Here is a 121,896-nt window from a genome sequence, read left to right as displayed (position 1 = left end):
TAGTAAAGTGGCATTGCAGTAATAGGAGCATGGTATTTTAGAATTCAAATCCTTCATGTGCTCTTTTTATTTTTCGATCATGTTTTATTTTTTTTGCATCAAGATCTCAAACCACTTGACACTTTTCATCTGATCTGCAGTAATACAATAGGCGAATGGTAAAAACTTTACACAGTGTGCAATGGTAACCTAACACTGCTTTTATGAGAGTCTGTAATCAACAGTACAACACCTGTTGACAAGTGCGTGAATGGGATGAAATACTGGAGGTCGTATGTCAGGTGACATGATCGTGGATCCAGGATGTGAACTTGCTGACCTTGGTGTAGACCCCCGGCAGGTTAGGTCTGCCACAGCCCGCCCCCCAACTAACGATGCCAATCAGGAACCAGCGTCCCTCGCCTGGCGCCCGGCATGACAATGGACCCCCCGAGTCTCCCTGGGAAGGGACACACACATACAGACATTCAGCTTTTGTGCAGGTCAGCGTAAACTGTTGAATTAATGGTACGTTTTATTATCTCTTTACTCAAACAATTTTGTCGTCATGACATCAGAAAACAAATCAGTCAGCTCCATAAAAGGGACTCTCCATAAACGGGCATAAAAGGGACATGGGCTGACAGATACAGAGATCTCCATATATGGACATATCACCATATATGGGCATATACTGATGACAACAGGGATCTCCATATATGGGGATGAAAGGGACAAGGACGGACAGATACAGAGATATCCATATATGGGCATGTATCAGTCAGATCGGCTGTGACTGTGAGACATAGGTGTGAGGGCTGCATAGTGGCCCGAGCTCAAGAGACTCTAGTAGTTGCAAAATAGCCATTAGTTACGGTGTTTCACTATATTAAAACAGATGATTACTGTGATGTAGTTGAACTCCTACCCTACAGGCGTCCTGCTCTCCTGTGGGGACCCCGGCACACAACATACGTGGTGAGATGGGGCCGTACCTCTTCTTACATTCACTCTGGCTCAGTATGGACACCTCTGCTTTCTGGAGCATTGTAGGCAGGACTTTGTCTGTGGGAGTGGAGGAGAGGGTTTCGTAGGATTACCCTGGAAAAAGAACGACTGCCCCAGTAGATTTACTGTATGTTACTGAATATGACTGCCTGATTGTTTTCGCTATTATTTGCCTTCCTCTGGGATGGAAAAAGGATTACTGTTCAGGCCCCAAGTGAAGCATATATGCACCAGGAACCCATCACGCTCATGTTTTGTGGTTATTTCATATCGTTGCAGTCTGGTCACGGGTGGAAACCTTTACTTTTCAGGAAATTGAAAAAATAACCTGTGTTCCAATGTGGTTACACATAATGCAGTCACAAGATTGTGTTAATACTTGTCATTGGATAGATATTTAGAAAACCAACATACTGACTTTCAGTTTCACTTTGAAACATCAGAAATCGCAAAAAATAGCAACAATTAATTTTACACACTATTGTGTGTACGAACGTGGCCCAAGGAAGATATTAAAGCATCTCCAATTCTACAATCCATTAAACGCTATGGCCTTACCCTCCTCAGAGCGATAGCCCCAGCCAGTGACCCAGCAGTGGTGTTTCTGGGTGAGGATCTGGGAACGGGCAGGAAGGCACACAGGTTGCACCAGGGGTCTAAGGGAAGCAGGCCAGGGCTTCTTCAGCTGCAGCAGGGCCACATCGTAGTCGAACGTGCGCGCGTTGTAATATTCGTGCACCACAATGCGACGGATTTCTGCCACAAACTTGGCGCTGCCCTGCGTCACCATTCCAAGGTGGGCGGTCCATGGGCGTGGGTCTGCCAGCCTGGCAGAGTGAAGGGTCAAGGGTCACAGAAACAATTTACATTTTAGGCATTTAGCAGACGTTCTTAATCCAGAGCGATTTACATCAAATGCATAGAATTAGTCATCTAGAATCACAAGTAAACCAAGAACCTATCATCAGTCTAACAGTAGAATATCCCCAAAAATCTATAATCTGTACATTGAAACCATACACAATATAGGATGCCAGTTAAAAAGATGACCTGGCATCAGTCTACATAACATGCCATCTAATTTACATTTAGCTAGGAAGTGCTACAGGCTAAGGTTGGAGTCTGAAGAGCTGAGTCTTCAGATTATGTCAGAAGATTGTGAGTCCAAACAACTGTAATAAAGGACAGAACTGCAAAACTGTCTTGTTGTGGCTTGACAATATTAACCACTTACTGTTATTCTGCATTTAAGCATATTGGTTTTCACATAAGTTCTCTAAGTGAGATAAATGTAAACGATTTCAAGGTCAAAGTTGATGACACAGTAATCTCTAGCAAGGAAGAGATTACTTATTTGGGCTGTATTCTTGACAAAAATACCTTTCTGGGGATAGCATGGCAACTATGGTGGTCAAAAAGAACAACATTCCTGGGCAGAATTTCCTCTTGCTGGGGCCCTCATTCAGTCCAACTTTGACTATGCTTGCACCTCATGGTATTCAAACGTCAAAAAGCCACAAGAGACTAAGCTCCAAACCTCCCAAAACAAACTGATTGGGCTACTTCTCGACCTGGGGCCAAACATCTCCAAAAAGTTAGCGACACCCACAGCCACAACACCAGAGGGAGCGCACACAACTATCTGATAACACAAACCCATAAGACAAACATGGGTAAATTTTCCTTCTACAACACTGCCACCCAGGTGTGGAATTCCTTGACTACCTCCCTTAAAACATGTAGCTCTCTGGCATCCTTGAAAACTGCCCTGAAAACTCACCTTTCAGGAGGCCAGATACGTAGGTAGTTATTACTTCTCCCATAGACAGGCGAGGAGTGAGCTTACCTTAGGCCACCCCCTTGTTTCCCCTATCCTGTACATATAGTGTTTTTTTATAACTGTGATGTTATTGAATGTTTTCTATGCTTGCTGTTTGTTCTGTCCATGAATTGAATACCTAGAACTCCCAATGTAAAAAAGACCGTAAAAGTTCTTATTTGGGATGTTCCTTTTAGGCAGGGTGTCTAACTGTACTTGTACTGTACTACATTTCTATTGTATTGACTTGACTTGTACTGTTCTCCATTTTTGTCTCATACAATTTTCAATCAATCAATCAATCAATCAATAGCCATTACCCTTTCTTGACAGTCAATATGAAATGCTTTATAGTGTGCTATGATTATTGTTATAAATCATTCAGAAGATTATAATGCATTCATAGGCTACTGTAGATAGATTACGTGGGCTTCATGAGAAAACCTTCAGATCATCAGTCGTGAAGAATAACCCACCTTTCCTTGCTGAAGCAGTGGGCAGCAGAGATCAGCCAATCAGAGGAGAGGATAGAGGCCCCGCAGTACATGCTACCAGAGAAGTGGAGGCTGACCTGCCATGGCCACTCCCCCTCTACAGCGCTGACCCCGCCCACAATCCTCTCAAGCTCCGTTGATGATGAGCTCACCTTCTTCACAGGAGATGGATGGCCACAGGCTGTAGGACACGCAGTAATGAATGGGGCGGTATGTGTGTGTGTGCGTGTGTGTGTGTGTGTGTGTGTGGTGTGTGTGGTGTGTGTGTGTGTGTGTGTGTGTGTGTGTGTGTGTGTGTGTGTGTGTGTGTGTGTGTGTGTGTGTGTGTGTGTGCGCGCGCGCGTGTGTGAGAGCATATTACATAAAAGTTTATGTTCAAGACTTTATTGTGCTTAACCCTGGCGTTCCTATTTTTGGGCATGTCATTATAAGAGGAAAATGTTCCAAAACGTCAATAATAGCAAACATAGCAGTGTGTGTGTGTGTGTGTGTGTGTGTGTGTGTGTGTGTGTGTGTGTGTGTGTGTGTGTGATAGCTGAGTCACCACTCTGACAGACAGATCTGCTGAAACCTCATTAAAAATAAAAGCTCCAAGATATGTGTGTGTGTACACTGTATATACACACACAACGCAACACATCACACACACTTGTGTAAATGCACAGTAACAGTCACACACGTCAATGGTCAAAGACTGTTCCCACCACCTGAGACCACATGATGGTCAAATAATAAATGGAGAGAGAGCATTTGCAGAACATAGAACTCACAGCCTACTAAATAGTTCACCCCCAAAATGACTCTTACTCACCCAATGGAGACTTGAGTCCAATAATATTTTTTTGTTTTGTCGCCTTCCTAAGACAATAATTTCATTATAATAAATGTACCCTCATTGATTCCGGATGGAGACACAAATGCATTTGAGTAATCAAATGCAAATGAGTAATCAATAGAAAAAAATCATTTTGGGGGTGAACCATTCCTTTAATAAAGAGTGGTGAGAGAGAGGGAGTGCGCATGTACTCACCACAGTCCTCCTCGTCGCTGTTGTCCAGACAGTCGGGTACTCCGTCACACTTTGCATTTTTCTTCAGGATGCAGGCCCCACTGTTGCACTGGTATTTGATTGCAGAGCACGTGGTCTCTGGCAAATAAATGTAGGACACATTACCGTGATTAGTATTTGGTCAGCACAAGGGCACGCACGCACGCACGCGCACACGCACACACACACACACACACACACACACACACACACACACACACACACACACACACACACACACACACACACACACAGATTCAGCAGTGACCTGAGAAAATATCTCCATACCCTGACTGCAGTTGACTTCATCTCTCCCGTCATTGCAGTCTCTCTCTCCGTTGCAGACATAAAAGGGGTGCAGGGGCATATTTCCACCGCAGTTCTTTGAAGGCTTTGCTGGAAAAGTACACAGTAAAATTCAGAGTGTTTTGTTATATGGGTCCCTTTTTACACTCTAAATTCACTGGATTTGACTTTGTATCCAACAAACAAACTGTACATACAACAGTATATGGCAAAATGGTAAAAATATCATTATCAACACAGTAAACTTTTTAACTGCTTTTGTAAGATTTAATAGTCAAGTGGTTCTCAAACATTTTCATGTCTAGGACCCCCAAATATTAGATCACAGACTAGAATATGAAAAGATTTTGTGCCAGGGACCCCCATGAGAGAAGAGATTTGTCAAGAGAATTATTTTGAAATTCCCCAAAATATTTTGGAGTATTTGAAATATAAAATAAACTGTTCCTTGCTAGGGACTCACTGGAATCCCCTCATGGACCCCTGGGGGTCCCCGGACCCCACTATGAGAACCGCTTTTCCATTATATTGGTGTTTTGGCATATTGACCATTAAATAGTCAATATTCCAAAACACCAATATAAAGAAAATGAAACAGCTGCTCAGATATAAACCACAACAGACAACGACCAGCCATTTGTATTATGCTCTATGTAAGTATTTACATACAGCAGAAGACTTCATCACTCTCATCCAGACAGTCGTCCAGGCCGTCACATCGACGGCTCTTCTCCACACACATCCCAGAGGAGCACAGGAAGTAGCCTTCCGGACAGGCTGTAGAACAGAAGGCAGGGACAGGAAGGGAGGTTAGTGTGATAGGGAACAGAGGCAGCACAGATATAGATTAGAGGCTACCATATTCAATGGGGTCAACGTGTAAAGACAGAAGTGTGGACACCGGGGACCACATGGGAAATAAATGGGTTATAGAAAGGGGTGGTAAAATTGTCTTTCGTTGTTTTATTCTTAATTTGTGAAAAACTAGAATATTTTTGTAAATTTGTGTATTTGCCGGGTACCCCCAAAATAGAGGATCTACAATCTCACAATGCGTCGCATCGTTCCGCATTGTGAGCTTGTATATAATTAGCCTATTAGCCAGGGTTAAAGTGGTTAAACTGATTTCAATGTTATATTAACTAATTGAGCTGGGAATCCCCTGGAACCCCCTCAAGTACCCCACTTTTGAGAACCACTGACTTACAGTAGATGCTTTCTGTGTGACTTTCACTGAAATACATCAATTCACCCCATTACTTTCCCCACTGTTGTGATTACAAGTCCTGCTCTAGTTGTTGCAGGACATACGCTGGCTGATGTTGAAGCTGCTGTAGGAAGCCTGGAAAGGCTGGTCCGAGCCCCGGGAGGTGCAGCGGAACTCCACCTCAGGGTTGTGGTCGGCGATCCGGAACACCGTGGCGTGGCCCACGTAGCTGCCACAGAATCTATGGCAGGAAATGAGCCATCAACAAACCATCCACTCAAAGCGGGTGCTGTCAGCGGATGTTGATATGGAACTTACTGCAGTATGTGCACACGCATACATAAACAATACATGTTGACACCGTGACACGTACTGTCGTAGCCTGTGTGCACATTATGCATGTGTGCATGCGTGCGTGCACGCACACGGAAACAGAAATCTCAATACTAGCACACGTACATGATTTCGTTGACCTTCCACCAGCCGTGTTCGCAGCCTTTCATCATGTCCTTTGCTTTCAGTACATAGTTCTGGAACCTCAGTGCGACTCCTAAACCACGGTTAGGGGTCTGTAGTAGAATAACAGAACCTCAGTAAGAGATGTTATGTCAAATCACATCTGTATACGACTATACTGAGCAAAAGGTGAGTGTGTGTGTGTGGGTGCATGTGCGCGCACGCACATTTGCACCCTACCTGAAAGATCCAGGTGCAGAAACAGCGAGGAGGAAGCCGGCTAGGGTGGAAGGGGCTATAGAGATGACCTACGAAGGGCCGGGTCTCAATGTGAGACACACCCACTGGGGGACAGACAGAGAAACGACCCGGAGCATTGATTGTCACTGAGGGTTCTGTTCACATCCAGGTCTCATGTTTAGTTAATCATTACGATCCTTGTTAAGTTAACCAGCGCTTTTAGGTCAGCTATTAGAATGACTCACTTTCCTCAGAGATTCCCTCAAAGTAGCCCCTGAAGCTCTTGTCACCGTGGGTCATTCTGAATGACAGCAGCATGACATTGGAGGTGGACACCAGAGACAAAGGGCTGGACACTGGCTCACACACCCTGCACAGTACAGATATACTCATGAAGGACAGAACAACATCAGTATCCTATCACAAGCAGCATACGTTATACTTGTTGTGTTTGCTGTCACCTGCACAGTCCACATCAATGATTTGTGATGCAACGAAGGCGCAGTTAGGGGATTCTGTTGCAAATGGTTGCAAGTTGCAACTCGTTGCATTGCGAATGATTGGTGTGGACTGGACACACTCTCAAATCAATATTTTAAAGTTACAAGAAATTGTAAAATATGTTTTGTACACTTAAACAAATCAGTGACCAAAGTACAATTCCTTGTAATATTCTGTATGGAAGTTCTATTTTAGAACAGGGACCTTTCTAAAAACTTCAAGAAAAATAACTTGACAGAGGGACATTTTGTGATGAAAAGCTCACTGTCAAGAAATAAAAAGCTTCTTGGTCTCTCAGAGCTTTAAACTGCTTTTGGACTCACCTACGTCACTGACTCACCTGTGGAGAGTGCGCCCCCTCATGGGCAGCAGTGCGTCATACACGATGAGGCCATCACTCACACAGTCACTTGGCTCAATCAGAAAAGAGTTGATGCTCAAGCGGATCAGAGAACCAGGGGCGGACGTCAGCTTGACATAGCAGCTCACACCGCCCCGAGATGAGTAGACATTAATAGGGACATTCAATCCGGGCAGGTTGGCATAAAGCTTATCAACACATTGTGAGCCTGGATGGAGGAGAAATAACATAAGGTCACCAGTACATAGGTACTGGAACCTCGGTGCGACTCCTACGCCATGGTTATGTATCTTAGCAATAGAATAACAGAACTTCAGTCAGTAAGAGCAATTATGAGAAATCACAACGAACTACTGTATAACATTACACTGTGAAAAAGGTTTGTGTGTATTCAATAGGTGTATATTTGAAATAGCTTAAAGTTATTTTTCCCTTCCTAGAAATGTAGTGCAGTCAAAAGTACATTATGGGCTATATTTTCGTCCATGCCTTATCCCTAAACTTCTTTGACTCTTTTTGACCATTTTGAAAAACATTTTAAAATACTTCAAATAGCTATCTACAAGCTCACAACGTGTTAATGTAGATTGGCTAGTCTAACTATTTTATCAAAATAGTAAAAAAAAAGGCTTATTTCAGAGTGTAAATACAATATAGGCCAGTGGTTCCCAAATGTGAAGGACCACCCAAATTAATATGTATTTGTGCCCATACAAGATTTGTGTACAGGTAGTTAAATTCGTAAAAAAAAAAGAAAAGAAAAATCAAATTGCCAATGTATATACTGTAGGGTTAAAGTGATATTGGTGCTATATATTGGTGCTATATAAACAAAACATAATTATGCTATATGAACGCAGAACGCTTTCAAGGACCCCTGGGGGTCCCCGGTCCCCTCTTTGAGAACCACTGAACTGTAGTCTCTCTCTCATCACGCTTTATTGAGTGTCTATTAAGTACATGAACTCACCTGCTGCTGTTGATGAGTAATCTGACCGCTGAGCAGCTGAGGGGAACACAATAGTCGGTCACTTTGAGTACACACTGACCACTGACAACCCCCTGCCCCCCCCCCCCCCCACACACACACACACACACACCCCCACACATACTGTACACCAGGAATCTTCAACGTTTTCAGACCAAGGACCCCTTAGCTGAGAGAGAGATGAAGCAGGGACCCCCTAGAGCCTATATATTGTATACAATTGTGTTGCAAATTAATTATTGTTCATAGATTTCTTAGACAGCTTAGACTTGTTTGACGGCGCTGTCATCAGACAGTACGTGTATGTTGGATTAATGTGTATCTTCAGACATTGAACCGTGGTCTGCTCTTCTTTTCCCTCTACACCAAACCTCTTTGCCAGAAATAGCCGATCTACAAGCTCACAACGCCTCGCAGCGCTGTGAGCTTGTAGATCTGCTATTTTTGGCTAATGTTCCACTCAGAATAGGGATGCTAGGGTTCAAGTGGTTAATGTAAAAAACATGATTCCTATCACACAAAGATTTGGTGGCCACCCTGTGGTAACTCTGAGGACCCCCTGTTGAAGACCCCTGCTGTACACACACACACACACACACACACACACACACACACACACACACACACACACACACACACACACACACACACACACACACACACACACACACACACACACACACACACACACACACACACACACACACACACACACACACACCCACACCCACACACCATTGACAAGGATGGAGTCGATATCAACTGGAAGGCCCAGGAGGTCGCCAACAGATGTCCTGTTCTTTATGCTGGTGTGGACAGAGTCTCTAAGGATTGCTTCCACGCAGTCTTCACACATTGCTGAGCTCCTCAGACGAGGAACCGCAAACACCATCCAGAAATGGACCAGCACTCCACCTTTATTGTTGTTACTGCATGGGCAAAAATAGTACAAATGCTCTATTAAAGCAGTGATTCTAAACCATTTCAAGGACCCCCCGAATTATATGCATTATTATATTGGGCCATGGACCCCCATTTTATTTGTGTCTCCCACCACATGTATCTATTCTGCATCTAGCATTTGGTAAGACCTAAGACTTTGTTCATTTCTTTGCTAAACATTTCTTTTTTTAAATTACTCCAAAATATTTTGTCAAGCCAATTGGTAAACATTATCTCTATAATCATGAGATCAAGACAGATCTGTCAGATTTTTCATATTCCATCCTGATTGGTTAAGATTTTTTTCCAAAGTGTTTATTTAACCCTATCTCTGAGGGACCATTGTGGGTTCATTGGGTTCCTTTTGTACATTACAGACCCATAGGCCTACGTGTCCTTTTGGTAAAACAGTGCTTTAAAGGCCCCATGCACAGAGGAGTGAACAGTGGTGTGAAATGCACCAATAAAAAACTTGCTATTTTGCTACAGTATTGCAAACCACTGTACCTGAGGTCTGAAATGACAGCATGCTTGTAGAGTTTGGCCACGGTTGACATTCTGTACACGTTGCTCACCTGTGTCACACCAACAAACAACATTACAGATTATAAATAACACCATCTGTCATATTCAAAATGATAAACATGGTGTTCCAAGACCAAGACATAATCATTAGCATTGAACTCTTACATACCACATGTTGTATCTTTTTGGCCATGAATACAAACTCCTGGGAGTCTGCGTGGTGGTACTCTGGGATGAATTCTACATTGGCCACCCGGAACATCCCCGTAAAATAGGTGGAGCTGTTGCTTTGTCTGCGAACTGAATGAATTACATCAAATGATGATGACCTTGCAGGCCTATGCAAAGGCTAAAATGTAATGTAAATAGCATGTTAATGTAGACTAGACATACAGTATGCCAGCTTCATTTGTAGACCTGGCATCCTGTACATATTATAGATTTTTTCACATCACTGTTTAGACTGATTATACAGTAGGTTCTTGGTTTAGGCTTACCATATGATCCTAGATTACTATTTCTATGCATTTGATGTATTAACCTCATGTTAACCATGATTATTGTAAATCGCTCTGGATTAAGAGCGTCTATGCATATTGTAAATTGTATGGGTATGCATGCACAAAGGCAAAGCGTATCAACTGCACAGTTTGCATGTGTAATGCTTGTTGAATTCTATCGACCTAGTAACGATAGACCCATAGGGCTGTCTTCCTCATAGTCAAATACAGTAATTAACTGATTAAACGGTCGGGTTTGTCTTAGTCAATGTTTTTTTTCCCATGCTGGATTAATTATTTCTTGATAAAATGAGCACATCTCTTGTAAACTCTAGATATAAGTTATAACCATTTCATTGTACCAGTCTATAGGCAAATAGCCAGTAGGCTAACAATTGTGAAATCAACTTTAGAATGATCAGTTCTGAACCTCACCAACCTTAAAAAGATGGACTCTGCATGATTGTATGTGTGGCAATTGGCCAACACAATTTTATAGATTTGTTGAAATCTCACACAATTGTTTCAACAAGTGTTTTTCTTGACTAGTTGTGTATCTCAACTTCTGTGCCTTTTTTATGGTAATGTGGTAACTACATAGTCTCCCCTTATTTCATTTTTATGTCACCAAGCTGTAATTATAATATGCACCGTCTTTTCTTCATCATTTATCTTTATTTCCAATATGTATAGATAAGCATACATTACTTTTTTTTTTTTTTTTTACTTTTATTTGTTTATTTAGACGGGACAATGCATATTAATGAACACTACATGAATGCAATGTAAATAAGCCGGAATTAGCAAGAATGCTAAATTTCATCCGTAGTCCCCACATGAAGACAAAACAATACATACCAACAAACAGTAACCCTACATTAGGAGAGGGCGCCTAAGAACATACATACAAATACTATTTTTCCTGAACCAAGAAAAAACAAAAACAAAACAACACATATTACTAACAGTACCCTACATTAAAAAAGGATAATTAGATAATTAGCTCTAATATTTATCAATGAATCAATTAGACAACAAATTAGTCAACTAAGACTTTGTTTTTTCAAGGATAGCCCTATCCTGTTGTAATATTTTGGAGTACAGATCAGTGATATGCAAGTTATATGTAATGGTTCAGATATTGTAAAAGCATTGAGAATTACATCAAACAGGAGGGGGATTGATTTATATCAGTGGTTTTCAACCAGTGGTCCACTGGTCCAGGGGGGTTCCAAGTGGTCCCCAGCTAAATGGAGAGTTGGTAACCAAATGGACCCTTAAGATATTTAAAGAGTTAAATTATTGTTAAACATCTGTATTACTTAATTTACAAGAAGTCTACACCATAGTAGAAGAATGGTTATTTTGATCGTTTGCCTGTCATCTCTCCTATGGCACCACATCAACACAGCACGGAATTGTGGACAAAATCTTATCCAACGATAACAAAATATTCAAAGTTTTGGATCTGAGAGACGAAATCAAATGGTGGTCCATGGCTCAAATGACGAATAAATAATGGGCCTTGATATGAAAAAAGGTTGAAAACCACCACATCAACAAAAAAGAAAGCCCTGCATCACACCCACTTACATATGAAAACCCAGAGCAGAGACCACACGACCACCACCACCACAAACACCACCGCTGCCACGATGATAGCAATGTGTGGGACGTTGAGCAGTCGGTTCCACAGTGCCTTGATCTTACTGGCCTTCCACCGGTTTCTGGCCCTGCTGTACTTCCTGCGCAGCTTCTCCAGAGCGTGGACGGCGTGGTCCACGGTGGCCACCTCCACAGACACATCTGCAACCTGCAGGAAAAGCATTGGTCATGCAGCTGACACGAAGCCACTTAATGTAGCACTCAATTTTGTTTGACCTTTGAAGTAAGTCAGTTCAATCTGCAAAGCTTCTAAATGGGATGTGGTTTATGGTGCTGAAGTGACATGGGATGAATTATGGCTCTGTGCTGCGGGTCCCCAGGCACGGCAGCAGGCAGCCATGCATGTGGAATCCCTGGGGACTCTCAAGTGGATAATAAGACCTCTGCCTCCATACCCCGATGCTGAAATGCATTAAACAGCCTCCCTATTACCATTTACTTTATTTATTAACTAGAGAATGTCTCACTCTAAAAAATTGCTTGGGGTGACTATTGATGGTGATTAGTGCACCATACGTTGATTAGGCTGTATGAATCCCACCACAACACAAGACGTATCTCTCTCTGACTGGATTTACTGTCTCAGTGAGGAAACAAAATGTAAAAGAAAATGTACTGTAAAAGGCTCACATAAAAGCCACAATATGGAGAGTGGTGATGCTAAGAGGAGAGGGGTTGTGTAGGATTCTCAGTGACACTCCACACTTTTATAATGATTGATTTTTCCCCATTTTATGATACTTGCAGGGAGTCACTGAGAGGTCATAAACTGTAATGAAGCCACCAGTGGCACAGACCTTGTTACCTAATCACTCTTCCTTATCTGTGTCAGCTAGTGTATGTACAGTGGAATGGCAGATATGCTAATCAACTTCAATTGTCTCCAAGTGGATCACACAGACCTGGTGACCAGTCCTACAGACATTTACATTGGTGTTATCTGTCGTGGCTATATCACTGGGTCAAAATGAGGTCTCGAACCTCAATGCTTTTTCTCATAATTTGCCAACTCTCTGGTCATGCCTTCTTGTAGAAGGGTCAGTCAGGGCAACAGTAACTCCACCAGATCCAGTGCTCACTCATTGAGTTACCCGTTACACATATATTATTCATGTAGTGTCATCCCATACCTCGCAAGTGCCACTTAGTCTACAGTGAGACAGGGGGGTATAGATTCAGGTTGAAAATTAAAATAGGCTGTTAAGATAATACATACTTAATGAAGCAAATCAAACCAAAATCATGCCCGATGTCTGTATCACTGTATTGGAATGCCCACTCGAACTGAAAGTCTCAGTATTTATAATAGCTGTTTTGTTTTTTTTCAATCAAAAGTCCAACAAAGAAAAACTACAGCACTTAAAGCAGAAAGGCCTTCTCACCATAGTACAGGCTGCTTTTGTACAAGAGTTTCATACAGTAGCCACAGGTGTGAATCTGAATCTCGCTGAATATTCTTCTGGAGAGCAGACACCATGGCCAAGTCGTTTTTAAAACAATCTTATCTAATTTCATGAAAGGTGGTCTAAAAAAACATGCTGGATCTTGTGGTTACTGCTGCTCTCAGATTGTCCCTTTAACAAGAAGGAATGACCAGAGTTTCCATGAGGGAGGTCCATCTTTGTTTAAATTGCAATTTATTAGCCTCATAAAAACAAATGCAAGAAAAACATGCATTCCAGCTGGTTTTTGCTATCTGAGCATCAGCAGTTGGAGACAAAATCGAGGCCAAGCCCTTATACAGTATACCTCATCGTATGTATAGGACAGTCGGTGTTGCACACACAAATAGCAGGTCTACAATCTCACAAAGTGATTGAGAGATAGTAAACTACCATTCGTATAATGGCATCATCATCATGCCCATTTGTTCAAAGTGGTTCATGATATATTACTTACACTGGCAGCATCCTGTTGAGAGGTATCCCCATCTCTTGTTGGCTGCTGGTTCTCCACACTCTCTGTGCACATGACACAGGCGCACAGACATGCCGTCACTTCTTTGACATCCGTCTCCTCACTTCAGGTGGTCAACAGCTATAGCCATTTTATCCTCTCAGATCAAAAACGTGAACATAGAAAAGACAGGGCTCAGAAATCGGTATCTGTGAGTAGCAGTGAGTGTAGGTAGTGTATGGCTGAGATGCATTTGCAGCCCAGGCAACAGGTGTGTGTGTGTGAAACCAGATCCTTTCGTTCAGATGAGCTGTGGGAACAGTCGACCTCGGTGAAGTAACACCTCCTTCAGTCCTGCGGCTAAGGTTTCATTCATTAAAAAACATTCTCATTCATCAATCTCAAAGAAATCAGGCTATTCAATTCAACAGTTTTACAAGAGGAAGGGTGCGTCCACTGCAACGAAAACAATTAGCCTTTTTCAAAATGTGACTGACCATTTGAAATGTGACTTTCAGCAATACATTTCGTGATTGAGGTGAATTCCATGCCAACCAATAACTATTAACAAAACCACTAGTAGAATACAAAATAATTGTTTAAATCTCTGCGTACCAGCATACATGTCAACTGTCAAGCTAGCAAATCATCTTTCTTCAAAAATGACACATTGGTCCTTTTGTACAAGACTTTTATTTACAGTGTTAACAGGAAGTGAGTGGGACAGCTGACCGACTGCTCCTCTGGCCAATTTGTGCTCAGAGCCGACACTTAAACAAAAAGGTTCCAGCCTTAGTGAAAACAAACAAAAAAAAACATCAGCACTCAAAATTTAAAGCAGAAAATACCTTGTCATAATTAATTAACATAAAAAAGTTTCAGCTGGCATAAGACAGGGTGGGGGTATAATGAGCAGCATTGTTAACACCCACAATATGGAGGGAGTCAGTATTTTAACACTTTTTAGGGTGTCCCTCTCAAGTTGTAGGCACTGAACTTCAACATTGAATAAACAGACATACATTAAAAGACACATAAAGCATGAGACATACAGTACATTCAGAAGTAGGTTTATAGAAAAAAACAAAAAAAACAAACAGTGATCTTTGTGCCTTCAAGAGGACGGTTTGTGGGCGAGGATTACACATGTTCACAAACAGGGATCATTTTCTGAAAAAGGAGCTGCGGGTGAGGTTGTACCACAGGTGGGAAGGCTTTCGCTTCTGGGGCTCGGCCAACGAGAACACCTGCTGCTGAGGCACGCTGGTTGGCACGGTGACGTGACGTTGGTGAAGCGGGTGAAGGCTTTGGTGGTGAGGCGGGAGAGAATCGGAGTACCCAGTGGCTAAGAGAGAACGTAGACGTACAATAGATTATTTCAAATCATGACTTAATTAAACCAAAGATGACAGGACTTAAAGGACCAGGTCACCTCTGGGACAACCAGATCTTATTTTATTGTTGTGTGGGACACGATCAACACAATCCTGAGTTATTTTTTGTGTTCAATCTGTGTTTTTAGATATGTTAGTATTTCAGAAAAAAAAAGAAATCGGCTGAAATACTAAAATATCTAAAAACACAGATTGAACACAAAAAATAACTCAGGATTGTGTTGATCGTGTCCCACACAACAATAAAATTAGATCTGGTTGTCCCAGAGGTGACCTGGTCCTTTAACTGTGGTTGCTTACATTTGATTTTCCCTTGTTTGGCCTTTCTGGCATTAAAAATAGCCTGTTTTCTTTGCTCGTCACTGATCTCCATCCCTGTCACAAGAGAAGAGGGGGGGGGGAATAAGCAAGTCAAGTGTGAAGTATAGTTTATTCATAAAGGGGGGGGTTTATTCATAAGATTTGGGGGGGTTAAACAGTTTTTAGATAAAGAGTTAAAGCTCAATTTTTTGACAAATAATTGTTATTGTTCAGTAACATGGACCTTCCCGTCTCTCCAGCTCTTAAAGCGGAAGACCACCCATTTTCAATATTGAACTATGGGTGGTCTTCCCCTTTAAATAAAACAGAAAATACATTTTCAGGTGAGACACCCATTTCATCCAATAAGGAGAGAGCAACAATTTATCCACAATGTTCCCATTTGTCTTCAATTCTCTCTCCTGATTTGATGAAATTGGTATACCGACCGGAGCATTTATTTTTTGTTTACTAAAGAGTTGGAGATGGTGAGACCATCGTTACTGAAGCATTGTATACTGTAGCAATGATTGCTATTGGAAAGAAGAGCCATTTCAAACTTACATTTCTAAACTCCATCCAACCATTAGTAGTAGTGTACCATGGTCATTTTGGATTCCACAAATGCACTGAATTTACTACTTTTTTCCCTTCCCCGAACAATTTAGTTTGCAGAGGCCCGATAAAGCCAGTTGCACCACGGTGGATTTGAACCCATATCCTCCGTGGTGGTGGGCAGGGACTTTACCAATCCACCACCGGAGGGCCCTCGGAGAAGCCCATGCTTTAACACTCACCCATCTCCTGATCCTCCTGGACCCTGCGTCTCTCCTTGGCAAAGGCCTGCAGCAAACGCTGCTTGTCCTGTGGCTTCCTGCAGCAGAGCACCCACAGAGTCTCCAGGGTGGAGGCGTTGCGGAGGCGCATGGCGTTCCTCAGACTCAGGCCCAGGTCGGGGTCCCGGCCGTCAGCCTGCTCCACCACCTCCGTCTGGTCCATGTCCAGCCGGCTGCGGTAGTGTAGTAGGTCCCTGCGCAGGATGTCCTTCTTGCAGAATACAAGCTGGTGGTCGAACAGGAAGAAGTGGCGCTGCTGCGCCTTGCTCTGACCCGCCTTGATCAGCGTCAGCTCGCCAGAGTGGATCAGCTCAGAGCTGCGCTCCAGGACGTCAGCTCCCTGTGGCAGCACAAATACACAAGTTAACAGTAAGATGTTTGTATAAATGCAATTTCTATATTGCGTAAAAAAGAAAAAAAGAGAGAAATCCATTTATATAAGGTAACACATTGTTCTTTTGAGCGTGATTAATTAGCCTGGGTGCCAGCCTGTTCGCTCCATTCCGCGATTTGTTTTGTCTCTCTGCATTACAGTCTGGAAATGATTCGTATTTCCGAACGTCAGTTGTGACATAGGCGAGGTCGTTGCTGATTGGATGCAAAACAAATCGCTGACACCCAGACTAGTGAATTAATAACAAGGTGGTTAACATCACCTCCCAGTGCAGAATGGCCACCTGCCAGTGAGCGAGGGCATCAACACTCTCCAGCCTCCTCTTCCTCTCATTAATCAGACTGGCCACGTTCTTCATAGCCTCATACGCATTGCTCACTCCACTGTAGTCACTGACAACCAGAGAGAGACCATGTTAGCTTGTACAGCAGGGATTCATGATGTAATAGAAAAAGAAGGTTCACAGACTTTAAAGTTTGTAGGTTGGTTGTTGTTAGCAACAGAATGTAAATGGGGAAATGAGGTGTTCTGGCTTCTGGGTGTACCTGTGGTCCTTGGGGGTGTACTTGAGTAGCTCCCCGAGCTGCAGGGGGTATTTACAGATCTTCTGAACCGGTGTGAGTAGGAAGCCCGCAATGGAGATGTCAATCATCTGCTGGAGGAGCCGGCACGCCTCGAAGAAGTGCTTGTAACGTCCCAGCTTCATCAGGCGCTGAAGCTCAGCACACGCTGATGGGTGGGTGTTGCAGTAGTCTGAGTAGATGGAGAAGCCCTCGCCCTGACCCAGAGAGAGACAGAGAGATGAATTCAGTGGGGACTAAGTAATAGTGAGTCTGTTGTGAATATATGAATGAGCAAGAGACCCAAGTGAGAGTTTGATGATTTGAGCGAGAGAATGTTCGGCATTTGTTCAAGCGTTTTAGATCCATTACCTGCAAAAGAAAGCAAGAGCCTATCTCGCTCAGATGTGGTTGATCTTTGTTGTATTTCTTCTCCAGGTCACGGAGGAACTGCCTCTGGAACCGGTAGATGTCCTCTATGTTGCTGAAGATGGTCTTGAGTTGCTCTTCAGTGAACATGGTAGGGTGTTTACGACACTGGCGGATATAACCCTGGACAGAGCAGAGCAAAGCCTTTTATAGTTTATCAACACTGACTTGCTGACCTCCTTCAAAACTGCCCCTTTCAGGAGGCCAGAGGAGGAGGTAGAGAAGGCGAGAAGTGAGCACCCTTACATTAGCCTCACCTCCTTTTTTCCACCTATACTGTACATATAGTGTTTTTATAACTGCGATGATATTTGAATGTTTTCTTTGCTTGCTATTTGTTATGTCCATGAATTGAACACCAAGGACTTCCAACGTGGGATATTCCTTTTAGGCAGGGTGTTTAACTGTACTTGTACTGTACTACATTTAATAAAATGTCTAATATGTCTAATAAATGTCTAGTAAAATATTCAATCAATCAAACAGGACACCTGGAAAGAGTTCAGCTGCTGGCCAACAGGTGCCGCCAAAGGGTAAGCATGTAGGACCAGATGCCTTCAAGATGATGTACATTTTATTTATTTACTAATTTCTTATGGTGTCAAAAGGAATACTCAACTCTTCAACATTACTTCCATTTCATTATTGGTGTAAGTAAAGCCTGTCTCTTGAGACAGGCTGAAAATATATCGAACATAAAGCATGTGCCTTTGCAGTCGCACAAATTAGAAAATCTACAAAGTAGAAAAGTACACAGGAAAGGTTAACAGTTCTACTGCCAGATTTATTATTTATTTATTGGGGCTGGTGCCAGCAAAAAGCAGCTTACCTTTGCGATGTTATAGAAAAAGATCTATTGATTATTTTCAAACGATTTTTTTATTGGATCTATTATATGTGTACTTTAGCCAAGCTGGCGGCAGAGGGCAGCCTTATGCAAAGAATGGATGTGAATTGGGCCACTCCGCTTGCCGTCAGTTCAGAGCATAGAAATGCATTTCTAGATCAGATCCACAGAAAACAGCCAGGAAGTGATTTGGGACTCCATTATTGTTTACGTGCGGTGGAAATCTTAGAGCAGCGTTACGGGAGATGTTTTTACTGTACACGGCGGCGCGACCAGTTATCAGCTTACAGTCATCAAAAGTAAGTAAATGAACGAGCGTTCGTATTGGCAGCGAGCTAGGGTCAAAATTGGGGCGAACGGGAACGTCCGAAGCAGTAAAAGAGTTAAAACTAAAAGCAAACATTCCATACACTAGGAATGTCACCAACAGATCATTTTGCTATCGGATAGCCAACATAATATTTTTTATTTAAATTAACGGTGTAGCCTATTGAAATACAGTTATCATGACCCACATATCCAACTCGAAATGCAAAATACATCAACACAGAATGAACGTGTATCAGAATACTAGACTTCCAGCTTCTTTAATTACAATTGTGTCTTAATCTTCACAGCTTAAATGCTGTAGGCCAGTGTTTCTCAAACCTTTTGGGCTTCAGTACCCCCTTTTCCTGATATGAATCCAAGTAACCCCTTTCATCGACCACAACATTTTGACTAGAGAATACTGACATCAAAAGTCCCATTTTTATGTCATTATGTTGAAAATAAAAGTAAGTAGCCTGTTTTCTATTCAGTAACAGTAAAACATCGTACTTAATTTGGTTTAAAGCTTTTTGGAGCAGCACATTCACATACATTTGTCAATGTTTTATCATTAAACATAACAGTAAAATAAATGTTTCTATTTTCCATATTTTCTCAAGTACCCCCTGTAGTACCTCTGCGTACCCCTAGGGGTACACGTACCCCCATTTGAGAAACACTGCTGTAGGCAACCTACACAGCTTGACCCAACCCAGGTTACTGTCTGCTTAACCTCAGTACCCAGGCTTTTATTTTCATTCGCGTACTGTGTGCTTGTAGGTTAGTCTACAGTACATATTCTTTATTAAAGCAAGATTTATATGTCAACACTATTTGGCTCTAGTGTGCACTGCATTGTTGGCACGACCACGGACAGATAGCGGATAGCATATTGGCAAAGTGTTCCTTGGGGAGTGTTCCATTCTAATGGATTCATTTCCAGCCAGGAGTGGGGAAACCACTCTCTAGTACCTCTCTACTTTGTTTAATTGCCCATTTTCCTCTATAGTAATGTAGTTATGTCCTAAGAGCATCTTCTCGGACATCACATCTTTGTTTCCCCATCCATGCGCAATAGATCACTTGGGCAGACACACAGGTGATTATATCTTAAGTATTAGTATGTTGCTTGTGCTGCTGCAGTTTTATTTGAGCACCGTTTTGCAAAGCTTTTATGCAACTTTGTCATTGTTTATCTTTGTGAAATGGTACCAAATTGAGCTGCACGTCGCTCTCACTTTTGATTTCTCTCTGAACAAGTAACCTGTGTCCAAATGTGCACTTATTATGAAAATGTATGAATAAGCCGTTAAGCATATTCGGATATTATTAACTAAATTACTAACCGGCAAAACAAATAACAGTTGAATTTCCTAACATCCACAATTCTCCGTGTTCAGATCAACCCACTACAGTTAAATGAATACTCAGAATATTGCAGTGCCAAGAGTGATGTGGTCTAGGTCAGTGGTTCTCAACCTGTGGGTCGGGACCCCCAAGGGGGGGGGGGGGTCCCCAAATTATTTTGGGGGGTCCCCAGATGATTAACTTAATGTGCAACATTATTTTCCCACTCAACAGTAAACAATAACGACTTTTTAATACCTCTAAAAGGACAAATTAAACATTGGCCAAAAATATTAGAGGCAGAAATTGTGAAAATAGCCCTCACAGCGTTGTGAGCATGTAGATCTGCTATTTTCACAATAGAACTGTGTTATACATAATGTAATGCCTCAACTCTTAGTGCACGTCAGGGTGGGGGGGGGGGCTCCAGTTAAAATATGATTATTTTGGGGTTATTATTATTTTTGTCGCGACCTGAAAAGGTTGAGAACCACTGGTCTAGGTGTGGGCAGCTCCAATACCTCACAGATGTCTCTTAGGTGCTTGATGTATATCCGCTCAGTGTTCATAATCTCTTGGATCACATTGGTCCTCATCTGCTCCTTGTGCTGGCTGCTGTGTGTGTCCCTGGGGGCCGCCGGCTCCTCCTGGTCCGCGATGCTCTCCACGCTCTCCCCGCTCGAGTCCTCCTGGTTCACACGCAGCTGTGTACAGACAAACACACGTGCATGTTTGTGAGCACACTCACCACACCCACAGTGGGAACCGGGAAGACAGATAAACATTCAGATAAAGTTCCCACCACGGCACATCATGAGCACACACACATCTATTTGCTTCCAAAACTAAGTGAGGGATAAGGGACCTTTCTCATAAACAAAACATTTTAAAATAATACACATTGACGCTAAAATATATGAAAATTATTTCAAAAAGGCAGGCAAATTAACTACTAAAACTATGATAGCCCAAGAAATGTTCCATATCACTATGACAACACCACCATGTGCAATTTAACCAACTCCTGGTCAGTCAACAGCACCAGGCAATTACACAGCACAGCAGATGCTCATCTGCCAATCAAAAGGCCTCACCGTGGTTACCACAGCCAGCCTAATTAAGACTCAACTGCCAATCAGCAACGGTTGTCACAGAAACCAACCGAACCTCTGAACTTCCAAACCCCTCTACACACAGTATTAAAGAGGGTTAACGGGGCATGTTTGGAGCAGAGCCAGTTTGTAGGCCTTTGCTTTGTGGCTGGAGAGCAAACATGCATTTAGACACGCAGGTCAGGAAGTCCACTTACCCTGACAAAGGTGGAGGGGAACCAGGCCTCCCTGTCGAAACCCCTGCCCCACCACCAGTCCTTGTGAGAGGCATCCAAGACGCGGATGACGTCCCCTGCCTTGAAGGCCAGCTCCTGCTCCTCCATGGTCACATGGTCCCAGAGGGCCTCAGCATACACCGTGTGACCAGCGCTTATACACTGATCCACACACAAACACACGCACAGAGCAATAACAATATTACATGCTGGGCAATTCATGTCTAACATACAAGATTACATCTGGATGCCAGGGACACCGCAGTAGTTGCCTGTTCTGCTAAGGTAGCAGAACAGACAAAGCAACAGCCCAGTGCATCTTCACAACACACACAAACAAACACATACCGTTTGTGACAGACTGCTCTCTCACACACACACACACACACACACACACACACACACACACACACACACACACACACACACACACACACACACACACACACACACACACACACACACACACACACACACACACACACACACACAGTTTGTGACGGACTGCTCTCACACACACACACGCACGCAAGCAGATCCAACCCATGTTTTCCATGGTTCAGCTGTTGCCAGGAAGGCAAGCGGTGGGATCATGGTGTCAATTCCACCAAGCTGACTCACCTCGTTGAGCATGGGGAGCTCCACCCCCGATTGCAAGTAGGGCGTACCATCAGTGAGCTCATCAAAGCTGCCGTCCTCCTCGCTCACACTGTCGTCAAGCGCTGCAGAGTTCTCAGAGCTGTCATCTGCAATGCACAGAGACATAATACATGGGTAACACGGTGTGCAAATCTAGCATTACCAAATTATGATACAAAATTAATAAAAAGAAAATCTGCTAAATCAACGTGGTCACAGACCTGTGTCTGTTCCTGCATTGTTCTGAGTCACGCACATCAACATTCCCAGACTCGCTACTATCCCTGAGACTTAGGCTTGTAAACCGTGTCTTTTCCCCCGCTAAACACAATCCCCTAGTTCTTACCGCTGAGGACTCTATGGAGCTTGTGTCGTCCGAGACGGTCCAGTCCGATGGGGGTGCTCTGGGAGAAAGTGGAGGGGCGGAACCTGGCAGACACGGCTCTGTAGGGGGGCACCTGGTGGGAAGGAACCGGGGGCCGCGACAGGGGCTGCAGGGGGAGAGAGGAGAGAAACCATTGTGGGATTTAGTTAAGAGTTGTGGATTATAGCAAAGTAAAATCTCACGACTGAAAAATGTTTTACAGACAAATCCTAATCTGTGATTTTTGAAACCGTGTGAAAGGAGCCCCCACACACACAAGTGCTCAGTGTCATAAACAATTAGCACAATATGTAAAGTTATGTTTTGGTAGTCATACAGCCAAGCAGTTGCAGATTGAGGCTAACCTTTGCTTTTATGAAAAATCCTAGAATAGGGTTTTCTGGAAAATTGAGCATGTATTCCAGGGCTCGTCCCCAAATTAATGTAATTAGTCCCAAAAAGTATTTAAAAAGTAATAAATGAATGTATTAGTATTATAATAATATTTCGTATTATTAGCCTAATATTATTATTGTTGTTGCTAGTGAAATTGGTTTGGCAATCCTTTCCATTTTTGTACTGTCATTTGTGGCTTCTAAAAATCAGATTGACAGCCAGTTTTCGGGTGCGAGTGTCATATACGGTTAAGAACCATGCACAACTGTTGGAGGAATTATGGTAAAACTGGGTTTGTACTGTGTTCGTTGCGCATTGAACTGGAGCTAATATACAAGCCTACAACTCGTCGCATCCTCTGGGCTTAGAGGGCTTTTAGATCGTCTATAATCTATATGCTCACCGCACCGCACAACACCGTTGTACCAAAGAAGTATAAACTCGTTTAATCAAACGGTCTCTGCATGCAGTGGCGTGCAGTCTGCCTCACGGCACGCGCTGTTGTTTTGGGTCAGATGAATTGTAACAGAGATGCAGTTATTTATTTGAGACGAACGTACCTGTTTTTATTGACAGTTAAATAAAAGACCATTATTGGAGAAAATGTTAAATGAATGCCAGCATGCACAGCTGGTTGTGTTGAAGACGAACATAACGTCTTGTATTTGGGAATATATACTGTAGGTTTATAGAGATGCCAAAAGTTAAACAAATTATTACTTTAGTTACAATGTGTCCTATATTCAAACAACTGCTCATTAAAGTGGGCTATATGTCTGACTGTGCTTGGTGCGTTGACATGGCGTTATGTTTTACATTTTCTTTAATATCACAATCCAAATCATATCCATAACGTTACTCTTTCTGTGGCGCAGCAATATTTTCCAAGGAAAGGAGGCAGGCATGGTAAGATTCATCTCTCAGCCACAGCTTACAGATCGTCCCTTTTCCACTAGTTGTTGTAACCAGATTGACAGTCTGTTCTCTTCCTCTTTCTGCTGGTTAACCTCTTCCACAAGCCTAAAAGCTCAAGGAATAGGGGTGATACCTGTGATGTCTTGCCTTACTTTTTATTTCTGTTTTATCTATTAGTTTGGTCATTAAGGTCCACAGAATGAGAGGCCTGCTCTGCCGGAAACATCGCAAAAAAAAGTTATGGCCATTTGTATATTCACTGTCCCATCGACTTCAGTATACAGGAAAATAAAAATATTAAAAAAAGAAAATAAACGTGCTTTAAGTAGAATGTGAGTGGTCAAACTAGGGGTTCTTCATGATTCTGAATCCATTGCAAGCATTTGATTTGCATGAAAAACATTCCTAGGGCAAAATATGTGAAAAGTGAAGATTTTTTGATGACTCATCACTTTTTACAATTTTGGCAGGGCCAAAGTTTTGCCCAAGGAATGTTTTTCATGCAAAACAAATGCTTGCAATGGATTCAGAATCATGAAGAACCCCTAGTTTGACCCCTCACATGCTACTTAAAGTACATTTATTTTTTGTATTCTTTTCCTGTATAGTGAAGTCGATGGGACAGTGAGTGAATATACAAATGGCCATAACTTTTTTTCGCGATGTTTCCGGCAGAGCAGGCCTCTCATTCTGTGGACCTTAATGACCAAACTAATAAATAAAACAGAAATAAAAAGTACGGCAGGACATCACAGGTCCTCTCCCATTATCAGGGACTGGGTCCCTGACTATTAGCAACTAAGTTCTACCTGAAAAGGATGATCAGCACTGCCTGTAGTAACTTTTCAAACATTCTGTTTAGAGGTGTGTAACCCATCATATTTCTTTTTCTGTGCGTCTCATGCTGTGAGTTTGCACACCGTTTGCGCAGTGACATTGATATGTGAATTGGCAAAAAACCTCTGCGTCCTGTCTGCGTCCCAGGGGAGATCAATGTGTGCCCCAACTACATATTTTTACGTCCTTGGGATGTCGGGATTCCCTTGGTCTCGAGCAAATTGCTAGTTTGACAATTTCAAATACTCTCTAATCTTTAAGGACAATCTTGTTTTTTTTACAACAAGGGTTCATATTTTAGATTGTAATTAGAGAAAAGAAAAGATGAGTGTTAAAATGTTTTCATTTACTGCTTTTTGTGTCTTATTGTGTCTAAAAAGACATATTTAGCCAGTTGAACGCATGCCCCCACACACTGAAAACTAAATTGCTAAAACAATAAAAAGCTGTAAATTAAAACATTTAAATTTTTAACACTAATGTTTTCTTTTCTCAAATCAGGGGCGATTTCTTTTTATCATGTCTCTTTCATTAAATAAAATGTTTTTTTTTGTGTTTTTTGTGTGATTGTCTTGATTAATATGAATAAATGAACAGTACTTTACAACTGTCGCTCCGATGATGCATCTTTCACACTAGCAGCAGTTGGCTACTGTGTGTTTGGAGTGTTAGTTTATATTTAGAAATATGTTGTTGGGATGAAGTTCAGCTGGGAACTCAATGCTTTGTATTAGCCTATTAATTATTGTTCATTGATAATGCCGCCCGCACCCGTTTTAACCCCCAAAAACACAAATAATTTACAGAAATAATAAATAAAAAATAATCCCGAAATGTTGAGTCCCCCCCCCCCCTGTAGTTGCCAGGCCCTGCCTATTTCTCTGTTCTGGCTATGCCCCTGTCTCAAATTACAATCTAAAATATGAACCCTTGTTGTAAAAGAAACAAAGTTGTCCTTTAAACTAACTAATAACCGAAAATAGCCGATCTACAAGCTTACGTGAGCTTGTAGATCGGCTCTTTTCGGTGAGCGTCATGCTTCCATAGAAGATGAAGAATGCTGACTTCTATGGAATCCAAATGACTGAAATCAGTTGTGGTGACTAAGAACTTTAATCCACGAGTGCCATGCCCATGATGACTCACCGTCACATAAACAACCTATTCAGCACAGACTTACTTCTGCATGAAATAATGACTGATCAATTATTCTGGACTAGATGTGGTTGGTAATTGGACAGCACTAGCATACCCTGGAGGTGCATTTGTCCACATTGACATTCATTGACATTCACAATGCAAAGTTGTGAATGTCAGCAAGGTATCACAAAGGGATCTCGATGAAATCAGCTTCCATTACTATTACATGGCATAATTTCTATAACGAAAATACCACATTTTCTGTTAAATAACGTATTAGAGGCCCATGAGGACCACAAGCAGAAATTGGTTCTTTTATTCAACCTGCACGCCAATTTGGATTCAATACATTAAATAGCATATTCATCTGTGCACAACCCACTTGTGTTTTCTTTTGAACAAGTGATTTAGCCATTTTCCAATTTAGTCATCACCAATCCCACCCCTAGCCTAGTTCCAGACCCTGAATCGCTAGCCACACCCCTTTACATTTTTTGTTTTGGCGATTCAGGTCTCGCATCGCTCTCATTGAAGAGGCCTGCCTCGGTTGAAAATCTGTACGGCGAATCAGCGTCTTGTGATCAGCGTGGGTGGGGGTTCCCAGAACTCATGTGTGTTTCCATGTACACCAGCGCCGCCGCCGTACCGTACCGCGCATCGCGTTGCGGTAAAATGCGGTAAAATGCGATCGTATCGATCTCGCTATGAAACACCAGTAGCAGGCATGTTATGTTGTGTTTGATTACTAGTTCGTAGTGCTCCTATTCTGACTGTTTCTTTGGTTAGCAAGTAGCACTAGCAAGCAACAGGCTAGCCACTAGCCAGCCACACTGAACCAATCGCTGAAGACTGCCTTTTTTTGGCAACGCCCATCCCTGCAATCGCCCTGGGGGGAAGCGACCTCAGACTGAATAATGGAGTGAAACGAAATGTCAATTCAGGCTGAGTGTCAGGCTATCCCACCCCCATATTTACATCAAAACTAAACTACTGTACTTCTTTAAGTACCATAGTTCTGTACTGTACATAACATACTACCACCACAAAGCATTAGGGGTGGATATTGGCAAGAATCTAGCGATGCAATACGTATCACGATACTTGGGTCACGATGCAATAGTATCACAATATATTGCGAATCTTTGCGATACGATACTATTGCGATACTATTGTGATATATCAGCTTTAAAAGTTGAAGGCGCTGCTCTAATGCTATTGTTTTCGTTATTCGCAGCCATTTTCTCGAGACCTCACTCACTGAACCGTGGGAAGGGGAAGTAGCTACTATAGTACAGCAACATCTAGAGGTCAGGACCGAACTTTTACCGTTGGTCCCATGCATGGGAACATATTTTATTTTCCTCAAAGTATCGCGATACTATGGCCTGTAGTATCGATACTGTATTTTGGTAAATAAACTATCACGATGTATTGCCATATCGATTATATTGCCCACCCCTACAAAGCATGGCTGTGTTTCGTGTCCAGACATTGAGATCAAATCATGAAAAGGTTTGTTCAGAGAGCTGGGCCTTACTGAGGGAAGGCGGGGCTCCTTGTCCTCAGTGCCGGGGGAGGAGAACAGCTCCTCTCCTCCGATCACCGAGACGGGCCGCTGCTTTCTGCTCTGAAGGCCCCCGTTGACGCCACGGCCGTCAGGGCTGTCTCCACTCGCACAACTGTCATTGCTATTGTAGTCTCGACAGGATGTTCCGTTTGTAGTTCTTTCATCCGGATGCAGCTCTGCCTCTTCCTCTGGGATGGGGCATTTCCTTGAAACCAGCTGGCCATAGGCAGAGATTGGCCGAGGCCGTGCTCTCCCCGCCCTCCGTCTGGGGTTGCCGGACGGCGCTGATTCAGTGGAAGAGGTGGACGCCTCTCCAGGGGATGAGGATGACTCTGTGGATGAATCTGGCGAAAGGGGAGGGGTGCTGCTGCCTGCCTCGGCTTGGAGAAGTGCCTCTTGTATGTTTTGGTCAGATGTCGCCTGGAGAGCAAGGGGGGGACAAAGGTCAAAGTTCACAGGTCAATGAGGCTACTTTATCACTCTTCCCCCATTCAACAACCTGCAATGGTCCGGAGATTTACAGGCTGTAGGACACAAAGTCTGTGAACATAATACGTTAATCAGAAACAGAGCCAAAGATATAGTGTTTCAGTTGGTACGAGTGCGTTCAAAGTTAGCCCAACTGTCTTTGAAGGCTAAACGAAAATGCTACATTAAGGAGTAAAGATTCAACGAACCGTTATCAGGATTCTCACTGAAAGCCTGGCACAAATCATGTGAAAGTATTCAACTATTCACACAGCGATTGCCCAAACACTCAACACACAACTGACGCCCAAGGGTTATCAAGAGAAATATGACAAAATATTTCCTTCATTTAGTGATATCATACTGTAATGTGTACATACAGTATGATACAGCTATTGTATGGCTAAATAGTCAAATATTGGCTAATAGTTACTCATCTGAAAAGGTTTTCTAAATTGTTTAGTTAGCCAATGATATCAGGCTTAAACCTCACCTCCTGGTTCTCTTGCTCTGGGTCTGGTCCCCTGCATATGCACTGAAAAGGCACACAGTGGCCCAGCACCATTGTGAAATATACCCGCACTCACATACAAACAGGCCCGTCTCCTGAAAGCCACGGCCTGCTTTCTAAGTCCGGCTTATGCCTCCCGCCTCTTGCTTTTGAATGAAAACAAATTGTATTTCCTCCATTGATCTTCTTGATCATTGTCTGGCTATGGCAAGACTTTGATCCAAATCCATTTAGCTATAAATATATATTCGGCCAGTACGGTCTGTGTTGCTCCAGCTATCCTGGGCCTAGTACACATTGTTATCGGACTTTGACCCAGCAGGCTGCCACCACCACAGGGAGGGAGGGGAGTGAAGACAGACAGAGGAGAGGAAGGGGGGCGGGGGGTGGGGGAGCACTGTACTTACTGATAGCTGCCTAACCTGCCACAGCAACCGGGAATATGGAGCTGGAAGCTTTGCGCAAGGGCTGCTAATCATAAACAAGGTGTAATTATTAACCCTGGGAGGCTCCTTCAATGTGGAAGGTAAAACAGTACCACTGGCCTCAGCATGTGACCTTCCCTACTGTAGCAGAAGTCACAACAAATGTTTATGACTCAGGATGACAAAAGGGGGGGGGGTCAAGTTACTGTTGTTGATTCATTTCATTGACACTGGTGGGGAACAGTTAATCCAACTAACAGATTTAAGTGATTATATAAAAGGTCATAACTGCAAGCTCCATCCCAATTTTCCATCGTTAGTCTCTAGCACAACCTTGTATCCTTTCTTGATGCCAGTTTAATGTTCAGATCATCTTGGTCACTTGATCTCATGTTTGATTTCTTAGATGAGTTTTTTTCACAATCACATAAGAATATTGTGATTTAGATTGCATGTATATAGACAGATCCTAGGTTAGGGTGACCAGATGTCCCGGTTTGGCCGGGACTGTACCGTTTTCAAGCGACAAATATCTCTAAAACACTAATATGTCCCTAATGTGTTTTCAACATTCACTACAAAATTGTCCCGGTTTTCAGCAGAATTAAAATAATAGTAGCCGTTTTCAATGGTCGCATAGACATTTATCATGTTCATTTCATGAAAACATGCAATCAGAAAACTTGAACAAATACATTGCATGTCTGAATACAACGCTGAGGCTGTTTGTCAATCACTCGATGCCTGTATGCAACCTTGCGTGTGCACGAATGTTAGAGAATGGGCACGCGCGTGCACGTTCTCGTCCCGGTTTGAGCGGCTGAAAATATGGTCACCCTATCTTAGGTTCATTGTTTACCATGTATCCAATTGTCTTCGAGGCAGGACTAGTACATGGTTCTCTCTGCAGTCTGTTGTTTATTGACTAAACCTCATGCTTACTCTGCGTATTCAGATTGGTGGGGGATTGGTGATGTCATCAAAATATTATGTAATTCTATAATATAATTTAAATGAATAGCTAAAATAGCCGTTCTACAGGACACCATGTTGCATTGCAATCATGTGCTGTGAGCTTGTTGTAGATCAGCAATTTTTGGGTGATACAATTGTACAACAGAGAATAACATAGGGCTTAAGTGATTAATGAGAGAGACTCTTTATATATATAAATTATAAATATATATAAATTATATATTAAAAAAAATCTATTTTCGATTAATCAAAAAATAAAACAACAATGGCCAAGGACATAATCGATAGTTGCAGCCCTTGTGGGGACCTTTGGACCAGTGTGTGTGTTGCTCAAACTGTTGCACTCTCGGCTCCTGTTTTCTGGCACTGGAGCTTGGCACAGTTCAAATATCACGTCTGCATATGACCTTATCATGGAAAATGTTGGAGTTTTGACACATACAAAGATCACTTCATAAAGAATCACTACTCCCAGGATTTCAGTTTCCCGGGCAAGGCAAGGGTCGATGGCATTGCGTTGAGTAATAATTCATTGATGATCCTTCCTGCTCCAGGTGATAAGGCAGAGACATTTGATCTTTTTATTGACTTCTCCCCATTGTTACTTCACACAGATGAGACACAACCTATGACCTCGTGAGTCTTCACTCACACAAAACCTATGACCTCATGAGTCTTCACTTCAACTGGCTTGTCCAAGTTGTCCCTGCTGATTAAAGGCAGGGCTGTTTCAGCCTTGAAAGAAGGACTGTCTGGGGATAGCATGGCAACAATGGTGATCAGAAAAGTAAATCAAAGAACGAGATTCCTGGGTAGAATGTCCGCTTTTATCAACAAGAGTGCCCTCATTCAGTCCCTCTATGACTATGCCTGCACCTCCTGGTACTCCAACACCAAAATGCCATTAAAGACTAACTCCAAACCTCCCAAAACAAACTGATACTTTCGACTACTTCTTAAGCTGGGACCTGTCGTAGAGTTTATGTTATCATGATTGATTAAGTAACGTCAATAACAGTAGTAGATATTATATTATCATGATTGATTATGAGTGACGTTAGTAAGAGTAGATTATGCTGTATATGTTACAGCTTGTCCTTGCAATGCCATGTATAACTAGGGTTTGATTTCCTTTGCTGTGGCAGAATCTCGGTACCACAGGCCTGTGGTAAACAATATCTATCAACCTAGGAAAACATCTTACAGTACATCATGTTGTCTTCAATGCATAATACAGCATAATCTACTCTTACTAACGTCACTCATAATCAATCATGATAATTGCGACCGTAGGTCGCATATACTCTGAAGAACCGTGTCGCTTGAGTGTCCTTCCGTAACCTCTGTGATGTCAGTGTGATGTCAGCGAGTTGTGACATCACTTCCTGTACAGGGCGGCTACACGAAATGTGGATAACACTATATATGGAGATAGTCCAGTCCATCATGTCATATGGGACTACCGTCATAGACAGTAGCCATTGTTAGGCCGGAGTCAATGGCTGTCTGTCTGACTGTCTGTACAGGAAGTGATGTCACATGACATACTTTTTATATATATGTTACAGTACGTTTGGGTAACTCAGTACGTTCATGGTAAGAGCGCTTGTTTTGTCGTTCACCACACACCAATCACCACCAGATGGCGACAACAGCCATTCACTAGTGCAGGCGCTGACGTCACTCGTTTGCGACTCTCTTTCTTTATTTACTAGCCTAGCTCTGCAGTGTTTAGCCATTAGCTTACTATGCCTTACTCTAGTCTAACCCTAACCCTAACCTAACCTTAGTAAAACTATGAGCGCTCCATTGTAGTCACTTGGACAGGGCGTTTATCGTGGGCTTGCATAAATATAACGATTGCATTCACCACGGCTTCATAACTCGTGCGGCGCTCCGCCGGCCGCGCGGCCCTGGCCCGCTCTTCGCGGCCACTCGCGCCTGCGGCGCTCGGGGGCGAAGAGCAGGACCAAGGTCCGCTGGCCTTCGCGCCGCTTGCAATGTCGTGGACAATCGAGCGGCTCCGCCTGGAGCTGCGGCGTCATTTCAAATAACGCCAAAGGGACCGCTTGTTCCACCCCGTGCAGCACGACGAGTGCTCCGTTTCTCGATCGTACTGTTTCTCTATCAAACCGTGACATATATGTAAATATGGAGGCGTCTGTGTTAAGAACGTTTCGTTGTCAAGCTCAACGTTGGGCATTTGGACCTATACATGGAGAAATGGAGCGAATCTGTTTGGCCTAAACATGGAGATGTGGAGAACACTATATATGGAGAAAGTCCATTCCATCATGTCATATGGGACTACCGTCATAGACAGTAGCCATTGTTAGGCCAACTCAATGGACTGAGTCAAGCTCAACGTTGGGCATTTGGACCTATACATGGAGAAATGGAGCGAATCTGTTTGGCCTAAACATGGAGATGTGGATAACACTATATATGGAGATAGTCTAGTCCAATATGTCATATGGGACTACCGTCATAGACAGTAGCCATTGTTAATCCGGAGTCAATGGCTGACTGTCTGTACAGGAAGTGATGTCACACATACTTTTTATGCCCATATATGAGTCCTAACATGGAGATGTGGATAACACTATATATGTAGATAGTCTAGTCCAATATGTCATATGGAACTACCGTCATAGACAGTAGCCATTGTTAGGTCGGAGTCAATGGCTGTCTGTCTGACTGTCTGTACAGGAAGTGATGTCACATGACATACTTTTTATGCCCATATACGAGTCCTTCTGTACCACATCTCCATGTTTAGGCAAACTCCACACAGAAAGGCCCTATCGCCAACCCAACCTAGGGTGTGAGCGATAGGGCCTTTCTGTGTGGAGTTTGCATGTTCTCCCCGTGTCTCCTAGGGTTGATACCCTCACAAAAACATGAACAAACTCCCCCCAGAATGACAACAACTAGAATCGTCAGAGAAACGCTGTGGTTGGCCAGATGGTCAAGAATTGGCGCGACCTCGCCCTTTAGGGCGAGGTTGCATGTCACCCTGAGGTCGCATTCCACCCTCAGGTGTCTTACTAGTATAATATCTACTACCGTTATTGACGTTACTTAATCAATCATGATAACATAAACTCTACGACAGGCCCATGACCCATGTTTCTCCCACACACTTTGTTAGCCTAGGATGGCTCAATGTAGACGACAGGGTTAAACAACTAAAAATGGGATTGACATTCAAAATAGTCAATGCAAATCAGCCCTCAACCCCCACAGTACCTGCATATCTGACCAAACACCTCCAAAACATTAGCGACACTCACAGCTACAACACCAGAGGGAGCGCACACAATGATCTGATAATACAAACACATAGCACAAATATGGGTAAATTCTCCTTCGGGCACGTACCTTTTAGGCGAAGCCCGAACTGGCGAAGTGGGGAAATGTCCGATACCGTAGCGATCTGGCGAACGTCTTCTGGACAGGGCGTTTATCGTGCGCTTGCCCAGGCCTTACGGCCTGGGCATAAATATAACGATTGCATTCACCACGGCTTCGTAACTCGCGCGGCGCTCCGCCGGCCGCGCGGCCCTGGCCCGCTCTTCGCGGCCACTCGCGCCTGCGGCGCTCGGGGGCGAAGAGCAGGACCAAGGTCCGCTGGCCTTCGCGCCGCTTGCAGTGTCGTGGACAATCGATTCGCCAGATCGCTACGGTAGGAGACAAATCCCCACTTCGCCAGTTCGGGCTTCGCCAGAACAGGACTTTCCCTTCTCCTTCTACAATACTGCCACTCAAGTGTGGTATTACTTGACTATTTCCCTTAAAACATGTAGCTCGCTGGGCTCCTTCAAGGCTGCCCTGAAAATCCACCTTTCAGGAGGCCAGAGGCGAAAGTAGTCATCACTCCTCCCAGTGAACACTCACCCCCCCTTTACTTTACAACAACCCCCTCTTTTCCTCTACTTTGTACATATGTTTTTTATGATTGCATTGAATGTAGTTCTTTACTCTGTACATATAATGGTCTTTTATAATTGCATTAAATGTTGTTCTTGTTACTATTTGCGATGAATTGAATGCCAAGGACTTCCAACGTAAACAAAGCCATAAAAGGTCTTATTTGGGATGTTCCTTTTTGGGCAGGATGTTTAACCGGCCTGTGCTGCACTGCATATATTTGTGTTGTCTGTACTTGTCATGTTACTCATGTTTGTCTAAATAAATTATAAAAAATAAAATAAATGTACCACTCTTTTCTCCCCTATACTCCACCCTCTCGGCTAATACTCCCTGCCGACAGGCGCTGTCCTAGACTGTAGGAGTACAGTACGTGCAATCACAAATATCAAGGCTCCCCCCAGTGGATTTGAACCGCCAGCCTCCGCAGTGGCAGGCAGGAACTTTACCACCTAAACGATACGGTCTTTGTTTAGCCTTGTGCAAGCCACTTTATAGTTGATATATGTATTGTTTTATTTTATTGATGTGGCATTTTACCATGTCTTACGTGTTGTGCTGGGCAAAGCGCTTTGTGAACTGTTAGTGTTTTTAGAACAATTATTAGTATGATATAAGGACATAGTTCCTTGCTAGCTTCATTCAGCTGCAGGAACCTCATCACTGAACAGTAAAAAAGGAGGGTACCTTCTTTACCTGGTCGACTGACTGCTTACCTCCTTTGGTTGTGACGTGACATCTGTCTGGTCTTTGCTTCCAGAAGGTTCAATGAGGTTGAGTGGGGGTGAAAGACATTCTGCGGTCAGTGTATTGCAGCTTGTTGAAGTTTCAGTCAAAGCATCGCAAGAAGAGACAGTGAGAGAACGGTGTTCTTTCCCCTCTGCGTTCTCCACAGAGACAGTGCTTATATGATCCGGACTGAAGACAGAGTCATGAGCCGGACTGAAGACAGAGTCAGGCGGTGGGTGGAGCACAGGGGTGTATTCAATTTGTGGCTGCCTCCTGTCCGTGCTCTCCCCGGCTCTCCGAGTTCCGGCGGGTGAGGGCCGCCGCTGCCGCTCACTGGCGGGCAGGCAAGGCAGTCGGCGTGAGTAGTCGTCGTGGAGACGGCTGAGGGGTGACAGTGGTGACGTGGGGGGAGGGCCAGGGGAGCGACTGTGCCGCCTCCGGCTGGTGATATCTGTCATGCTGCCCATGAACTTCAGCATCTGGTCCTTGGCCCTCAGAGGGCTCTTACAACGTGGGACGCTGCTGCGTCCCCGTACGTCCACTGATGAGGCGCTAGCTGTCCTCTGGAGGCTTGGGGACCTGTTGGGTCTGCTGGTCCCTGGGGAGTCTGGCCCGGGTGCCGTAGGACTGGGTGAAGGGGCTTTGCGTCTGAAAGATGACTTGAAAAGGTTTAGGTTTTCTGCACTCTTGCTCAGTCTGCGCATCACCTTCACATTTGTGTTCATGTTTACACCCTCTGCATGCGGGTCCACCTCTGACCCTGATGATTCAGCTGGCTTCTCGCTGCGCACGGCCACATCCTTGTTGCTTCCCCCTCGTCTTCCCTGACCCGTGTCGAGTAAAGTGATTCGTCCCGCTCCGTAAGCTCGCCTAACACTCCTGGAGAACCTAGAGTTCCTCTGAAGACCATTTCCTTCATCATCTTCCTCATCCTCGACATCACAGTCCTCATAATCAGAGCCGTACTGACTCGTCACAGCACACTGATAGCCGTTAGACACAGTGTATCCCTCGGAAAATGTGAAGTGGTTAGCCGCCTGGCCTGGCCCACTGCCTTGATTGCTTGAGATCAAGCCATTAGCTAGTTGCTGATTGGTTGTAGGAGTACACTCTTCATCATGATTGGCTGTTCCTCTGCTCTGAATTCCCTGGAGCACAGAGGAGCGCAGCTTCTTGAAGGAGTCCATGACAGCAAGTCCTGAAAGGCCTGGCCAGGCCTGGGGGGCACCAGAACCATGTGAGCCCTGGAGGGAGGAGGGACTGTCCATACTTAGACTGTGCAAAAGTACAGGACACTTCTTGGGGTTAGAGAAGAGCCTCATAATCCGTGAGGGGTGGGGCTTATCATCAGGTTGGCCTATTACAGGGCTGGACCAGGCCGTGGAGTTGATGCCATTGAGCCTGCTCTCCTCTGAATGAGGATCTGAAGTGACTGGCTGTATCTGGGTAACACAGCCAGACAGCAGGCAGGGGGCTACAGTCCTCTCAGCATGGCTCTGGAAGGGGTAGATGTCACTGAGGGGTCGACTCCGGGGCTGATGGGGTGGGTCGCCTTTGGGGCTGCGAAGGCAAGGGACAGAGTCTTCGATGGTGGACAAAGTTCCCTCCGTTTGGTCTGCCTGCAAAGGCAATGTATAGATTCATTAGTACAATGGTTCTTTAAGTTCTTCATTTCAAGGATCCCCAGATTGGTATACAATACATTATTATACATTATGCCCCAGACAGACACCCATTTGGTTCCATTTATTTGAGAAATGTGAAGTAGTTAGCCGCTCCATACAAATGGAACCAAATGGACCCTTACAGGTCCTGTAGGTGACCGGGGTCTATTTGATTAATAGATTAATGTTGGCATTGTGACCAAACAGCTTGACTGAGACACGTTTAGCCAACACAGTATTTTTTTGCACCCACATGTATAATTACATAATAGTATACAGTACAGACAGATCCTCAAACATTTTTATGTATATTTGATATTAAGCACAATAGACTGAGTGAGCAATACTGAATAGTTGCACTAACTTGCTGTATATTTGACTACATACAGCTAATACAGTTAAACAATAGTTGAGTTTGAGTACTAACTTCAATTAAGAGTGCTTAAATTCACATCACCTAAAAACAGTTTAGCTCAAATGTCCCTATTCCTAGGTCACCAAGTCCAAACTTATTTGACTCTGAATGAAAGTTAAATCTGAATGACAGATGGTGAGGGAATTCATTTTGAAACTGATCTAACAGTGGAAGATTGTCAAAGTAACTGTAATACTACAGTGCATTCCTCAGAGAAAGATCATGCAAGTGTGTAAAAAGCGTGTTATGGGGTATTTTGAGATTGACGTGCATGTTGTTTTGTGTGTGAGCATGGAGCTGAGCTGTCCCACGTATCGTATACACTATGTTATGATGATACAAGTTCTGTTTGTTTATAATTGTGCTGGGGCGCTGAAAAGGACCATCCCTCAGAATGTGTGGGAGCAGCGGGAGAAGGCCATGTTTCACACTGTGAGAACACAGAGTGCATTTCTCCTTGGTGCACTATTTCTAAAGTCCAAGGAGAGTTGAGGCCCAGGCTGGGGTCGCACTGCACTGAGCTCTGTGTGTGTGTGTGTGCGTGCGTGCGTGCGTGCGTGCGTGCGTGCGTGTGCGTGTGTGTGTGTGCGTATGTGCGTGCGTGCGTGCGTGCGTGCGTGCGTGCGTGCGTGTACAGGGCAGCGGCTAATGCAGCTGATGTCTTTGATGTCAGTGGATGTGGGGGTTGTGAGCATGACTAAGCAATGAGAATCGCTAAGCCATTGTGATTGATGCAATAAATTGCCCGCTTTTTTCTTCTTCTCCAGATTCCGTCGACGGCAATCTGGCTAGCCATCGTCAGGGAAAAGTTCTGTCGCTCTTTTCCCTTTTGCAGCAATGCAGAAGTCTGTAATCGAGAGACTACGTCGACGGCAAGGTGATGGCAAGGTGATGGCAAGGTGGGGAAGTTGAGGTTTTGAGTGGTCCTTGGACTCCCTGCTTCTCTTTGCATGCAGACCTCCTGGGCAGCAGCACCGTTTGACTCCATTATGCTGGTAGCCTGCAGCACTGGCCTGGGACAGACTGAATATACAGGGAGGGATCCCACATATTCCTCTTCCAACATGCTTTTTCCAGACAATAATGTCTTATCTGGGTTTAAAGGTTTTGGTTGGTGCCCAGGAGAATGTGTGCTAATATTGGCTGAGGCTGGGGCCAGGGCACCATATCCATGTCATATTTGATATACTCTTGCTGAAGAACTTCAAAATATATCTAACAATTGGGTATATTATATGTATATTTGTTAGTTTGTTTAATTTTCCAGTATTTCATAAGACATGTATTCAGTGGAAGCAATTAAGCAAAATAATTAAGTTAGCTTGCTAGTCTTTGTTAGAACCAGCATAAGCACTGTCCATAGAACATACTATTGTGCCGTTTCTCTGTTATGTCACAGCCTCATGTAAATATGAACAGTGAGTGAACTAGAGTCCTCAATGGGCCTGAAAATTAAGGCCCGGCCCTAAATGGGCCGGTCCGAGGCCCTACCCAGCCCGACTAGTTAGCATACATTTCAGGCCCTACCCGGCCCGAAAACGTCTGGTCGGGTCAGGTATGGTCGGGTTTGTAAAGAATTTGAGAACTCTTCTTCTTCTTTCGTGTATCATCGTCCTTGATGATTGGTTGACAACATTGTATATTTCACAAGATTTCTTGTTACTTAGGGGAGGCCATGGGGCGGGCTGTTGTCTTCCCCCCTTGCTGACGTCGGCTTAGGCAGGGTTTGAACCACTCACCTTCCGCACGAAGGGCATATGCACTAACCACTACACCAACGTCGCGCCCCCTTTGATAACTCTATCACAGAGTAATAGTAATAAAATAAAAATATATATTTTATTTTTTCATTGAGCCCGAGGCCTACCCGGCCCGACTAATCTTATATTTACAATTGGCTTAAAGCCGCAGCCCACTTCAAGCAACGGACATGAAGCCTCCAAGCAACGGACATGAAGCCTCCACAAAACGGACATGTTTGAAGCCTATACTCACACAGGCACTGAGAGAGAGAGAGAGAGAGAGAGAGAGAGAGAGAGAGAGAGAGGGAAGGGGAGAGGAGCAGGGCAGTGTATCGCATTACATTTACAACAGAGAGGGAGGGCTGTGTCACACACACACACACACACACAAAAATAGCTAATAGTTAGCTCACAACTTTCCACTTTTCTCTTTCACCTCAATCGCAGTAACATCCGTATACACCACGTCATCGCATCACCAATACGTTTTATTTTTTTCAAAACTTTTTTTTTCCAATTTTTTTTTCTCAAAAATTTTTTTTTTTCTTCTCAAAAAACTTTTTTTCTCAAAAAAATTTTTTTTCTCAAAAAACTTTTTTTTCTCAAATTTTTTTCTCTTCTCAAAAAACTTTTTTTTCTCAAAAAAAACATATTTGGCCATTACACACACCACACTGCCGCAAAAATAGTATAAAACAATACATCAGATCAGATCGTGGCCACCCTGTACCTCAGGGGTTTGTTTTCGACGAATATCTACTCCTATAGACGCAACGCGACGACCTAGAGGGGAGGCCGGCGTAGCCGGCCGACCTTCTAGTTAGCATACATTTTAGGCCCTACCCTACCCTAAATGTCGGGCGGGTTCGGTTATGGTCGGGTTCGGGCAAAATTTGAGAGCTCTACAGTGAACACTGCATTGCTCATTGGATTGTTGGGGAAGTGGTGAAGGGGGGATGGTCTCCAGTCAGTCTCCTTGCCTGCTCTGCAGCAACAGATGGGCTTTCTCTGTCCAAGTGCCTCTGGAGTCTGCTGTCATTCCGACCAGCTCACTCCATCACACTGAACACTTATGTAAACACAGAGCTACCGCTGCCAAGCACTGCTGCTGACGGACAGTGAACACCCCCTCATGAAACAATGTGCTGTTTTCAAAGCTATGCTCAATTGTGTTGTTGTCCTGTACTCCTCTGCCCCTGGAACATGGTGAATGGAAACAAGGAGAATGGAGACTCGATCGATTGTTCAGTGTATCGTCCGAGCCCAAATGTGAGGAAAGTGCGGAGGGGGCAAGCATTTCTACAGAGTTAGGTGTCTCGTGTTTTGTTTTGCAAAAACTCCTCTTCATCTTATCAGCTTTTCTACCACCTCTATGCACCCCCCACCCCCCATGAGGCACCAACTGTCACAGGCCAGTTGTCATCCACAACACTTTGCTGTGTTGATAGCAAGGAGCCAGAACACATATAGGTGGGCTATTCCATTCCACAGGAGGCTCAGGCTCTGCCTTGGCAATATTTTATTTAGCCATGACATTCAATACTTTTTAGGTGCTCTAGGTAATCTTTTTTAGCTCTGCTCTCCAAAAATCACTGATTTTATCTTTGTTCAATTCAAGCATTACCACAGACACAGCTCAATTGCATTGCAAGACAAGACCTGTGTGGTATTTTATACCTGTAGACCTCTGAAGACCTGTAAGGATCTGTTTATTAACGTAGTAATATAGTTTACAGTGCAGAGCCCGCTCAGTGCTGAGTTGTGGATTGGTGCTCCCTGGTTCACAGTTAATTAAGAGCTCAGGGAGGAGCCCCCCCCCCCCCCCCCCATGGCAGCCAGCTGGAGCCAGCTGTAGATTAGACTCCTGGACAGACCTGCGTGCATGGATACACAAACACATGGGCAGAAAATAGCCAAAAGCATGCCTTGCATAAACACACGTCTCATACACACAATGCTTTTAGGACATCCTTTCCCACCGGATAAAACGTGCATGGATTCGCATTGCACATATAGGCTCATATTGCAAACATGCACCCATGTGTGCCTTCACAAACACACATGAAGACAAGAGCAGGGAGGAACTTGGCATTCTATCTCACTCCCTTTCTCTCTCCCTTCCCGTTTGTGTGGAAAAGTGAGGCCCTTATGTAAGAGGTCATAAATGCATAAAGATTAGTTAACTCCCGCCCCTGGTTCACCTCTAAAGTAGAGTATGTCCTGCCTCAGGCTAGGATAAAAAACTAATTAGGGCCAAAATGAGCCGCAAATTAAAAATGAAAAAAGGTCAGCCAGACAGGGAGTACGAGGGCAAGCACTTTCAATTCTCTGGCTTAGCTGTGAGACACCCTGAAGCATCTATGCCATTCCTTTGTAAGTGGTTAGTTTACTAGTTGCCCATCAGTCTTTACAGAAACCTACAAGGAAGACATCTTTTCAGGTGATTTCTAGCTAAATGGAATCTCAAATATTCAACAGAAGGGACTGGCCAGGCCAGTGTGTGTAGATTAGTATAATAATATTAGTATAATACTTCTGGAAACAGAAAAAGGTTTATCTCGTTTTAAAAAGGTTTATCTTGTTTTCCAAGTGGACCGGATGCACCTTTGAAGCTGTTTCACTGTCTGGCAAGATAAATCAAACACACTTTCATATATTTGAATCAATCAACATTAGGGTGCATCAAAATACACATTTCCGAAATATTGATTTGTCTGGGTGCTAAAAGTGTTACCATCCATGCAAAAACAATAGATACAAAATATTAAAGCGATACGAGGTGATTTAGAGGTCCAACGGTACGTCTGATTTTATGCCATAAGGGGGTAACAGGAACTGTGTCCCTTCACTCTGCCCTGCTCGCACATGGCCTGCTGGTGTGTGTGTGTGTGTGTGTGTGTGTGTGTGTGTGTGTGTGTGTGTGTGTGTGTGTGTGTGTGTGTGTGTGTGTGTGTGTGTGTGTGTGTGTGTGTGTGTGAGTTATTCACGCACAAGGTTGCAACATTGTTACATTTCAAGCACGGAGACCTGTCTGCTCCCTCTGTGTGTGTGTGTTATTCAACAACATTGTGTGTGTTGTTGCAACATTGTTAGGCAATGCACGTTGCATGCACGTTGCATGCAACGGCAACGTGCTTTCCGGCAACGTTTGGCAATGCACCGGTGACCCGGGGCGCCCCGGGTTTGCGTATCTCCGGAACCCACTTTTGTCTTGTTGCCTCGGCTGCCAAACAAAAAAAAAAGAGTACAACTCTTAGCGGTGGATCACTCGGCTCGCGCGTCGATGAAGAACGCAGCTAGCTGCGAGAAGTAATGTGAATTGCAGGACACATTGATCATCGACACTTCGAACGCACCTTGCGGCCCCGGGTCCATCCCGGGGCTACGCCCGTCTGAGGGTCGCTTACGATCAATCGGAGGACTCGCTCCTCCGCGGCTGGGGCGTCGCAGGCTCTCCGGAGCCTTCGTCCCCTTAAGTGCAGACCGAGAGGCGGTGTGTCCGGGAGAGGGAGGCGGAGAGGAGGCCCGCGCCGGGGCCTGTCGCTGTGCCTTGTGACCGTCGCTCCGGCGACGGTTCGGCCGGCGGCAGGCTCCGGCCGGGCTTTTTTTTTTGCCAAACTCTTTCCGGCGCGCCGTCCGCGTGACTCTCCCCCACCTCGCGCTGCACCCGCCGGGGACGCGCGCCGCCTCGCCAGATGTGCCCTAGTTGCGCTCTTAAAACAGTGTCTAGGCTGCTGGCGTTTGGCGGTGCGTTTGGCCTCCCCCGGGAGGCCTAACCCGGCGGGCAGGGCGGAACCGGCTCTGCGCCGGGCGTGATGGAGGCTGCCTGCGAGCTTCGGCTTTGTCAGCAGCTCTGTCGCGTCCCGGCGGACTCCGGCCGCCCGCGGAGCGTGAGGAGGGGAGTGGGCGCGGGCCTTACCTCTCCACAGCGAGCCCTGGCTCCGGCCAGGCCGCACCTTGAACAGCCTCGCTTACGACCTCAGATCGGACGAGACGACCCGCTGAATTTAAGCATATTACTAAGCGGAGGAAAAGAAACTAACAAGGATTCCCTCAGTAGCGGCGAGCGAAGAGGGAAGAGCCCAGCGCCGAATCCCCGCCCGCACTGGGCGCGGGAAATGTGGCGTATAGAAGACGGCTGTCGCCCGGGTGTCGATCGGGGGCCTGAGTCCTTCTGATAGAGGCCCCAACCCGCGGACGGTGTGAGGCCGGTAGCGGCCCTCGACGCCCCGGGGCACCGTCTTCTCGGAGTCGGGTTGTTTGTGAATGCAGCCCAAAGCTGGTGGTAAACTCCATCTAAGGCTAAATACCGGCGCGAGACCGATAGCGGACAAGTACCGTGAGGGAAAGTTGAAAAGAACTTTGAAGAGAGAGTTCAACAGGGCGTGAAACCGTTAAGAGGTAAACTGGTGGGGTCCGCGCAGTCTGCCCGGAGGACTCAACCCGGCGGCGGCTCGGCCGCCGCGGCCCGGGGACGCCCTTCGGGGCGCCCCGGCCGCGGTCGTGCCCTGTGGCCCCGCCGGGCGCACTTTCTCCGTGGCGGTGCGTCGCGACCGGCTCTGGGTCGGCCTGGACGGGCTCGGCGCGAAGGTGGGTCGTGCGTCTTATCGCGCACGACCTTTACAGCGCGCCGCTCCGACTTCGCCGTTTCCCCCGGGGCCGTGGACTGAGGTATCTCTGCGCCTGGCTCGCCCGCCGCGGCGAGCCCGGGGCCCCCTGCCCCCGGTGCGACTGTCGACCTGGACGGACTGCCCCCAGTGCGTCCTGACCGCGTCGCGCCGCCCGGGCGGGGATCGGCCCTCGTACACTAGGCGCTAGGGGTCGGCGACGATGTCGGCTACCCACCAGACCCGTCTTGAAACACGGACCAAGGAGTCTAACGCGCGCGCGAGTCAGAGGGTACTTAGAAACCCCGTGGCGCAATGAAAGTGAAGGGCGGCGCCCGCCGCCCCAGGTGGGATCCCGGCCGCTCCGGCGCCGGGCGCACCACCGGCCCGCCTGTCCCGCAGCGATAACGCAGGACAGGATAAATATTCAGGATAAATGTTCAGGATAAATTCGCAGGATAAATGTTCTAAAAATCTATTTCTTGTCGTTTTTGAGATTGCATCGATGTTATTCAGGAAAACACCCAAAAACGCCCATTTTGGTATTTTTCACATGCTGCGTTGGACCTCTAAATCTCAAGTAATTTTCCCAAAACTTTGCACAAATCATTTTTATGTGTGTCATAACAAAATGCAACCCCAGACAGAATGATATGTTGAGATTTAATTTTAACATTGCAATTTGATGCACCCTAATCAACATAGTATTTTTCACACTTTTCAGAAAGCTTAACTTTTATGCAGCCTTTCCGTTGGCCAAGACTGAGGCCGGGTGGTCTGAAGAGACATTTCAGGAGACTGAATGCCCGAGTCCAGCAGCATGACCAGACGAGAGTTTGAGGAGTGTGTGTGTGTGTGTGTGTGTGTGTGTGTGTGTGTGTGTGTGTGAGCGTGCGTGTAGCCTTGTCTTCTTCCCTACCAGTACTAATCAGATTACCAAAGCTTTACCAGTCTGTGTTCGGGACTTGTTTCATCCACACATTATAGCCTAATCAGAGAGACAACTAGGCTATTCAGCCATAGTGACTGGGAGACAGACAAAAAGATCTCTTATAGTAGAACTGCAGTGTTTTCCCACAGGAGGCACTAAGATGAGCATTTGACAACAACAAGTGTTGACAAATGGAAGGTGATTTGGGACAAATGCCACCTTATAACCATTAATGTTAATTTACTATTATAATAAACATTATTTATAATGTAATAGTGATTATAATGTATTTTATTAAGCTCTGGTAGTTCACTAAAGCAGCCACAAGTCTCGCAAAGGCATTATTTCAAGTCAACAATCTTCTAACACAGCTGGATTGCTTAAAAATCGGAAATAGGTTTTGCAAAGTGCAACCATCTCAGGTGACCTCTGACAAGCTGTAGGCTATTCCAGCAGTCTCATATTGTGGCTGTGACCTAGTTCCTTATAATTTGATGAAGGAAGACGGAGACAGGGGCCACACCCCCTCCATAGATCATGGGACGTACCGGTATACGCCAAAGCCAGGGAGTGTCAACCACTTGCACCGAAGCACCTGCTAACTCACCCACCTGATCTGCTGTGGCTTGTCATAGAAACAACCACCCAGAAATCCAACACCGCACCACAGGGTACTGAGTTTAGCAAAGGACAAAACATTATTAGGCCAAGTTGACAACATCCTAACCGCAGTACAGCACTCAAATAGGCTATTCTCTGTCTGCATTGCATTATACAACTTGTTATTACACCAATATGACGCAGCATATTGACATTTACCAGGATAACTACTTATGGGTGGTTGGGCTTGGGTGGTTCAAAAACATTGTATGCGAGTTTCTCTCATCACATTTTTACCTGTACCTTTTCTTAGGCCTGCTCTTATTGATAGATAGATAGATACCTTTATTATCCCAAGGGGGAAAATGTGTTGCCCAGAGGCAGCACATCAGTATAAGGTTATTTACAAAGTTACAGAGAAATATGAAAAAGATAAAAAGAAAAAAACAAGAACAGAGTACAGAGTACAGTAAGTACAGTAAAAGCAAGGTACAACAGGAAAGGGAACGAATTGGGCCCCTCATTGATTACGGAATCCTCGTATGGTATCGCAATGCCCCAATTCCCTTAAAATTAAAGCTCCAAACAGCCCAGAACAAACTGATTAGGGTCATGCTTGGTCTTCCTTCTCGGGCCCAACTCACCGCTTATCACTACATAAGCGTGGGGTGGCTTACAGTAGCTGACAGAGTACAGCATCTTGCAATGGGCCTAGTGTACAAGGTACACTACACCTCCAAGGTACAGTACCCATGTAACTGACAAACTACTTCAAGGATGTCCACGAAAAAAACACCAGAGGTAGCTCCACTAATCATGTTCAACCCTGATTTAACAATAAAAGGCTTTAATTCATTCTCCAGCTATACCACCAACATGTGGAACGCCCTCCCGCAGGCCTTAAAGGAGTGCAAATCCCTACCCTCCTTCAAAATCGGTCTGAAAAGTTACCTTCAGACAGCTGCTACTAGTGACTTGTAAATAGACTAAGCCCCCATCTATTGTTTTTATCGCCCTGTTTTTTATTATTTTCTTTTCTGCTTTTGTAATTGATGTTATCCTATTCAAAGCACCAGCTTCGACTGCTCTCTTCGCATTCAATCAGACTTTTTCACCATTTCTCAGACGTTTTAATGCAGAGAGTATCCACAGGGTATCCACGGAGTATCCACGGGGTATCCTGTTTCCGTGCACTTTGATGTACGCATGCGCCGATATCTGTCGCCTTGAATATTATATTCCCCTCACGGGAATCGAACCCAAGCCGTGGGTTTGTTGCATCCGTACTCTACTGACTGAGCTAATGAACGGATGATGTGACTCCTTTTTTGTGCATTTATCTTTGACGTGGATAGTGGGGTAGACGTGCAGTGGGGTAGAGGTGGATAGTGAGGGACTGAATATTTACTATTCTGTCCATAACGGCACATATCTCGGTAACGCGGCTGAGTGGGATTGGTCGCCGTTCCCACCGCTCGTCGCGGCAACTCGGCTCGCTAGCGCTCGCCTCGGTGGCGACTCACGGGGGTCATCGGCGCCCAATACCGCGCCGCTCCGTCGGGGTCTGTGGCGTGGAGCATTACACCGGGGAACAGTGAATCCATGGCCTCTAGTTCGATGCTGGGATTCAGCTCAGGTTTTATTATTGTGTACCTCTGAGGTTGACCATAGATGTCGACATTTCACTACTAATCAAGCCACTGTTTCATTGTTTTTTTCTCAACCATCCACTGTGAGATACCGGGATACCCAGTATCCGGTATCTACGGATACCTCTGCATTGAAGCGTCTGAAAACATGTGAATATTTCGCATTAAGTGCGTTGATATCATTCGAAACAGGTGTTCAAAGTACTCTGTTCTATCCGTCTGTCAATGTTATATGAGATACATAAAGTGGTTCCTGTGTAAATAAGCCGTAAAGCTTACTAGGATCTCCTTTTAGTTTACCTTGTACAAGTGATTTGTGCTGTCATGAAACTGTACTCTTTTCTGTTGCAAACTGCTCATAAACTCTTCAATCAATCAATGTCTCAATTATCGTCTCCACCAGGAGGGAATGTTTTTGCCTCTATCCGTCCGTCTGTGTGTCCCATTAGTTTGTTACCAGCTAATCGCCGGCGTCGTTGGCCAGGGCGTGGCAAAACTGTGCACACATACTCCCTGGATGCCAACTCAGAACCTCTGCCCCACATTTCTGACATGGCCCTGTTCTAGCGCCACCATGAGGCCGATGTTTGCAAAACACATTTCTTTACACTACAGATTTTGTCCACACATTATACAAATCGGTAGACAGTATCTCTACAGTCGTCATGTGATCAACACGGATCTGTCCGATTTTCCGTATTCCACCCTTTTCACATTGGCTTATTATAGCACCACCAGGACACCTGACCTGGCGGAGACCTGTGCTCGGAAGAGCACTGTTTCTAGTTACATAATGGTATCGTCAGATTGCAAGTATGAGATCATCACAATTATTTAGCATAATACGTCATTTGAATGTAGAAAAATGTTCATTCATCTTCAAAGATTATAAAAAGCAGAAAACCTAAAGTCACTGCTGTAAGTGCTGTTGCTGCTATGATGATATGATTTCCCTCCAAGTATACCATGAATGAAGGTTTATCTTATCTTATGGGCATATCAGTTACTAGGTTATAGGCATAACGTTACAATTTTGCCAACAAAAAGGATTTATGCTCTTACGTGATTCTAATAGCACAATAAAACTGTGTTCATGATTAATACATTCAAGTCAAATAAGTAAAAAAAAGATTCTAAGTTTCATTATTACAAAGGCTCTTTTGTAAAGATGGGCTGACGTGTTATAGGATTGAATGTCAGAAACTGTGCCTGCTCTGCATTTATGGGGATGACAGTTTGTTTATAAGCTACATAAAACTAAACTCTCCTTAATTTCCTCATCTAATACCGATACTGAAATGTGTCCCCATTTGTGTGTTTGCTCAACTTAACGCCTGGCTGCATCAAATATGGAATGGTGCCATTCCATTGAAAAGTTTTATACCTGCTGCGTTACTACTTTATATGTAGGAGCTGTTGATAACTTGATGATGAATCTTTAGAACATTCTTATAGAACTCTCAGTCTGCAGAAATTGTAATATGTGCAACAGGAGGATATAGCCACATGTCATACTATTTAGAAATACAATTTAACTAATAACTCCCTATAGTTTGTGGCGAGGGGGGCTGTAGAAAGAAGTTCAAGCAAAACAAACACTGTATGGATGACTGGAAATTCCCCCCCAAATGGGTATTTATTACAGCATGACCAGAATTAACTATGCCTTGGAAACAAGCAGCTGTAAAGAGGATTACACTGTACTTTTTTTAAGCTTGCAATGAACTTGGGAGGGGGAACTGCTTATTTATTTGTGCATTAATGAACTTGCTTTGCCCATAAAGCTCTTTGTAGTTGCTGAGGAGGCCCCCACCCCTTCCTTCACCATCTCACTGCCTGGCATCTCCCACATCACTATAACAACCACGGCTGTAATGCACTACAATAGCCTCCTTTCGCTCTCTTTCCAAAGCACACAACAGGCAAGAAACCCTTTTACTATTGTGATGTAAAACGGCAAAACAAAGCGGCAAAGTAACAAAAATGAACAGACATCGTACTGTTATGAACTTTTATGAAATAAGGTGAGGTGAATTGTTATTATTTGTGTTTAATGGGAACGGGCGGCGCATAATGGTGCTTGCCTTGCAGGAAGTACTCAAATGTTTTACCTAAGTGTAAATACTCTGTTATAAGTAAAAGACAGGAATTCATAATGTATGAGAGTATGAATATGTTGGCATCAAAATGTACTTAAAGTGCCAAAAGTAAAAGTACAAAATGTTTGAAAATAGCAGATATATTGTAGATGTAAGTCTGTAAAACAGACTAGGGGGTGGTTAATGTATATTTCATATTATAATATATATCTGCAAAGTAACTAAAGTTTTCAAATAAATGTAGAGGAGTAAAAGTACAATACTTGGATCCCAGATGCAGTGGAGTAGAAGTGAACGTATTACTCAGCTAAAATACAAACACCTCAAATTTGTACTTGAGTAAATGTACTTAGTTACTTTCCACCACTGTTGCCTTGCTTACCCTCCTCATAGTCGGAGTGAGTTGTCCTTGTTGATTTTTCATATCAACACAGCAGATGTTTTTGTTGGCTGACCATGGTGTGGGTCAACCAGACGATTTGGAAGGCTGAGTGAGTTTCTCCGAAGTCCAAAGGTTGAACTCGACGCTCACAGTAGAAAACATGTCGTCAGGAGGAGTAAAAACAAAAGCTGCGGTTAGTTAGTCAGTTAGCCGCTACCATGCCAACTACCTCGCAACATCTTGAGACAAATGGCTGGCTGGACTTTTCAAAGACAGCCAGGGCTGCTACACTAGCCACTCCTGCTAGCTCAAAAGTTCCACTTCTACTAAATTCAGTCCCCTATGCTAAAACAAATACATAAAAAGCTGTTGTCTCCAGCTTCCCCGGTCGGAAGAAGCTCTCTCTCGCGTAAATACGGAATAGTTTAAGTGTCTGGAAATTGTTGAGGACAACGGAGGGATAATAAGTCCGTTGATGCTCCAGCAGTGGAAGCGCTTCTTGGCAGGTTGAACGGCAACGGCACACACACAGCAGAGAGCATCACTGTGCACTTGTTGCACTGATTGAGGGGGAGGGGCCATCAGCTCGCCTTTGCGAGCTTATTGGTTGACCGGACCGTGACCACGCTACGACAGCCAATCGCGGATCGATCGGCGAGTCCGTGATCTAAAGACGCGCCCACAGTTTGATGCGTCCCATTCTATTTCTTACAGTCTATGGTCCCATTGAAGAAAAAGGTGCAGCGTTGAATGAACAGTGGTGGAAAAGGTATCAATTACTGCATTGTAAATATATACTCTGTTACTAGAAAATCCAGAATTCATTCAATTTACTTGAGTAAAAGCACAAAGGTATTTGTATCAAAAATGTACTTAAAGTACCAAAAGTACTCACTATGCAGATTAGAATGTCCCACTCCCATCTCAAGTTTTCAAATGTAGGCCTATAATAGGGCTGAAGTAATAATAATCAAAATTTACAAAATTGGACATAGGCCTACTCAAGTAAAGGCTACAAGCACCTCAAAAAGTACTTTAGTAGGCTACACACTGTGAATGAGGAATACAAACGTCACACTATTCCTTTTTTTCTTTGCTGATCGGAATGCACTTTCTCTTGAGCTATTATTGTAAAACACACAGGACTAGACAGTCCAGTTATTTGGCATTGCATTGTGTCTTCTGTTTAGGCGTAGATTACCAGCCCAGCCCCAGCCACACCGCAGATAATCAGTTTAGGATGTTAGTCATTCATTGTTGTTTTGAAATTTTGCGATAGGCCTACATAAGCACAACAACAATGTAGGCTAGTGGGGGAGAGGAGATGTCATGAGACAATCATTTAGGAAAAGCATTCAGTAGATCTCGTTTTTTAATGGCGACCTCAGAGGTGGAAACGTTTAGTTTTGAACAGTTGAATTACACTTTTACCGCCCAGCAACAACACACAAATGAGTGTTTATAGTTTATTTTAATTACATAGTAGGCCTAGGCTACTGAAGATCCAGCGTGGAAAAAGAAATACACGTAATTTCAGGTATAAAGATGTGAGACTTAAAGATTAGGCTAAATACCATACACTAGGGAGTACATTTTGACAAGCAAATCTCTCTTGACACACAATGGATCGTTCGGTCTTACACTGCCATGGTTAAGCTGCAAAAATTAAAAACCCGGAGAAAGTCGTGTCATCATCGTCATCAGCAAAGAGGCCGTTGAAGAGCTCCCCACCAGCTACCTGCAGCCACACCCTGTCTCCCACTTCTAGGTGCAGGATAGCGCCCCCTGCTGCCTGGTCTTCGCTGCTCTGGTAGTTATCAGTGGTGTGAATGACCTTTGCACCGTTCTTCACCAGAGCCACCTTGACATTTCGGGAGAACACTGTGATGTAGTAGGCAAAGTAATAAGCACCTGTCACGGCGCACGTAAACCTGCCAGTCTGTGGGTCGTAGTGATTCTGCTTGTTGTATAGGATTTTGTCAAACCGGATTGGTGCATTTGGCGCTGGGAGTTTAGTGAATTCTGTGAGACCTACAGAGAAAGCACTTCGGGGGAGGATGAATGTTTCTCCCTTCTCGCCTGTCTCTCCCTTCTCCCCTCGAGTTCCTCTCTCTCCCCGGTAACCCATGGTGCCTTTGTGCCCCGGAACACCGATGTCCCCCTTTGGGCCAGGTCTTCCAGGGGGTCCTAAAGGCCCCTGAACGCCTCTGTCTCCCCGGAAGCCAATTTCTCCTTTTGGCCCCTCAGGTCCAAGAGGACCTGCAACCCCCATAGGCCCTACGGGACCTGGTAGTCCGAGCTCTCCCTTATTTCCTTTCAGGCCAATGGGTCCCTGGATTCCTTGGGGCCCCATTTTCCCAGGTGGGCCCCTTTCTCCGTTCTCACCTCTTTTTCCTTTGGGCCCTAAAGAGCCAGCTGCACCTGTAAATGACAAGCACATGTCAATTCAGAGATAGCTTTTCCAGCTTAAGGGTATAATGTAAACTATTAAAAGCATATACCTAACCATGATAGATGCTAGATTGAATTGTACACAGCCAAGTCTGCAGGGTTAATTTGAACTCTGGGAGTGTTAAAAACGTATAAAGGTCACATTATTACACTCTTGGGGCTCTATTATGATCCAGGTCTTATGCCTTATGCCTTAACTTCTTTGCCTTTTTTTTTTTTTTACTATTTTGAAAAACATTTTTAAATACTTCAAATGCTGATCTACATCTGCACGTTGTGAGCTTGCAGATCAGCTATTTGAAATATATAAAAAAATATGTCTATATAGTAAAAAAAGGCAAAGAAGTTAAGGCATAAGGCATGAGACCTGGATCATAATAGAGCCCTCAGAGTTTAATGTGGTTTTAGTCTGCTGAAACAGTGTTCAGTCTGAACTTTCCTGAACATTAAATTGTAACATTTTAAAGAGTGCATTAGCGATGTATAATATTCCCATCACATTTATTCATTATGTCAGTATGTTATAAACAAACAATATTCTATTGGATTTACTGCATGGTATACCCAAAGAACCCTTTTAAACTCTGCCTACTACAGTATATGTCTTAAAGGGATATTCCACTTTCCAAAAAACTTTTGGTCATTTTATCGTCTAATCAGGCTTTTATGAACACCCTGAACAGTTTTTAATTTGCTTCATTCAATATTTACATATTTGATGTAAATGTTATCAGGCCCTCCAGGCCCAAGGCCTCTCCACATACACACCCATTGTAACTTCAACATCCATTTAACCATGATAGATTAATTAAAAACACACATTATTTTTTAATTTTAAGTTATTGAAATAACACGGCCTGCTCACGTATTAGGAGGGTAGTATGAGTCACCAGAAAAAAATAATGCGTGTTTTTAATGAATCTATCATGGTTAAATGGAGTTTGAAGTTACAATGGGTGTGTATGGGGAGAGGCCCTGGGCCTGGAGGGCCTGATAACATTTACATCAAATATCTAAATATTGAATGAAGCAAATTAAAAACTGTTCAGGTTGTTTCCAAAAGCCTGATTAGACGATAAAATGACCAAAAGCTTTTTGAAAGTGGAATATCCCTTTAACCTGTTTAGACCTGAGCAGATTCTAAAAACGCCTTCTAAAACCAAACCTAGCCTAACCTAGGTTTTCGGAAAACCTTCAAATTCTTATTCAAAATGTTTTCAATAAATAATGTTTCTATAGCCTATGTATAGCAACAACTATGAGACACAAAGGTGTCTCCCGGATTGAAAGGTATAACAACGTATTATGATATAGGTTACAACAGGTCTTGTAGTGCTACTGTTACTATGCAATTACAATGTATTTGAAAATCACGACACAGAATGACTAGAAACTCTCAAGCATAAACAAAATGAAGATTCATATGTGCATTGTAAGGATAGGTGAAATATCTCTCCAAAATACAAATTCATGACCATCACTTTTGTAGTTCGTTTAGGAAAAACACCTACCCAATTCCCCTTTGTCTCCTTTAAGGCCATCCTTGCCTGGAGTTCCACTAGCTCCAAGTTCACCTTTATCAATGAAATAATTTTGCATTCAAAAATCTTGAAACTGTTGCATAAAACCTTGACAGAGGAAAAGAGTGTATATAGATATACCAGTAGGCTAAAGAGAATTGTACATCATTTAATTTGGTTTTAAACCTCTTTCTTCTAACTTACAGTACCTTGATCACCTTTGTCACCTCTGAGTCCATCTCGACCATCTCTGCCAGGTAATCCATTGTGTCCAGGGTCCCCTGGTATTCCTGGATGTCCACAGACACATCCTTTTGGCGGAGTAGCTTCTGCCTGTGCAAGACACCTTGCAGCCAACAGGAGGAGCAAAATGGTGATGCTCAGTCTTATTCGCAGCATTGCCCTTGATGCAAACTAAAAGATTGTTGTGTTAAACAAGACTCAAACAACTGCAAGCCAACCATACACTAATGTATAACATGCACAGTGCAAGCACACCAGTGCATCTATTAGTAGTTATCAAACCCACATCAATACCCATGTAAGAGATCTGAGCTAAATAAAAGACAACCAAGATACCAAGTAACCAACCAAACAAAACACTAACTGGATAAGAACTTTGGACAACAATAATGTTTATCCACTAAGCCCCCATTCCATTGGTCTGGCTACTTTTTGGTTTACTTATTGTTGCCTCCTGTTAGTTATTCAGTTCCCCATCATATGCTCCTCTAGATGGCCCTCCTTTCCCTTCGGAGCTAATTATCAGCTTGAACTCACCTTGTGGCACCATAGAACAGTCCAGGGTAAACCTTTCTTTGTCCTTAATTCAGGGTTGGTTGCAGGTGCGGTGGTCTCAAAGCCATAGGGAAAAAATAGAGGAAGAAAGACTCGCACTCCACAAAAACATTCATGGATGACTCATAATAACTTTCTCTTTATATTTACATGCTCAATAAACTGCTCAAGTGTTCAGTGCGGCAAATGTTTCGGTCATGCGACCATCATGATGATGATCGCATGACTGAAACGTTTTCTGCACTCAACACTTGAACCCTTTATTGAGCATGTAAAAATAAAGAGGTTATTTTCTTATAGTCTCAGTCAAAGGAATCATCCTTAGCCTTTTTTCCACTCTTTTACCATCTAGAACCAACCATGAACCACATAACAAAGATTCAACTCTCTTCCTGTAGTGATTCAGTGCAGGATATTACTTACATCATGCAAATTATTGTGCTTGCTGTCACAACACCTTCACATGGGTAACTCCTATTTAATAGTGTTGTGTGAGAACAATATTGGTCTGCAAGACAGAATGACAGACTGTAACATTTCTTCAGCTATTAAGAAGCTTCCGGTTATCTAATGGAAACTGTTAATAAGCAAATAAGTTAATTCATGCATGCTTTTATCATCCAAGCTATTTGAAAGATTTATCATTAATAACATGACCCCATAAACTGTACTGCTATCAATTTTGACCTTTTCAGTTTGTGCTCCAAAGCCCAAGCCCAGTCCTCATTAGAATTACTTTATTTATACTCATACCATTCTACAGATGCATGGCACTTCCATGGGATGATAAAAGGAAATTACAAGTGTTTTATCAGTGTATGAGGCTTTTGTGACTTTTGTCACTTTATCTTTCTATAATACAGTACAATCGCAGTATAATGTAATTTTAGCAATATATTTATGAAATGTCTTCTTTATCAAACAATATCACAGGGGAAGACCGGGAGAAACGGTTATATAACACAATAATTGTCATGATTTATACTATTATAGTGCAAAATCCTGAGTTTAACTGAGTCTCCTTACAGCTATCAGAATGCCTCGTCTTTATCATCTCATATAGACCTACAAACAATTAAGTTTACATACTTTATTTCAGCAACATTTTACATAACAAGCCTTAAGATATAAATATATTTCCAAAATATAAACATGACAACATAAAAGTGCACATTCAAACTAGAATCATACCTGCAACTAAACATTTTAACTTCACTGTCATACACTTGGCCTGAGCAAAATTGGACACATTATAGGCTGATCTATTCTAACACATAACCCTTAAAAGATCAACTTTCATAATGAACCAAACATATTAGAGTTCAAAATGAGGCCAGTATAGCAGGACACAGTCTCTGTACAGTATTTCCTTAACCAGGCACAATGTGATGGTGATTTGGTTACAGAGGATACTGCAATGAGTCTTTACAGACAGGATTGCAGAGACATCATCAGTCATCGAGTTCTATTATACAGTAGCTCAAGGTAAAACAATACTACATTGTAACAGACTGTCTCAAATCATTGAACAATGGCACACATAGATGAACATATGAATACAAAGAAATGGAATACATGCTATATAACACTTGCTTATGTCTGTTGGAAATGTGTATGCTTTAAATTACAACTCTGGGTTCTCTGTAAGACTAAATTAATATTGAATGACTTCATTGAACAAATCCAAAATGCGAACAGCAAATAGCCGAAGGGTGAAATGAATGTAATAGGTTCTGGAATTTAAGTGTTGGAGATGGACAAGCAGCATTTGAAGGGAAACTGTGAAGTTAACACAGCCAGAGGTACGCAGTTTATGGAGGTTTTAGGGATACATTTTCAAGGGATCGGTGGATAATATGGTGTAGACACGGATAGTGGGCTACTACTGAGCATCCCATCATTGTCCCAGGATCTACATGATCTGACGGTGCATACCATAACCTGTCATGCCAGCCTGGGAGGCCCCTTGGTTGCTGCCCATCTGCAGGCCAATCAAGCTCTGCCCTTTACGCATTTGTTCTTCAGTGAACTCCCGCCGATACCCCTGGGCTTTCCTACAAATACAGCATGAAGAAAGACAGGGTATGAGCTTAGGAATGAAGGTATTAAATAACCATGTCCAAAGAGCTCCAGAAAAAAAGTAGATCACTTCTGTAGTTTGCAATGAGCGTTCTCCTCACCTGTGGAACCAATCACGGTCACCTCTGTAATGGCCATCGTCCTTAGTGAGTGCCACACTGCCCAAAGCCATCAGGGTTCTCTGCACTGCTGCCATATCCTTTCCTATTGTCAAAACACATGTTGAAAATTTTTTCTCATGCAATCGATTAAAACATCTACAAGCAGTACAGCACACACAGTGGAATCTTGTTTTGAGCTGCAGTTGATCGGAAGGATGGTATACATCATGTGAAATGAAATGTGTCAATGAGAAGCAATAATGATCTGAGAAAACCTCACCTTCCCACAAGTCCACGGTTTGAAAGATATCAGTGGTTGTCACCCCATAGGCCTCGGCTGCTTGCAGGAACTGGGAGATCTTCTCCATCTGTTTGAATGCCATCTGTGTCTCTGCAATCTTCTTGATGGGTTCCTTCCCTCTTGGATACAGGCTGTTGATAAGCCTGCAGAGAATCTGGGGGAGGGATGTGGAGTGGTGAGCTGTTGTAGCCACCTAGATTTTTAACCCATGTATCCAGTGTGGGAAACCAAACATCTACTGCTCAGTCGACCCCAGCGGCCCCCGGGCCAAGGGAGATATTGGGCTTCTTGGCTTCAGGCAGAGTGTTTTCCCTTACATTCACCCCCATTCCACCAGAGAACCCGACCCTGGACGATCCCCCAATGTTACAACCTGTGTTTAATGCTTGCTTGGTCTCCCACAAGGGAAACAGAGCCTACAGTGTTACCACAACTCACAACGCAAATCACTGGACAGACAAGTTTGATACAGAGAGAGAGACAGGGCACACACACACACACACCCATCCCCACTGATGACTTCAAACAAGTCATTAAATGACGATGACACACACGCATGCACGCACACACACACACACACACACACACACACACACACACACACACACACACACACACACACACACACACACACACACACACACACACACACACACACACACACACACACACACACACACACACACACACACGTGCAGAACTACACTATCAATCCAACATAATCAATCTAACAATGTTTGTTACACAAAGAAAGAGAGTGACATTTCGAAACGCTGGATAAGGCCTGTGAAATGAATCAGTAATATTGGACTTTCATAATGATGAGACAACGGGCGATGCCTGCCTGGTGTTCTCCTCATCTGGTGTGATCAAATTAAAAGCTCTACGTCACAGCTTTCCCAATATATATAGATTCTCTGTGGGCTCAGCTCTGTGTCAAATTATCCACACAATCAATAACAGATGTTTAGCTTAATCCTGATGTGTCGACCACTCACCCTCCCAGGTACCCAATGAGGAATGAGGGCTTAAAAAACCTCTCAACCTCTCAAGCTAAACCTTCAATTAGGCGTTAACTAGCTGCATGACAAATGTTAAGGTTTTAAGATGAAGATAATTTAACATATTTTGTAATTTGACACAAAATGAGGTTGAGAATTTTAACTCCTCTACGTTCATTTCCCTTTAAGTGTTGAAGTGCTTAAATAATTCAATGGTTATTTCTATTTCCAGCAGACATGCAAAGGCACTCACAGTTCCATCAATCAGCCAGTTCTGGAAGTTCTGCTTGCCCGGCTGTGGTCGCTCTATGTTTCCTCCACACTGTGCGACTATCCAGTCCAGCAGCCGGACTTCCAGATCAGGGTCATACTTTTGGTCTATCTTCTCTTGCACTTCTCGGCTCAGCCCATAGGTGGGTCCCCTGTTCGCCATGACAACACACCCAACAAGCTACACCAAACCAAAGCAACCCTGGAGGAAAACAGCAAAGTTGAAGCTGAAAGGACAAAATCAAATTAGGCATAGACCTATAACACAAGAATGAAGCAAAGTCCTTTGTCCCCCCCACAATAGTAGACTACTATCAGAAAAATACAGTAGGCCTACAAAACATTATCATAGCTTCAACATTTAAAATATGTCTTTCTCAAGCTTTCCTTTGAATCCTTTCCCAGTAACATCTGTCCCTTTCAGCTAAATGTGCGCCCAGGCGCACCCCCTGAGACACGGGGCTCTTGCGGGGATGGGTGTGGTCCTCCTTGGCATTTGTCCCGGACAAGGACAGCCTTTCTTATTGCCATGGAAGCAGCCAATCCAATTACTCGTATATGCAAGCTGATGTATAGACCAAAGCAATGCAAAGCACAAATCAAAGCAAATGCAGCAACTGCAACAATAACGCAGAGAAAAAACTTTTCAATGGAAATCAGGAAATCCTGATATGTAGCCCATACGAAAATAAACTGACACAGCATTGTGACTTATCGAAATTATTCCTAAAATGTGATACCCTAGAGGCATTTAAGTTAGCATGATACAGGCAATGCCACTAATTTAAAAGTAGCTATATTTACTGCAGGCCGGCTGCGTCATGCAATCGCAAATGTATCCCATGAAGGCTGGGTGCACTTACTCTTCTAGAGAAAAGGATGTCCCTGTAGTCTCCTTGCCACTGTGTTAATTCCGCTGAGTTGAGCAGAGCAGAGGATGCTGAATTGCTGAAGCATCCATGAAGCGCAACGGAGGCGCGTCCGTTTGTGCGTCAGGCGAGGCTAAAGACCTTACATTGTCCGGGAGTGGCACGATGCCCGTTTTATATGCGACCGCCTTAAGAGGCGTCCATGGGGGATTCTAGGCACACTACGACATGGGCATGGCACCTTACAGCACATTGGTAAATCGATATAACCGATTCCAGCTTTAGCCTATAGTACACATGCTATACGCGACTAGCCTTGGATCAAGACTATCATAGATGTATTTGATCAGAGTCTTGATTTTACTTTCGTATCATAGATATGCAAGTCAGAATCAATAAAAAAAAAACATCATGCATACATAGTTATAATCCATGGCTATTTCACGATAGACCTGCCATGAGTAAGGTGCATAAAATATACAGAAGGCACTGCAGTAGTAAAAACAAAAAAACGATATGTTCCAAATATGTAATAGATTCCGATATAAGTTTTTGACTACTTTCTTTCTCTATATATAGGCCTATATTCTTCTACAATAAGACACATGTAGACATAATAAACATTAAACCATAGGCTATCTACTGTATCTATATTATACAACTCAATAGGTATTTTTGTCTAGGTTTGGATGTAGCCTATAGGTAGAAGGCAGATAGGGCAGGCTGTGTATCCGTTCTTTGGAGCTAGTCTAGTTGCAATAATGAGAGCTAGGGCCATTTGTCTTCTTTTATCAAGTTATGTTTGAGGTGGATGAATGTTCCAGAGAAAGGCTGTGTGCAGCAGTATGGTGAACAACATGTACCCTAGTCTCCAATTATGCAGCTACAAGTTTAGTGGCAGAATGTGCCATATGCACAAATGTCTTCTTAAAATATTAGTTTAATTGTGAACAAAGATTAGGGAGGTCATGGTAAAATAGCAACATACTGTATACAATGCTTCAGATATAGCCAATAATAATGTATTTGTCATTCATTTGGATTTGCACTAATCCATACATTGCCAGGCATTTTTCACAAACAGATGCATGCTCATATTAAATGATGTCCTCTAGTTTCAGGCAAGATTTAGAGTTGACTGATCACATACCTTAAGCGTGCAAGTGAAAGGTCATAATCGCAGTTAGCAGACCTGAGAGGGCAAGTTACTGGATGGTTTCGCCCCATTGAGCGCAAGTCCAGCAAGTGGCCAATCACATGTTAATCAACAGCTCACACACTCCAGCAGGGCTGGCCTTTTTACAACAACATGCCTGGCTGTAGATATACTGATGTTACCAGTTCTGCAAACAAAGCCAAATGCAGCTATGCTACACCAACTTTGATACTTATCTTGAGTCAATCAAACAAACTGACTTTAATCGCAAATGGCTTTATAAACAAGGTTATCTTTTAGCAGTGTTATGAATGAATATCTAATGTGTTGGCTTACTGCATTAATGTACAATACATGCTGTAAAGTTTTCAACAGTTTAAATTCCAAGGGCATTCAGCCTTCATTTGTAACATCAGTGCATGGATGTGAACAGTTACGTAGTGTTTGGGTGTAATGATGGGTGCTATTGCTTCAAGTACAGACACCTGCACTTTGGTGTGCAGAGGCTTTATTGGCCAAAACAGGTGTAAAGAGATAAAAAAAGGCACAGAACAACTATGTCTAAAATGACAAGAAAGAATGGTCAAAAAAAAAGAGAGAAAGAAAAGTGGTAGCGGCAGCAGACAGCAGCAGCAGACAGCGGCGATGGCGGCGGGAGACCTCGTAGAGGATGGTCAAAATTAACACTTGACATAATAAACAGGAACAAGTACAAACACAACCTGAAGAAACAAGGGAGCAGTTTGTAGGGGAGCTCCCTTTCATTACAGTTTGCGCTGCCTGTGCATTAACGTCTGTAAGGGCATGTTAAACAACAAACTGACTATAGGAACAGCGGAACCAAGGGTAGGATATCTGAGAGGCATAAGGGATCTAGTTTGGCAGAGATTGGAACATTGCCACTGACTGGGATCTTTCTCGAGGGTGCTTTTCCCTGACTCTCATGCTCCCTTTCCCCTCTCACTCAGACCAGGGTGGTCAACTTGTCTATGAGGTCATCAATGGTGTAGACCATGAGCTTGATGTCGTCCTTGTCGGCCATGCGGTGCTGGCCGTGTCGGCGGAGGATGACGTCCACGTCTGGGCTGAGGACGCGCTCCGCCACCTGCATGGAGATGTGCCATGGTACGTCCTCGTCCTTCAGGCCGTGAATGAGCCGGATTGGGCACATGATGGGGATGGGGCTTTGCAGCACACAGTGATTCTCCGCCTCGCGTAGGAAGTCCATGCTAAACTTGTACGCGCCTTCCTCTGAATGCTTGGTGGGCACCGACCATTCGCCCTTCTCTTCAAATTCCTTGCGTGTCTGGGTTGTCAAGAGCGGAGATTGAGAAATCACAGAGACACAGAGAATAGAATGTCCATAAAACAAAACGCTAGCAAAGAATTTGGATAAGGTACACCCAGTCAGATTGTAGACCCATGAGACAATGGCCACAATGGTACAATTTTTGTGCTATTATGTATTTTTTTTTTTGCATGTTATTGTAAATCATGACATGATAGCAACTTAAAATATAAATGCATTCATTTGGGCACGCTCACCTCCAGAGGAAGAGAATTGAAAGCAGTGACGATGTGATCAGCTGCCGTGGAAATGCCCACTAGCGCTGCTGTCTTCTCTGGGCGTGCAATGCCTACCAAAAGCATCAGCCATCCTCCTATACTGGAGCCCACCAGGATCTATGTACAGATAACAAGATTATTAAGAAACAAGAACAATCTGGTGAAAAAAAAAGATAAGGAGACCCATGATTGTACAACATATTTTAAAACATCTTGTTAACTTGTTTTACTTGTGAACTCGTCATAAGGCAGCAGCAGCCAAATCAATTTGAGCATATTAATGCAATAATGTATATTTTGTGGCATTGTAAATTTGGCTTATCTTGTCTTTTTGGATAACAATCTCTCTACATTTAGATAACAATCATGTATTCACAGAAGCAATGGAGAAATACAGTAGAAGTCCACAGAGCTAGATGCCTGAAAAGTGGAAAACAGTGCCATCTTCTGGAGTTAAAATGGTACATACACACTGCACACTACTGACAGTTGGTTCCCAACATTTCTTGGCTCAGGGCACCCCTATAAATATTTTTTTCATCAGAGGGACCCCTATATCATATTCATAATTTTCACTCCGAGCACCTTGTATTCATGCCATATTTTAATATTACCTTTATCATAACAGTATGATCCAACTTTTTTTTTAAATCAAAATTGTTACATTGTTATTAATTATTATAAGATGACATCTGAATGAATTTGTGTTTTATTGAGTAAATCAGATTTGTACATTCAAATGAATTCAACTCCATATAAGGTGAAACATAATTGCATTTTTGGCATTATTCTCCTAGAGATTGTGTTGGGAGGAAAACGTTGAGATAATGGCCATTTTGGTTAGAACTGACTGATAACTGAGTGGCATAAGGGATCTAGTTTGGCAGAGATTGGACCATTGCCACCAACCATATATGGCCTCTCACAAAGGTAACATGTCATGACTCCGACCTCCCTTTGGTCCGACCACTTAAACATAACCCTAATCTTAACCTCAGAAAAACAAAAACTATGCCTAAACCCACCCTGGCCACAATATGCGATGTGAATGGCATGAACCTGTAGACACCGGAAGTGGAGGAAATGCTGCTGTTAACGGAAGTTACGTCATGCGTTGCAGTCTGTTAACATTCCCCGATTGGTCGTCATCGGCCTCTCCGAGCGCTCATTGGCCGGGCTGCCCGTCAATCGGGTGAACTTCCGGTGATATTCTCCCGGTGGAAGTAGCACCGTTCTATGCCTTATCAGCCTATGGTCGTGACCAGACTTTTCTCTTTGCAGATGAGTAAGCCTGGCTATGCGAGGCTAGCCTAAACCTAATCTCAGTAAAACTAACGTGAGTAGCTAACCTGCAGACACTAAGTCGGACTATGGAGAGGTCGGAATCATGAGCAGTCCCCCTCACAAAATGGTCAGTGTGCATCTACTGGATTATATGACACTGGTCATGTTAATGTACTGTACATTACTCGGCTGTCACCAACAGGAAAACATTTCAGAAGCACTGTAGACCGTGGGACTTGGTAAATATTTGTGTACTTTATATTATATTATATTTGTCCCACTTTGGCATGGTGACTACTAGGATTAAGTTCAGAGTCTGACCGCAAATACAACTGGCTATTGACTGGTAGTGTGTAGACCAATGTGGCTAACATCGGTTGATAGTGACGGTGTCGCTTCCCGAAAATAATACATCTACATCTACAATCCAACAGCTTATAAATGTGTTCCATCTAGCAAGCAACACCGCCATACTACAGAGTATAAAGCGTCCCCCTGACATTCTCTGAACGCCACCATTGAGAAACAATAGTCAAAATGATTTGTGAGTTGCAATTTCATAACTTTCTGACTGTCAGCACATGTATGCACATGGTTATATTACCTGAAGGACATATTTACCTGTGGTCCTTCTGTTAACTCATCCAATACAAAAAGGACGTCTTTCTTCCAGGTACCAATCGTTCCCTCTGCCAACACACCCTCGGAGGCCCCATGACCTGTGTAGTCAAACCTAACAAAGCACAACAAAGGTATCATGTTATCAACACATAGGTGCCAGGCCCAGTTGTAAATAATTTGCTCATAATGGTCTGTCTGGTTGATTTAAGGTAAAATGAAATTGTACATTCTCAGGAGAAATATTTGATTATATGTTATACATTTTTTTTAAATTCAAGTAGACTATTTCTGTACAATATTTCTGTCAAAAATAAACGATAAAAGAAAGCCAAAATACCCAAGTACAAAACATTCTAATAAAATGTACAAGAAAATAATAATAGAATAAATTGTTTTAGTTGAAAGCATAAATAATGTATACACAGACAGACAGACTGAAAGACATGGAAAATTGAGATGTATAGATAGTTCCGGAAACTTGGCACATGACTTGGTGAAAGGCACACCAAGGTTAAAGATATTCTGGGGACACATGTACACAGTTGCATGCACAAACAAACACTCACACACGCAGTTATTGATAAATGCCCAGAATCTGTGTGCATGTAGTTTGTTGTAGAAACAGTGAACAGTTTCACCTTCTGCCATACACAAACTATTTCACTTCAAAGCTTCCTCGCGTCCTGACGTTTGCACCCCACGATTGACAGGGCTGGTGGAGATCGCACTTCTCTAGTTTAAAGTAGGATTGTTGACAGTATATATATATATATATATATATATATATATATATATATATATATATATTTTTTTTTTACATTTTAAAATGTATGAAATACTGGTTTCTTAATAAAAAAAGAAAAACACAACGGACATGATGAAATTATGTAATTATTGATGTTAGTTGTTGATTTATCAATGAACATTTTCTCCAATCTGCCTACATTTGCTGGTTGTCCTAAGATATCTGCACTGTAAATTCCTGACACTGCTTTGTTCCACCTACATTACATTGTTAAAAAGAATTGTTATATGGAAAATATGGTATTTCCAAGAACTGAACAGTATCTCCATATAGAGCTATTTTAAATACTAGTTGTTTTTGTTTTTATAAAGAATTGCTTCATAGGAAATACCGTATTTTCAAGAACTGAACTATATCTCCATAATCATATAGAGCTATTGACAGTGATCTTAAACTGAGAGACAGATATTAAGCAGATGAGAATATTCAATGAAAAAAAGACAGCCTAAATGATTTATCAATAATTAATTAGCCCTAATGAGGCCTCGGTTTGGTACAAATCAAGGGAATAAAGAATTAAGCTGTCTTCTTCCAATACAAAAGAACATTCAATCATTTTAACATCATTCTGGGGAGCGGATGTCATCCCATAATATAGGTTCCTTTTTACCATCTTGATTTCTCTTTTGGAATAGGCCTTTTTAGCAATAAATAATCTGCCTGGTTAGAACCAATTACATTCAAATGATAGATGGCATCCTGCTCAAGAGAAATCTGCTCTCTGCAGGCAAGACAATGTCTTTAGCATGTATTTTATGGATATGTATATGATGATATAATAACAGCATTTAGAATTATCGTAAACAGCACATCCCACAAAATAGTTATTATTTATATATATTATGTGCAATAAAAGTCTTGACTGTTCACACTTCACTCAGTCAACATTTCATTTAGAGATGTGCCGATTGATCGGTGAGTGATCGCGGTCGGCCGATAATGCCTCTATTGGCTTTGCCGATCTACAAGCTAGATCAGCTATTTTCACAATATTTATCTGTGGGACTGTATGTAACCTCAGCTTCAACTCCTACAAGTTGAATTGGATACTAAAGGACCTCAGCCTGCAATCTCCTAATGTTTATACTTAATATACGATGTCAATGTTTTGTAAGAAGATTCATTAAATATATAAATGTTGCTACAGTAACACAATAAATAGAAGAAATTATAGATTTGGCGCTGTGATCGGGAACATCGGCAGATACTGATTCCAGTTGATCGGTATCGGCAATCGGAGCATCTCTAATTTCAGTTGTTCTTAAAATAGGGAATTCCACGAAAAAAGAAAACATTCTTTTTATAGCTACCTAGACAACATGATATACATTACTTTCATTTTATTTGTTATTCTTTTTTCTCCACTCACTCTTGTTGCATGGTGAAACAGGTCTGAAAATCAGTTTAAGTAGATATAAGAGGAGGAACACAATGGATATATTACACCGACACAGGTGACCAATAAATCCCTGTTGTACTAAAGATCATCTTTCAAATTCAAAGGTGTTCCCAAAACCTTTACCAGGAATTCATTTTATAAATATTGGCAGAATCCAATTGTTTATTTATGTGCTAAATGTTTGAGACCAAGATTGTGAGACCTATTTCGCAATGCAATTAATCGAGAGAGGAAAGAAAACAACGTTCTATTCTGCATTCCTCCTCACTCATGGAGCACAAAGCCGATGGATAAAGATGATAAGCAATATTTGAACTTACCGCTATATCATACCCAGGGCAGGTAGCTGTACAAACCAAAGTTCTACCAAAGGTCAACTGGATACAGGTTACAGTGGTGGACAGTAATGAATTAATCATTACTTGAGTACTGTACATTTGACAGTTGACACATTAATATATTTTTTTGTAAGACTTCTAGAAAATCTCTAAATTTGGGGGGAAAATGTCTACATTTTAATACAGCAATGCATTGATTTTTAAAAGAGCAACTTTAAATTGCAATCAAGTAATTGTTGGCTTGATTTGATTGAGTATAGATACTTTTAACTCCAGTATAGTCGGGGGCTCCGGGGCAATTTGGTTCAGATTCTCGCAAATTCCCCAAATTTGGCACAGATGTTGTCCATAACATACTTAATCATTTTAAGATGGGTGCCAAGATGGGCACCCCATGGTACTGCCATATTGCGCAATCCAATTGGTGTCCCATTAACTTTACATTACAGGGGGAAAAAATCCATTGCAAACATCTGTTTTGCATAAAAAAAAAAAAACATTCATTGGGTTAAAACGGCCACCACAAAAGTGTGAAAAGTGATGACTCATCACTTTTCATCACTAAACCTTGTAGGGCAGTTTTTTAGCCCAAGGAATGTTTTTTGTGAAAAACAGATGCTTGCAATGGATTAAGAATCATGAAAAACCCCTAGTTTGACCAGTTATTATGCTACTTAAAGCAGATTCTTTTTTTGCTTTTTTTTCCTGTAATGTAAAGTTAATGGGACACCAATTGGATTGCGCAATATGGCAGTACCATGGGGTGCCCATCTTGGCACCCATCTTAAAATGATTAAGTATGTTATGGACAACATCTGTGCCAAATTTGGCGAATTTGCGAGAATCTGAACCAAAATATCCCCGGGGCCCCCGACTAATACGCGATAATGGAATCCAGGGCTGAATAAATTAAAATCCACGGCTTGTGATTGGCTGAACAGAGGTCGGGAGCGCTCAGCTGTGTTCACTTGGACCGCGCAGAGTTGCAGAAAGACGGGGTTATGAAGATTTACTATTCTGTACCCCAGTAGATGTAACTCGGGCGGCGCTGAGTCGGCTCATGCGACCTTCGCAACGCTCGACACGGCAACTCACTCGCTGCCACTCGCCCGGCCGTGACTCGCGTGGCTCAAGGTCACCTGAGACGGCGTGCCTCCGTCATCATCACCAAAAACAAGCGCTCTTACGGATTCCAAAATAGCCTCCAGTACTGGGGTTGAGTACATTGTCCACCAATCCGTATGTAAAATAATTATAGAATGATTCAACTGAATCATCCATCTTTATAGTGATCTATTTAAATAGTGCACCTTAGGTATGAGTGTCCTAGTGATTTGCAGAACTCCTCCAGGGCCTCAGCTTTCTGTCCATTCATGGTGGAGGCGTAGCCTGGTAGGAACACCACACCTGGGCTCTTCCCCTTCAGTCTTCTGTAGGCCAGCTTTGGTAGATCTGGTCTGGTAGCAAACTGAACGGTGGTTTTATGTCTGACGCCTGGCAGACAAAACACAAAGTAATATTGTTATATTAACAAGGTCATCATCATGATGCCTCTTATTACCGTAATACAAAGAGATTGGAAATTGAAAAGGCTTCATTTCATAAGTCAGCGGTTCTCCAACCTTTTCAAGTCAAGACAAGGACCCACACATTAATACGTTTTCAAGATTTGTGTTGTTAAAATATCTCAAATATTCCAGATTTTGAAAATGGCAGATCTACAGGCTCAGAAGGGGCTATTTGTTCTGAGCTTGTAGATCGGCTAATAGCCTATGTATATAGGTATAAAGTGTTCAAACGGATTTTGATGCCATTTTGCTGGGGACCCCCCTGGAACGCCTTCAAGGAACACTGTAACAAGTGATGCAACAATAACTCAAACAACAACACTGCAACAATAACTGTAGTGAGTTTACTTCGTTTAAGACTAAAGTCCCATTCCCACTGGGCCAGATAAACAGATAATAAATATCTGTTTATCTGGCCCAGTGGGGATGGGCCTTAATAATCTATAATGTATAGTCTTATTTTAGTACTATCAACGCAAAGCCACGAGAACATGATTGTGAAATACCAACACTGTCCATGGGCACATTGAATTTAACTCGATTACTTCCTCCCAAGGCCATTTCAATGCCTGTATATGCGAAACTAAGTGAAGCAAACTGTTGGTTGACAATATATTGTTGCTATTATTCTTATTCTTATTGGATAAATCAGCTGCAATCAGTCACAAGCGCAGGTGGCCGCATAGTTACATGCTATGAAATGTCCAGGCTACAGAGGGCCTGTGTTGCCACACCCCCCTGTCCATGTTTAACGACATTGTTGACGCTTCCAGTGCGAATAAATGAGCACAGCTTAAACGGAGACGTTCAACTAACCTGCCAAACGATTTGGTGAGAACGTAGAGGTCCCTCCATGGCTTAAAATCTGTGAAAGTCCTCTGCGGCAGGACCTCAGCGCGACGGCTGCCATACTGCTCCGTGACCCACTGAGGAAATACCGCGAGACGAGAGCGATATCCATTCAGGTTCAGTGCGCGTCGACCATACTGGGTCTATTAGCTTCGCAATTTGCTAATCCGGTCTGGGTCTAGAGCGGATACGGAAATACTGCGAACGTGTATGTGGCAGTGCGAATTACGGCTATGTTCTGTGAACAAATTTAGTGTCAGCAAATATAAGACTTCCGGTGTCGATCTCTTCAGAATAAGAGTACCCCTAACGCCATTGAAAAACCATTAATTTGTATATGAAAAAAATATAGATTAAGCATTTAATTGAAGCTATTCAACGAAAATTATGTTTCTGTGTAAAAATAACGTTTTAATGACAACAAATATATATACAACTAGATAATTGCTCTTCAATGGAGTGCATAGCCTTTACAAATTGGACACTGGAGAGCAGACGGCTCTTCGTGTCGGCACTTTTGACACACGCACACGTTCACAGAGACCTCCTCTATCACACCACACTCTCCGCTAAGCGGGAGAGGCGGCATTGCAAATTTTGATGGCCGTCCAGTGGGGCCAGGTGCCAAAAAAAGTCCTCAAATGGCACCATTTTCCGACTCTAGTGGGCGCTGGAGAGGAGACGGCTTTTCGTGTCGGCACTTTTGACACACGCACGCGTTCACAGAGATCTCCTCTACCACACCACACTCTCCGCTAAGCGGGAGAGGCGGCATTGCAAAATTTGATGGCCGTCCAGTGGGGCCAGGTGCCACAAAAAGTCCTCAAATGGCGCCGTTTTCCGACTCTAGTGGGCGCTGGAGAGGAGTCGGCTTTTCGTGTCGGCACTTTTGACACACGCACGCGTTCACAGAGACCTCCTCTATCACACCACACTCTCCGCTAAGCGGGAGAGACGGCATTGCAAAATTTGATGGCCGTCCAGTGGGGCCAGGTGCCAAAAAAAGTCCTCAAATGGCACCATTTTCCGACTCTAGTGGGCACTGGAGAGGAGACGGCTTTTCGTGTCGGCACTTTTGACACACGCACACGTTCACAGAGACCTCCTCTATCACACCACACTCTCCGCTAAGCGGGAGAGGCGGCATTGCAAATTTTGATGGCCGTCCAGTGGGGCCAGGTGCCAAAAAAAGTCCTCAAATGGCACCATTTTCCGACTCTAGTGGGCGCTGGAGAGGAGACGGCTTTTCGTGTCGGCACTTTTGACACACGCACACGTTCACAGAGACCTCCTCTATCACACCACACTCTCCGCTAAGCGGGAGAGGCGGCATTGCAAAATTTGATGGCCGTCCAGTGGGGCCAGGTGCCAAAAAAAGTCCTCAAATGGCACCGTTTTCCGACTCTAGTGGGCGTTGGAGAGGAGACGGCTTTTCGTGTCGGCACTTTTGACACACGCACGCGTTCACAGAGACCTCCTCTATCACACCACACTCTCCGCTAAGCGGGAGAGGCGGCATTGCAAATTTTGATGGCCGTCCAGTGGGGCCAGGTGCCAAAAAAAGTCCTCAAATGGCACCGTTTTCCGACTCTAATGGGTGCTGGAGAGGAGACAGCTTTTCGTGTCGGCACTTTTGACACACGCACACGTTCACAGAGACCTCCTCTATCACACCACACTCTCCGCTAAGCGGGAGAGGCGGCATTGCAAATTTTGATGGCCGTCCAGTGGGGCCAGGTGCCAAAAAAAGTCCTCAAATGGCACCATTTTCCGACTCTAGTGGGCGCTGGAGAGGAGACGGCTTTTCGTGTCGGCACTTTTGACACACGCACGCGTTCACAGAGACCTCCTCTACCACACCACACTCTCCGCTAAGCGGGAGAGGCGGCATTGCAAAATTTGATGGCCGTCCAGTGGGGCCAGGTGCCACAAAAAGTCCTCAAATGGCGCCGTTTTCCGACTCTAGTGGGCGCTGGAGAGGAGACGGCTTTTCGTCTCGGCACTTTTGACAAACGCACGCGTTCACAGAGACCTCCTCTATCACACCACACTCTCCGCTAAGCGGGAGAGGCGGCATTGCAAAATTTGATGGCCGTCCAGTGGGGCCAGGTGCCAAAAAAGGTCCTCAAATGGCGCCGTTTTCCGACTCTAGTGGGCACTGCAGAGGAGACGGCTTTTCGTGTCGGCACTTTTGACACACGCACGTCGCACGCGTTCACAGAGACCTCCTCTATCACACCACACTCTCCGCTAAGCGGGAGAGGCGGCATTGCAAAATTTGATGGCCGTCCAGTGGGGCAAGGTGCCAAAAAAGGTCCTCAAATGGCGCCGTTTTCCGACTCTAGTGACCCGTTTTCCAGTGAGGCCAGACATACAAAAAGTCCCATTTTCAGACTGGGGCGCTGGACAGGAGAAGGCTCTTTGTGTGCAGTGTAAAAAAATAATTGCTGACTGACAGTGTGAATGTGTTTGCCCATTCCCATGTATATGTATAGGTGTATCTGTAGACTCATGGATCAGAAAGGAACAATGGAGCACACAGCTTGATGGAACTCAACAGGGAGAGGCTCAGGTAGACACTTTGAAATTTAGAACTGTATTTAGTTACAACTACTTTAGATTTTAGGTTGGTTTCTGTTGGGGGGTTTTGGCTGGCACTACATTGTTATCACCTCTGGCTCAGTTGATTGGCTGTGCTCACCACTTGTCACTCCCCCTACTATGCATCTCAACATGCATTTAAGGGCAGACAGTGGCCACACACAGACACTCATGGATCAGAAAGGAACAATGGAGCACACAGCTTGATGGAACTCAACAGGGAGAGGCTCAGGTAGACACTTTGAAATTTAGAACTGTATTTAGTTACAACTACTTTAGATTTTAGGTTGGTTTCTGTTGGGGGGTTTTGGCTGGCACTACATTGTTATCACCTCTGGCTCAGTTGATTGGCTGTGCTCACCACTTGTCACTCCCCCTACTATGCATCTCAACATGCATTTAAGGGCAGACAGTGGCCACACACAGACACTCATGGATCAGAAAGGAACAATGGAGCACACAGCTTGATGGAACTCAACAGGGAGAGGCTCAGGTAGACACTTCGAAACTTTAGAACTGTATTTAGTTACAACTACTTTAGAATTAGAACCATTCAGTGAGTTAAAACATCAGCATGTGCACCATTCAGATCCGGCAATCTGAGCTATCAGTCGGGGCGGGTGGGGCTCTTAGCCATGGTAGGCAACCCACCTAGGAGAAGGTCACTCTGAGGTAAAAACCAGGACTGTGAGAATTTGCGACCCCACAGTCCTTAACTAGCATTGAAAAGCCAACCATGAAGAACAAAGTCATCTCAAATCCTATACTTCCAGCGGCGGGAGTCCGCAGGAGCATCGCGGCGGATGGTGGTGCTGGTCCTCCTTCCGGAGGACATCATGACGACAGGGCCTCAAACCCACGGGAACGAGGGAGGGTTCTGTCTGACCACAGCATCCCATCCAATGCACTCATGCGTTGTCGGAGACCATTTGTAATGGGGACCTTCAACGCATGCACAGTGAGAGAAGAAGCTAGACTGGTGGAATTGGCACATTGTGCTGAAGAACAGGGGGTAGAGATCCTGGGAGTCCAGGAACACAGAAGAGTCCACACTGGCGACAAGATAGTTTACCACCAAGTAGAGAAACGCACGTTCATCACTGCATCTGCGGGGCGAAACGGGGCCCAGGCTGCAACAGGGGGTGTGGGAATAATGCTGGGTTCTCTGGCGCGCAGAGCTCTCCGACGGGTACACAAGCACACTGAAAGGATCCTCATAGCTGAGTTTGCAGGTAACCCAGTAACAACAGTCATAGTGGTGTACTCGCCCACTAACACGGCACTACCTGAGAAGGTTGAGGAGTTCTATGAGGACCTCACAGAAGCAGTCCGTGGTGTCCCAGCGCACAACTTCCTGGCAATCCTTGGCGACTTCAACGCCAGGATTGGACAGGAGGATGCACCATTCCCATACCATGAGGCTACCAACCGCAACGGCACATACCTCAAAGCCCTTCTCATGGAACACCAGCTCCTGGCAGCGAACACCATGTTCCGAAAGAGAACAGGGAAGAGATGGACTTTCAGAGACCGAGCCTCAAGGCCTGGGGAGCTACCTAGGCTATACCAGTTGGACTACATCCTAGTGAGGCAAAAGTGGAGGAATTCCATCCTGAACGCTGAGCCATACAGCACGTTCAGCTCTGTAGGCTCTGACCACCGTGTGGTCTCCATGAGGGTACGACTGAGCCTCAGGGTCCCCAAGCCAAGCCCCAAGATTCGGCATGACTGGAAGGCATTCACGACCAATCCGGGCCTCCAAACCAGGTACTCGGAGGAAGTCAGGAAGCGCTTTCGGAAGCTGGATAGGGGAGAGGAGCCCAGCCGTGAATATGGGAGATTCATCACAGCGAATGAGGAGGCGACCAGACTGTGCGTGCCAGTGCTGAACAGAGTAAGAGCACCACCACGGTCCAGACACCCGAAGGTTGTAGCAGCACGAGGCAGGATGGAGGAAGCACGACTCAACTTTGAGCGTGAACCAACAGAGGAGGGTCGCGAGACACTGAACGAGGCCAAACAGTCTCTCTTCAGCACCTACGACGCCATCAAAGGGGAAGAAGTGATGGAAAGTGTGCGAAGAGTGCAGGCAGCGCAAGGTGAAAGGCAATACGGGGAGGCCTGGAAGGTAATAAATGAGATGACAGGGCGGAAGAGGGCCAAGGAGGGCCAGGTGGAGGGACACAGTCCAGAGGAGAGGGTGGCAACATGGTTCGACCACTTCCAGAGGCTCCTGGGAACATCAGTGGAAGAGGGAGAGGAGGAAAATATACCGACAGTCCTCCAGGGCCTGAACATCGACGATGGACCCTTCACAATCAGCGAGCTCGCCAGGGCAAAATCCACCCTAAGAGAGGGAAAGAGTGCTGGGCCGGATGGCATACCCCCAGAGGTCTTGAAGAACTGCGACCTAGACAACCTCATCCTAGACTTTTGCAACAATGCTCTACAGCACAACAAGCAACCTGAAATATGGTCTCTGTCTAATATCATCCCGGTGCCTAAAGCTGGAGACCTCTCAAAGCCAGACAACTACAGAGGCATCAGCCTGACATGTATCACTGCTAAGGTCTTCAACCGAATGATACTGAACAGGATACGGCATGCCATCGACCCTCACCTGAGAGAGAACCAAAATGGTTTTCGAGAGGAGAGAACAACCGTAGCACAGATCCTGGCATTAAGGAGATTAATAGAGGAGGTGAAAAAGAACAACCTAGCAGCTGTACTGTGCTTCATTGACTTCAAAAAGGCTTTTGATTCTATCCACAGAAGCAAGATGGTGAAGATCCTTGAGGCCTACAATGTCCCTCCCAACATTCTCCGGGCTATCGAGACCATGTACGCAAAAACAAGGGCCAAAGTGGTGACCCCAGATGGCAGCAGTGAGGTGTTTGACATCCGAGCTGGGGTAATGCAAGGAGACACCCTAGCCCCCTACCTCTTCATCATAGTTCTAGATTATGCGCTCAGGAAAGCCATAGGGGGACGGGAACAAGAGCTTGGCTTCACGCTAACACCAAGGAGGTCAAGACGGCATCCCGCAGTAGTTCTGACAGACCTGGACTATGCGGACGACATCAGCCTGCTCTCCGACAGCATGGAACAAGCACAAGAACTCCTGAACAGGGTGGAGATAGAGTGTGCCAAAGTTGGTCTCAGGCTAAACGCTAAGAAAACTGAGGTTATCACCTATAACCTACCTGATCACTCACCTCTGACAACAACAGAAGGAGCTGTGTTGAAGGAAGTCAAGGACTTCAAGTACCTGGGCGCATGGGTCGACTCAACTGAGAAAGACCTTAAAGTAAGGAAGGCACTCGCTTGGAGGGCCCTGAACGGCATGAACAGTGTATGGAACTCTAACCTCCCCCGCCAAATCAAACTTAGCTTCTTCTTTGCAACGGTGGAGTCTGTTCTCCTCTATGGCAGTGAATGCTGGACCCTGAAGCCAACCCTGCAGAAGTCTCTAGACTGGTGCTACACTAGAATGTTGCGTGCAGTACTCAACATCAACAGGAGTGCACATGTTACAAACGAGAGCCTGTATGAGGGAATACCAAAGGTAAGCGAGAAAATTGCCACCAGAAGAATGAGACTAGCAGGACACTGCCAAAGACACCAGGAGCTTCCAGCCAGCAAATTGGTACTGTGGGAGCCAACACACGGGCACCGGCCGCGAGGACGTCCCACAAAAACATACGTGGACATACTCAAGGAAGACGTAGGGACACAGAACACCAATGAGCTGGCCAGATGTATGGAGAACCGAGATGACTGGAAACAACGATGGAGGGCTCGTCTGAGGACGACCTAGATAGATATAGGTACAATATAACGTGTGGATTAGGAACTGAGTATTTATTGATGTCAGAAAATGAAAACAACCTGCAAAAAATGTTAACCTGTGATGATGGCAGGACAGAGGATACAAGATTTAGAAAACCTGGTAGTAAATAGAAGTGAACATAATTTCCACTTTGACTCTAACTTCAATTCAAAACAACCTTGGAAATGTTTAAATGTGTATGAATGTGGGAAATGTGATCTATCTAAGAGCCAGCGTGTGCACGGCTTTGCTCGGGAATATTGACAGATTTGACACTTCATATTCAATCAGTACGGTACACTTGAACAGTTAAATCAAATGTGGCTAATGTGAACTTGGGTGAAGTGGAGGATGTTCCCACAAGCTATTGTACAGTCCATTTTATCATGATTTATGAAAACACTCTTTGACTCTTTGTGGTCTCTGTGAACGCGTGCGTGTGTCAAAAGTGCCGACACGAAAAGCCGTCTCCTCTCCAGCGCCCATTAGAGTCGGAAAACGGTGCCATTTGAGGACTTTTTTTGGCACCTGGCCCCACTGGACGGCCATCAAATTTTGCAATGCCGCCTCTTCCGCTTAGCGGAGAGTGTGGTGTGGTAGAGGAGGTCTCTGTGAACGTGTGCGTGTGTCAAAAGTGCCGACACGAAAAGCCGTCTCCTCTCCAGCGCCCACTAGAGTCGGAAAACGGTGCCATTTGAGGACTTTTTTTGGCACCTGGCCCCACTGGACGGCCATCACATTTTGCAATGCCGCCTCTCCCGCTTAGCGGAGAGTGTGGTGTGGTAGAGGAGGTCTCTGTGAACGCGTGCGTGTGTCAAAAGTGCCGACACGAAAAGCTGTCTCCTCTCCAGCGCCCATTAGAGTCGGAAAACGGTGCCATTTGAGGACTTTTTTTGGCACCTGGCCCCACTGGACGGCCATCAAATTTTGCAATGCCGCCTCTCCCGCTTAGCGGAGAGTGTGGTGTGGTAGAGGAGGTCTCTGTGAACGCGTGCGTGTGTCAAAAGTGCCGACACGAAAAGCCGTCTCCTCTCCAGCACCCACTAGAGTCGGAAAACGGTGCCATTTGAGGACTTTTTTTGGCACCTGGCCCCACTGGACGGCCATCAAATTTTGCAATGCCGCCTCTCCCGCTTAGCGGAGAGTGTGGTGTGGTAGAGGAGGTCTCTGTGAACGCGTGCGTGTGTCAAAAGTGCCGACACGAAAAGCCGTCTCCTCTCCAGCGCCCACTAGAGTCGGAAAACGGTGCCATTTGAGGACTTTTTTTTGGAACCTGGCCCCACTGGACAGCCATCAAATTTTGCAATGCCGCCTCTCCCGCTTAGCGGAGAGTGTGGTGTGGTAGAGGAGGTCTCTGTGAACGCGTGCGTGTGTCAAAAGTGCCGACACGAAAAGCCGTCTCCTCTCCAGCGCCCACTAGAGTCGGAAAACGGTGCCATTTGAGGACTTTTTTTGGAACCTGGCCCCACTGGACAGCCATCAAATTTTGCAATGCCGCCTCTCCCGCTTAGCGGAGAGTGTGGTGTGGTAGAGGAGGTCTCTGTGAACGCGTGCATGTGTCAAAAGTTCTGACACGAAGAGCTGTCTGTTCTCCAGTGTCCAATTTGTAAAGGCTATGCACTCCAGTGAACAGCATTTATCTATTTTGATATATTTCTTGTTATTAAAACTTTTTTTTTTACACATAAACATATTTTTTGTCATATGGCTTTGTTCAAATGCCTAATTTATATTTTTAATGAGCATATAATTTGCAAATTCAACGTTTTTCAATGGAATTAATTATAGCATTTTATTCTGAAGGCGAAAGCTTCAAACCGGAAGTCTTATATTTGCTACCTCTGACACCGGAAGTTCTATATTTGCTCAGTTCACGGACCTGCGAATTACCAGCTACAGTAGGCGGGCTGTAGACCAAGTCGGACTGGTTAATTAAAACCAAGCTTTCCGTGAGGTTAGCGTTGAGTGCTGGACCCTACTAAGTACAGCTGGCCTTGGCTTGGCCTTGGCTAGATGAAATACTCAAAACATATTATGCAACAAGCCAACAACAAATAATAGTTATATAACTATATTTAGTTTAATACATCATGTTTAGACCAACATACATGCTTCCTTGGTTGATCTATTCTGGACAGATTTGTGGGGGATGTGGGGATGTGTGTGTGTATTGAAATAAAATTAAAAAAATATATATATCTCGGGATCCACATGACCATTTCATGTGTCTATTTTTAGTTGATTATTGATGATCAATTGGCATCACAAGGGTCTAAAAAAGGGTAGGCCTAAATAGGCTGCGGCCGTTAGGTCGCAGTTACTATCAAAACCTCCACCGGCTGTCAGTCAGTCTGTCTGTCTGTCCGTCACGTCACACTTTTGCCCTACTCATATCTCCACTACCGTTGACCCGATCCATGCCAAACTTTGCACACACAATCTTTGGCTGCCAAACCACAACCGCCACCCCTCATTTCTCACATGGCCGGCCCTCTTCTAGCGCCACCATGAGGCAGATTATTGCAAAACACATTTTTGGACACAACTCCTACCGATTTTGCCCTAAAATAACGTAAAGCGGTACACAGTATGTCTAGAGTCATGTCATCAACATGGATCTGTCCCATTTAGCGCCCCCATCCGGCCGTTTTTTGCAAAACACATTTTTTGGACACTGCTCCTACAGATTTTGGCCTGAAATCACACAAAGCAAAGCGATACACAGTATCTCTAAAGTCATGTCATCAACATGGATCTATCCTATCCCATTTCCATGCATATTCCCTCCTGATTGACTACGACTGCTTTCTAAAGTTTGTATGCACTGTGACGGTCGCTTATCTCCCAATTAGGAAGTCTTACTGGTAATAAAATGTCCAGTAGATATCTTGCAAAGCACCTCTTCCACGTCTCAGACATGATGTGTGACTGTCATGTTGTGTCAGCTTGTATCATGCATAATGTAAAGTACCAGTTTGTAAGCAATGCGTGTCATGTATAATGTGTCAGTTTGTAAAGTGTGTCTCATGTAAAGTGTCAGTTTATAACATATGTGGGTGTCATGTAAAGCATTGGTTCTCAAAGTGAGGTCGAGGGACCCCCAGGGGTCTTTGAGGGAGTTCCGGGGGGTTCCAGATAGGAACCAAATGGACCCTTACGGCCGGGTCTGTAACTCACTCTCAGAGTTGAATTAACATTGATTTTACAACAAATATTGGGGTCCTGGAGATAGAAATGCCAATATATGGGGGGGGGGGGGGGGGGGGGGGTCCGTAGCCTAATGCATGTGAAACTGGGGGTTGAGAATCACTGCTAGAGCTGTAAAAATCTTCTCTTATGGGGGTCCCTGGCATATAATTTCAAATCGGGGTCCTTGACATGAAAGGGTTTGAGAACCACTGATGTAAAGTGTCAGTTTGTAATGTGTGTCATGTAGTGTCAGTTTATAACATGTGTGAGTGTGTCATGTAAACTGTCAGTTTATAAGTTATAACATGTGTGTGTGTGTGTGTGTGTGTGTGTGTGTGTGTGTGTGTGTGTGTGTGTGTGTGTGTGTGTGTGTGTGTCATGTAAAGTGTCAGTTTGTAACATGTGTGTGCATGTGTCATGTAAACTAAAATGTCAGTTTATAACATGTATGTGTCGTGTCATATAAAGTGTCAGAGAGAGATGTAAAGTGTCAGTTTATAACATGTGTGTGTTCGTGTGTGTCATGTTAAGTGTCAGTTTATAACGTGTGTGTGTGTGTGTGTGTGTGTGTGTGTGTGTGTGTGTGTGTGTGTGTGTGTGTGTGTGTGTGTGTGTGTGTGTGTGTGTGTGTGTGTGTGTGTGTGTGTGTGTGTGTGTGAAGTGTCAGTTTATAACATGTGTGTGTCATGTAAGTGTCAGTTTGTAACATGACTCAGAGCGTCACAGGCGGAAGGTCATGGAGCAACAGAACGGAACGGAAGCGGGGAGTAAATCCTATCCGCCATTGTGGAGTGTGGTCAGGGATATGTTCCAGTAAAGAGTAAAAGACATTAGTCAGTTATTCAGAGTGATTGAAACGCCGTAACTAACATCGTAAACGCTCAGCGTCTCGCACGTCCAACAAAGTCCGCCGTTCGTAACCGCCGAGGCACATTGTCGCAACGTTTAAACGGAGGAAAGCGTCGCCCGTACGGAGTGTGACTGGATAAATAAACCCCGAGCCGCGGTAGAAAGAGCACCGGAGTGCAGAGACAGGAGAAGCCGTGGACAGACACTCATAAACAGCCACCAGTCTCTGTTCCTGGAGGATGTCTACGACCACTGTCGACCAGGTTCGTCTCTATTCTTTTTATTGTTATTTTCTAACTCCATGTCGGCACGTATTATTAATCATGCGGTGACGAACGTAACGTTGTCAACACTCAGCTAGGCAGTTGTGTAAAGTAGGTAAGTACATTTACTCAAGTACTGGACTTAAGTACAATTCTGAGGTATTTGTACTTTACTTGAGTATTTCAAATTTCCAATGCTTTTACTTTTAGTCCACAAATACTGTACTTTTACTCCACTAGATGTATTTGAAAACGTTAGTTACTAGTAGTTACATGGTAGATTCACATTTACATAAATAACCACTAGGCCCTATATTCATTTTCAACCATTTTAAAATAGCAGCTTGTAGATCTGCCATTTTTATACATTTACAAATAACTTGAAATAGGACACTATGCCTAATGAGTACTTTTACTTTTGATACTTTAAGTACATCTCGATACCAATACTTTTGTACTCTTACTCAAGTAAATTGTGAATTCCGGACTTTTACTTTCTATATTGCAGAGTATTGACAGTTTGACACTTTTACTTGAGTAAAAAAATGCGAGTACTTTTTCCCACCACTGCTGCTAGACTGATATCACAGTAGCCTTGTTCGAGGAAGACTGCACCACCACCAGATCACACAGGTCTTTGATATGTGATAGCTATTAGCTCTGTAATGTAGGCCGGCCCCTGAAGCACCACCGGCTGCAAAACGCCGACCAACTCCAGCTGTAGCCGGTTGCTGTGCTGCTCCCTCCCGGCCAATGCGGTACGTTTACTGGATGTCAGACCGTTTGACATCCGGACGGTCAATAATGCAAAGCAACCCCCGTACATGTTAGACAGTATACACAAGCAGATATCGTCGCATCAGGTTACTGTTAACCCCGTTCGTGTTATTAACATCATCCTCCACACTAAGAACATGGAACATCTTGTGTAGTGGTTGGCCTTTTATGTCTGTCAGTCTGTGTTGACGCAATATCTTGCAACAATGTAATCTTATCATGTGCTGTTTCAGAGATCTAAAGGACAAGGAAATAAAGGTAATGTTTTATCATTATATATATATATTTCTTTTCAAATTGAAGTTATTCGTTAGAGATTGAATTGAACAATTAAGCAGGACAGTGGTGTCTTTTATCATAATAAAAAAAAAAGAACAGAATTAATCAACTTAACATTTTTTGTCATACTTAAAATAGCCTACTTTATATTGTTTGGACAACTTGACAACAATGCCAACTGCTACTCTACCAGTGGTTAGTATTGACTGTATATTATCATGCACTTGTTTTCATTGTAACCTCACACTAATTGTCTTTGTCATTCATATTGGAGAACAAGGTACAGTTTTGCCAGGATTTAGATCAGTGGTGGTCTGGTCTGGTGTCGGTTTATGTTTTTATTTTATGGTCCCTTTCTCTATTTTCAGTACCAAACGGATCAATGCATCAAAAGGACGGAGTGAACGATGACGATTTTGAGCCTTACCTAAGCAGCCAGACAAATCAGGTAATGTCCCACCTTATAGTCTGTAGGTCAATCAAGAGTGAAAGCCTTGTTTTGGCTTGTTGATTTCAATCTGCCCGTAGTGTAGCATAATGTTTTTTGTAGAGTATCATATTCGTTGTATGTTCTCTTCATGGGTGGCTGACAAACATAGAACTATAATCACAGAATAGTGAGTGCTATAGCAAGTCAAGAAAATATGACTACCTTCCATTCCAATTAACACCTTTTAAAAAAAATATTATTCTGTACTCACTCATACTAAAACCTAGCTTCACTATCATAGAACATTTAAAAATGAGCCGCTTGATTCTCCATTAATTGGTTGCAACGTCTCCCTCCCATATACAGAGTAACAGCTACCCACCAATGTCTGATCCCTACATGCCCAGCTACTATGCTCCATCCATCGGTTTCCCATACTCCTTGAGTGAGGCTGCATGGTCCACAGCAGGAGACCCTCCTATGCCATACCTGACCACCTATGGACAGATGAGCAATGGCGAGCCCCACTTCATCCCAGACGGTGTGTTCAGTCAGCCGGGCGCCCTGGGGAACACCCCTCCCTTTCTCAGTCAGCACGGTTTCAATTTCTTCCCCGGCAATGCAGACTTTTCCACCTGGGGCACCAGTGTTTCTCAGGGCCAATCCACACAGAGCTCGGTCTACACTAACAGCTACGGCTATGCCGCCAGCTCGTTGAGCCGGGCCATTGCTGATGGACAGGCGGGCTTTGGAAGTGACACTCAGCTCAGCAAGGTCCCGGTGCTGAATAGCATTGAGCAGGGTATGACTGGGTTAAAACTGGGTACGGACATGGTGGCAGCTGTCACAAAGACTGTTGGCTCCCCTTTGGGTGGCACGGCGGGTATGAGTAGCATGGCAGCAAATAACATTCCACCGTCTATCAGCTCATCCGCACCTAAACCTGCCTCCTGGGCAGCCATTGCCAGGAAGCCAGCCAAGCCCCAGCCCAAAGTCAAACCCAAAGCCAATATAGGGATGGGGGGAGGCACCACCATCCCCCCGCCCCCTATAAAGCACAATATGAACATAGGTACTTGGGACGATAAGAGCTCACTCAATAAGCCCCCACTAGCTCAGGCCATGATGCCCCCGCAACCCCTTGTGCAACAGCCTCTTCTGGCTCAGCCTCAACCCCTGCTGCAGAACCCTCTGCCCCCACAGCCACAACACCAACACCAACACCAACACCAGGCCCAGCACCAACATCAACACCAACACCAACACCAGCCGTTCCATCTTCAGTCTCTCCAGTCCCCTCAACACCCCCAGCCTCTGCCCCCTGGTCCTCCTCACCCCCACCATCACCACCATCACCCCCACCTCTCCTCTCAGCCTGGTCCTCCCCAGCCCCTTCACCAGCAGCAGCCTGGACCTCCCCCTAATCGCTGGGTGGCCCCTAGGAACCGGGGCACTTTTAACCAGGGTGGGGGGGTGGAGGGCTTCGGCCTGGGTGGGGGGATCCCGATGAGCGCCTCCCCTTGTTCCGGGGAGGTGCATCCCGTGCTGGAGAAACTCAGAGCCCTCAACAACTTCAACCCCAAAGACTTTGACTGGAGCTTGAAAAACGGACGCGTTTTCATAATCAAGAGCTACTCAGAGGATGACATCCATCGCTCCATCAAGTACTCCATATGGTGCAGCACGGAACACGGCAACAAGCGCCTGGACGGGGCATACCGCTCGCTGGGCGCCAAGGGGCCCCTCTACCTGTTGTTCAGTGTCAACGGCAGTGGGCACTTCTGTGGCGTGGCCGAGATGCGCTCACCAGTGGACTATAATGCCTACACGGGCGTCTGGTCTCAGGACAAGTGGAAGGGCAAGTTTGAGGTGAAGTGGATCTTCGTCAAAGACGTGCCCAACAACCAGCTGCGGCACGTCCGGCTGGAGAACAATGACAACAAGCCAGTGACCAACTCCAGGGACACTCAGGAAGTGCCTCTAGAGAAGGCCAAGCAAGTGCTTAAAATTATTGCCACTTTCAAGCATACCACCTCAATCTTTGATGATTTTGCACATTATGAGAAGCGCCAAGAGGAGGAAGAGGCTCTAAGAAGGGTGAGATGAACACACACACACACACACACACACACACACACACACACACACACACACACACACACACACAGAGATAAACAAACACAAACTGAAGAGCCCTATCTACCATGAATGCTGAATAGTTTGTTTGTTTGTTTGTGTGCAATGCATGAGACAGTTAAACTACCCTTGACTGAAAGCCATACACAGTGGGATCCACACTGTTCATTTAACTCTGAAAGTGTAAAAATGTTGTCAATAAGATAAGGTGTGTATGTGTGTCTGTCTGTGTGTCTGACTGTCCAGAACTAATCCCGCAAACTGCTGGAGCGATCAGTGCCAAACTTTGTATGCACAATGCTGCAGATGTTTTTCTTTCCCAAATATGTTTTATATACTTTTTGAAATATTTAACTTAAAATGTATAATGGAAGTCAATGCCTCATTGCCCCTGTGATTGCGCTGAAACCATTATGTCATAGATACGTAATAAGCTGCATCTCAAGTCCTTAAATCAAATCCTATTTCCTATTTCCTTACTTGTGTTAGTCCCTCCAAGTGAGGAAATAGAGAAGAGGAGACGTCCCATTTCTGATGACAACATCACAGGTGATTCTATGGTCAGTGGGAGGGACTAACATACAAGGAAATAGGATCTAATTTAAGGACTTGAGACGCAGCTATAGACAACATATCTAGATGCTGATGTCACAGGCTGGTCACTTCAAGTCAGAGATCCACATTGAATCCACACCATATGCCACACTCCAGATTGAAAGTGTACCAACTCTTAGTCTTCGCTGAGTCAGTGCCGTAGAATGTGGCCACCTCCTCTCTCTGTAATCAACTGATCCTGTTCCACCTGCCCTGAAACAAAAGTAGATACACCCTAGAGTTACATGAACAGCCTGGCGTAACTGGGAATTTCCAAGAAGTCTTGTCAGCAGATTTGCCCTACAACCAATGCCCAGCAGCAAGTTCAGGAAAGCATCTCTTCAGCCATCTTAGGCTGTCTTTCAGGGCGCAATGATTTTACCCAATTGGCATTTTTAGATGCATGCACACTGGTGTTTCCTGAAATAGCCCACATTCCTGGCATTCCTTCACTCAGACAAAGGCAGAAGTAGGCTCTGATCTCCCTTTGAAGGCTAGGCCCCTCCACTCTCCATTCTCTCCTCGTGCTTTATTAGCCTTTGACAACATAAGTCCACAGCCATGCAAACCAGTTGCAGTGTGCCTTTCCCCTGGGTGCTCTAATGGGTTAATTTTGAAAACCAATTGGAAACAACTATATGTGTGATTTAAAATGCATGATTCTATTTCCTCATTGCTAATGAGAGTTCTCAGAAGTAAACATACTGTAGTGCACTGTCAGAGGGGAAACTGGATTATGTCGCAGTGGTAATGTTGATTGTAGAATGGTGCAAGAAATGGTCGGCAATTAATAATTAAACAAATTAATTGCACTTTCATATTGTGAGATAAGATGCTAGGAAAGGGGTGAATAATCTGTTATCACAGCTAATGCTCTGCTGCATCCAATTCTGGATACACCAGTATGCTAATCTGTTTGCATTAAGATCCTTAACACACACACACCCCTCTTCCTTGGCCCCTCTCCCAACGCTGGTGCTCCATTGATGCTGTATTGACTCCTCAGTCCTGACCTTGTTAATATGCACCAGGGTTGCTTTCTCATAAATATTTCAAGTCTGTGTTTTCAGGCTTCTGAAAACAACCTGTCAGTAGGAAGCCTGTTTCATCCTGCGCTGTGCAGACGGTGCTTTTGTAGCCCTGACCTCCAACATGACAGAATCGGCTCCAAAGAGGCCTGGCCCTCCTGCCCGCCTGACAAGGATAATTGTTCTCCATTGTTGTGCCTGTCCTTCTTGGAGTCTGGAAGGTGTCAAACCAGCTCAGCACAACACCACTGTAGCACCTTTACCAACGTATGTGTATGACATGGGGTCAGAATTAAATGATCCAGGATTTAAACCAAATACAGGTTTGACAAAGACTGCTCCGTACAGCCTGGTTTATTCTGTTCCACTAACGCCAAGCCAGGATCGACTTAGTCGAGCCAGGATCGTAAAAACCAGGCTAATCACATATTTCTTTAAAAGCCCCAGAGGTCGATCGTAGATTCCTTGATCGTGACCATTCATGGAACCAAAGACCGGAGCGGCGTTCTAAAACTTGAAGAACAAGGCACTGGATTAATAAACTTGGCACTTAGCCTGGTCCAGAGCAGGCTATCTTCAGAGCAAAATTTCCATGGTACAGTAAATAATGTGGTATTGCTTTCATAAAACCAAGTCGAGGCTAAACATATCCAGGTTAACTGGCAGTGGCTAGTAGGCTAATCGGCTGAGATAACTCGGCTTTCGTGAAACCGATTCATGGCTGATCCTGGCTAACTTAAGCCAGGATAGCTGATAAATCCAGGCTTTATCACCAATCTAGGTTTTGTGAAACAGGCTCCAAGTCAACAAATCTACATGAAAAAGTCTAATAGATTTAACTGATTATCATTTTAGTTTGATTAACTGTTGCACGCCATTTCCACTGCTGTTCCTGGGCAGATGACAGAAGATAATGACTTGCTTCTACAGATTTGGCCCTAAAATAACGCAAAGTGGTACACAGTATCTCTACAGTCATGTCATCAACATGCATCTGTCCCATCTAGCGCCACCATCAGGCCGTTTTTTTTTGCAAAACACTTTTTTGGACACTGCTCCGCCTCCTACAGATTTTGCCCTAAAATCACACAAAGCAGTACACAGTATCTCTAAAGTCATGTCATCAACATGGATCTGTCCCATTTCCCATATTCCCTCTGGATTGGCTACCATTGCCTTCTAAAGTTTGTTTATGCGACCTGACGGTCGCTTATCTCCAGATTTAGGGAAATTGTTACTGGTTCATGTTAATGCTGATGAGTTTCAAAAATGATAGCAGCCCCTACATTTTGTAATTGATGAAATAGAATTTTATTGATTTGATGCAGTTGTGTCGAACAAAGTTCATTCTCTGATGACAAGGCGTGGGTTCAGTTCACACTTATTTAAATCAGGTCATTTTGGCATTGAAAAAGAAAAAAAAATACACTGTATATCCATTAATATAATGAGAGCTGGTGTTGTGATTGTGAATTGTGGTCTCAGTTTACATTTTGTATTAAGTGATTTCTAATAGTAAATTCCTCTTAACCCTGTTGAGGGATGAAAAAGCATTCGCTCTGAAACTGTATGGAGGGCTTTGTCCACCATACCCCCCAACAGTCTGAACAGGCCTGCTGGGGATAGAGTTACACTGGGGGCCTGAGTCTCACTGGGCCTTCCCCCAAACCAATGACATGGACACCAGACATTTCTCCCAAGGGAAGGCTGTTCCACTTGGGAAATGGGAGGGAAAGAGTCGATGACGTCAGTCCATTATGGCTGTTAATAGTACTCAAGATTAATTTCAAATTTCCTAATATAATGTCATCTTTTTTTTTGTATGGTACTGTACAGTATATCCAACAGTGTATCGTCTAGGTCTAGGATGTCGTCTTTTTGGAGCTGTGTGGAACACAAGCTACCCTATACGTGGCCGTGTGTGTAGGTATGTGGGTGGGTCTGTGGGTCTGTATGTAGCCTGTATGTAGTAACCCTGGGTGACCAGAGAGGTGCTGTTGAGTCTAGCCTGCCCTGAGCATCAACTGCAATACACACACACACACACACACACACACACACACACACACACACACACAGCTCCACTTCGAACAGAGGTTCGATTTTTTTATGTGATCTTGACCATTCCCGTGTGTTCTGGATCTTTTGTTAAGGATACACTGTGCAGACCAGCTGGTGTTTATCCAAGGCCCAGTGAAACGCCTGACAGTAGTGAGTGCACTGCAGTCTCTTACAGTATATGAAAGTACATACAGTATATGATTGATGCTACCGCTTACCTTACTTGTATGTGTCTTCTCAGATGTAGATGAATTTAGATTACATTTTATTGTCACATCATAGGTTACACTTACAGGTGTAAAACGTAAGTATGGGTTACATTTACAGGTGTATAAATACTTACTCACGCTCTGACATCATGCTCTGACATCACTGTGATGTCATGGGAACCAAATCCCTTTTATTGCCTTATATGGAGATATGGAGATCCCTGTGATGCCAGGAGAACCCATTATGGAGATCCCTGATGTCATCAATATTAAGCCCATATCTGTGAATGCCAATATATACGTAATCACTGTAATGTCAGGGGAACCAAATCCCTTTTATTGCCATATATGGAGATCCCTGTGGCCAGATGGCCAAGACATGGCGCGACCTCGCTCTTTAGGGCGAGGTCGCTTTTGGCCAGTAGGCGTCTTACTGGTTTATGTTATATAAATATATATACATGCTTTGTGTCTCTTGATTTTTGGTCATGGGATGTGGCAAACACAACTTTAATAGCACTTCATGATAGAGCCAGACCGATATATCGGTTGTTACTGGACCCCGATGTCAGTATCGGTCATCGGTCATTATCTCTCCGATGTATCGTCGTAATATCAGACCACTACTTGATGACATTTAGCCACTCAGACCCAAAACTTAGAATATATTGTCGTTGCCCGTAAGGATCCATTGGGTTTCATTTTACACTCACGAGTTAAAGATCTTATAAATATAAAGGGTCCATTTGGTTACCAAATTTCCTTCATTTTGCTGGGGACCACCTGGAAACCCCTCAAGGACCACTGGTGATCCCCGGACCATTGGTAAAGTAAAAAAAAAAGTTTTGAAGGTAAGACGTTTTTGAAATTTAGGCTATTTATTATTATTTTATATTATTACAAAACATTGGTTAAACATCGGCAATCGGTGGTCTAGCACTCTCCATCGGCAAACATAAGCATTGGTCAAAAAATATGGCATCGGTTGGGCTCTACTTTATGATCATTGCTACAGGATCATTTGATGCTAAAGGCTTACATAAATTGGTGTTTTTCACACAGCATGCTGTGCTTAGTTTTTGTTCTGGTAAAGCGCAGGTTCTTGAAAATGAAATTGTCAGCAGAAAGTTTTTAATATGCTTTAACTCATTTACTGACTAATTGATCTCCTGCCAGCCATTTTCAACATTTTCACCTTTATTTAGAGACCCAAATAATATGTTGTACTTCACCTACATTTCTTTAGTTATTGGCTTGAATAGAGCATGAGCAAAACATGCTTTTTGACCTATAAATCATTTTTTATACTTCAAACCAGAGATGATATTGCTGCGCGATTTTGGTTAAACCACCAGAGGGTGGTGTGTCTGTGTATTTGTCGCTTGGATCGCTGCACCTACGTCATGTTAACTTGTAGTCCTTAACATGTTGTAGTCCTCAAAGGACTACAATGTACATACTTTTAGGGCCTACCTAGTCTCGCGTAGCCAGACAACTATTCCACAATCTCTGAATGCTATATAGAGTCTGGAACAGCAGCACCCGAACGGCGAGTAATGGAAACGGGCATTACCGTTCAAGAAAAAATATATTTTAAAATGTCATTTCTGCTAAGCAGCAAGCTAAACATGTTTATATGATTTTTATTTATATAATGATAAATGTGTGTGATGTGAGACGGAAACAGAAGTGACGAGGAGGCTTCACTTCTGCTTTAACCGGTACTCATCGTTCTTCTTTCGATGCACCAGACTGTATGCCGGGAGCATTTGCCCAAATCGCGGAGGCAACAGTCTGGCCTCGCGAGACTAGGGCCTACCTAATAAACCCCTTGATGCAGCGTAGTTTTGCTTTTGGAAAATGTGTTCGGTATATGCATCTTTTAGCCCGTAGCAACTGGCAAGACTACACTAGGCTACTCAAGCATTTTAATAGGGATTGGGGAAACAAACAGGGGGAACCAAAACAAAGCAACACCGCTTATTCTGCTTGTGGTTTCCGCCTAGACCGGATCAAACGGCCCATTGTAAACGAATAGGCTTTCCTCCAAGGTGGAAAGTCTGGTGACGCGAGGTTAGACCGGTAAAGACACTCATTCATACTCCTCCCCTACCCACACACAGCTAAAGCTCATTTAGCTTACATAGCTTGTTCCCTTACCTTTCAACGTGGGCGCGCACGTGCGATCTGTGCACAATCGTGCACAGATCTTGCACGATTGTGTGTGTACGCCGTTCCACGTTCACGAACAAAAGAAAAACGCATGCAAAACGGAGCTGCGGTTGTGGAGAAAATAGTTTTTTTTTAAATAATGGAAAATAATAGTAAACAACAACCAAGTGGAGGGACTGCAAGTTTCTGGTTTTGGCGCTTCCGGTTCCGGGTTTCTGGCCATGATCAGTCAGTACAAAAATACTGGGCACTGCTGGGACCCATTTTGGCGATCAGCGATAGTTTCTTGGATTGTTTTATAACCACACTAATAAAAAGACGTAAAAGGCGTTTTTGGCAACTGTCACCATTAAAAAAGGGCGTAAAAGACACTTTTGGCAGTTAGAGTTTTTAATATTGATTGATTAGTTTAGATTACAGAATGATTGGATTATATTACTCTTATTGGTCTACTCTATACTGAACCACTGTCTAGAGCAGTGGTTCCCAAACAGTGGGTCGGGACCCATTTGTGGGTCGCATGTCCATTTTTATTGCTCGCAAGTAAATATCACCTTGCTTTTTCATTTCCTACATTTTATTTTTTACTTATTTCAAAATAAATTATATTTTTCCCCGCCAAAAATCTAAAACATTTTATGAATTAATAAAAAATAACATTCCTTGGGCTAAAAACGGACTCACAAAACGATGGTTTAGTGATGAATCATCACCTTTCACCGTTTTGTAGGGGCCATTTGTAGCCCACAGAATGTTTTTCGTGCAAAACAAATGCTTGCAATGGATTCAGCATCATGAACAACACTAGTTTGACCCCTCACATGCTACTTAAAAGTAGATGTTTTTTTGTATTATAGTAAAGTTAATGGGACACAAACACAAATCTTTTTTTTTTTACGAGGTTTCCCCCGGGAGTTGAATTTCAACCTTTTAGTACATATTATTACACACCTTTAGAAACACATTGGTGAAGAAATTTCTTGGTAAGGATTTACTTAGCAGATTTTCTTATGTTCCCCTTACTATCTGGACATATTGAAGTTTATTGAGGACTTCGGTGGTGGTGCCATAGAGGATACATTTGCAATAGTCAAGATGGGATGTAATGAAGGCGTGGATGAGTGATTCCACTGCAGGAAATGACAGAGAGGGGCGGAGACGGGCAATGTTTTTGAGGTGGACGAAGGCGGTTTTGGTGACCTGATTTACAAGAGAAGGAATGAAAATGTGGGGTCGAGAATGATGCCCAAGTTATGGACAGTTGGACACGGGTGAAGGGTGTGACACTGTCTACTGTAATGTTCAGTGAGTAGTGGAAATAGTCAGTCTACAAGCTCAATACGTCACATCGCGTCATGTTCTGAGATTGTAGATCTGCTATTTTCACAAGTTTGGGTCACAAGGAGACATAACATTTCTCTTTTGGTCTCGAGCTAAGAAGTTTGGGAACCACTGGATTCTAGACATAAGTGTTATAGTGCTGCTACTGTAAATGTCTTGAGAAAGCATTCTACATTCCACTAATAAGGGCCCCTCTACAGAGACGAGTTTAAATAGGCTTAAAGGCCCAACCTGTAATTGCAACCTCCAATAACTATACAGTATGTATAATGATTATAGGCTAAGGTGAAATGTATTGTCTGGACTTGTGCTTTAAACACTGTGTAGGCAACTGTTACAACGTATACAGAAAGTGTGGTTGATACCATTGGCTAAGTGTTGGTGCGATAACACATTTTTCACATGTTCATATCTTCCTGACATTTCACTGGGGTATAAGAAAAAGCTGTGCTGCTGGCGATATTGTAGCATGTACAGTATGACATTGTCAAGCTAGCCTACAGTGATGTGTCTAATATGCAATTTGCATACTTAGACATTTTAAATACTTAAAGCCCATAGAATAATTAAGATGGGAAATAGATTCAGCATACATGTATATGTACTGCAGTACTGGAGTACAACGTATTTCTGGTGACACTTGTTGCCAGGGTGGATACAGACACATCTGCAGGGTGTAGGGAGATGATGTGCAGGGTGGAGGCTGGTGGCACACCGGCTGTTGAATAAAATCATATGGCTAAAACGCACAGACTTGAATACAGCATCTATGTATTTAATTTTTAATTGCGACCGTCAGGTCGCATTTACTACCAAAACCTCCACCGGCTGGCTGGCAGTCAGTCAGTCAGTCAGTCAGTCAGTCAGTCTGTCCATCATGTCACACTTTTCCCCAACTCATATCTCCGCCACCGTTGCCCCAAGACATGCCAAACTTTGCACACACACTCCTTGCCTGCCAATCCACAACCTCCACCCCTCCAGGGACCCCCGCAGCTCCAGGGACCCACAGGGACCCCCAGAAAAGTACAAAAATGACCAAATTACCACCCCCAAGGGGTTGTTCACCGGGAATTCCCGGGGACCACCGGCTCCTGGTGCTCCAGAACGGATGCTAAAGTGGTCGCACCCCCTAGTGGAGGACCCCCGCCACTGCAGCGCACATGTCATGTCATTTATATCCCTTTAAGCACAAGTAGGTGCGCTTGTGTACAATGTGTAGAGTGCACAAGGGCTGGAACAGAAAAGCATCAAAGGACTCATCCTTTTTTAAACTGTTATTTAATTATATTTGTTTCCTCTCCATCTATATTTTAATGCTGCCTGCTGATTATGTTTGCTATTTGTTTTTGTTTTCTCTTGTCAGGAGCGGAATAGAAATAAACAGTAACCTTCAAGCAAGCTCTCTGCTAGAACGGCAACACTAAAATGATGTAGGACTTTCAACGATTTGCCTAACCACAATGAAGAATGGCCAACACTATCTCTCTGCTGAAGATGACAATGTATCTGATCACTTGAACCTGAATGTAGACGGAGTCATCTGTATCAGTTCACTGGTGTATTAAACATCATATATTTCTGTCTCACAAAAAAGAAAAGAAAGATGGAACCTAACCCACTTTAAAAACTGTCTTTAAAGCACTTTGAGTCCTTCTAAACAGCCTCTAGCAATACCCTTAACTCTCCAACTCTATTTTTTTCTTCTTTGATTATATTTGTGATCAACTAAATGACTAACCAGTGTAGTCAGATAAGCTTAATGGGCTTATAAAAACGAAAATCAGTTTTTCCTTTTAATGCCTCAAAAATGTGGGATAAAAGAACAGGTGAAATCAATCACCTCATAAAGAGATTTTTTTAAAATGTGTATACAATTAAATAAAGATTATACTTTAATCTGTATTCCCTTGTCTGATAGTTCTCAGACGGAGGCTGTGATTGATTTTCGTGGGATGACAGGGAAGTGGCTGCAAACATGCCAGTCGTCCAGTGTTTCCTTCCTCTCTGCCCATCTTTCCTTTCAGCATCCAGTTTTCTGTGTACCAAAAGATGACGATTATGCAGCGGCTGAGCTGGCAAGTCCCGGCTAAATGCACGTTTGTTTTCTTTTTTTCTTCTTCCGCTGGCTCACTCATTTTCTCTCTCTGTCTCTCTGTCTCTCTCTCTCTCTCTCTGTTATGTGATCCTGTCATTCTGAAGTGCATTTGTCTGAGGAGAAACCTGCTGCTGTGACAAAAGTAGCAGAGTGGCCTCCTTGGGCCCAGTGGGTGACTGTTGCTTTGACGTTGATGTATTGTACTGTACCTCAGGCTCAGCCATGCTGTCTGTCCTACACAACTCTCTGTAGCACTTTTGGGATAACCCTCCCAACAACCACCCACCCACCCTCCCTCACCCCCATCCTGTTGGTTTGACTGGGACCTCCCCCCCCCCCACCCCTTCCCCTCAATTGAAAGGATGTGACAGTTTTCTCCTCTAGGTGACTGACTAACTAAATAAAATTACCCATGTTTAGCGGAAACTGCGTTGGTGTCTTGTTTTACGGACTACGGCCTACTCGGAAACGATGCAAGTCGGGAACGGTATTCACAGCTAAATCTTGAGTGTTCATTTCCCTGAGCGTTAAAATTTTTTAATCTGCCCACCCAACCAAGATTGACCGTTACTATGAATATTTGTAAACTTCTGCTTGTCATAGCACAGCAACTTATTAGTATAGACTTAATGTGTACATGTGACTCCATACGGTACTCACAAAATTGGATTGAAATCCCAACGTGTTAATTTTAAAGTGCGATGAATTTAAGGGCCGATTCATACTCACTTTTAGAGCCCCCCCCCCCACCCCAACCTTTGAATGACGTCATATTGTAGTTTGGACAGAGCCGAACCTGAAATAAATTTGTCTCTAAAAGTGGAGTATGAATCGGCCCAAAGACTACGTTGAAATACTGTAGGCAACTCATAGGAATTCATGGTGTGAATGCCCACCCAGCACCATGACACTACCATTCTCCCACTTCAAGAAAAGGGCTCTGTATCTCTTACATCTGTAAGTAATATAGTGTAATTTGACAGACCATGGCATTTCCTGTTTGCTCTGTACAAAGGACTGTTCCATATACAGTACACCATCTGTCTGAATATGCATTGAGAGACAATCCCTCCATGTATAAATGTATACCTTTGGTCACATAAACCAATAAATAGTCATGATATCAACAAAATCGTTATTTTCACTGTCAGAAACCTACATTTTCATTGTGCACTATTAAATTTCCATCTGCATCACTGACAGCTGGCTAATATTAAAATTAGATGTATACATGACTGAGAGGTTTTAGGTGATCGATAAGCCAGTATCATGCTATAACCATTGGTACCGTACAGTATGTGCCTGACTTGCTTGCTCACTGTGAATTTGGCTGACTTGTCAACAGTGGTCGAAAAAGTACCCAAATGTTTTACTTAAGTAAAAGTATCAATACGGCAATATAGAAATACTCTGTTTAAGTCCAGAATTCAAAATGTATTTGAGTAAAAGTTCAGAAGTATTGACATGAAAACAAACCAAAATTAAAAGTAGGCCTACTCATATACAGAATGTCCCATTTCAAGTTTTCAAACGTATACAAATCCTTTGAAAATAGATCTACAAGACAAGCTTGCATGCGTCGCATCGCGATGCATTGTGATGGCTTAAATGTATTTAGGGGCTGAAGTGGTTAATGTATGTTTTGTAGTAATAATTAATTAAGTTAAGTAAAACGTTTTCAAATAATTGTAGTGGAGTAAAAGTAGAATTTGCCTCTGAGATGTAGTGTAGTAGAAGTAAAAGTATTGGAAATTGGAAATATTCAAGTAAAGTACAATTACCTCAATAGTACTTAGGCCTAAGTACATTACTTAAAGTAAATGTACTTAGTTACTTTATACCACTGCTTTCCCCCCCATTTTATTTAATGCTGTACCAATAAGCATATTTCAGTCTATGTCCACGAGAGGGCGCCATAGTACCATATGGCTGCAGTGAGTGAGCTCCTTCGGCTTCGACTTGCTCTCTATCTCTATCTCCACAAGACAAGTTCACATGTCCTCGTCGTTGGAGCAGTTAATACCAGCTAAGCTTTGCAGTGAGGTGGAGGAGGACAAATCCCACTTTATGTTTGTCAAGGATGAATGAAGAACGGTAATTATAATAAGAGCGGAAGCTTTGGATTGCAACTTCGCTCCCTGTGTTAATTTTGAACAGCCACCAGGTTTTCTCAAAGAAAAATACCACACTCCTGCCTCCATTTGTCTGGGAACACAACAACTAAACTGAACAGGGAAGAGGGAACTCCATTTATACCCTAAAGATGTCATTACAATTACTAGTTGTATGTAACCGTGTTGAATAGCACAAAGGGTAAACTATGAATGCAGTTTAAATTAGAGACCTCTGGTTTGTTTTTGATTGATTGATTGATTGAAGGCTTTATTAGAAGTTTGCATAGGAAAATGTACAGATTCATGACGGTACAGTTCACTGGTACAAGGTCTACTAAAAGGAGATCCATGAAAAGACTAAGCTTATTTCAACAGGAAACCATTTAAGTATCTCATATAACATTGAATGACAGACAAATAGAACACAGTACTATGCAGTAGATATGTAAAGAAAAGGGGGGGGAAAAAAGTAAATCTAAATAAACAGTAAGTATATACAAGGAATATACAGTAAATCTAAACAAACAGTCAGTATATACAAGGAATATACAAGTATACAAGTATATACAAGGAAGGGGCAGGGAGGGTAGGGTTGGGCTAGGTTTTTTACCAGTTGCGAACGGCTGCTGCCTGTAAGTGGTTTTTCAGGGCATTTTTAAAGGATGCTAGTGATCCACACTCCTTTATGGCCTTCGGTAAGGCATTCCACATTTTTGTGGTATAGCAGAAGAACGAGTTCGACCCTTTCTTTGAGTAGACTCTGGGTTGAACGTGATCTGTGGCACTGCCTCTGGTGTTGTAATTATGGACATCCTTAACGTTTATAAAGTATTTTGACAGGTACTTGGGTATCATAGTGGTGTGGTGTATCTTGTACACCAGGCCCATTGCAAGTTGCTGTACTCTGTCATCTACTCTGAGCCACCCCACTCTTAACTGGTGAGTAGCGGTGAGGTGAGTCTGATAGGGAAGGTTAAGCAGGACCCTAATTAGTTTATTTTGGGCTGTTTGGAGTTTAGTTTTAAGGGCTTGTGGGGCGTCACGATACCATACGTGGACTCCGTAGTCAAAGAGGGGCTGGATTATTGCACCAGCTATGGTCTTCAGTGTGCTGAAGTTGACCATTGGGGCGATCCTCTGTAGGAAACGAGTTCGTTGGTTGATTTTTTTTATTACTTTTGAAGTCATCTTTTCGCTGGAAAGATTAGCTTCAAGGATACATCCTAAGTAAGAGATTTCGTTTTTTGTGTTATGACCTTGTCACCCACTTTGATTGTGAAGTCATCTACCTTTTTGAGGTTATGATTTGATCCAAAGAGGATGGACTCGGTTTTTCCCAGGTGAATTGATAATTTGTTGTCGTTAAGCCATGTGCAGATCTTACTCAGTTCAGAGTTAAGTGTCTTTTTAACCTGCAAGTGGTCCTTACCCGAGACTAGGAGAGCCGAGTCATCTGCGAACAGGAACAGGTTGCAGTCGCAAGCAGATGCCATGTCGTTCACGTATATTAGGAACAACAGAGGTCCCAGTATGCTACCTTGAGGAACACCACAGCTTACTGGGAGGGGGGGGGACAGGGTTCCGTTAATCTCCACCACCTGTTCCCTCCCCACCAGGTAAGATTGCATCCAGCTCACTGCTGCGCTGTCAAGACCGATGGCTTTTAGTTTCTCAATCAGAATAGCATGATCCACGGTGTCAAATGCCTTCTGGAGGTCCATCATGACCATGCCACTATATTTGCCCTGATCCGCTTCGCGTTTGATTTGGTCAGTCAAATAGAGAAGGCATGTGTCAGTGGAATGGGATTTTCTGAATCCAGATTGGAACTCGTAAATCAGATTATTCTCATCGAGATATCTTGCAATCTGTTCGTAGACTATTTTCTCCATGACTTTGGATATGGAGCTAAGAATGGAAACGGGGCGGTAGTTTCCAGGGTCTAGTTTGCTACCTTTTTTGTGCAGGGGGGTTACTTTTGCTAGTTTGAAGTCCTGGGGGACATGACCCTGTTCGATGGAAAGGTTAATTATGTGGGTAATGATTGGAGCAATGGTGGCGGCTGAATCTCTGAGAAATCTAGCTGGGATTTTATCAAGGCCAGTGGCCTTGTGCTGAGGTAGGGCGCTCAATTTTTTAAACACTTCATCAGTTGTCACTCTGGAAAGTTTAAAGCTGTCTTTTCTGACGCCCAGTTTTTTGTAGAATTTTTTAACAAATTCTTCACCATACCGCCCAGATGGGGCGACCAGTCTTTCGACCAGTGAACGGGCTGTGGTGGTAAAGGTTTTGTTAAGATGGGTAGCCACTTCTCCTTTGTCAGAAATGAGAGCGGCGTCCGTTTTGATGTTTATGTTGTGGCATATGGTTTTTGATTTTAAGCCTAATTGGTTGTTAAGCAACTTCCATAGGTCTCGTGGTTTGTTTTTGTATTCATCGATTTTTTCGTCGATGTAGTTTTTTTTGGCGGATCTAACTAGGGCGGTTGTCTGGTTTCTAAGTTTCTTGCATTGAGCAGTAAGATGCTCAATGTGGATTTTGAGGTCAGGGTTGATTTTTTTTCTGAGCTTTTTGCAGCACTTTCGTTTTTCATCGTATTTTTTGTCTCTGAGTTTAGCTGATTCTGCAATATCTGAGTTATACCATGGCTCTTGGCGGGCTTTAACCCTGGTGGTATTCAAGGGGGCCACGTCGTCTAGAGCATTGGTCAATTTGGTTTTAAAGCCACACCATGCTTCTTCGACATCTGTAGAGCAGTGAAAGGTCGGATGATGCTTACTGAAGCTACCCTGTAATGACACACTCTGCTGCTACTTGGTTTAGCCTATTCCTTAATTATAGCAGGCAATTATGTTACTTTAAAGGCTTAAGAATAATGTGATTACACAGCAATTTTAGGCTACTTGTTACTGTAAGGCCTGTCATGTTCAGCTACATTTTATTTGTGTGATCATTAGGCTACACAGTACCTACACAAAATATATTCAGAATTGGAATTAGTATGGTTACATAGAGGAATATAATATGTGTATGAAACATTTTACAACAAATGTTACAACATCAGACATCATTGATGTACTATATTCAAGTCCAAATCACCTGTTTGGTCTCAATATAGCCCATTATTGATGTAATGAATACATTGGACCACAATGGAAACAAGCACCAAGGTTCTCCTTTTTAGCATTAATGTATAGCTGTGCGTCTGTATTTATTGCAAACTGTTAAGAAAGTATTAAATCAATCAAAACAGTATACGTTGTTGGTCAAAGTTGTTCCAGGGTCATGCCAAGCTATCTTTTCAGAATCATCAATGTCTGGAGAGGAATCCAGACCATCTGACTGAGTGGAGATGAAAGATGAGGAGCTGCTTAAACTTGGAAAGCTGGACTGGCCTTGAGGTTTCAGTCACACTGAAGGCTCGTCAAGAGATGGCTCAAGGCAAGGTTAGGAAAATGTCGATTCCCCTAGCTGTTTTGAAAGTTTTCATACACTCTACCATGGTGTGTCTCTACATAAAGCCTGATACTTATTTGCTAAAAACTGGGTTTAAGCCCATAAGCCCAGCCAGACTTACTAATAACATTAGCTTTATTGGAAGGTGACAATTTCAAAAGGTTAGTGTTAGCTCTACACAGTCTACAGGTTTTTACAGCCTTTATTCCATCCTAGCGTGTGACTCAATGTCAGTTTATATAATCAGCAGTTTCTTTTCATGTTTCCAGGGGTGTCGCAACAAATTCTGGGCCCTGGGCTGGGTACAAGGATTCACTGTGGGCCCCCCATGAATGTTCTTCATAGGGGGAGGGGGTTTAACCATGGGTTTAACCCATTTAGACTGTGAACGCATTATTATTTTGTGCTTTAACTATTGAAAAATAGATGCGAGCTTGTAGATCAGCTATTTTTGAAAAATCGTGAAAATTTGGGCAAGTATTTGAATATTTTTGACATGATTCTATAAGTGTCAAAACCCATGTTTCTATGTCAGTGCATGGTGCTCAAACGTTTTCATGTGAAGGACCCCCAAAATGAAATCTATTTGGCCCTATCTCAAAATATTTAGTTCCAGGGACCCCCCAGAAGCAAAATTTGAGTTACAAATGTTCGCTTGAAAAATACATAATATTCAAAGATTTACACACATTTTCACAACTTTTCAAAAATAGCAGGCTAATTTTTCAATAGCTAAAGTATAAAATAATTAAGGCCCCTCCACCTTGGGCCCTAGGAACTCAGTCCCACTCCCCCCCCCCCCCCCCCCCCCTTGTGACGCCCCTGCATGTTTCTTCTTCTGTCATGGTTATATCATTATTAACTGAAAGTGGAGGCTGAACATATTCTCTAACTTCTAACATATGGCGCAAGCTAGAATACAATTGGCAACCCGAGACGTTTATAAAAGCACAGCCCAGTATTTTCTCACTATCTAATTGCAATAATTAGAGAGATTAGAGAGTTGCTGAAACTAGCTTTGTTAAACTGTCATCATTTGAATTATGGCGGACAGGGTTAAGGGTTTCGTTGCCTTCAGGGCTAATGTTTGACTCCCCCCTGTGTGTGTTATAGTATAAATACATACACAGGGTCAGGGGGTAGACATAGCCATGAAGGCAAATTTATTGCTATACATTTTATAGCAATGAAGAAATGTCCAAGGGTTGGCCGTGTGGTACGGCGTTTATTCTTGAAAGTCTATTCTCTTGAACAGAACAGCTTAATGTTTTAAAATGATAAAGATCGTAATGTGTTCCTCTCATATTGTGTGTGTGTGTGTGTGTGTGTGTGTGTGTGTGTGTGTGTGTGTGTGTGTGTGTGTGTGTGAATTTATTTATCAAAAATATCATGCCATATAGTGATACAGTATTCAAGGGCAAGAAGGGTCAGTCACCCGAGAAAGACTTGGAGTAGAACCGTTGCTCCTATGCTTGGAAAGGGGTCAGCTTAGGTGGTTCGGGCATCTAGTACGGATGCCTCCCGAGCGTCTCTTCTTCTTCTTTCGTGTATCATTGTCCTTGATGATTGGTTGCACGTCCCACTGAGAGGAGACCCCCGTGGCAGATCAAAGACCAGATGGAAGAATTAGATCTGGCCTGGGAACGCCTCGGATACCCCTGGAGGGAGTGGATGATGTTGCTCAGGAGAGGGAACACTGGAAATCTAGAGCTTTCTATTGAGCCAGCCTAATGTTCTAGTTCTGTAGTAAATGTTCATAGTTTAACAGTTTAACCGCAAACCATTAAGAAATGTGTAACTGGTTGGTTAAAGGATTCATTTGTTACGCTATTATTACTTGCGCCAGCAGAGAGCGCAAGTACTGATAGATACCTTTATTATCCCAAGGGGGAAATTTAGTAACTGCGTTCGGCTGCGTAGGTAGGTAGCCGTGTGTGTTTAAGCCTGTAGCCAATCAGGGACCAGCATTTCCGGTAACGTCATCATTAACAGCCAATGAGGGACCAGCATTCCTGGTGATGCCAGTTTTTATATCCCGAAGAAATGTAGATATAGAAATCAGAATTATGTTTGTTGCGACCGTAGGGAGCAGTCACTATGAAGACCTGCAGCAGTTGTCTGTCACATCTGTCACACTTAATTGTCACACTAGTTATCTGTCAAGCTAACAGTACCCTCTAGTGGCCAACAGTGGACTCTCTGACCACTGTTGGCCACTAGAGGGTGCTGTTCACCAAGCTATGCAGTCAGAATGAGTCCCAAAGCTGTAAAAATGCTGTCAGGGAAATAAATAAATAAATATGGCAGTAAATTAGTTAAAAGTCGGTTGTTTCCGCCCTTAGGCCTTCTTACTTGTCTGCTAACTGTCTTGGGATTCATTTATCTCTCCTGAGTTTGTTCAGTCGCTCCTGCAGGTCAGCGTCAACATCTGCCAGATCAGAGTGGGATTCAGCCTTTTATCTCCTTCCTCCGATAGGCTTCCTAACGGTAGGCCCGGTAGGCCCAGTAGGCCCAGTAGCTGATCTGTAAGACTAGACCCAATTCATCCAACACTTGGACAAGATGGCTTCACTGTTTTCTTCGTCATCCTCACCAGCCATAGCATCATCCATTGCGTCATTAATCATGTCCTCCTTCGTGTCCATGATTTCACTCTCTTGTTCAAACTCCATCAGAATCTTTTGAATCTGAGGCATGTTGAGCTGTCTGTTCATGCTGGTCATGGCTTTGGTGATGCCTTTCGTTGCCTGTGTCATGCTGTTGTTGGACTTTAGAGTCTGACCGATGTCAGTCATGCCCAATTAATTGTCAGACTTAGCTCCATATATGGGGCTCCAGGAGGGGGTTTCTGATGTAAGAGCTCGGTATGCCAGTTATCTCCATACTAGTTCCAGGGGAGACTTGGGTTGGTTAGTTATCTCTATATATAGGGATGTCAGGGTTGAGTAGGTCAGTTATCTCCATATAGGGGTTCTGGGCATCCTGACACGGTACATTGTTTTGGCATCCATTTATGACTAAAGGCCCATTCCCACTGGGCAGTGGGCAAGATAACAGATAAAAAAATCTCTTTCTCCAGATATTTTTCCATTCAAAGTGGATGGTAGATACAGATAAAAAAATATCTGCCAGCAGATATTTTTTTTGGCCCAGTGGGAATGGGCCTTAATGCTGGCAAGTGAAACGTTTACAGCCACTGTGGAAATACGTAAAATATCAAGATGCTTTCTGGCATACGTTTAGTCACTCAAGGCGGGAAGACATGTTATTTTCACGGGAGCATGTATGTCCGTCCGGTCTTTGGCTAAAAGCCCGATTGCATGCACATGACCGCCCCGTCACACACCGTATTATGGACCTAGTCTGTATCTGCAGTATCCAGGCAATTGCTACTCGGGCTTGCCACTCTTAGGTGCGTGGATGTCATTCTTTTGTCAAGATCTTTTTGCTAAAGACCAAACGCACATGCTCCGGTGAGAATAACTTGTCTTCCCACCTTGAGTGACTAAATGTATGCCAGGAAGCATTCTGTAAAGAACATTTTTCAGAGCATACTTGCCTGCATTAGTCATAAATAGATGCGAGTGACACCGCGTTCAGGATCCCTGGGGGGAGAAGATGACAGCCTCCACGTGGCCTCCCCTGCAAGTAACAAGAAACTTCACATACTTAGGGGTCTTCAATGGTTTCAGGCCAAGGAAGGACCCCTTAGTTGAGAGAGAGAGAGATGAAGCAGGGACCCCCACAACCTGTTCATAGATTCCATATAGTTTAATTGTTTGACAGCACAATCGTCAGTGTAATTTGGATTCATGTCAATTTGTGTTTTCAGATATTTAACCACTTGAACCGTCAATACTTAATAAACTTGACCTTTCATTCTGTACTTAGTCTGCTCTTTTTCCCCTCTACACCAAACCTCTTTGCCGAAAATAGCTGATCTACAAGCTCACAACGCCTCACAGCGCGAGGCGTTGTGAGCTTGTAGATTTTTGGGCAAAAGTTCTCAGAATATGGACACTAGAGTTCAAGTTGTTAATAAAAAAAAGGTTTTTGGAGGACCCCCTCTAGTAACTCTGAGGGGTCGAGGACCTCTTAGGGGTCCCGGTCCCCCTGTTGAAGACCCCTGGTCCAGATCTTACTTGATAACTTGAAAGATATTTTTACTCATAAAAATAAACCAAAAGAAAAGTAGATCACATCATACGATTGATTGATTGATTGATTGATTGATTGATTGATTGATTGATTGATTGATTGAAGTATTTATTAGAAGTTTGCATAGGAAAAGGTACAGTTTCATGACAGTACAGTTCACTGGTACAAGGTCAGCTAAAAGGATAAGCTCAGGAAAGCTGCGGCTTGTTTACATCGAGATCCTTTTTTAAAACTCATATAACATTGAATGACAGACAGATAGAACACAGAACTATGCAGAAGATATCATCAGAAAAAACAGTCGTAAAAAACAATGAAAAATAAAATATATATATTTACAATAGAAGGGTCAGGGGGAGGGTATAGGTTAGGCTAGGTTTATTGTTACCAGTTTCGAGTGGCAGCCGCCTGTAAGTGGTTTTTCAGAGCGGTTAAAAAAAAAGTTAGGGATTTACACTCCTTTAAGGCTTTCGGTAGGGCATTCCGAACGAATGTGACCCTTTGTTTGAGCCGAATCTGGGTTGAACATGATTTCGGGGCGATCCTCTGTAAGAAACAAGTTTGTTGGTTTATTTTTTTGACTACCTTTGTAGTGATCTTTTCACTGGAAAGAACGTAAGTACGTAATTTAGTTTTTTCGTGTTATTACATTGTCACCCACTTTGACTGTGAAGTTATCGACCTTGCTAAGGTTTTGTGTTGATGTAGGGCACTCATCAGTTGTCACAGTGGCGAGGTTAAAATCATCTTTGCACTTATGACCATACCATACCAAACCATGCCACATTATATAATTAGGTTGATTAAGAACATGCAGGCTCAGAATTCCCCCTTTGATCATTTGTGTGTTTCTCATACTACACATTTTTGGATCATTGACCCATTTGCAAATTGTTTTCACCTTGATTACATGACTATGATAATGTGTATGATTTGCGTATAATGTAAAAAAAAAAAAGATTATTTAACAAAACTCACCTGGTTTAACTCACCTGGTTTAACTATAACAGGCTGATGATATGTGTGATGTTAGTTTCATGTCGATCTGTCCAACCGTGATGGAGATCAGCTGTTCCCAGACAAACACTAGGACGGACAAGCGGACATAATCTCCGTCCGGCCTGGTAGGGGGAAAGAAAACACACCCAGTGTGAGTATAAGCAGTGCCCATCCACCTGTTTCGCGGGAGTTTACTGGAGATTATTTGGACCACATTTCCGGTTTAACAGCAGACATACAAGCTCACGTCGTGTCGCAGATGCAGCCCGTTGTGAGCTTGTAAATCACACTCGGCTGCGGCGCCGGAAGCTCGGTACAACGTCTGCGCAATGCACTATGGGGCGTTGGAAACCCGTGGATACTCTGTTTGATGAGCGTGTGCAGTTATTCAGGCGGTTTTACTCAGTTTACTATCAGAACCGTCACAGCTTGTCCGTATCTGTCCGACGACCGTACGGGTAACACCTGACACTGTGGTTCCCCTGACACATCACTGTGTCAGTGATGTGTCTCAGAGCAGGGATCTCCATATGTGGGCATAAACAGGTGACATCATAGTGATGTCAGATACTCAGAGCAGGGACCTCCATATATGGGCATAAAAGGGATTATGTTAGGGATCTCAATATATGGGCATAAAAGGGATTGTATCCCAGATGATGCCCTGTTAGGAGAACCACACTAACAGAATCCATATATGGCCAAGACAGATGGCGCTTAAGGGGCGAGGTCACTTTCTGTTGTCTTACTGGTACTACTGTATACTACTATAGAGTCTATACTACTCAGTTGGTACTCCTCTGTTTGATGAGTGTGTGCTGTTATTCAGACCGTACTACTTTATTGGATGTGTGGGCACTGGTATCCAGACGACACAACACAAAATGTATGCCGGCTCCAGGTGGGGTCTCTTATCTATGGAGGTACAGTATGGACATATCTGGGCCATCATTATTCATCTTACAGTTGGAGGTCATACACAGGCCCGGTTCTTCCCTAAGGTGTCAGGTTGTTGCCCACTCTTTTATTTATGGATAGGAGAGAGGGAAAGAAGCAGGAGAGCTAACAAACCGTGAGTGAGAAAATTAAAAAACGGGGTGGAATTAGTTTAACAGATATGTATATTGAATAAGCTGTGCAGGCGGCCCTATACCAGCAACCAGAACACTGAGACTGAGCAGAGTTTACTCAAGACTGCATGTGTCCAGGTATGTACTGTATGCATGTGTGAAACTTTAATATGGACCTGGATGAAACATTCACCACTAGAGTTGTGGGAAGAGAACACAGGATAAATTCAGAGGCCCACATCTATACCTCTCTTGCACTGGCAGGGATGGTGATTCCTGCAGGCTTTGCTGGACATGGACCAGATACTCATTGAATTCAAAAGGTTAGAAACGGTCCTGTGTTCAGGCCAACGGTATGCATTGCAAGGGGGGGTGGGGGTTCAACGGTGGGTTGTGCAGCACGGAAAGCACTGAAATCTAATGCATTTGAAATGAATTGGATGAAAAGATACCTCGGAATGAAATATGAAATTCTGGCTACTGCGGGCTGGAGCCTTGGGAGTCATGGGATCGGGGAAACTAGCCTGAAATGCATGTGCTTCTTCTGTGTGTGTGTGCGTGCGTGCGGGAAAGAGAGACTACGGTCGGGCACGGCTCTGTATGAGCGTACAGTGGGTGTGTATCTGTGTAATATGATGCACGCTGCCTGTGACTTCCTCTTCCACCCCTCCTGTTCAGGCCTGATGGAGATTAAGGGCCATTAAAGGCTCTCTGCTGCATGTGCAGTTTCTATTGATCACATCGACTCAACTCACTGTAGCCAATGATCCGATTACAAGTGTTGTACCCCAGTCCCTGTCGCACCACCCCCACACTCCGCCACCGCCATCTTCCCTCCTCCTTCCCCCTCTCTGCCCTTCGTGGCCCAGGGTGCTCTGCAGGGACAGGGGGGGGGGGGGGGGTTGGTGGTGGTTGTGACTGCTGGAGCTGATGTCAGCGCTAAGGCCCATCCCAGAGGGACCAAGCCCCCAAGGCGAGACTCTGAGTGTCTTGGCCTCATTGTCTGTCTGTCGTTCGAAGCCTTCCTGTAGTGTCCGTGCATGTAGGCGACATTACAGTACGATGGGGTTTAATGACAACAAGGAATGTACAGGAGAGAGAGATAGGTGGGCCGTGGCACAGGGAGCTAAATGGATTCAGACAGTCTGAGAGGCATACACTCAAACCCCTACAACCCCCTCACACACACACACACACTTCTCTCACCCCGTCCGTCCAGCAGCCTTTCATTGCTTGCATGGTCAAACAGCCCTGGGGGAACTCTCTGTGAGACCCACAGTGGTTATTAGCATTGACAGAGGCTCTTGCTAATCTTCTTAGTTTCCAATGCACATAAACTGTCCCACTGCACTGCCGTTTCAGGGGGAGGGGGGGGGGGGGGGGGTTCCCTGCAGAACTGGCAACCTGTTCCTGTTAGAATTTTGTGTTGATTCAACTGTTGACAGTTTAAACAACGTGTTGTGAGGCAGATTTGGAACGTATTTAAAATATGATGTGGAAACGGGAAACTTACAAGAAACTTTAAATCCAATATGTTTCATATTGGGAAAAATACCAAACTGCAATATCAGTCGAATAGCTTGAACTTGTTTGGCGTTTCAGCTATAGCATCATGGCACTATCTCAACTACAGATGTTGTCCTATAGGGAATAGTTTTCACTGCGTTCAGCAGACATGTTCTATTTTTTTGTTTGTTAAAAATTGAATTCCCTTCATACCTTTGATGCATGATACAGTAAAATGTTGTTCTTCTGTAAGTACAGACAAGTACTGTGTAATGTGACAGAACTGGGTCTGAGACGAGACGGGGAAGGTAGTGAGGGTAGTGAGGGTAGCAGTGGATGTGGGCTGTGTTCTGCAACCCGGTTCTATCACTCAGCCGCATCGGCAAGGGATTCACACAACCCAAACACTGAATCCCACCAGGACAGTTCTCTGCAAAGATAAAAGCAGTTACACAGGGTTTCTAGTGCTGTAGAAGGTATATTATGTGTCTAATGTTGTGCCAATTCAATAAACACAGGTTTTCTGATTAAACATTTGGACACTTTGGTGTCCTTGGGGCCTGATCGGGGGCCAGAACTGGAAAAGGAATTTATTTTCTTTTTCCTTTATTTATTCAGGTGAAGTCCATTGAGAGCAAGCTATATTTTTCAAGGACGCCCTGATCACAGCATATAAAACACAATACATATAATGAAAAACAATAAGAAACATTTGAAACCACATTACAACTTCACAGATTCAAATAAATATATAGTGTTACATGAAACGGGTGCAGTCACTATGTAGTGCAAGGGTCTTCAACAGGGGGTCCGGGACCCCTAGGGGGTCCTCAGAGTTACTACAGGGGGGCCTCCAAATCTTTGTATAATAGAAAAAAAAGTCTCCTTTTTTATATTAACCACTTGAATCCTAGTGTCCATATTCAGAGAACTTTAGCCAACAATAGCAGATCTACAAGCTCACAACGCTGCGAGGCGTTATTTTTGGCAAAGAGCTTTGGTGTAGAGGGGGAAAAGAGCTGACTAAGTACAGAGTGAAAGGTCAAGTTTATTAAATATTGACGGTTCAAGACAAGTGGTTAAATATCTGAAAACACAAATTGACATGAATCCAAAACACACTGATGAGTGTGCTGTCAAACAATGAAACTATATGAAATATAAAGCATAGCGTAAGTTTATGCAGGGCATGGGAGTCAAGTCGCTGCCAGTCTGAGTGTCAGTTGTCAGTCAGCTCTGTTCTCATACCTCATTAACATATCTGCTGGTCATTATGTCACATGACTGCCATACTCCAATCAGAGCTCTCAATCAGTAGGGAAGGCTCCTTTAAATAGAGCTTGCTTTCCCTACCAATGCTTGGTTCCGAAGCTTCGGAATCATTTGCTGCTTGCTGCTGCGGCTGCTCTACTCTCTGGTTCTGCTCGAAAGCTTGGTGATACCATATGGTTCTGCTTTAGATACTGCTTACTGCCGTGCTGCTTCAATAGCAATGCTAGCCTGCTTTTATATCTGTTGCTATCACTATGCTACTGCTAACAGTATTATGCCTAATGTTAACTACAGCTATCATGATGCACTACTTCATTAGTTCTCATTTACGTGTTTACTACTACTCATAACTTGAACAAGGTCTCATCTAAAATGTATTACTAGCATGCTTGCTTCTCAGAAGAGAAAATATTTCAACAGTATAGCATATGCTAACAGTGGTAGTAGTGGAAGCTTCAAATTGTTTGTAGCAACATAAGCTAACAGCATGCTTTGCTCTACAGTGCACCCCGAACCATGATGGCATTGGCTGTGATTTGTGCTGCCTAGAACAGTATGTGAACTGTTGTTCCTGCCCAGCTTCCAGTGCTGTTTGTCTCCAGCAGATGCCACACTGGGTTTCTTAAATCTTTAATCGCAGGGCTACACTCTGCAAACACCAGCTAGTTCGGCAGCTAATCCAACATGTTGGCCGGTGTGGCCATACTCCCTTCAGATGCATGGCTCCATGCAGGGATTCCCATCCTGCTTTAAACAGGTGTAGCCTATGCTATTATTGATATCATGCATGGATGATATTCTGATGCTATTGCTCACTTCTAATATATGCCTCTTTTACCAACATTGCTGCTAATCATATACTAATGCTACTTTTACTCTGCAGGCAGGTTGGAACTACTGAGTATATTTGTGTATTAAGATTAATGCTTTGCTCATTCAGGAATCATGTCAAGTGTTTACAGGAGTAGCACTTGGGAGCGTGTCGCTATTTCGACGTGTCATTTGTTCGACGGCCCGCAATTTCGACGCGCCGATAGTTCGACTTAGGGATCGCGAGATTTCGGCGCCGCTGTTTCGACGGCACCCTTTTTCGAAAAAAAGGACGCCAATGTTTCGACACGACAACTGTCCGACACGACAACAGTTCGACAAGACGGCACGGTATTGCGACAAGGCAGCACGGTATTTCGACAATGAAAAAAGTCTCTCTCACACACGCACAGACAGACTCACAATGCCAACTAACCCAGCCTTACCTCCCCGACTTTTTTGTTCTCTTTCTCGTCTCTCGTCTCCCTCCCTCCCTCTCTCGCTCTCTCTCTCTCGTCTCCCCCCTCTCTCCCCCCTCTCTCACACACACACACACACACACACACACACACACACACCCACCCACCCACCCCACAGGGCGAACGGCGGACTGGTTACTGTCTTTCGCACAATGGCCCAAATGTAAACTTTTGTTCTGCTGTCATAAGCCCGCGTTTGCCAATAAAGCTCCTTTGAAGCCTATGTTGCGTTGGATTTTTGGCGAAGTGACCTGTATTCGTGACATGAACTGTAGGCAGGGGTGTTGTGGCAACTTGTGGGGGGAGTGGGTCTCCATTTAGAAGCCCTGTGCACGGATTTATTAGCTGGAGCGGTCGCATGCATGCGAGTGATCGCCGATTAGGCCTATAATAACCTCTTTAATATGCTCCAGACTGTCCCGACAGAACTTATCACACCTAGATCAGTAGTGTTTTTGCTCGCGCATCTTCTGTCTGTCTGTCTGTCTGTCTGTCTGTCTGTCTGTCTGTCTGTCTGTCTCTCCCCTCCTCGCTTTCTCTCTCTCCTCCATGCTCTCCTCTCCCTCTCTCTGTGTGCATGCTTAAAAGAACAGATCTGCAAGTTAACATCCTGTAGGCTACTATCCGACGGTGTTGATAGCCTGTTATTTTTGCCTTGTACTGCCTTGTTTAAAGAAAACCTCCATGCTCTGCAGCTTTCTATTGGACACAGACAGGTTCATATGTGCATAGGCCTACAGCTAGGGAGGAGAGTATATTTTACGTTTATATGGGGCTAGTACATTTTGCACCCATATTACTGTCATGTCTTTATAATATGTTGCTTTTAACAAGTAAGATAAGTGATTGGCGGAGCCTGTTGCGCACTGACTGTGGTCATTCATTAGGCTACTCTTAAACAGGGCCGTGCAGTCCATACAGGCAAACCCCACACAGGCTGGGGGCCTCATGAGATTTTTTATTTTTATTTTTAACCAATATGGGCATGGGCCCCAGTTGAGCTGTTGAACAGAGAACAGTTGAAGTGAGGGTTAACATGAAACAATTGCTTTGGACATATGAGCTCATTAGAATATGAAAAGAGCTTGGCTCTCAAAGGTGCAGGCCAGATAACAATGGTCCTAATTTACCCAAGCAGTTCCTTCATGTGTGTTCTGTGATGTCACATACATCTTTAAGAGGCCCCAATAAACCCTGTGAAAATGTTATCTCATCCTAGGGGGCCCACTTCAAACTGTCCAGGGCCCCCAAAAATATCAATTTGGGGGCCCTCAAAACTTTTTTAAATGTAAATATTTACACAGACTTTAGAAGAAATGTATCCATTCCGGATGCAGGGAATGGCCCCCCCCCCCCAGGATGAGATTAATTAAAGTAGCTATGGACTTAAAATATATATGAGGGTTACCAAATTGAGGTACATATATTGATATATATATATATATGTATATATTCAATCTCATTTGGGGCCCCCCTGACAGTTTGAAGTGGGCCCATGATGATATCAACATAATGAACGGTAAGCGACTTAAAATAAATGTTATGTTTAACTTAATACTTTAAACAGGTTTACTGGGGCTTCTTAAAGATGGCATGCTAGTTTGTTTTACTGGCAATAATTGAAGTAGCTATGAATTGAAATATAATTAACAGGCTGCCTGTGGACACACATCCATTTACATGTATTTAGTGTGAGACAAAGGTTGAGAACCACTGCAAAACATGCACTTAAAGTTATTCTTGTTCTTATTATCATTAAGGTAGTTATTTGTAGGTAATAACTCTGATATTCCAATTATGTAATCTTGTAACTCTAAAAAATTATGTGAGAGTGAAGCACAATTGCTTTGGATATATTAGCTCATTAGAATTTGAAAAGAGCTTGGCTCGCAAAGGTGAGACCAGATAACAATGGCCCTGATTACTCAAGCAGTTCCTTCATGAATGTTCTGTGATGTCATGTACACTAATTTAAAGGATGCAGGGAATTGATCCATTTCTTCTAAAGTCTGTGTAAATATTTATATTTAAAAGGTTTTGAGGCCCCCTAAATTGATATACATATATGTGTATCAATTCCCTTTAGTTTTGGGGGCCCTGGACAGTTACTTTAAAGTGGCGCCCCCCAGGATCAGGATGAGATCAATTTTTCACAGGGTTTACTGGGGCTTCTTAAAGATGGCACGCAGTGTTTGTTTTACTGGCAATGATTAACATGGACTTAAAATATATATGCAATTTTGATGGTTACCAAATTGGGCCCGGGGCCTCAAACTGGGGGTTGCCTTGCCTGGGGCCCCCTAGGCCCTAAGCACGGCCCTGCTTTTCCCGTCCGTAAAGATTACTTTACCCCACGTCCTCAGGTAATGTTAATCCAGAGAGAGAGAGAGAGAGAGAGAGAGAGAGAGAGAGAGAGAGAGAGGGAGAGGGAGAGGGAGAGGGAGAGGGAGGGAGAGGGAGAGAGGGAGAGAGACGAGAAAGAAAACAAAAAAGTCGGGGAGGTAAGGCTGGGTTAGTTGGCATTGCAGTGAGTCTGTCTGTGCGTGTGTGAGAGAGACTTGTTTTTTTCATTGTCGAAATACCGTGCCGCCCAGTCGAAGGAGCGTGCCACCCAGTCGAAAGACCGGCGTCAGTTTTTTCGAAAAAACGTGCCGTCGAAACAGCGGCGCCGAAATCTCGCGATCCCTAAGTCGAACTATCGGCGCGTCGAAGTTGCGGGCCGTCGAACATTTGGGACGTCGAAAAAGCGAGATTTCCCCGTAGCACTTCCCCTTTAAGGGCAGAGCATAAGGGGAGGTGGCTGCGTCTGGGCCTGTTTGGCCATGCAGAAGCCTGAGTCCGAGTGTTTGTTGGGGACCTGTCCTTGAGGAGTGGTTCAGCTAGTATTCGGTAAGAGTCTTGAATCAAATATTGATGCTTAGATAATTCAGTGGTACAGCATTTCAAGATGTTAGAAGTTTTATGGAGGGGGTTTAAATGTTTAATGGTTAACATATGCCTTTCATGGGTGTAAGAACTTGTTACCATGAGAGAGATTGTCATGTGCTACAGTTGAATTAGTCCATATTCAACTAACTGCCACTACTTGGAGTAAAGTAGGTGAGATTGCGGCATTCAAGCGAGGATCAACACGCTCACTCTCACACTTGCTTAAGTATGGAAATGAAGGTTCTTGCACAGGTGATTATTTGGCTTTATAAACACCATAGTTAATGTCCTATGTGGTGGAATGGTGGAAAGTTGATAAGGGAGGTTGTTAAATGGGCAATGCATCATGGGTAGTGTAGTCTATGTACTGCTACCATACACATTCACACTGTTCTCAGTCTAGCAGTGTTGCCAGGTCTGCCCATTATAAGCAACTCGGTCTTGTTTCCCCATAACTTCTAGTTGTGGGTTGTTTTGTTCGGGCTTGTTCTGAAGTAAAGTTGCTTATTTGGCTTGCTTTCAACATCCTTCCAACATGCTTCCTGTTAGAATCAGCCTAGTCTGTGTGCAGAGTGGGTTAATTCCCTTTTTGAGCCACATGAGGTCAAGCAGCTACTGTGTGTGTAGTGTGGGGAGAGTTGAAGACTTGTTAGAAGGTTGCATGGGAAAAGTACAGTTGCATGATGGTACAGTTCTACTAAAAGGAGATCCTAGGAAGCTCTCCCTATTTACTCAGGAACCTTTGAGAGAGAGGTTTGAGTGAGGAATATTCCAGCATGGTGAGAGGCTTGTTCACTGCTAAATGCTAATGTTAGCGCATTTGGAACCTTTGAGTTGTATAGAGTAAGAGGATACATTCCAGCATGGGGAGAGGCTTGTTCACTGCTAAATGCTAATGTTTGAGGCTAATGCTAGTAACTCAGGGGTTGTCATTGTCTCATGCTACAACGCTAGCATGGCAACACTGGGATAGCCATGTGAAAAGCTTGTTCACTGCTAAATGCTTATGTTAGCGGCTAACGCTAATGTCTTTTGCTACAAACGCTAGCATGATAACACTTAAGTGGCCATGTGAAATGGATAAACTGAGTTGATTATTGTATCTATGCACAGCCAGTACATGCTGAACGTTGTTCGGAACAGCGTTAAACACTTGTTCTGTAATTTTGCACACTGAAAGGCTCTTCGGTGTAAAAAACTATTTACTGCAGGCTGGCTGTTGCTTTGACTCTACCATTTCTCTGTATGCTCAACTTATGCTCATGCTAAAGCTGCTACATGTCTGTTGCTAACAACATGTTTCATTTCCAGGCTTCTTTCTTTATCAGTCGTGCTGCTATCTCGGATGCTACAATGATCACATAATTGTGCTAATGGCTTGTTGCTGCTGCTTCAGTCAGATACTATCATGTGTCCTATAATTTCAGCTATTGCTAGCTCCACTCAACCTGCTGCTGCCTGCTAGCATAACTGCTAATAATTACAGCTAATGCTACTGCTAGTTAATGCTGACATCATGTTTAACTTTACAACTCATGCTAAAGCTGATACATGTCGGTTGCTAACATCATGTTATCATTACAGCTCCATGCCGGAGCTGCGGCATGCCCACTGCTACGGCCTCAGGTTTTATCATTGCAGCTTCAGGCTAAAGCTGCTACATGTTCTGCTAAATTGTGTTTTTCTTTATAGCTTCTTGCTGAGGCTGCTACATGTCTGCTGCTAACATCATGTTTAACTTTTCAGCTTCATACTGGAGCTGCTGCAGCATTTCATTGCAGCGTTGTGCTGCGTACTTTCTGCTAACATGTTTATCTTTATAGTTCGTCCACTACTGTATAATACCATGAGGCCAGTCAGGAGCCGGTCGGCACTGCAGAGGGCATTGCTACTACAGCTTCAGCTAACGCTACTTCTGCTGCAACCATGAGCCTGCCTGCCTGCATGCTGCCTGTACTCCCGCCTGCCTGCACGCTGCCTGCCCGCCTGCTGCACACCCGCCCGCCTGCCTGCTGCGCGCCCGCCCCCTGCTGGCCCGCCTGCTTGCACGCTACAGATTCGGCAGACGGGAGTGGCTGCCTGCCTGTTTCATGAGCGACATCCATGTGTCGGGAATGGGATGATCAAGGATTCTGGATCGAGGATGCTCACCTGGACCTCCTCCCGAGCCATGAAAGGCAGGTCATTCGTTAATCAAACTGCATCTTCATCTAAAGGCATAATTATATGGCTGATAAGTCAGATGTATTATATAGATTGCATGGTTGTATTATAATTAATTATAATTATAATAATGATCGTTGCAACAAGGCTCAAGATGATTCTAAGTATATTCAAGTCTCTGCAGCACCTTATGATGGTATGAGTTAATTGATATTCAGCCGGGTAGTGCAACAAGGCAATCCAGTCTACGTTCTCAACTAATACTTCTTTTTATCCTCCATTTCATGGTATCTGCGTGGCCTCTGGCGAGGCAAGCTGTATCAAGCGACTTCCTCTTACTATACCCCTTGTGCACAAACTGGTGGCTCACTTAAGGCAGGGGTGTTTCGGTGCATATGTTGATTTGTTACTAGAAACAGTTTTCTTCTCTGCTTTCTACGGGTTTCTCGGGTGTGGGGAATTTACCTCTAATACAGATCGCTTTGATCCTCTTCACGACCTTAGCATGGCAAATATCACGGTCGATTCTCACATGTATTCAATATTTCTCAAGCACTCTAAAACAGACAAGGAAGGGACAAGTAATTATTTCTCAAACTAAAACCATGTTTTGTCCTCTGTCCTCCATGGTCCGGTACCTGCAAAAGCGTCCCCTGGCGAGGCAAGACGAGCCCCTGTTCCTGACGGACAAGGGGAAGTCAATGTCAAGGGCATGGTTTACGGCCAGACTCCGTCTCCTCTGCAAAAGATGCGGGATGCCTCCAGAGCTGTACACGTCCCACTCGTTCCGCATCGGCGCAGCTACATCAGCAGCCACCCTGGTCCCAGCTTCAACACTCAAAGTCATGGGCCGCTGGTCGTCAACAGCGTTCGAACGTTACATTCGCCCAGGGACAGCGGACATTCTGGCGGCCCAAAAAGCCATGGGCGCGATGGAATGAGGAGTCGGTCTATCCGAAGCAACAAGGTGGTGGCACGGGCAGCGCAGCTGGTAGGGATTAGGCTACTCCATGCAGGTTGATGTCCAATAAACATAGGTAACTTTAATTAGCTCACTCCCCTTAAGCGCGGTGCACAGCTCAGTAAAGTAAATTAAAAGTAAAAGTAAATAAAAATAAATAAATAAAAAATTATAAAATACAAATAATTATCAATCATGCAATTAAATTAATCCAAGGCCAGCAGGGGAGCTTCCCGGCTCGAATGGCCTTTCTTTAAGAACATCTGCTTCTTAAAATAGGCTAATCATTCAAGAATAGGCGAAGCTTCGCAGCTACACAGAATAGGTACATTTTCACTATCCATAGAATGATCTCTCTTTAAGATGCAGCTGTATCTTTTTTGCATAAGTTAAATAAATTCAACGTAGAGATCGCAGCCAGCGGCTGTTCACATAGTTACTGCTAAGCGTTAGGATGGCTTCTTTGTGGTAAAGACTCTGCAGTCTTTTTGCTTTAATCATATAGAAGTCTGCAGTGGCGCTCTGCTGCTTCACATAACCAGAGTCTGACTGACACAGGTTTTATGTGGCGTTGGGTTCCGTGTTTTGGGGGGTTTTAAAGCGCTCTCTGGTTGGCCGAGCCCTGCCAAGACAGAGAGCAAGCTCATTAGTTTTGGGGGGTATTGCTGCGTTCCCTGATTTTGCTTAGCATGCTCAGAAATGCCTGCACAAAATTCAGGGAGCATCTCCGATCGCGGAGCCCTTCAAACGCCAAGTTTAACTGTATTCCATTTATGCAATAAATGGTTAAATATCCTTGCCAATATCTTGCCGAGTCTATCTGTTCATTATGTTATTAATTGTTATATTCTTGACGTGAATGTTCCTGCCTAAAATAAAGCATAGCGTAAGTTTATGCAGGGCATGGGAGTCAAGTCGCTGCCAGTCTGAGTGTCAGTTGTCAGTCAGCTCTGTTCTCATACCTCATTAACATATCTGCTGGTCATTATGTCACATGACTGCCATACTCCAATCAGAGCTCTCAATCAGTAGGGAAGGCTCCTTTAAATAGAGCTTGCTTTCCCTACCAATGCTTGGTTCCGAAGCTTCGGAATCATTTGCTGCTTGCTTCCTCCTCCACCCCAGCCTCCACCTTTGCATGATCACTCTGGCTAAGCTCAAATACTTGTGATTGTCTGATTAAGTTACAGGTCAATGTGGTTAAGCAAGTACTGTGATCTTGTCTAAGTTTCATGTCATGTTGTTAAGCTCATACTGTGATTTTGTCTAAGTTCATGTCAATGTTGTTAAGCTCAATACTGTGATTTGACTATGTTACATGTCACGGTTATTGCTATTTGCTATTCTATCCCTATGGGGGGTATTGCTGCGTTCCCTGATTTTGCTTAGCATGCTCAGAAATGCCTGCACAAAATTCAGGGAGCATCTCCGATCGCGGAGCCCTTCAAACGCCAAGTTTAACTGTATTCCATTTATGCAATAAATGGTTAAATATCCTTGCCAATATCTTGCCGAGTCTATCTGTTCATTATGTTATTAATTGTTATATTCTTGACGTGAATGTTCCTGCCTAAACTATGATAAGGTTGTGGGGGTCCCTGCTTCATCTCTCTCTCAACTAAGGGGTCCTTGGCCTGAAAACATTGAAGACCCCTGCTCTAGTGTGTCTTCAAGAAGCACCCTAATGTCTCCATTGAGACCAATCATACCAGTTTCAGAGAGTCCTGAAGTTTGTTCCATTTGTGTGGACATTTTTTTATGTGGACTGGTATATCTAATGTGTGTCTGTAAACGTGTTGAATGTCCATAAACCTTTGGTTCTAAAAGCGTCGGACCTTGGAGAACATAGTCTCCAAGGTCTATAGTTGACGGGGGTCCCCCAAGGATCAGATACCAGCTTGTTTCCCTCTGCACAAAATCTCTTCTGTGAACAGCCAATCTACAAGCTCACAAACGCGTTGTGAGCATGTAGATCAGCCATCCTCCATCATCAAAAGGTGTGTTGCGTGTATACTTACACATGCATGGATGCACACGTGAGCGTGTATGTGCATGCGTGCGCGTACATCTGTGCTTTGATATGGCACAGGGGCTGGGTGGAACTACTGATCCACACGTTGCAGCCCCAATTACATCACAGGGCAGAGTGGTCAGGCTCCTGTCATACATATTAATGCAGCTTCTGGAGGCATCACCCATACACTTTGATTCCCTGAGATCTGAGCTCGCCATTGCATGACAATTGCATGTGCACACAAAGTGTATATAATGGTTCTCTGCTCTAGGAGTGCACGTGATGCACAGTGAGCGTGACTAGATCAAACACACACTTCTCCATAGGGGGATGTTGTGTGTGCGTGTGCGCGTGCGTGCGCGCGTGCGTGCATGTGTGGCAATAACGTAAATTACATTGACTCCTACTAAGTAGCCTACTGGTGCATAATTTTCAATATAAGCGGCAATTAAAATGTTCCATTTTCCACCATATGCTTTGCTCCTATCAGTTTAACAATTTCCCTGCAATAAGATCAAAACAGGACATTTATTTTGTATTTATAGTCGTAGGATTGTTACTAACAGCTTCAGTTGTGGGAGCATTGTTTAATTATGAATCAGCTGTGAGCACAGGTGACACACCAATCAATCACCAAGGTTTGCAAGCCATGTGAATAACAATAATAATTTAGCAACGTTCTCTTTAAAAGTCAGTCAACTTTAGAATCAATATTTCTATAGTGAAAAGCATTTTAGCACTGCACTAAAACCATAGGGAAGTAGAACTAAAATGGTCCCAAATGCCCATACCACAACTGTGTGAAATTACAGAGCAAATGCTGCTCAGTGCTCACCCAACATGGTGTCAGACACTGTTGCTTCCAGCAGAGGGCCTCGTTGCTGTTACATGAAGCAGTGGAGAAGACAGGTTCCATTTTCTAGCACCTAAACCAACACACACAATGACTACCAGGGGTGTCGCACCAAATTCTGGACCCTGGGTACAAGGATTCACTGTGGGGCCCCCCCATGAATGTTCTTCATAGGGGGAGGGGGTTTAACCCATTTAGACTGAGAACGCATTATTAGCATTATTTTGTGCTTTAACTATTGAAAAATAGCAGATATACAAGCTGAATTAAAAAAAAATTGTGCAAGTCTTTGAATATTTCAAATCCTTCTAAGGTTTTTTGAAAAACCTATGTTTCTATGTCAGTGAGTGGTGCTCAAACCTTTTCACGTGAAGGACCCCAAAATGATATGTATTTGGCTACGGAACCCCATCTCAAAATAATTAGTTCCAGGGACCCCCCAGAAGAAAATTTTTAGTTACAAATGTTCGCTTAGACATTTAAGCACATTTTCACGACTTTTCAAAAATAGCAGATAATTCCAGGCCCCTCCACCTTGAGCCCTAGTAACTCAGTCCCAAACATTTGAGTTACAAATGTTTGCTTAAAAAATACATATATTCAAAGATTTTGTACACATTTTCACGACTTTTCAAAAATAGCAGATAATTCCAGGACCCTCCACCGTAACTCAGTCCCACTCCCCCCCCCCCCCCCCCCCTTCCCTTGTGACGCCCCGGCACAGAGACAATGCTGAATGGCACTGAATTTGATGAAAAATCTGTGATACAGGACACCCATATTCTGCTAATAATTCAGCAAATTGTCAGAAAATAGTGAGAAGAAAGGCTCATCATTGCTAATGCAATGTTTTCATTGCCATTTGAATGAAGATGATGATGTGACACAACAAAGTACGTTTTCATACAGTACTTCCAAAATAATATCTCCTATTGTACATTTCTTTTCACAGAACGCCAAACTGCTATATTTCCCACTGCGCTATAGATGCCTTGAAACAATGGTAATGTTTCAACGTGGTGAAATAGATAGGCACACCACCAGGGTGCTCAGTAGGGGACCAAGCATTAGTCTCACTGGACCTCATTTGCTGCTGCTGCAGTGTTTTGATTGACTTACATCAGCTTAAATGAATACCAAATATCTTCTTCTTCTTTTTTTCTCAAAGTAAGCATAGTTAGAGAACTTTTACTAAATGGAATGAGTGAATGGAACCACAGAGCAAATACTTATTGTTTTTATGCCCAGAATTGCCTATCCATGCAAAATAACCTAAAATCCAACATAATGGGTGAGTAGGATTTGAATTGGTTTATGCAAGATTATTGGGTCACGATTTTCACACTCGGGGTATTAGGTTTTCATGAGTGAAATAGCAATGGCAGTGGGTCTCCATCTGTGGGTTTTGCAAACTTCTCGTCACGCAGAGACTACAGCCACATCCTGCTGAGGACTGAGACTGTTGGTCTGGGGGGGGGGGGACAGTGATAATTTAAACTGCAGTACAATACACAAGCATTGGATACATACAACCAGTAAGACTCCCTAATCGGGAGCTAAGCGACCGTTGGTCGCTTATCTCCACAAATAGGGCAAAAATTTGTTTTTCCAAAATCTTCCTGATGGTGGCGTTAGATGGGACAGATGCGTTTTGATTACATGACTGTAGAGATACTGTGCGATTTGCGTGATTTTAGGGAAAAATCTGTAGGAGCAGTGTCCAAAAATGTGTTTTAAAAAATCGGCCTGCAGGTGGCGCTAAATGGGACAGATCCATGTTGATGAGATGAGTGTAGACATACTGTGTACCGATTTGTGTGATTTTAGGGCAAAATCTGTAGGAGCAGTGTCCAAAAATGTGTTTTTAAAAATCGGCCTGAAGGTGGCGCTATATGGGACAGATTCATGTTGATGAGATGAGTGTAGACATACTGTGTAGCGATTTGCGTGATTTTAGGGCAAAAATTGTAGGAGCAGTGGCCAAAAATGTGTTTTAAAAATCGGCCTGAAGGTGGCGCAATATGGGACAGATCCAAGTTGATGAAATGAGTGTAGACATACTGTGTACCGATTTGTGTGATTTTAGGGCAAAAATTGTAGGAGCAGTGTCCAAAAATGTGTTTTGCAAGAAACAGCCTCATGGTGGCGCTAGAAGAGGGCCATGTGAGAAATGAGGGGTGGGGTCTCCGCGCCGCCTTGGCGGACGAATAGGTACCGGCCCCGGCTCTCCCGGACGCTCCTAGCCCGAGTTACGGCATTTTATGTGAGCTGCAGTGGAGGGGGTCCTCCACTGGGGGCGTCACCACTTTTGCATCCGTTCTGGAGCACCAGGAGTCGGTGGTCCCCGGGAATTCCCCGTGATCAGCCCCGTTGGGGTGGTCATTTGGTCATTTTTGCACATTTGGTCATTTTTTACACCTGGGGGTCCCTCAGGGACCTGGGGGTCCCTGGAGCTCCGGGGGTCCTTGGAGGTAGTAGTTTGGCAGGTAAGGAGTGTGTGTGCAGAATTTGGCATGGATCGGGGCAACGGTTGCGGATATATGAGCAGGGCAAAAGTGTGACGTGTGACAGACTGACTGACGGACGGACGGACTGACAGCCGGTGGAGGTTTGGATAGTATAGGAGTGCAAGTAACTGCGACCTACGGTCGCAATTACAACAGAACAGCGAACACCCACGCGCACGCACGCACGCACACACACACACACAGACACACACACACACACACACACACACACACACACACACACACACACACACACACACACACACACACACACACACACACCTTACAGAAGTATCTTGGCGAAGAGAAGGCTTAATTTACAGAGTGAAGTAAAAAATGGATGGGTCTTTCTAGCAGCGCTATTGATCTTTCTACCCTCCCCCAGCCCCCCCATCTCTCTCTCCTCCTGCCTTCCTTCTGTGGTTACATTACTTCCTGTGTCATGGAGTCCACTGTAACATATCTGATTCACTATGCATTCTCCATTGATTTACTGTGCCTCTCACCTCGCGTGAAGAGACACAAATACCACGTTGACTTTGATGCCGCTTCTGGAAAATAAAGAGAGGAGAATATACAGTGGTATACAGTATGTGATGTGTGTATGTGAGAGTCAGACAATCCACAATACAACAAGCATTATTCCAAGACAGACCTCTCAGTTTCGTGACCATGTCTTCGTGGGATGTGCCCCCGACTCCCCTAGATCACTGGTCCCCAAGCACTGGGTCATTTTTATGGGATCCTTTTTTTCCCCTAGGTTTTGTTTTTAATTATTATTTCAAAACATTTTCAAAAACATTCCCAAAAAAGCTAAGCTTTTCCTGAATAAAAAAATGCAATGTTTTTTCTAAGTAATTTCATGAATAAATAAAAAATAAAAAAATCTAAGAAATACCATAAATTAGAAAACGAATGTCTAAGAAGTAGTGAAAATAGCCGATCTACAAGCTCAGGGGTGCACAAGAAGTTAAGGTTTCATCATTGTGTTCCTCAGGCTGGCGATAATATGTTTTGCATGTCAATTTATGTGAATCAAGACATCCATGCACAATACAATGTCATTTCAAAAATCAAGAAACATATTACCAGACTGAGTATATCCAATTGAATATGCAGGGACCGGGGAGGGCCTAAAAGGAGGCTGCAAGTAATTGCACAAAATCACAACCTGTAATTATGGCTTTGGTCATTAACGCTTCATCTGAAAGGAATAGAATAATCACTTTTGTTTGCATGTGCAGTGTGAAATTATGTTTATTAGGCTCATGCACGCAGGTACAGACAGCATACTGTAGATATAGGAATGTAAATAAAGTATGCATGAATCGGTGTATGCATGTCTGCGCATTCACAATGCATTTAAACACACACACACACACACACACACACACACACACACACACACACACACACACACACACACACACACACACACACACACACACACAGAGTCATTTACATATCATCTACAGCCATCTGCTGTAAATGATAGGTAATTAACTCAGTGCCTTTGTCTCTGTGGCTGGGCGGCTGACATATAGGAGCTCTTCAAAAGAATATATGCAAAGAATGGACTGCAAAACAATGAGAGCACGAAAGAGAGACAGAGCGAGAGTAAAAGAGAGCGAGAGAAAGAGAAGAGAGAAAAAAGGACAAGGACTAGATGTGCGTGAATGATGCTGCAGAAACCCAGAGAGGAAGAGAAGAACCATTATATGATTGGGGGGGGGGAAAGAGGACAACCTGGTTCTGAGAGGATGCTTCCACATAAAACATGTGTGCATGTGTCTGTGTACGAACGTTTTATGTGCATGCCTGCGCGTGCACATGTGCGTGCGTGCGTGCGTGCGTGTCTAACCTGCCATGTGGTTCACCTACAGCCTCACAGTCAAGGTCAAGTGATATTGAATAATACTGCCTCTTAGGTTTACATAGCTTCTGGTTAACGCTACATTGACAGCACTTCTGCTAGTCAAATATGTACAGTAGCCTATATTTATCCCTGCCAGGCCAGAACGGCTGAAAGGTGAGGGATTATAGTCAGTCTGTCCCTCCGTCCATACATCAATCCATCCCTCGGTCCATGATTCTAAACACAACTGCCATTTCCGATTGTTACAATGTTTTTTCCTTCACACTTCAACACACCTTTTGCTAATACTCTTCTTACAAATTTTGTCCAAAACAACAATGGTTTTCATACTCCATTCTATTGTCTTCCAATAAGGTTTGCGTGAAGGAACCTTTACAAAACGTGTCATGAACACAGCATCTGATCCAACTTTGAAGCACGCATACAGTAGGGGCCTCTAAACAACGCAAAGACAAACAAGATTGCACTTACACGCATAGGGGGCACCACAAATGTTAGAGACAAATGGTCTCGTGAATCGTGACAATGACTGTCCATAGCTCAATCCTCCTCACACATTTGTGGCCAAGATCCTATTTCTTCTAAAATCACACCCAGTGTGAATGAGCGGTGCAGGCTGCTGAACAGCACCGCTCGGTGGCTGCAGCTGGTGTTGCCGTGCTCAGACATACACCTCGTGCTGATACAGACATACACTCGTGTTCGGTCAGATGTTGGATCGGCACGCACCGCTCAAAAATTCCATATATCATGAGCATACCACCTATCATAAACAATATACCCACATTTTAATTGCATGTTGAGGGGCTGCTCTAGAGTGCACCTCCAGTACCACTTTCTCCTCTGTCATACAAACCCTATTTCAGATTCTGTGTTACGGCTGCACCCCATGACTGACACAGGCCTGACGGGGATCTGCATGTTTAGCGAACCTTTACACTAGTGTAGGTCATGCATTATTTTGCACATTGCAGAGTTACTGCAGCCTGGGTTGATAAAACCTGTATCTCACGAACAATACGTACTGTAGAAGAAATGTAGTACTGGGAAATAGAAAATGTATTCCCAAGAAATAGGGTGTTTAATTACAGAGAACAGGACTTCTTCTTTGACAGTCCTGTTCAAAATAACACATCGAGTTGATTTCACTGCTGTCCTCGGCGTGATGCCTGCACGTCGCAATCAGAAGCCTTTATGAATCCCAATTTACACTTGATTGTGTGACAGTTTCGCTC

The 121,896-nt window shown here is 43.8% G+C and overlaps 6 protein-coding genes across 10 annotated transcripts; 1 reads left to right on the top strand and 5 right to left on the bottom strand.

The window, feature by feature from the left end:
• Positions 1–277: 277 nt before the first annotated feature.
• tmprss7 (transmembrane serine protease 7) lies at positions 278–13,959 on the bottom strand (the record flags this gene model as incomplete). Its single annotated transcript, XM_080752273.1, has 18 exons — positions 13,939–13,959; positions 11,968–12,187; positions 10,044–10,174; positions 9,857–9,924; positions 9,143–9,336; positions 8,390–8,425; positions 7,399–7,627; positions 6,803–6,927; positions 6,558–6,661; positions 6,321–6,430; positions 5,966–6,102; positions 5,324–5,431; positions 4,637–4,744; positions 4,331–4,447; positions 3,283–3,481; positions 1,546–1,814; positions 908–1,044; positions 278–439 (listed from the first exon to the last, which is right to left on the bottom strand). Exons 3-18 carry the CDS (start codon positions 10,134–10,136, stop codon positions 278–280), a joined length of 2,196 nt encoding a protein of 731 aa, XP_080608399.1. The 5' UTR covers positions 10,137–10,174; positions 11,968–12,187; positions 13,939–13,959.
• A 650-nt stretch (positions 13,960–14,609) lies between these two features.
• Positions 14,610–49,178, bottom strand: spata13 (spermatogenesis associated 13). Of its 3 annotated transcripts, XM_080752126.1 has the most exons (13): positions 48,664–49,178; positions 34,562–36,193; positions 27,507–27,956; positions 22,664–22,808; positions 22,300–22,424; positions 21,661–21,840; positions 20,873–21,055; positions 17,792–17,971; positions 17,405–17,637; positions 17,122–17,251; positions 16,427–16,805; positions 15,630–15,704; positions 14,610–15,280 (listed from the first exon to the last, which is right to left on the bottom strand). In XM_080752126.1, exons 1-13 carry the CDS (start codon positions 48,703–48,705, stop codon positions 15,099–15,101), a joined length of 3,936 nt encoding a protein of 1,311 aa, XP_080608252.1. In that variant the 5' UTR covers positions 48,706–49,178; the 3' UTR covers positions 14,610–15,098. The 3 variants fall into 3 exon arrangements, with proteins under 3 accessions (XP_080608252.1, XP_080608254.1, XP_080608253.1); XM_080752128.1 differs by lacking the exon at positions 34,562–36,193; XM_080752127.1 differs by lacking the exons at positions 34,562–36,193; positions 48,664–49,178 and adding an exon at positions 28,498–28,797.
• Positions 49,179–50,314: 1,136 nt separating this feature from the next.
• On the bottom strand, positions 50,315–53,033 carry c1qtnf9 (C1q and TNF related 9; the record flags this gene model as incomplete). The annotated part of the gene is made up of 3 exons (XM_080751739.1): positions 50,315–51,084; positions 52,626–52,688; positions 52,844–53,033. 3 exons carry the CDS (start codon positions 53,031–53,033, stop codon positions 50,315–50,317), a joined length of 1,023 nt encoding a protein of 340 aa, XP_080607865.1.
• Positions 53,034–55,344: 2,311 nt separating this feature from the next.
• tagln3b (transgelin 3b) lies at positions 55,345–57,347 on the bottom strand (the record flags this gene model as incomplete). Its single annotated transcript, XM_080751886.1, has 4 exons — positions 55,345–55,486; positions 55,613–55,715; positions 55,893–56,067; positions 57,168–57,347. 4 exons carry the CDS (start codon positions 57,345–57,347, stop codon positions 55,345–55,347), a joined length of 600 nt encoding a protein of 199 aa, XP_080608012.1.
• Positions 57,348–59,679: 2,332 nt separating this feature from the next.
• Positions 59,680–67,716, bottom strand: abhd10b (abhydrolase domain containing 10, depalmitoylase b). Its single transcript, XM_080751888.1, has 5 exons — positions 67,607–67,716; positions 66,533–66,716; positions 62,681–62,792; positions 60,755–60,892; positions 59,680–60,515 (listed from the first exon to the last, which is right to left on the bottom strand). The coding sequence occupies exons 1-5, from the start codon at positions 67,698–67,700 to the stop codon at positions 60,174–60,176; spliced, it is 870 nt and encodes a 289-aa protein (XP_080608014.1). The 5' UTR covers positions 67,701–67,716; the 3' UTR covers positions 59,680–60,173.
• Positions 67,717–78,055: 10,339 nt separating this feature from the next.
• ythdf3 (YTH N6-methyladenosine RNA binding protein F3) lies at positions 78,056–91,797 on the top strand. Of its 3 annotated transcripts, XM_080752063.1 has the most exons (6): positions 78,056–78,370; positions 79,381–79,405; positions 79,565–79,621; positions 79,795–79,874; positions 80,223–81,953; positions 90,764–91,797. In XM_080752063.1, the coding sequence occupies exons 1-6, from the start codon at positions 78,347–78,349 to the stop codon at positions 90,785–90,787; spliced, it is 1,941 nt and encodes a 646-aa protein (XP_080608189.1). In that variant the 5' UTR covers positions 78,056–78,346; the 3' UTR covers positions 90,788–91,797. The 3 variants fall into 3 exon arrangements, with proteins under 3 accessions (XP_080608189.1, XP_080608190.1, XP_080608191.1); XM_080752064.1 differs by lacking the exon at positions 79,565–79,621; XM_080752065.1 differs by lacking the exon at positions 78,056–78,370 and having other exon boundaries at positions 78,788–79,405.
• Positions 91,798–121,896: the final 30,099 nt, after the last annotated feature.

This window comes from Nannobrachium achirus (assembly GCF_963921795.1).
Source record: "Nannobrachium achirus genome assembly, chromosome: 21".
NCBI classification, from domain to species: Eukaryota; Metazoa; Chordata; class Actinopteri; order Myctophiformes; family Myctophidae; genus Nannobrachium; species Nannobrachium achirus.
This window is presented reverse-complemented; position numbering and strand designations above follow the sequence as displayed.

What these genes read in the sequence shown, in the direction of transcription:
- spata13 (XM_080752126.1), bottom strand. Translation starts at nt 48,705, where the DNA reads ATGAAAAATCAACAAGGACAACTCACTCCGACTATGAGGAGG. An exon ending in AGCTCCCCATGCTCAACGAG is followed by an intron (nt 21,841 to 22,299) that starts GTGAGTCAGCTT and finishes TGTGTGGATCAG; the next exon opens with TGTATAAGCGCTGGTCACAC. An exon ending in TCCCCTCCACCTTTGTCAGG is followed by an intron (nt 21,056 to 21,660) that starts GTAAGTGGACTT and finishes GTCTGTACACAG; the next exon opens with CTGCGTGTGAACCAGGAGGA.
- abhd10b (XM_080751888.1), bottom strand. Translation starts at nt 67,700, where the DNA reads ATGGCAGCCGTCGCGCTGAGGTCCTGCCGCAGAGGACTTTCACAGATT. An exon ending in CTCACCAAATCGTTTGGCAG is followed by an intron (nt 66,717 to 67,606) that starts GTTAGTTGAACG and finishes TTTGTCTGCCAG; the next exon opens with GCGTCAGACATAAAACCACC. An exon ending in CTAGGACACTCATACCTAAG is followed by an intron (nt 62,793 to 66,532) that starts GTGCACTATTTA and finishes GTGCTTTGTTAG; the next exon opens with GTTTGACTACACAGGTCATG.
- ythdf3 (XM_080752063.1), top strand. Translation starts at nt 78,347, where the DNA reads ATGTCTACGACCACTGTCGACCAG. An exon ending in CTACGACCACTGTCGACCAG is followed by an intron (nt 78,371 to 79,380) that starts GTTCGTCTCTAT and finishes GTGCTGTTTCAG; the next exon opens with AGATCTAAAGGACAAGGAAA. An exon ending in CAACTGCTACTCTACCAGTG is followed by an intron (nt 79,622 to 79,794) that starts GTTAGTATTGAC and finishes CTCTATTTTCAG; the next exon opens with TACCAAACGGATCAATGCAT.